Genomic DNA, 116409 nt, shown 5'->3' with positions numbered 1-116409 from the left:
GATTACCACAATTTGCAGATAGCCTGTTTGCGATCGTAAAGGTGTAAGAAATTATAGCTAGCTAAGTTACTTACTGCAGAGTAGGGCTAGCCATGATCTAACTAGTAACTTATGCTGGTAGCTGATTTTAAGGTACAGTTGTGATAATGGGGATTTATAATTAAGATTGAGATTGGACTAAAATGTGGATAATTGGATGCTTAGATGTAACCATAGTGTAACGGCGTTCGTCTGTAGAAAGAGAGTCGGACCAAAATGCGGCGCGGTGGTTACTCATGATCTTTAATGAAAATATGTACGATACATGAAATAACTTAAATAACAAAACAACAAACGAAACGCGAAAACCTATACAGCCTATCTTGTGACAACAAACACAGAGACAGGAACAATCACCCACGAAACACACAGTGAAACCTAGGCTACCTAAATATGGTTCCCAATCAGAGACAACGATAATCACCTGACTGATTGAGAACCGCCTCAGGCAGCCAAGCCTATGCTAGACACCCCTACTCAGCCGCAATCCCAATGCCTATTAAAACCCCAATACGAAACACAACAAAATAAACCCAAGTCACACCCTGGCCTGACCAAATAAATAAAGAAAACACAAACTACCAAGACCAAGGCGTGACAGAACCCCCCCCTAAGGTGCGGACTCCCGGACGCACCTCAAAACCATAGGGAGGGTCCGGGTGGGCGTCTGTCCATGGTGGCTCGGGACGTGGACCCCACTCCATAAATGTCTTAGTTCCTCCCCTTCGCGTCCTGGGATAGTCCACCCTCGCCGCCGACCATGGCCTAGTAGTCCTCACCCAGAACCCACTGGACTGAGGGGCAGCTCGTGACTGAGGGGCAGCTCGGGACTGAGGGGCAGCTTGGGACTGAGGGGCAGCTCGGGACTGAGGGGAAGCTCGGGACTGAGGGGAAGCTCGGGACTGAGGGGAAGCTCGGGACTGAGGGGCAGCTCAGCACTGAGGGGAAGCCCAGCACTGAGGGGAAGCAGCACTGAGGGAAAGCCCAGCACTGAGGGAAAGCCCAGCACTGAGGGAAAGCCCAGCACTGAGAGAAAGCTCAGCACTGAGAGGAAGCTCAGCACTGAGAGGAAGCTCAGGCAGGTAGTTGGCTCCGGCAGATCCTGGCTGGCTGGCGGATCTGGAAGAGTCTGATTGACTGGCAGATCTGGAAGAGTCTGGTTGACTGGCAGATCTGGAAGAGTCTGGTTGACTGGCAGATCTGGAAGAGTCTGGCTGACTGGCAGATCTGGAAGAGTCTGGCTGACTGGCAGATCTGGAAGAGTCTGGCTGACTGGCGGATCTAGCTGCTCTGGCTGCTCCATGCAGACTGATAGCTCTGGCTGCTCTGTGCAGACTGACAGCTCTGGCTGCTCTATGAAGACTGGCAGCTCCATGCAGACTGGCAGCTCTGGCTGCTCTATGCAGACTGGCAGCTCTGGCTGCTCTATGCAGACTGGCAGCTCAGGCTGCTCCATGCAACCTGGTAGCTCTGGCTGCTCCATGCAGACTGGCAGCTCTGGCTGCTCCATGCAGACTGGCAGCTCTGGCTGCTCCATGCAGTCTGGCAGCTCAGGCTGCGCTGAACAGGCAGGTGACTCCAGCAGCGCTGTAGAGGAGGAAGGCTCTGGAAGCGCTGAACAGGCGGGAGACTCCGGCAGCGCAGGAGAGGAGGAAAGCGCTGGCTGCGCTGAACAGACGGGAGGCTCCGACAGCGCTAGAGAGAAGGAAGGCTCTGGCTGCGCTAAACAGGCGGGAGACTCCGACAGCGCTAAACAGGTGGGATACTCCGACAGCACTGGAGAGGAGAAAGGCTCTGGCTGCTCTGAACAGGCAAGGCGCACTGAAGGCCTGGTGCGTGGTGCTGGAACTGGTGGTACTGGACCGAGGACACGCACAGGAAGCCTGGTGCGGAGAGCTGCCACCGGAGGACTGGTGTGTGAAGGTGGCACAGGATGGACCGGACCGTGAAGGTGTACTGGAGAGCCTGAGAGCAGGGCTGGCACAGGACGTGCGAGGCTAGGTAGGTACACAGGAGGCCTAGTGCGTGAGGCTGGCACAATTTTCACCAGCCGACTAACACACACCTCAGGACGAGTATGGAGCGCTGAACCAGGTGCCATCAAATCCCCGACACGCTCCGTCGGGCGACTATCTTGCATACTACGCCAAATTAACTGCTCTCTCTCTTCACTCTCCTCCAATTCCATTAACAACTCCTCGAGTGTCTCCTCATCTCCCATCTGTTCACTCTCCTCCATTCTGTCCAATAATTCCTCGACCCTCTCAGACTCAGCCCTCAGCTTCGCCGATAGCTCCGATAACATCCATGGCTCCTTACGGTAAACAGGGGGAGTTGGCTCAGGTCTGAACCCTGACCCTGCCACACTCTCCCTGAGCCCCCCCCCCCAATACATTTTTTGGGCTGACTCTTGGGCTTCCTTTTGCGCCGCCGTGCTTGTCTCTCCAACTCCATTCCCCCTCTTCACACTACTCCAGCGAATCCCAGGCGGGCTCCGGCACTCTCTCTGGGTCGACCGCCCACCTGTCTATTTCCTCCCAAGTAGTGTAGTCCCGATATTGTTGCTCCTGCTGCCGCTGTTGCTTCTCCTCATACCAGCGCCTCTCAGCTCTCGACGCCTCCAGTTCTTCTTTGGGGCGGAGATATTCTCCAGGCTGATCCCAGGGTCCTTCTCGGAACAATTCATCCTCCCATGTCCGTTCCTCTTTTCGCTGCTTCTGCAGTCGCTGCCTGTCACCACGCTGCTCGGTCCGGGTGTGGTGGGTGATTCTGTAACGGCGTTCGTCTGTAGAAAGAGAGTCGGACCAAAATGCGGCGTGGTGGTTACTCATGATCTTTAATGAAAATATGTACGATACATGAAATAACTTAAATAACAAAACAACAAACGAAACGCGAAAACCTATACAGCCTATCTTGTGACAACAAACACAGAGACAGGAACAATCACCCACGAAACACACAGTGAAACCTAGGCTACCTAAATATGGTTCCCAATCAGAGACAACGATAATCACCTGACTGATTGAGAACCGCCTCAGGCAGCCAAGCCTATGCTAGACACCCCTACTCAGCCGCAATCCCAATGCCTATTAAAACCCCAATACGAAACACAACAAAATAAACCCATGTCACACCCTGGCCTGACCAAATAAATAAAGAAAACACAAACTACTAAGACCAAGGCGTGACACATAGACTGTCTTACTTTTGCATAGGGTCAATTAAACATGAAAAGGAAGGGATATATATCAGACTTCTTTTTAAAGAAGCACAAACAGGCAGATCAGGTGCAAAAGGACCCCAGCCCTTGCATCACCACCGGACCCCAGAGCAGCTCTCTACCTGAGGCAAGTCAGAGTCAGTGTGGTCAGACTTCACAAGGACCCAGTCTACCACCACTAATGGTTGGATTCATGTGTGCTCTTGCTTTGATGGCTGTGGCATTTTTATTTTGATTATACACTAATGGTTCTTGTGTTATTTTAATGTAATAGACATATCAAGGGATGACACAGAGACCTCTGGCTCTGAGCAAGATAGTGAGCCATGTCATCAAGCCCTTCCCTCTAAATTACAAATGTTATTTAGCAGCTGTTAGTATCTAATCTTGTGGATCCCTTAATTGTACATTTCCATGGACATAAGACACATTATTTAACGTGTATTTCAGACATTTCAAGATCCAGAGAAGAGGGTCCTGTACAGCCGTGTTTGAAAACATTTCCCAGAACTCAGCATGGTACTAGGTAAAGGGCTTTCGACAGCTCCTGTTATAAGGACAATTCAGGGCTTGAATATTCTGTAAATCAAGATTCGACTTATTGTTTCGCCAGTAGGCATTTTTCTTTACACAACACACCTAAATCTGACTTCACATTACAGTCAGGTTTTTGTAACTGGAAAAAGGCTCTGTTTAACGATTCTGGGTTTAAGCTCCATTCATTTACATTACATTACATTTAAGTCATTTAGCAGACGCTCTTATCCAGAGCGACTTACAAATTGGTGCATTCACCTTATGACATCCAGTGGAACAGCCACTTTACAATAGTGCATCTAAATCTTTTAAGGGGGGGGGGGGGGGGGGTGAGAAGGATTACTTTATCCTATCCTAGGTATTCCTTAAAGAGGTGGGGTTTCAGGTGTCTCCGGAAGGTGGTGATTGACTCCGCTGTCCTGGCGTCGTGAGGGAGTGTGTTCCACCATTGGGGAGCCAGAGCAGCGAACAGTTTTGACTGGGCTGAGCGGGAACTGTACTTCCTCAGTGGTAGGGAGGCGACCATTCGAAGGCAGAGCATCATATCAATGCTATGTATGCTTGGAATCAGCATAAAAGGGCTATTGACAGCAACTCATCAATGTTAGATGTCATAAATGACGACCGGAAAAAGAAAGTGGAAGAAAACTCTACTTACATTAAAACAATGGCAGATGTGCTCCTATTAACTGCCACTCAAAATATAGCGCAGAGAGTTCATCGAGAGTCTGATGACTCTCACAACAAGGGTCATTTTTTGACAATATAGAAGAAATAGCAAAGCATGACCCCCTCATAGAGAAAAGGATGAATGCATGTGGCAATTCTAAGTACACAAGCCACCAAATCCAGAACGAAGTTCTTGAGGGCTTAGCTGAGGTAGTACAAAGTCAAAAGAAAGTGATGTTTTTAATGTAATTGCAGATGAAACCAAATATTTAAAGAAAAAATAACAAATGTCTTTAGTTGTGAGGTACTATTACAACAAGGGCCATCCACAAAAGATTTTTACACTTTCAGTCAGCTGAAAGCTTAGATGCAGCAGGTCTCACAAAAATTATAATTGATTGCCTTGAAAAACATGGACTGAACTACAGAAATAATCTTGTGAGGCTATGAGCGGAAAGCATTATGGTGTGTCTGCACAGATTAAAAACAGTGCAAGATTTACATTGGTGGGCATGCAGATACATGGCATGCCGTAATCTGAGGGACAGGCTTCCAGCAATTCTGAGAGTGCTACAGGATATTACACTTGAAAATAGTGGTGATAGATCAGTGGGGCCTTCTTTCTCATATAGATTTACATTTCATAGGGCTTTTGGTTACCTTTTGTAAAGTGCTTTGTGATGCCAAATGTCTTTCTGACATGATCCAATCAAGCTCTCTTGACCTAGCAAGGGCTGTGGATCTAGTAGGTGTCCTACAGACACATTACAGGACTACAGAAGTGAGGGTTACTTTGGAGAACTATGGAAAGAGATTGAAGAGATTGCAGAGCACTGTAAAATTTGTGTACAAACAGTGTGTAAAAGACAACCTAAAACAATGACAACTCATGGATGATGAGCACTGTAGGACAGAAAAATAGCGACCAAAGGGATGGTGAGGGCTTCCAAAAAGCTTTTTCTGCTTGACAGTCTCACAGCTGAGCTGCTGAGGCATTTTTCAAAGAAGAATTGCGAGATAATGCAAGGGGTCCAGTCTCTCAAACCAAAGAGTACAACATTCTTGAATGAGGAGCCTCTGTTTGCCTTTGCACAGACCTAAGAGCCAGATTTAGAGGACCTTAAACATGAGGTTCATCAAACCAAGGGGCTTTTTGATAGGAGCGAGAAAAGTGGAAGGGACAGACCGTCTACTCTCCTTAACTTTGTTGTGTTTCTAGAACCTTATAAAGATGTCTTCCATGAGCTATTTTAACTTTGTAAGATTTCTGTTGTTACACCAGTCAGCAGTGCTTCTTGCAAGAGAAGCTTCTCAGCTTTAAAACGGATTTAAACCCCGTTTTAGGACAACAATGGTTGATGACAGGTTAAGTCACCTCGGAATTCTCAGTGTGTTGAGTCAAGGAGGGCACTCAACATGGATGAGTTTGTGAAACATTTTGCCAGTTCTCACCAGAATCGCACAATTATGCTATTTTAAATCTACCTAGAATAATTGGGCACTTAGGCGGTCCCTCTGGTCATGATTAAAACCTGCACTGTGTACTAACTAGTACACTGACATTCTAAAATGATAAATCCAAAGGGTATCATGTCACACAGATTTAATTTGGTCTTGATTAGTCCAATTCCGAAATGTTTCTTTGCTATTAGTTAACACAATATATAGGAGCATAAATATGATACTGTAAATTTGAAAGTTTGATGGGAACCAAAATTATTTGTATTTTTCAGGTCTGTTTCTGCTTGATACCTGGTATGTCAAATTGCAGAGTGTTTTTTTGTAAATTTTTTGTTGTTGTAAATAACTATGCAATTTATGTAACACACAAATGCTATCGTGTCTCCTTGGTGCTAGAGCTTTATTTTGAGAATTAATTTTGGATGTTCAATACTTATAGACCCAGATTATATATTCATGAAAACAGAGGGACCCAAGTCTCTCGTGTGTGTGTGTGTGTGTGTGTGTGTGTGTGTGTGTGTGTGTGTGTGTGCGTGCGTGCGTGCGTGCGTGCGTGTGTGAGAGAGAGAGAGAGAGAAAGAAATTGAGCTGCAGTTCCGAGGTAGAGACGCTGACTATTTATAGTATGTTAAAAAATTATAGTGAAGTAACCGTTTTGGGCCACACTATCTGTCACATTGAAGAACTCCGGTTATGTGAATTATCACTTCTACCTCTAATCAGCAATCATAGGATTCATTCCTGCCAGGTTAGGGTTACACACACATTTTCTGTCATGGTCTATGGACCCCCTGAAGTAGCCTTGGCCACCCCCTGGACAACCCATGTATAAAACTCTAGTTCCGCCACTGTATAGGATATAGGCTACCTTTCAGGAGGACGATTTTCAGACAGAGACAAAGTAATAGGTAATAAATATTTATTGAAAATGAAAAGAAGCTCGCTCACTCTGTGCGCATTGCACCTTTTCCTTTTCAATGAGGATCAAATGTTTTGATTGCACCTAAACCGACGTATAGTTACCTAGACTATAGTCTAGGTAACTGCCATGTGTTTCTCCTCCCATGCATAGGCAGCCTGCTCTATTTCATTAAGACCACACATATACTAGGCGCACTTGATCTTGCAGGGCCCGACTAGGATAGAAGAGGTAAGCTTATGAGAAAAAAATATTTTAATACAATAGGTAGGATAAGGCATACAAAGCAGAAAGATATCTGTTTCCAAATACTCTGCGGGACAACAAGACTATTTTGATTTCTCAATTCTCTGTCTGACCGCCCACTCCCAACAGCAGCATGAAAAATGACGGCCGCGCCGCAATTACTTCTGTCGGGCCCTGAAGGTCCCAATGCAGCCCTCCAGCTCGAGCCATTGAAATATGCTATTTTGGGTGGGGAGAAGATTCCCAATGGGTGCAGTCACAATGACTGTTCATGGGTGATTCAATATATTCATTTAACATCACAAAAAGTAGACTCATAATATCAAAATGGGCAGAATCAACCCCTCATATCAGTCCTCTGATCTAGTTATTATTATTACAGGAGTGATGGATAATGAGCTCTGACCATCAAACAGTTGACAATTCTTACATTTACTACATTTCCCCCTATAGCCCACATTAGTCTAGTTCTAAAGAGAGCCGCTTACCATATGTTCCGATTGACCAGAATGTAGCTCTAATCCATGTCAATTGATGCGTTTTGTTCAAAGAATATTTCTCATTCATTAAACATATGTTTCAAAGGGCCTCTGTGTGTTGGGAGGAGGAATTTGTGTGGATTTTGGTGTGCAATGAAAGAAGTAGAAGCTTTATGCTGTGCGGGTGGGCCGGTGTTTTCTTATTTCTTATTTCTTCTTATTTCTTGTGTTTTTTTGTTTTGAGTTTGCAATAAAGGCATTTCCCTGTACTTGTGCATGTGACATAAAAAATGTAAGCTTGAAACTTGAAACTTGAAACTTGTAGGGTTATAAGTACCAGGATACACCTGCACTGTGTCTGTGGGGACCAGAGCTATCGCTCAATGCAAGCCATTTCGGTCCCCAGATCTAATTATAAGAAAAAATGTTGGTCTGAACCTGTACCGGTACCGGTTAAGGTTAAAGGTTAAAATGTTGATAGGTAAATGCAAGGTAGGCTTCTGCAAATGTATATTTCATGCCATTTAATATTTTGTTTTTAAGTCTACCTTGTTATTTTCTATTATTGCATTGTTATTGATTAATGCATTTTGGGGGAGCAAGAAAGGCATTTCACTGTACTTATGCATGTGACATTTAAACTTGAAACTTGTAGTGTCATAACTGCTCTGCTCACAAAAAAGTGGGTTCGTTTTCTGTATTGGAGGTTTTGTAACTTATAACTGCTGGATATTATGTGTAATTGTCTTTGGTCAACAATGTGGACACCTACAATCGCTTTGCTGTTCATGTGTTCTCATTCCTGTGTGCACAGCCTCGACTTGAATATAATCCTATCCTCTAAAGAAGAGATGGATATGTTGGAACAAGTGAGAGCACCTGCAGTGGAGTGACGAGTGATGACTACGCTACGTGTTACAGCTGTGTGGATTCAAGTGTTCAAGTGTCATTCAAGTTCATTTACAATTACATTGTTTACAAACAATTTAGTAAAACAAGCGTAGCCCCTACATGTTGGGTTCTGATGGGAATAACAGTTGCTCAGGAGGCATTTATTTTATATTTTCAAGAATAAATGGTTATATCACAAATTCAAAAGTCCAAAATGTACCAATCACAGATTGCCCTTTTAAACAGAACTGATAACATTACATAATTTCATTCTGCTGCTCTATCATGTGTAAGTGGTAATGTCGTTCCTATATCTACACAGAGAAATACCTGCAATGGATCTCAGAAAAAGAACCAGAATAAGGAAATACTTGCTCCTGTTCATGACAAAAACATAGAGAAAAGTAAGAAAGCTTGGAAAAGGATAGCCTGGTCCCAAACTGTGTGTGCTGCCTGCAACTCTTGCAGTTCTACATATCTGAGTGTGGTACTAACTGTCCTGGTCCCTCTTCAGTGGCAGAGATGGCCACATGGGTGCGCTCTGCAGACTGTGAGGCAAGGCTGTGCTACGTCCGCTATTTAACAGGGAAACGACGCATCCCAAAGGAGGGAGAGGCCTGCGTACTGCGAGGAGGACGCTCTAAACTGCGTAGAAATCTTGAGTACTGTGACTGTGCACACGGGCTAAGCTGTTGTGCCCAGGCTGAACACCCGAAGAACCAAGGAGTTTGAGGGGTATTCCCTTTTGAGGACACAAGCTCAAGTAAACAGTACAAATATGGTAAAGATGATATGACATATTTTCTATTCAACAAAAAGGCTGGAAAGGATTTATATGCTTTCTACATATAGTATAATCAAATTATAAAACCACAAACTATAAGATTTCACCTTCTTTATAACTGTAAATTACATATTTGTATGTTTAGTGTTAAAGAAAATGTGCATATTTTCCAAAGGTCTCGCTTGATCAAAATATCTTCCCCTACCACTTTAAACATCACAAAAAGCTGTGGCTTGGTTTCCTGAACTCGTTAGGAACTCACCTTTCATCTCATATTAATAATGAAGTTTTTTTTGTAAAATTCTGAAATCCACAGCACTCTCCCCTCTAAAAGTAACATGTGAATCTAAGAGAGATAATTCCTCTATTGCTTGAATTATTAGCTTTGCATAAATGATAGTCATGTACTGTTACTATATTTCTGTCAGCTTTAAATGTACCTACTACTAGTAGAATTAGTGTTGTGCAAGGTTTTTTAGTGGGGTATGGAGTACAGGCTTTTCCACTGTGTTTTGATAACTGAAATTCACCTGGAACTGAGCAGGTGCCATCGCCTACTAGCTCGAGGGTAGGTTTTTAAAAAGGCAGACCTGAATAAAACAGCCCTAGGTGAGCTGCCTGGACCAATGCATGTTCACTCTCCCTGTGTGCGCATATGTACACATCATATATGTGTTTATGAAAGAGAGAGAGAGAGAAACATTTGATCAAAATCCCATTTTATTTGTCAGATGCACCAAATACAGCGTGTGTAGACTTGACCATGAAATGCTTGCTTACGAGCCTTTCCCAATGATGCAGAGTTAAAAAGTGCAAGGCAACAGTAAACAACAACAATAAAAGCAGCACCGAATTTCATGACTTTACGTCAAACGGGGTGAGGGGCGTGACATTTTAAATGTAGCATTTTCCATCACTTGTCATAGCACCACTATCTGACCAACCAGTGTAATTTTGTAAATGCCAGATCCCTATGGCAAGACGCATCATTCACCCAAGTTTCGTCAAAATCTTGCCAGTGCTGTTTGAGATATCGCATGTGACGAATGTACGAACGTACTAACGGACGGAGACAGATCCACAGAAAATAAAATAAGAAAAATACAAATAGTAACTAACACAAGAGGAACAAGAATGAAGCTATATACATGGAGTACCAGTACCATATCAATGTGCAGAGTACTAGGTATTTGAGGTCGATATGTACATAAAGGCAGGTTAAAGTGACTAGGCATCAGGATAGATAATAATAAAACGTTATTTTAGGTAGATATGTACATGAAGGCAGGGTAAAATGACTAGGCATCAGGATAGATAATAATAAGGTATTTGAGGTGGATATGTACATGAAGACAAGGTAAAATAACTAGGCATCAAGATAGATAACAATAAGGGTAAAATAAAGAACAGACTAGCAGTAGCATATGATGATTGTGAAAGTATGTGTGTGTGTGTGTGTGTGTGTGTGTGTGTGTGTGTGTGTGTGTGTGTGTGTGTGTGTGTGTGTGTGTGTGTGTGTGTGTGTGTGTGTGTGTGTGTGTGTGTGTGTGTGTGAGAGTGTGTGTGGCATGTGTGTGTTATCTGCGTGTGCTTATGTAGTGTAGGTGAATGTGTGGGTTTGTGTGAGAGTGTCAGTGTAATGTTTAAGAGTGAGGGTATATATAGTGCATATATAGTCTTGTGAGTGTGCATAAAGCCAGTGCAAGATAGGGTCAATGCAGGTCATCCGGGAAACCATTTAATTAACTATTTAGCAGTCTTATGGCTATTTTCGCAGTCTCATGGCTTGCGGAAATAAACTGTCTCGGAGCCTATTAGTTAGAGAGAGTCGATGCTCCAGTACTGCTTGCCGGACAGTAGCAGATTGAACAGTCTATGTCTAGGGTGGCTAAAGTTTTTGGCAATTTTTCAGACATTCCTCCGACACCGCCTATTATAGAGGTCCTTGATGGCAGGGAGCTTGGACCCAGTGATGTACTCGGCTGTCCGCACCACCCTCTGTAGTGCTTTGAGGTTGAGGGCAGTGAATTTGCCATACCAAGCGGTGATGCAGCCAGTCAAGATGCTCTTGATGAAATGCAATTGAGATTGTGTCATCTGTGGATCTGTTGGTGCGGTATGCTAATTGGAGTGGGTCCAGGGTGTCTGGGATGACGGTGTTGATGTGTGTCATGGCAGGTTACCTTGGAGTTCTTGGGAACAGGGACAATGGTGGTCAGCATGAAACATGTTGGGATTACAGACTGGAAGAGATTGAAAATGTCAGTGAAATTGCTTGCCAGCTGGTCTGTGCATGGTCTGAGAACGAGCCCTGGTATTCCATCTGCAGCCTTGCGAGTGTTAACCTGTTTAAAAGTTTTGCTCACATTGGCCACAGAGAGTGAGATTACACAGTCATCCGGAACAACAGGGGCTTTCATGCAAGACTCAGTGTTGTTTTTCCTCAAAGCGAGAATTATAGGCATTTAGCTTGTTTGGTAGTTCTGCATAACTGGGCATCTCACAGCTGGGGAGCGCTTTGTAGTCTGTTATCGACTGCAAGCCCTGCCACATCCTACAAGCATCAAAGGCCTGTGTAATTGGATTCCACCTTCCTCCTATATTGAGAGAGAGCATGTTTGGAATGGTAGAATCAGGGTAATGGTAAGCATATAGTTGGGTAATCTCATATTTTCCATTGATGCACAACATATCTTAGGGTATGGAAAGCCAACCCTGTCATATAGAATGCAGGGGTTCTAGCTAGAGGTCTACGTGGGAACTGCAGCTTTTCATACCGCACCCGCCGACACCCTGGCTTTCTGTCCAACTACCACTAGCTCCCTGAAAAGCTGGATCCGAACCCAACCACAGTCCCACAATGTTATTTTAGGCATATGTGATGCAGCTCACTTGCGAGCCATCTTTGCAGCAATTTTGCTTCCTATAGGCAATATCAAAATGCCCAAAATAACCTAAGGAATCGGTTAAATTACCACAGATTCTCACGTGAAATGTTCCCTCTAAATTGCGCATGCACGGGTGCGCAGCTCTCCAGGGACTGCTGCACAAAAGAAAAATCTGCCCTTGCAGAGAATCATGAGAACTTGAACTTCCCACAACTTTCTAGTTTTCTCCATTAGTTAACACAATTAACGTTTCCCTTTACTGTGGGAAATGTGATCGAATGAACGTAATATTAGCCATAACCAATCAGAGCTGTAGTAAGCCTATATGCAAATAGACCATTGCCATATATGAAGTTGTGCCATTCATTTTGATCTGGGCTGTTTTACAACATGAGTGGTTGAGATTATTATGTGCTTGTTTTGAGATCAAAGTTAGAGCTGCATGTAGCCACGTGTGCACATTTGTTCATATTATTTTCTAGTTAGTGAGTTATTAGCTCAGTTATAGCTATTTTATAGTCAGCAATGGGAGTGGTTGCTTCCTACAAGAGCACAAAAGTATACATTTCTAGCCATCTTTGAAAAGCAGTCAGGTCTTAAAGGGGCAGTGCCGAATAATATTAGAGGGAACATTGCTCACGTGGCCCATTATTAGGCTATAACTATTACTGAGTTTTATCAGCCAATAGGCTAGAGGTATTTGTAGATACTTGCACTTTAGCTACTTTGTATACTTTTTAGGAATGGGGTGGTTTTAAGAAGGAAACACATATGGGTGATCAATATTTACTTCTAGGCAATGTAGTAAACTATAGCCTAATCATATTCACGAAGAAAATTTCATTGGAAGGATAACTGCCGTGGTTTTCGGCCCATGCATAAGCTATCGCCTACTCTATTCAGCTGAGACCACATGAGCACCTGATCTCTCGCTTGTGCTACTGAATATAAAGCAGCAAGAATGATGAGAGCGGACACTTGCACTTTCTCTATGTTATGTTTTGCATATAGAATAGAATATAGGCTACCTTGTAGGAGGACAATTTGCAGACAGAGACAAATTAATAGGTAATCAATATGTATTGAAAATGAAAAGGCGCTCACTCACTATGTGCGCATTGCGCCTTTTCCATTTCAATGATGATTGTAAAAAATAATTACAACTCGACTCAAGTTGGTTGGGCGCCCTCCACTTCTTTCCATTATCAATACTTATTTACAAACATTGTAGTAAACTATAGTCTAATCATATTTAATGTAATTTCCTAGGCAAGATAACTGCCAAGTGAATATCCGCCCATGCATGGGCAGCCTACTCTATTTCATTAGGACCAAACATACAAGGCGCGCTTGTTCTTGCAAGCCCATCTAGGACAGAAGAGGTTAGCTACTTCACTTGAAGCAGCGAATTCTGAGAGTTTGTGAATAATAATGTGTTTTGAATACAGTAAAAGGCTAACACATGCAAATGAGAAAGATGTCAGTTTCCAAATAACAAAAATATTCAAATTCCTAAATTCGATGTCTGACCACCCGCTCCCAAACGCACATTGATAAAATTACGACCGTGCCACAATGATCTCGGTCGGTACTTGCAGATCTCAATGCAGCTCCATGCAGCCTGAAATAAGCCAATTTGGGTGGGGAGAAGATTGCCAATGGGTGCACAGTGACTGTTCATATATGATTCAATATATCGCATGATGATATGGATGATTCAATATATTAATTTTACATCATAAAAAAGTAGACTCATAATATCATGTATTTACTGTAAGCATTTATAGACCAAATGGACAGAATCAACCCCTCATATCAGTCCTCTGATCTAGTTATTTTTATTACATAAGTGATATACAGTATAATGATTTCTCACCATCAAACAGTTGACAATTCTTACATTTACGACATTTCCCCCTATAGCCTACACTAGTCTAGTTCTAAGGAGAGACGCTTACCATATGTTCCGGTTGGCCAGAATGTAGCTCTAATCCATGTCAATTGATGCGTTTTGCTCAAAGAATATTTCTCATTCATTAAACATTTTTCAAAGGGCCTCTGTGTGTTGAGATAAGGAATTTGTGTGGATTTTGGTGTGCAATGAAAGAAGTAGAAGCTTTATGCTGTGCGGGTGGGCCGGTGTTTTCTTATTTCTTATTTCTTCTTATTTCTTTTGTGGCTTTGTTCTACCTTAAGTTATTTTCTAGTATTACATTTTGATTGATTATTGCATTGTAGGGTTTTGATTTGGCAAGAAAGGCATTTCACTGTACTTGTGCATGTGACATAAATAATGTACATGTGAAACTTGAAGGGTTATAAATACTAGGATACACCTGCTCTGCTCAAAGGAAAGCGGGTTCGTCTTCTGTATTAGAGATTTTGCTATTTACAACAGCTGGATATTATGTGTCATTTTGTTTGGTCAACAATGTGGACACCTACGATCGCTTTGCTTTTCATGTGTTCTCATTGTTTTGTGCGCAGCCTCGACTCCAATGTAATCGGATCCTCTAAAGAAGCGATGGATCCATTGGAACAGGTGAGAGCACCTGCAGTGGATTGACCAGTGATGCTTAGGCTACGTTTTGCAGCTGTGTGGATTCAAGTGCCATTCAAGTGTCTCTTTTTCAGATTGAATTAGGCCAATGCTTTTCTTCGTAATACAGTTGGACCCGCACAGTGGAACGGTGTATGTAAAGAATAATGTGAACACACGTCGCAGGGCAAATACATATTCTCCTCGCCATCACAGGCCAGCTTTTCCTGATCAAGAACGCAGTCTGTCAACGGTGAGTGTGTGAGAGAGAGATAAGAAAGAAGGGATCTGAGAATGTTATCACTGGGTAGTCAAATTAATTCTTAAATAATATATGTTTCTAAACACTTCTACATAAATGTGGATACTAACATGATTACGGGTAGTCCTGAATGAATCGTGAGTAATGATAAGTGAACAAGTTACAGAGGCATAAATATCACACCACCCCAAAAAAGGATAACTCAAAAGCTTGATGTAATAGTTGAAAGCTAGTAATATGCGACCAAATACTATCTTTTGAATACTGCAATACACAAAGGTGAATTTGTCCCTATACCTTTGGTACCCTAAAATGAATATGTACAAAAACAATTTGTAATTTCTAAATGGTTCACCCGATATGGATGAAAATACCCTCAAATGAAAGCTGACAGTTTGCACTTTAACATATTAACTATTGTATCATTTCAAAAGGGCTGGAGAACAGAGCCATAACAACAAAACATTTCATTAGCTAGTTTTCCTTCCAAGCTTTTTATGCGATTAAAGAACATGTCAGATATAACATGCTTGATGGAAAAATAACATTTACGTGTCCAATTTGTGTCAATGAAATAAATTATGCCAGAAATGTTTGTGGAAATGATTTTATGTGCAAATATTGCTATAATAACCATCATTCGTCGGGAAAGTGTGTAGTTTATTAGGCTACAGATGAAAAGTTATGATGAAATTCACAGGGTTGTGAAAGTGCAAGGTGATGAGCTTGATGCTATTCTAATAAATAACAAGGGTGTTATTCTGGTGACATTTTTTATTTTATATATTTTTTATATAAACTATATTTAATTTGGCAAGTCAGTTGAGAACAAATTCTTATTTACAATTACGGTCTAATAACAGTGGGTTAACAGATTTGACCTTGTCAGCTCAGGGATACAATCAGGTAACCTTTCGGTTACTGGCACAACGCTCTAACCACTAGGCTTCCTGCCGCCCCATGATCAAATCAAATCAAATTTTATTTGTCACATACACATGGTTAGCAGATTTTAATGCGAGTGTAGCGAAATGCTTGTGCTTCTAGTTCCGACAATGCAGTAATAACCAACAAGTAATCTAGCTAACAATTCCGAAAACTACTACCTTAGACACAAGTGTAAGGGGATAAGAATATGTACATAAAGATATACGAGTGAGTGATGGTACAGAGCGGCATAGGCAAGATACAGTAGATGATATTGAGTGCAGTATATACATATGAGATGAGTATGTAAACAAAGTGGCATAGTTAAAGTGGCTAATGATACATGTATTACATAAAGATGCAGTAGATGATATCGAGTACAGTATATACATATACATATGAGATGAATAATGTAGGGTATGTAAACATTATATTAGGTAGCATTTTTTAAAGTGGCTAGTGATATATTTTACATCATTTCCCATCAATTACCATTATTAAAGTGGCTGGAGTTGAGTCAGTGTGTTGGCAGCAGCCACTCAATGTTAGTGGTGGCTGTTTAACAGTATGATGGCCTTGAGATAGAAGCTGTTATTCAGTCTCTCGGTCCCAGCTTTGATGCACCTGTACTGACCTCGCCTTCTGAATGATAGTGGGGTGAACAGGCAGTGGCTCGGGTGGTTGTTGTCCTTGATGATCTTTATGGCCTTCCTGTGACATCGGGTGGTGTAGGTGTTCTGGAGGGCAGATAGTTTGCCCCCGGTGATGCGTTGTGCAGACCTCACTACCCTCTGGAGAACCTTACGGTTGTGGGCGGAGCAGTTGCCGTACCAGGCGGTGATACAGCCCGACAGGATGCTCTCGATTGTGCATCTGTAGAAGTTTGAGTGCTTTTGGTGACAAGCCAAATTTCTTCAGCCTCCTGAGGTTGAAGAGGCGCTGCTGCGCCTTCTTCACGATGATGTCTGTGTGGGTGGACCAATTCAGTTTGTCTGTGATGTGTATGCCGAGGAACTTAAAACTTACTACCCTCTCCACTACTGTCCCATCAATGTGGATAGCGGGTGTTCCCTCTGCTGTTTCCTGAAGTCCACAATCATCTCCTTAGTTTTGTTGACGTTGAGTGTGAGGTTATTTTCCTGACCACACTCCGAGGGCCCTCACCTCCTCCCTGTAGGCCGTCTCGTCGTTGTTGGTAATCAAGCCTACCACTGTTGTGTCGTCCGCAAACTTGATGATTGAGTTGGAGGCGTGCGTGGCCACGCAGTCGTGGGTGAACAGGGAGTACAGGAGAGGGCTCAGAACGCACCCTTGTGGGGCCCCAGTGTTGAGGATCAGCGGGGTGGAAATGTTGTTGCCTAACCTCACCACCTGGGGGCAGCTCGTCAGGAAGTCCAGTACCCAGTTGCACAGGGCGGGGTCGAGACCCAGGGTTTCGAGCTTGATGACGAGCTTGGTGGGCACTATGGTGTTAAATGCAGAGCTGTAGTCGATGAACAGCATTCTCACATAGGTATCCCTCTTGTCCAGATGGGTTAGGGCAGTGTGCAGTGTGGTTGAGATTGCATCGTCTGTGGACCTATTTGGGCGGTAAGCAAATTGGAGTGGGTCTAGGGTGTCAGGTAGGGTGGAGGTGATATGGTCCTTGACTAGTCTCTCAAAGCACTTCATGATGACGGAAGTGCTACGGGGCGGTAGTCGTTTAGCTCAGTTACCTTGATCATTGATGCTTGGCTGCCATTCGACAAATAAAAAGAATCAGCTCTTTTGTCCATAATAATCTCATCATGTAGTCTATACATGTATCTGCGCGCTGTTGGCTAGAGCGCACGTGCCAAATCCAGAGTTGGCACACTCGCTATATGACATCATTTATTTTGTGAGGAAACCATCAGCAGAGTTGAAGATGCAATGGAAACCCCTTTAACTTGTATTTTTAATTCGGTACATGGGAGGTATTTTTATGTGCACTATGTCACCACGCACAGCCTTTTAGCAGGAACACTTTTAGCAGGAACAAGTCAATTTGATGGGAAAACATCTCTGGAGGGAGAATTAGCATATTGTTTTTTTATGCAGATTTTAGAATATTCACATGAAAATCTGTCACCAATTGGATGGAAACCTAGCTACTGCCCCAATACTTGTGGAACTCACTGTTTATGGTGTGACCTTATGTGCCAAATTACCTCTTAATTAATAACATAAAGCGGCAATCTGCAGTTTAAGAGAAATGTAACTTCTCTCAAATTCATAGACAAAGCTATATGCAAGTACTGACATCCATGAGATGATCTCTCTCATTCATTCATATATAATGTGTGTATATTTATTTTTTTAACCTTTTTTGCTCCCAATTTCGTGGTATCCAATTGGTAATTACCGGTCTTGTCCCATCACTACAACTCCCGTACAGACTCGGAAGAGGCGAAAGTCAAGAGCCATGCGTCCTCCAAAACCCAACCCCGCAAAGCCGCAATGCTTCTTGACGCACTTAACACCGAAGCCAGCCCACCAATGTGTCAGAGGAAACACTGTACAGCTGGCAACCGAAGTCAGTGTATATGTGCCTAGCCACCACAAGGAGTCGTTAGAGCGCGGTGGGACAAGGACATCCCAGCAGGCCAAACCCTCCCCTATCTCGGACGATGCTGGGTCAATTGTGCGCCGCCTCATGGGTCTCCCGGTTGCGGCCGGTTGCAACACAGCCCGGGATTGAACCTGGATCTGTAGTGACGCCTCTAGCACTGCTATGCAGTGCCTTAGACCGCTGCGCCAAATGTATAGTTTTAACCATGTTGAGGCTTCACAGTGTTTGTTAACAATTACATTGTTTACAAACAACAGAGTAAATAAAACAAGCTTACGTTTTGGGTTCTGATGGGGTATGACAGTTGAACTAAATTCAGGATGCATTTATGTTATATTCTTCAAGCACAGGAGGTTGGTGGCACCTTAATTTGGGAAGACGGGTTTGTGGTAATGGCTGGAGGGGCATTAGTGGAATGGCATCAAACACATGGTTTCTATGTGTGTGATGCCATTCCATTAGCGCCGTTCCAGCTATTATTATGAGCCATCCTCCCCTCAGCAGCCTCCACTGTCTTCAAGAATAAATTACTATATCGTGATTTCAAAAGTCCAAAATGTACAAATCACAGATTGCCCTTTTAAACTGAAATGCTAACTTAACATACTTTAATTGTGCTGCTGACTGTCATGTGTAAGTGGTAATGTAGTTCCTATATCTACCACAGAGAAATACCTGCAATGGATCTCAGAAAAATAACCAGAGTAAAGAAATAGAGGCTCTTGATGATGACGACAACTCAAGGAAAGGTAAGAAAGCTTGGAAAAGGATAGCCTGGTCCCAAACTGTGTGTGCTGCCTCCAACTCTTGCAGCTCTGCATATCTGAGTGTGGTATTAACTGTCCTGTTCCCTCTCCAGTTGCAGAGAAGGCCACATGCATGCGCTCTGGAGACTGTGAGGCAGGACTGTGCTGCGTCCGCTATTTAAAAGGGAAAAGATGTCAACCCATCCCAAAGGAGGGAGATACCTGCCTCCTGCGAGGAGGACACTCTAAAAAGCGGAGGAATCTTATTCGCTGCAACTGTGCACCCGGGCTAATCTGTCGTGCCCATGCTGAAAGCCCCAAAAACCAAGGAGTTTGTCAACCTAAACTGAGAGAGAATGGGAGGAGTGCTAGAGACACTCAGGCAAGAGAGAAGATGTAGATGACTCAAGCCTTTCTTTCACTCAATAAACTACTTTTGTAACATTCTTTGTTTAAAATGTTAAAGGTTAAAAGCAATGTAGGCTTTTGTAAATGTATATTTCATTCCATACAAGCTCTGGTGGTCTACTCTTTGTTTTTATTTGAGCCCCTCACCTAATCTTATTAATCTTTAAGACAAATCTGCACATTTCATACCTTCCTTGAATTTAATGGCATCTGGTACCACCTCTCAAATGGTCCAGACCTCATCATCACAATGTCCACTAGTGCCATCTATTGGATGAAGATTATAAGCAACAAATTGACAATATCTGAAAAGGGCCCTAGGCTAGGGTTTTGTAGCCTGGAATCCACACTGACCATCACCGCTTCAATATTGTTTCATGTTATTGATTCAGTCTGGACCTGCACCAAGAGGGATACTCTGCCCTAAATATAAAATAGCCAGTCCAGTCAGTGACCGATCAGAATCTAAAAGTGGGTTTAACACAATACCCCATGTGGCAAAATGCTGCACTTTAAAGGCCAGTGTCGTGTCTTTGGCATCATTTAAAGTGAAGACTGTTATTTTATCAAATAAATTCTCTGTAATTATTATTACATGACTAAACTAATCACGTAAATGTAATAACTAGGAAGCAGGGACACCACATAAAATCTTCATATCACAAAATTATAATTTTCCAAATATAATTAAGATAAGATATATTAATATCTGAAAAATTAGTCTTCTATTAATAAATTAATCTTTACCTCACGTCAGTCTCATTCCAAACAGCGTAAATTGTTGGGTACCTGCACAAAGCCAGCCTTTACTATAAATCACCCATACACCAATTGGCTTAATCATTTATTTACTAACTCACTAATCACAGAAATGCACAAACAAACAGTAGATATGTTACTAACAAATGGTAGGGATGATTCCCTAGTGGGCTAAGCCGATATGACAGCTTGGTGGACAAAGGGAAGTGGGTGTGGCCTGAGAAAGAGCAGGAAAGACAAAAAGGATCACTGCACACAGTTGACAACTATATTAATTTAAATGCTAATCCTTTGCACACGAACGCTCACTCATTCGGGAATAATTGCAATCAATAACTGTTTACGCCCATGTGTCATGATCTTTTCGGTTGGAATCCGGTCCGTCTGCTGGAGAGTTCATCCAAGTCTCTCTCTCTTTCTGTTTCCCTGAATATCAGTATTTTGAAGTATTTTGTGGTTAGAATGGATACTTCAGAGTACCATTCAGAAATGTTCTCATAGAATCAATGTTTCGGCGGTAGTCGGTATTCGCATCCCAGGTTTACATAATTTCTAGCTGCAGACTAGTAATTAGTATCTAAGATATGCTCTTACTCTGTAGGGATCGATAGTCTCAGAGTTGAACCATTTCTAGCCGTGTAGCCAATGCTCCATGTGGTATGGTTAGGAATTCAATAACCATTCGCAATCACAGCTCACGCTGTGGGTTTGCTCAGTCTTGGTACTCAAACCTGTGCCACCTCAGCTTGCCCAAAGTATGCATGGTCTGAAGAGGATTTCCTCAGGGGGGGTTTTATTCATAACAATAGAAAAGGTGGTTCTATGACGCCTGATCATGTCTGTGCTGGCGGGGGCGGGCCAATGACTTAAACTTTAAACGGAATACAATTCTCTCACATTAAAGGTTTATCATCACATGATTTCACAAATAGTTTCATCTTTACTCATTAATTTTATACAATACTTAGATGCAAACCTCATAATGGAGGCACCTGTAGAAACAGAGTTATGTTAATGTGGCTGTATTGTCTTTCATGAGGTCCCAAACATGAAACAAAACAGACGTTGGCTTCTCCACCGACCGTTTACAGTCTCCAAAACATGGATATTGTTCAGTTCTCAAATTCTGTGATGTAGTAAAAGTTATTTTGTTCTACTGTGAAACTCTCTCGCTCGATACTGCATGGCCAGGGGGAGAGTCTCCGGGAGGAATTTATGACCTGAGATAACAGAACCTAGGTGTAGGAGAGAGCAAGAGAGAGGGAGAAGCCACGATCTATACCCAGAAAGGTCCACGTCATGACAGTCCCCCCCTGGGGGTTTGGATCTTGAGATTATCCTGCAAGTTACAAATCAACATAAAAATAATGACCATGTGATGTCTTGTTTGTAGATCGTTGCAGTCCCCCTCTGGTGGTTGAACTTGGTAGGCTCTCTGAAAGCAGAGCAGTCCACCACAAGGATGGTCAGTGGATGTCCGGTTTGGGATCGCCGTTCTAGACTCGTCGTCTGGTCGTCCAGACTGGAAGATCTGGGCAGTAACGTAGGCAGATGTTAACAACGCAAACACTCACGAAATATATAATTCCACGAATTCCCCAATGAGTGGCGGTGTGGCACGAAGTGATGGTTGTATGGGGACATTGTTTATGGCTCTATCACTTCCTAAGTGTCTCAGGAACTGAACTGAAAAGGAATGAAAGCATAAACAAACAAAATATATACAAAAGATAGTTCTCACACCAAAATTATCTAAATGGACTGAATTCTATCTACGTCCAATGTCCTGACAAAATGACCCTATCATGGCATTGTCTCTAATGTCATGTCTAGGGTTTTCCTGTGTGGTGTGTTGCTTAGGCATCATCCTAAGTTGATAACAGTTGAAATTGGAAGTTTACAAACACTTAGGTTGGAGTCATTAAAACTTGTTTTTCAACCACTCCACAAATGTCTTGTTAACCTCTTGCTCCTACCTGATACGCAGGCGTCCCATCTAGACATCTGGAAATGCAAATGAGCTACGCTAAATGCTAATAGTACTAGTTAAAACTCAAACGTTCATTAAAATACACATGCAGGGTATTGAATTAAAGCTACACTCGGACGTAAACAAAATAATTAGCATAGTCGGCGCTGCACAAACCGCACAAATAAAATATAAAACATTCATTACCTTTGACCATCTTCTTTGTTGGCACTCCTAGATGTCCCATAATCACTATTGGGTCTTTTTTTCGATTAAATCGGTCCATATATAGCCTAGATATCGATCTATGAAGACTGTGTGATAAACGAAAAAAAATTGCGTCTTATAACGTAACGTCATTTTTTTAAATTAAAAAAGTCTACGATAAACTTTCACAAAACACTTCGAAATACTTTTGTAATGCAACTTTAGGTATTAGTAAACGTTAATAAGCGATCAAATTGATCACGAGGCGATGTATATTCTATAGGGGTACGTCTGGAAATAATGTCCGGGTAAATCTCAACCAAAATATCCGGTCCGAGACCTGAAGAAATGGGCTGTCTCTTCTTCGTTTGACCAAGAAACAAAGCCTAGGCAAATGACAAGACTGTTGACATCGTGTGGAAGCTGTAGGAATTGCAATCTCGGCTCCAGGTAATTTGCTTTCCCATAGATAATACATGCAAGTGGCGCATTGATATATTTTCCAATTTTCAGTGATCAGATTTTCCTGCGCTTTTCGATGAAACGCACGTTCTGTTATAGTCACAGCCGTGATTTAACCAGTTTTATAAACGTCTGAGTGTTTTCTATCCACACATACTAATCATATGCATATACTATATTCCTGGCATGAGCAGCAGGGCGCTGAAATGTTGCGCGATTTTTAACAGAATGTTCGAAAAAGTAGGGGGTAGGAGTAACAGGTTAACAAACTATAGTTTTGGCAAGTTGGTTAGGACATCTACTTTGTGCATGACACAAGTCATTTTTCCAACAATTGTTAACAGACAGATTATTTCACTTATAATTCACTGTATCAAAGATCTAGTGGGTCAGAAGTTTACATACACCAAGTTGACTGTGCCTTTAAACAGCTTGGAAAATTGCAGAAAATTATGTCATTGTAGACCTCCACAGGTCTGGTTCATCCTTAGGAGCAATTTCCAAACGCCTGAAGGTACCACGTTCATCTGTACAAACAATAGCACGCAGGTATAAATACCATGGGACTACGCAGCCGTCATACTGCTCAGGAAGGAGACGCGTTCTGTCCCCTAGAGATGAACATACTTTAGTGCGAAAAGTGCAAATCAATCACAGAACGACAGCAAAGGACCTTGTGAAGATGCTTGAGGAAACAGGTACAGAAGTATATATATCCACAGTAAAATGAGTTTGATATCGACATAACCTGAAAGGCCGCTCAGCAAGGAAGAAGCCACTGCTCCAAAGCAGCCATAAAAAACCAGACTATGGTTCGCAACTGCACATGGGGACAAAGATCAAACTTTTTGGAGAAATGTCCTCTTGTCTGATGAAACAAAAATATAACTTTTTGGCCATAATGACCATTATGTTTGGAAGAAAAAGGGGAGGTTTGCAAACCAAAGAACACCATCAAGCACAGGGGTGGCAGCATCATGTTGTAGGGGTGCTTTGATGCAGGAGGGACTGGTGCACTTCACAAAATAGATGGCATCACGAGGAAAGAAAATTATGTGGATATACTGAAGCAACATCTCAAGACATCAGAAAGGAAGATAATGCTTGGTTGCAAATGGGTCTTCCAACTGAACAATGACCCGAAGCATACTTACAAAGTTGTGGCAAAATGGCTTAAGGACAACAAAGTCAAGGTACTGGAGTGGCCATCACAAAGCCCTGACCTCAATCCCATAGAAAATTTGTGGGCAGAACTGAACAAGCGTGTGCGAATAAGGAGGCCTACAAACCTGACTCAGTTACACCAGCTCTGTCAGGAGGAATGGGCCAAAATTCACCCAACTTATTGTGGGAAGCTTGTGGAAGGCTACCCAAAACGTTTGACCCAAGTTAAACAATTTAAAGGCAATGGTACCAAATTCTACTTGAGTGCATGTAAACTTCTGACCCACTGGGAATGTGATGAAAGAAATAAAAGCTAAAATATATAATTCTCTCTACTATTATTCTGATGTTTCACATTCTTAAAATAAAGTGGTGATCCTAACTGACCTAAGGCAGGGAATTTTTACTAGGATTACATATCAGGAATTGTGAAAATCTGAGTTTAAATGTATTTGGCTAAGGTGTATGTAAACTTCTGACTACAACTGCACATCCACATAACCTTCCATCTGTGGTGTGACTGTTAGCTAGCAAGCTACTTACCAGCATGCCAGCAAAAGCACACTGTGTTGTTACTGGATGCCATAGCGTAAACCCCCCCACATTCTGAAATTGCACATTTGTCTCCCCCAGTTTTATATCATTGCACTGTGATACAAAACGCGGTGCCGGTGTGCGTTAGGACCATGCGGATGTCTCAGAGCAGTTGGGTAGGCTGTTTTCCGGTTTCAGCTGGCTGGATTTAGGACTGCATGGACACCACAGAGCTTGCTGACAGGCTGTGTGAAGGCAAAGTTTCTGACAAGCTGGCATATAGGACCAGCATGGGAGAGATGGACAAAAGACAGCTGCTGTCTGTGTTGCGCTTTTTCTCCAAGTTGTAAAAGCAAGCATAGCAGAAACTGGCTACTCATTAGTTGACTGATCTAACTGGCAAGGTAACTGCTGTTTGACAGAAAAAATGGTGTATTCCCAGTGCTGAGCTAATAGTAACTGACATATTACGTGAGCCAATGTTTCATCACCTCTCGACTGAAGTGAATGAACTACTAGCAGATCGTTAGCTAGCTAGTAGCTACCACAGCCAGTTCAGCTCTAGCTAGCCTCTCACTATCTCAGGTAGCAGTATCTAACAGGTGTTGTGTGTATGGAAATGTTTTGTAGCCATTGTTTTTTCCCATTTCAACAGAAGTCATTTGATAATGTATCATTAGCTAGAGCTTGCCAAAAGTTGGCTAACATTAGCTAGCTAGCACAATAACTTTAGCTATTATTTTTGTTCAATCACACTATACCTGAATCAAAGGATGAAACCAGTTACCAAAAGATTGAAGACCAATCTTCTGTTTTTTCAGCGCAATGTTAGTTTTTATTAGTCAGTATAGCAATGTAATGTTATTGATCTGACAGTTACCATAGCCAATTTCCTACTTTTCACACTGACATGGTATAAACAGCTCCACAGGCTTCACTGTCATGATGCACATTCAGTATGCTATGCTCATTATGTTTTAGCAGGATAAGATGGTGACAGGTGTCCATGTAGGGTCAGAGAGCCAGGGAAGACCAGTCTGCGGATGTCAGGTGAAATTTGCAGAATATAATAAAAATGAGTGAATGGATACAAAGTTCCACCTTGAGTTGATGGGTAGGCTACAGTCTGGGATCTGGAAATAATGGTAATTTCAATTATTGAACCATTGATTCTATTCATGGATAATATCATGTATAAATGTACAGCAAAGGAAATTCTTTGCCATACCTCATCTGATCAGGATCAGATGGTGACAGGGGTCTCATCAGAGTCAGGCAACCAGGGATGGCCAGTCTGTAACAGCACAGAGGTGCACTTTTGCCGATACAACACTATTCTCCCTGTGCGTCAAACACTGGACAAGCAAGAAGCTTAAAAGATTGAAACTATTTTAGGGCAGTCGATTTCATTTCCAAACTGTATCAAGGGTTGATAGAGGCGAGTCCCGATGACATAAAACATGCAAAAGAAAAATGTGAGGAAGACCTGGGAGACGTTATTGATGATGATGAATGGATACAGATATGTTAGAATTCTCAGTTATGTTCATATACTCTGACATAAATTAATGCAGTTTAAAACTTGTTTGGGATAGGGGGCAGTATTTTGACATCCGGATGAAAGCGTTCCCAGAGTAAACTGCCTGTTACTCAGGCCCAGAAGCTAGCATATGCATATATTGGTAAATTTGCATAGAAAACTCTAAAGTTTCTAAAACTGTTCAAATTATGTCTGTGAGTATAACAGAGCTGATATGGCACGCTAAACCCCGAGGACAAACAACCCCCCCCCAAAAAAATAATTCAGCCTTCTACTATTTTCAATGGCTATCACTTTTTATAAGGCAAAGTCCTCCCAGATTGCAGTTCCTAGGGCTTCCACTAGATGTCAGTCTTTAGAGTTTCAGGCTGGCTTTTGGAAAAATGCGCCAGAAATTTACGTGTTTCTAGGTGGCTCCCATTCTGGCTGTAGTGTTTCCAAGCACGTGAATGAGAGCGCGCTCTTTGGTATTTTTCTCAGGTAAAGACAATAACCACTCTCAGTCTTAAATTTGATAGTTTATTTACGTATTAGGGTACCTAAGGTTTGATTATGAACGTTGTTTGACTTGTTTGGAAAAGTTTATTAGTAACGTTTGCGATTAATTTTGTATGTATTTTGATGGAGGGAAACTGGGTGGATTATTGACTGAAGCGCACCAGCTAAACTGAGTTATGGATATAAAGGACATTATCGTACATAAGGACCATTTGTGATGTTACTGTGACCTTTTGGAGTGCCAACAGAAGAAGGTCAAAATGTAAGGTATTTATTAAATCGCTATTTAATGACTTTCGTGTTGCACCTGCCTGGTTGAAATATGTTTTTCATGTGTTTGTATGCAGAGCGCTGTCCTCAGATAATCGCATGGTTTGCTTTCACCGTAAAGCCTTTTTGAAATCTGACACAGCAGCTGGATAAACAAGTTAAGCTTTATTTTGATGTATTACACTTGTGATTTTATGAAAGTTAAATATTTATAATACTGTAATTACGCTTTCTGCAATTTCACCGGATTTTGTCGAGGTGTCCCGCTAACGGCACACCTTTCTCAGAGGTAACTTCATACAATTCTACTCATTTTGCAATGGGGTGAAGATAAATGTTAGCAGTTTTTAAAACATTATCGGAGTGAGAGTGGCAAACAAAATTAATGGAGGCTCTCTGGTCTGTAATTGGACCATGATTACTACAAGTTCAGATATCTAAAACAATTTTAGCTGACATGGACTTATTGAGTGACTATCAGTGACTTACAAAACAAGAGAAAATCTGCTGATGCACAACCAAATGACGAAATTGCACCTAGTATATTCTACTATTCTAACTCTCAACGGTAATGGGAGCCCAAATTAGTTATTTAATAATAAATGATCCGGGGGCCTACGAAAGGGAAGCTAGTTGCCCATACCTGTGTATTTCATTTTTCTGTCATTCTGCAAAGAGCAGGCGTTACAAAGTGTTAGTGTAGGAAGAATATAATATCTGGATATATATCTGGATCAGTAAGAACCAGACATTTGCAAATGAATTCACGTAAAAAAAAAATTCAACAAATTGAACTACATCTGGTTGGTGTGGTCATCTTTGATTTAGATGGAGCCATATATTTACATGTAGCCAGCCATAAAGGTATGGCTTTGGCTCCATAGCTGCTCCAAAGAATTGAGTCTCACAAAGCCTTACAGATTGCCATTTATTCAATTTGCCTACAAGGTTGTTAACCATTGTAATGAATATAATGTCAAACATTTATGCATAAAAATCTGTTAATTTAGAATATAAAAAGACTGAGTAATTGTTTGTGTGCCGGGGTGCTAAATGATCATAGCTTGGAATGGTTATGTAAATGTGGAAATTACATTGCTTTTTTGTCACTGTTGTGCATTGATAAATCACAGTAAAAGGCAGTGAAAATACATATTTATCTTTGAAACACATAGGGCATCCCCTCAATGTATTCATCTTCCATTTATTATTGTAAATTTAAAAAAGTTATTTAATCATACTTTTATGGACATTTCAAACTCACCAAATTCAGTTGGACATAAACTTGCATCACAACTGCATTGAATAAGAAAATGTACATACATTGATAATCCCTTCTAAATGTGATTCTAGTAAGGAAGCATTTAAATACAATTGGATCCTTGGGCAAGAAAGGTAGTAACAAGGGAATAGATGCGGGAATAGTTTACAGATATAAAACAAAATATCACCATAGTTTATAGTCAGACAAGGGACATCAAAGATTTTCCTCATATTCAAGTGTCTCCTCGACACGCCTACTACCACCGACGGCCATTTTCGGCTCAAGGGGAGCTCTTATTACAGGAAGTATTTTTTATACCCACATTGTAGGTGGGATACTTCTTGAATGTAGTTTATGTGTCGCAGGGAACCATGGGAGACTGGAGAGGAGAACCGGGACTCAGTTGTTCTCAAAGAGGGAGAGTAGGTCATCATTGCTGTTGTTCGGTAAATCGGGGGGACCAAGGTAAGACAGTAGCTCATCTGGATTTGTCAATTCAGGAAGTAACTGTAGAGGAGAGAGAGATAATAGAATCCCTAAAGATGTACGTACAACAACAACAGGTACTGTGCTCATTAACACATTGTGCCTCGCTCATCAATCAATCAATCATTCACAGTTCAAAATAGTCATCAACATTAGCATATGAGCACTGTCTTGCACATTTCTTTTGTAGCTCAGATTTTTTTTCTTTGGCATAAATGTACATCTGTATATAAATGTATGCACTCACTACTGTACATCGCTCTGGATATTGTAAATGTAAAACGGTCCGAGACCACTTGTATGCAAATTTCCTTGCAGACAGGGCTCTAAATTAACGTTTTTCATTGGTAGCACATATATTTGTTTTAATTGATTGAGATATAGCATACTGGGCGAATATGAATTCTAGCTACTTTTGAAGCATGTTGTGCACAAAGAAACTAATATTTAACTCTGTAAAGACATGTTTTTTATGAAAATTGATACAAAAACCTGTCATTGAAATTACAAAGTAATTTGTGGAATATTAGGTTTCTACATTGTGTAAAAGCTCTACGTATTGAAATGCATTACATTGAAAGTATTTCAAGTTTGTGAGTGAGGACATGCAAGAGATCAGTCCTTCATTCATTGATTTTCTAAAGAAGCCATGTCTTTTCCTTTCTTTCTGTGCCCCCAGATGTTTAGAAGTACGGGTAAAGTTACCAGGTTGTTAACTAGCTGAGGTAACATGACTGATTGTTTGTCCTTTAAATAAATAAAAACCTACACCACTTAACAGCACACTCAACACTAGTGAGACTCATGTCGCCTACGGTTGGCCTACAGTATATCGAAAAATATGATATGACTCTCCACCAATAATTATATATATATATATAGAGGATTGGAGGATTCTAAATTAAAACCAAAAGCCCCCTCATGGGTCTCACGGTGGCAGGCGGTACGTGTATAGAACCTGCAACTGTTTGCACTGTGGGAGGCCCCATTCACAAAGATTCAAAATACAGAGAGGTGATGGTAAAGGTATATTGTCCTGCTAATATCCCATAATGGGCTATTATAATACTGTACATGATGTCCAGGTGAGGATAACCAAAACATTTCTTTATAAAATGCCGGCTATATGACTGTGCCATCAACTTGACAATACATAACGATATTTTGGAGGTTATTTAGTAAAAAAAAAAATTTAAAAAGTGAACAATTGTAACCTGAATAAAGGCCAAAATAATGTTTGTAAAGGCCAAAACATTTATTTCTGTTTTTAGAGGGAGAGAAACACTGGGCCAATTGTGTGATGCCCTATGGTACTCCCAATTCACGGTCAGATGTGATACATAATAATACTTTTTGTGGTATTAAAGTGGTATTTGCGCTTAAAGTGTTACTCTGTGCTACCCAGTGTGGTGGGGATCCACCTCCCTCCCCCACGCTTTCAATGATTTTACGGAGTGATTTGTTATTCGTCCTTATCTCTGGGACACTAAAAGCCATCCAGGCTGCTCATGTCTGTTGAGGCTCTAAAGATCTTATCACTCTCCTATCTTAGACACATAGGCTGTGAGAACTGGTTAGAACCTGCTTTTGTTTGTTTTAATGCTTTATGAAAGCCAAGTACCCCTTATCTCTCATGTAAGATTGCCTCCCCCTAGCATGGTTAAGCAGCTTTTTGTGTAGATTAAGTATTTAAAGACTGTAATTGTAAAATCTTTGAGATCCTTTCCGGTATATCCTGAGAATTCCTTTCCGGTATATCCTGGAGGTTACTTTCTGGGTTCATCCTGAGAGTGATCTTCCTTCCAATTGCTTGAATAAACCTCTTATTGCTGATAAATGAGTTCTGCCTGATTCCTCTGAGTTTTCCTCAACAACATAATACAATATAATGTGTATTACACATTACGCAGTGCAAAAGTATTATGAATAGTGCAAAAATTAACTTACTATGAAATTGTTGCCCTATTTATGAACAAGTTGATGAATGAGGGCCATTGTAGCAGCTTTGCATAAGTTGGAACCAAGACTGTTCTCAGAGCAGGACAAGTTGATATGTTGGAGTCGCTTCCCGAGTGGCGCAGCAGTCTAAAACAATGCATCGTAGTGCTAGAGGGGTCACTACAAACTTGGGTTCGATCCCAGGCTGTATCACAAATCGCCTGTGATCGGGAGTCCCATAGGGTGGCACACAATTTGTCCAGCATCGTCCGGGTTAGCTAGCAACTCCTTGTGGTAGGCCGGGTGCCTGCAGGCTGACCTCGGTCGTCAGTTGAACTGTGTTTCCTCCGACACATTGCTACGGTTAGCTTTCGGGTTTCTCCACCTTCGCCTCCCCAGCCCGTTGGAGAGTTGCAGCGATCAGACAAGATGGAAATTGGGGAGAAAGGGGGTAAAATACCCCTTTTTCTCCCCAATTTTGTGACATTTAATTGGTAGTTACAGTCTTGTTCCATCGCTGCAACTCCCTTACGGACTCGGGAGAGGCTAAGGTCGAGAGCCATGCATCCTGCCAAGACACACTGTTTCTTGACACACTGCTCGCTTAACCCCGGAAGCCAGCCACCAATGTGTCAGAGGAAACAATGTACAACTGGCGACCATGTCAGCATGCATGCGCCCGGCCTGCCATAGGAGTCGCTAGAGCGCATTGGGACAAGGACATCCTGGCCGGCCAAACCCTCCCCTAATCCAGATGACGCTGGGCCAATTGTGCGTCGCCTTATGGGTCTCCTGGTCTCGGCCAGCTGAGACACAGCCTGGCATCGAACCCGGATCTGTAGTGATGACTCAAGCACTGCAGTGCCTTAGACTGCTGCGCCACTCGGAAGGCTCCACGTCTGGAACTATATTTACATTTTACCTAGCCCGTTTCCTAACCTTAACCTAATACCGAAAAATCACTTCTGCTAGTGCAAACCGGCAGACCTGCCCTGAAAACAGTCTTGGTTTCCACTGATGCGATACACAAATTGTGTACAGTGTGAATGTAAATGTAGTGTAGCAATGCACTGCGTAGCTAGGTCATGAAGTCAGTGAATTAAAATGTTGCTACTCACATCCAAGGAAGGCTCTGGCACCTCTGAGCAAGCGGGGCCCCCTAACCCAAAGGAGCTTTCTGTGTGTAATCTGGTGTTTTGGGAGGGATTGCGAGGCTGCATCATGGGTGCCCCTGGTCCCCCGAGGTGTGAGATGCTATGGAGGCCTTGATGCTGCTGATGCTGGAGAGAACTGTGGGAGGAGTCCATGCGGCCAGAATGGGGAATCTGAGGTGAAAAGAATTATAAGTATTATAAGCTCCTGCATAACACGTCTGTGCCACATCAACGTATAATATGCTTTGGTGTGTTAGAAGTAAAATAAAGTTTTATAACAAGCCAATTCAACTCAAATCCAACTACCCTTCCAAAGTGTCATGCTCCTTTCAATTAGAACTCATCATCAATTCTTTACATACTTCACAACTTTGATGGCACCTTTGATTTGTAGAGGAGCCAAGACAACAAAGCAATATATGAAACCATCTTAACCCACACTTAACCTATTCTTTATAGTTGAACTTAATCAATTTATTATATGGTTAATTCTTTCAGATTAGAGGTCGACCGATTACGATTTCTCAACGCTGATACCGATTATTGGAGGATACCGATTAAATCTGATTAAATCTGCCCTTTTTTAAAAATATACAGTGCCTTGCGAAAGTATTCGGCCCCCTTGAACTTTGCGGCCTTTTGCCACATTTCAGGCTTCAAACAAAGATATAAAACTGTATTTGTTTGTGAAGAATCAACAACAAGTGGGACACAATCATGAAGTGGAACGACATTTATTGGATATTTCAAACTTTTTTAACAAATCAAAAACTGAAAAATTGGGAGTGCAAAATTATTCAGCCCCTTTACTTTCAGTGCAGCAAACTCTCTCCAGAAGTTCAGTGAGGATCTCTGAATGATCCAATGTTGACCTAAATGCCTAAAGATGATAAATACAATCCACCTGTGTGTAATCAAGTCTCCGTATACATGCACCTGCACTGTGATAGTCTCAGAGGTCCGTTAAAAGCGCAGAGAGCATCATGAAGAACAAGGAACACACCAGGCAGGTCCGAGATACTGTTGTGAAGAAGTTTAAAGCCGGATTGGGATACAAAAAGATTTCCAAAGCTTTAAACATCCCAAGGAGCACTGTGCAAGCGATAATATTGAAATGGAAGGAGTATCAGACCACTGCAAATCTACCAAGACCTGGCCGTCCCTCTAAACTTTCAGCTCATACAAGGAGAAGACTGATCAGAGATGCAGCCAAGAGGCCCATGATCACTCTGGATGAACTGCAGAGATCTACAGCTGAGGTGGGAGACTCTGTCCATAGGACAACAATCAGTCGTATATTGCACAAATCTGGCCTTTATGGAAGAGTGGCAAGAAGAAAGCCATTTCTTAAAGATATCCATAAAAAGTGTTGTTTAAAGTTTGCCACCTGGGAGACACAAACATGTGGAAGAAGGTGCTCTGGTCAGATGAAACCAAAATTGAACTTTTTGGCAACAATGCAAAACGTTATGTTTGGCGTAAAAGCATCACCCTGAACACACCATCCCCACTGTCAAACATGGTGGTGGCAGCATCATGGTTTGGGCCTGTTTTTCTTCAGCAGGGACAGGGAAGATGGTTAAAATTGATGGGAAGATGGATGGAGCCAAATACAGGACCATTCTGGAAGAAAACCTGATGGAGTCTGCAAAATACCTGAGACTGGGACGGAGATTTGTCTTCCAACAAGACAATGATCCAAAACATAAAGCAAAATCTACAATGGAATGGTTCAAAAATAAACATATCCAGGTGTTAGAATAGCCAAGTCAAAGTCCAGACCTGAATCCAATCGAGAATCTGTGGAAAGAACTGAAAACTGCTGTTCACAAATGCTCTCCATCCAACCTCACTGAGCTCGAGCTGTTTTGCAAGGAGGAATGGGAAAAAAATTCAGTCTCTCGATGTGCAAAACTGATAGAGCCATACCCCAAGCGACTTACAGCTGTAATCACAGCAAAAAGTGGTGCTACAAAGTATTAACTTAAGGGGGCTGAATAATTTTGCACGCCCAATTTTTCAGTTTTTGATTTGTTAAAAAAGTTTGAAATATCCAATAAATGTCGATCCACTTCATGATTGTGTCCCACTTGTTGTTGATTCTTCACAAAAAAATACAGTTTAATATCTTTATGTTTGAAGCCTGAAATGTGGCAAAAGGTCGCAAAGTTCAAGGGGGCCGAATACTTTCGCAAGGCACTGTATATATATGTGTGTGTGTCTATATATATATATATATATATATATATATAATGACAATTACAACAATACTGAATGAACACTTATTTTAACTTAATATAATACAGAAATAAAATCAATTTAGTCTCAAACAAATAATGAAACATGTTAAATTTGGTTTTAATAATGCAAAAACAGTGTTGGAGAAGTAAAATTGCAATATGTGCCATGTAAAAAAAGCTAACGTTTAAGTTCCTTGCTCAGAACATGAGAACATATGAAAGCTGGTGGTTCCTTTTAACACGAGCCTTGAATATTCCCAGTTAAGAAGTTTTAGGTTGTAGTTATTATAGGACTATTTCTCTCTATACCATTTCTATTTCACATACCTTTGACTATTGGATGTTCTTATAGGCACTATAGTATTGCCAGCCTAATCTTGGGAGTTGATAGGCTTGAAGTCATAAACAGCGCTGCGCTTCAAGCATTGCGAAGAGCTGCTGGCAAATGCAGGAAAGTACTATTTGAATGAATACTTACGAGCCTGCTGCTGTCTGCCATCGCTCAGTCAGACTGCTCTATATAAAATCATAGACTTAATTATAATATAATAACACACAGAAATACGCGGCTTTGGTCATAAAGATGTTCAAATCCGGAAACTATCATTTCGAAAACAAAACGTCTATTCTTTCAGTGAAATATGGAACCGTTCCATATTTTATCGAATGGGTGGCAACCCTAAGTCTAAATATTGCTGTTACATTGCACAACCTTCAATGTTATGTCATAATTATGTACAATTTGGGCTAATCAATTACGGTCTTTGTTAGGAAGAAATGGTCAATACACAGTTCGCAACGAGCCAGGCGGCCCAAACTGTTGCACATACCCTGACTCTGCTTGCACTGAACGCAAGACAAGTCACACAATTTCCCTGGTTAAAATTGCCTGCTAAGATGAAATTATTTTAATTAAATATGCAGGTTTAAAAAAAGATACTTGTGTATTGATTTTAAGAAAGGCATTGATGTTTATGGTTAGGTACATTGGTGCAACGATGGTGCTTTTTTCACAAATGCGCTTTTGTTAAATCATCACCCGTTTGGCGAAGTAGGCTGTGATTCGATGATAAATTAACAGGCACCACATTGATTATATGCAATACAGGACAAGCTAGTTAAACTAGTGATTATGTTAAGATGTATTGTTCTTTATAAAGATAAGTTTAATGCTAGCTAGCAAATTACCATGGCTCCTTGCTGCACTCGCGTAACCGGTGGTCAAGCCTGCCACGCAGTCTCCTCATGGATTGCAATGTAATCGGCCATAATCGGCGTCCAAAAATGCTGATTATCGACTGTTACGAAAACTTGAAATCGGCCCTGCCGATTAATCAGTCAACCTCTAATTCAGATTACATTATGAATTTTATGGATAACTTATCATAATGACATGCACCATCAACACTGATTAGTAAACCAGGACCCACATACAAAAGAAAGACCAGGTCTACAACACTACCCCACAGTTTAGACTCTAAACGAACAAGGGAACTTCAACTTTGTCACCTAGCTGGTTGGATGAAAAGTGAATGATAATACGTAAAAGCACAAACATGATTATTTTGGGGGTGGGGTGGATTTGTTTGTCAAGACTCCAGACCATTGAGAACAGGAAGAACAAAGCACTCAGCAGCGTTGAGGTTAGTACCTGGGATGACATGGGATGTCCCATGGGTTTGTCTGAAGTGAGGAGTCCACTTGGCAGGTCAGCCTGGTAGGAGAGGGGGGGGGGTCCCGAGGAGAACTCCCCAACATTAGGGGTGCCAGGGGCATTTGGGAAGTCTGAGAACCCAGGCTGGTTAGGGTATCCCAATCCTGGGCAGAAACAGACATACACTCGTTACTTAGACATTCTCCATCCTTTTAACCATACATTTACATGAGAAGAACGTTTGTTATTTTTTTCACAGAGAGCATTTGCTAATTAATCCATTTCAAAATGTATTTCGGCAAATACTTTTGTAAAAAATAAGAGTAATATTTTAGCAGGGAATGGCTATGAGAGGTGATTTTGAAAATTTGGCTAAAACAGTCCAAAACCTTTGTATTTGTACACTAAAGGAAAAACGTCAGAACCATTCTTTACTGAATGAACTATTGGTTGTGTTCATTGGGGTACTCCATAGGAAACTGTGCAAATATTTTGATACAGAAAAGAAAACAATAATAAGTACAGACAATATCCTATCGTATCTCAGTCCCTCCGGGATTTCCAGTTTTTTTTTGATGGTGATAGATTCAGAGGGGTTGGGTTAAATGCGGAAGACACATTTTGGTTGAATGCATTCAGTTGTGCAACTGACTAGGTATCCCCTTTCCCTAACCAATTTGCAATGATTTTGTACACTTTGTCACGAAAATGCACAAACGGGGAAAAGTTTGTTGACGTGTTTTTTTACATTTTTTTATTTCACCTTTATTTAACCAGGTAGGCTAGTTGAGAACAAGTTCTCATTTGCAACTGCGACCTGGCCAAGATAAAGCATAGCAGTGTGAACAGAGAACACAGAGTTACACATGGAGTAAACAATTAGCAAGTCAATAACACAGTAGAAAAAATGGGCAGTCTATATACAATGTGTGCAAAAGGCATGGCTTGATTGAATGATTTTATGCTTTAAAAAAGTGCTGCAATTGGTTAAAATTGTTAGCACTCGTTTTGTATTGTGGTAATATTGCAGTGATTTGACTGTTTTATGAGGTAATAGTGCGGAGATGGGTAAAATTTGAAACCATAATAACCGCAGAATCAAAGGGACTGGTATATATATGTATTAGTGTTTTCTTTTCTTCCATTACTTGCCCCCTGGACACGACCGTAGTTTGTTATCCACTAGGAAAGTCATGTCTACTTCCAGCTCCACTTCCGTATAAAGTCCCATACTGTTTTTGACTGTACTTCAAGAATACATAATGGAATTAATGAAAATGCAGTCATTTAAGATACCGTAATTGCTGGACTATTAAGCACACCTGAATATAAACCGCACCCACTGAATTATTTTTTAATATGTATTTTGTACATAAATAAGCCACACATTTCTATAAGCCGCAGGTGCCTACCGGTACATTGAAACAAATGAACTTTATACAGCCTTTAAACGAAACACTGCTTGTAACAAAAATTAAAACAGTTGCCTATCAAGGAAGTCATTGGTCACTATCTTCCTCCTCCTGTGCACTGAAACCACTGAAGTCATCTCCTTCAGTGTCGGAGTTGAATAGCCTCAGAATTGCTTCATCCGATGTTGGATCGTTTTCATTGTCGCTCTCGTCACTTTCATCCAGGGGCAAATACCCCGCTGAGCTCATGCTGCCCCTTCAACACGCAGCAGTCCAGCCTTTCGAAACCCATTGATGATAGTGGATTTTTTGACAATGCTCCACGCTGTCAGGACCCACTGGCAGACTTGACCAAAAGTTGCTCTTCACATGCGGCCCGTTTTAGTGAATGATTTCTCCCCACTTTTCATCCAAGCCTCCCACTGAACACCTTAAATGCATGATTTACACTGATGTCGAGTGGCTGCAAATACTTTGGGCCATCTGCTCTTCTTGCCTCTGAAAGGTTTGTTGTCTTTTTGCACTGAGTCAGTTCCTCACGCTGCTGTTTACAAAGTCTTATAATCGACTCATTAAGGCCAAGCTCCCATGCAGCAGCTCTATTTCCTTTTCCAACAGCCAGATCGATCGCCTTCAACTTGAAAGCTGCATCATATGCATTTCTCCGTGTCTTTGCCATGATGAGGGTGACAAAATTACTACCGTAATCAGAATGATGGGAAGTTTGAGCGCGCTCTATTTACATCACATTATGTGACGGTGCTCAGTTTTTTGGCGGCATGAATCTTGTGAAAGCGGGAAAAATCCATAAATTAGCCAGGTCATTGTATAAACCGCAATGTTCAAAGTGTGGGAATAAAGTAGCGGCTTATAGGCCGGAAATTACGGTACAGTGCATTTGTAAAGTATTCAGACCCCTTGACGTTTTCCACATTTTGTTACATTAAAGCCTTTTTCTAAAATGGATTAAATAGTTTTTCCCCTTTTAGCAATCTACACACAATACCCCATAATGACAAAGTAAAAACTAGTTTGATATTTTTGCAAATGTACTAAAAGTAAACTGAAACATCATATTTATATTAGTATTCAGGCCCTTTTTTACTAAGTACTTTATTGAAGCACCTTTGGCAGCGAATACATCCGAGTCTTCTGTAGCAGATTATCATCAAGGATCTCTGTACTTTGCTCCGTTCACCTTTGCCTTGATCCTCACTAGTCTCCCAGTCCCTGCCACTGAAAAACATCCCCACAGCATGATGCTGCCACCTCCATGCTTCTGTAGGGATGATACCAGGGGGCCTCGCGAGTGGAGCAGTGGTCTAAGGTACTGCATCGCTCTGTCGCAGCCGGCTGTGACCGGGAGCCCCATGTGGCGGTGAACAATTGGACCAGTGCTGTCTGGTTTATGGGAGGGTTTGGCCGACAGTTATGTCCTTGTCCCATCGCACACTAGCGACTCCCATGGCGGGACGAGTGCAGTGCGCGCTAACACGGTCGCCAGGTGCTTCCTCCGACACATTGGTGCGGCTGGCAGCCGGGTTAAGTGGGCATTGTGTCAAGATGCCAGGCTCTACACTTTCTCCTCCCCCGAGTCCGTACGGGAGTTGCAGAGGTGAGACAACATTAACTCCAATTAGACACCATGAAATTGGGGAGAAAAAGGGGTAAACTGTTGTTTTTTTAAGGGATAATGCCAGGTTTCCTCGCTTGGCATTCAGGCCAAAGAGTTCAATCTTGGTTTCATCAGACGAGAGAATCTTGTTTCTCATTGTCTGGGAGTCTTTAGGTGCCTATTGGCAAACTCCTAGTGGGCTGCCATGTGCATTTTACTGAGGAGTGGCTTCTGACTGGCCACTCTACCATAAAGGCCTGATTGGTGCTGCAGAGATGATTGTGAATTTCTCGCCTTCATTTCTCAGTACAAGAATAGACTAATGAGTTTCATAAGAACGTTCTTTGTTTCTAGCCTGTAATCGAAAGTAACAAATGCTGATGCTCCAGATTCTCAACTAGTCTAAAGAAGGACAGTTTTATTGCTTCTTTAAAATCAGCACAACAGTTTTCAAAATTATTATTATAGAATTATATAAAAGCCCATTGTATATGCTGACAGATATATTATTAACCCTGTTATTATTTGGAAGTTTACATACACTTAGGTTGGAGTCATTAAAACTCATTTTTCAACCAATCCACAAAATTCTTGTTAACAAACTATGATTTTGGCAAGTCGGTAAAGGACATCTACTTTGTGCATGATACAGGTCATTTTACCAACAGTTGTTTACAGACAGATTATTTCACTTATAATTCACTGTACATACACTAAGTTGACTGTGCATTTAAACAGATTGGAAAATTACAGAAAATTATGTCATGGCTTTAGAAGCTTCTCATAGGTTAATTGACATCATTTGGAGGTGTACCTGTGGATGTATTTTAAGGCCTACCTTCAAACTCAGTGAATCTTTGCGTGACATCATGGGAAAAATCAAAAGAAATCAGCCGAGACCTCAGAAAAAAACATTGTAGACCTCCACAAGTCTGGTTCATCCTTGGGAGCAATTTCCAAAGGCCTGAAGGTACCACGTTCATCTGTACAAACAATAGTACGCAAGTATACACACACCATAGGACCACGCAGCAGTCATACCGCTCAGGAAGGAGACGCGTTCTGTCCCCTAGAGATGAACGCACTTTGGTGCGAAAAATGCAAATCAATCCCAGAACAACAGCAAAGGACCTTGTGAAGATGCTGGAGGAAACCGGTACAAAAGTATCTATATCCACAGTAAAACCAGTCCTATATCGACATAACCTGAAAGGCCGCTCATCAAGGATGAAGCCACTGCTCCAAAATCGCCATAAATTAAGCCAGACTACATGTTGCAACTGCACATGGGGACAACGATCGTACTTCAAATGTCCTCTGGTCTGATGAAACAAAAATAGAACTGTTTGGCCATAATGACCATCGTTATGTTTGGGGGAAAGGGGGGGATGCTCGCAAGCGGAAGAACACCATCCCAACCGTGAAGCATGGGGGCGGCAGCATCATGTTGTGGGGGTGCTTTGCTGCAGGAGGGACTGGTGCACTTCACAAAATAGATGGCATCATGAGAAAGGAAAATTATGTGGATATATTGAAGCAACATCTCAAGACATCAGTCAGGAAAGCTTGGTTGCAAATGAGTCTTCCAAATGGACAATGACCCCAAGCTTCCAAAGTTGTGGCAAAATGGCTTAAGGACAACAAAGTCAAGGTATTGGAGTGGCCATCACAAAGCCGTGACCTCAATCCCATAGAATATTTGTGGGCAGAACTGAAACAGCATGTGCGAGCAAGGAGGCCTACAAACCTGACTCAGTTACACCAGCTCTGTCAGGAGGAATGGGCCAGAATTCACTCAACTTATTGCAGGAAGCTTGTGGAAGGCTACCCAAAATGTTTGACCCAAGTTATACACTTTAAAGGCAATGCTACCAAATACTAATTGAGTGTATGTATGTAAACTTCTGACCCACTGGGAATGTGATGAAATAAATAAAAGCTTAAATAAATCATTCTCTCTACTATTATTCTGACATTTCACATTCTTAAAATAAAGTGGTGATATTAACTGTCCTAAAACAGGCAATTTTTACTTTGATTCAATGTCAGGAATTGTGAAAACGGAGTTTAAATCTATTTTGCTACGGTGTAACTTCCGACTTCAACTATATATATTGGACATATTGTTCATGGCTCCCGAGTGGCGCACAATGGGATTGTCTTGCAGTTTTCCAGCTGTTTCCAATGAAAGAGCATGAGGTTCAATACACGAGGGCAGGGGGCACGGGATGGACCGCAGAGCCGCGCACAGGAGACCAACCTAGCCCATGTTGGCGGAGAGTCACAGCATATTTTTCAATATACTGTAGGCCTACCATATGTGACATGAGTCTCACTAGTATTGAGTAACGTGCTGTTAAAAAGTGGTGTAGGTCTTATTTATTTAAAGAGCGTATTGAAGTTACAAGCAATAGCCTACAACTATTTTAGCACTCTTTGCTCTGGAACAAGCATAGGGACTGGTCTCGATAAATCAATGAGATTTTTATTTTCACTGAATCTCCATGTGTGTATTGGTTAGACTAGATTTAGAAAAGCAGGGTGTAAAAATTAGGGAGACAGCTGATGCATTGGTCCAGAGCCAGACGCCATTGGCGGAGAGTCAGGGGGGAATGACACGTTGAAGTGGGCGAGGAACGTGATGGAGTCACAATCCATGCCAGGCACACGTGAGCTCTGGAACTCCACCTCCGACAGGCAGAGTCAACAAACCTGGCGGGTTCGTCGGGTCGTCAGTTCCATTCCTCTTCTGACAACAGAACTTGACCAACTGTTAACCAGCCATAGCAAGGGCCGTCCAGACCATTGCGCTGTTCTGCTATTCCAAGGAAGTGTAACCGAAGAGAGAGATATCACGAGTGGGTACAGAATACCAACTGGGATAGATCCAGAGGCAAATGTGGCTTACCAGTGAACCTCTGTGTGTTCATCATTAATACTGTGTCTCAGAAGTTTCTGTCCACGACTGATGCAACCAGAAAAGGCATTAAAGACCGGGTTAACGAGTACTTGAGGTAAAAGAAAAGGTCTGTACATGGCCTGCTCTCACTTATGTAAGGAATTAGGCACTTTCCTATTTTATTACAGTATGTACTGTAGGCAATTTTTACTTGTCAGACTGCACAGTAGCCTAATAAACAAATGCAGGTGGCTTATATCTTCAACATGCTTTAAATGCTTTACCATCTTTAATGTAAAAGCATATACTGTACAGTAGTTTATTTCTTCATCTCCATCGTTATGCTTTCGTTAATAAAATAATGATGAAAATACTCTCAAAAACAAACACGGTCACATTGTACAGCTCCATTATATGGCTATTAAGCAGGGCTATATTTTGACCTTTATGGGCGGCGCACAATTGGCCAAGCGTTTCCCTCCCTCTAAAAACAGAAATAAATGTTTTGGCCTTTACAAATATTATTTTGGCCTTTTTCAGATTACAATAGCTCACTATCGTTTTTTTGAAAACGAAATAACCTCAAATGTCGTTATATATTATCATCAAGTTGATGGCAGTCATATAGCAGCACCTACAAAAAGCTGAGTGACTCACTCATTCATGACTTTGGATCAAAAAATTAAAATAATTTCTTATAGTCTTTAACTTCTTGGTGACAGGGGGCAGTTTTTTCACGTCCAGATGAAATGCATGCCCAAATTCAACAGCCTGCTACTCATCCCCAGAAGATAAGATATGCATAGTATTAGTAGATTTGGATAGAAAACACTCTGAAGTTTCAAAAACTGTTTGAATCATGCCTGCGAGTATAACAGAACTTATTTAGCAGGCGAAACCCCGAGGGCAAACCATTCAGATTTTTGTTTTGTTTTGAGGTCACTCTTTTCAATAGGCTTTCATTGGGAATCCAGATTTCTAAGGGACCTTCTTGCAGTTCCTACCGCTTCCACTGGATGTCACCAGTCTTTAGAAATTGGTTGAGGTTTTTCCTTTGTGTATTGAAGAAGTACGGCCATCTTGAACGAGGGTCACTTGTAGTGTACTGTTAGATAGAGGCGCGTGACCAGAAAGCTAGCTCCAGTTGATTTTCCTCCTGTATTGAACACAGATCATCCCGTCTTCAATTTTATCGATTTATCGACTTAAAAAAATACAGAAAGTTGTATTACAAAAGTAGTTTGAAATGTTTTGGTAAAGTTTACAGGTAACTTGAGATATTTTGTAGTCACTTTTTGAAATCTGACATGTTGGCTGGATTCACAACAAGTGTAGCTTTAATTTGGTATCTTACATGTGTGATTTCATGAACGTTTGATTTTTATAGTAATTTATTTAAATTTGGAGTCAGGCAACATGAGTCTCACTAGTGTTGAGTAATGTGATGTTATTTATTTAAAAAGCATATTGAAGTTAGAAGCAATAGCCTACAACTATGTAAGCACCGTTTCGCACTGCTCTGAGACAAGCATGGGGCCTGGTCTTGATGAATCAATGAGATCTTTTATTTTTCACTGAATCTCCGTTTGGGTATTGGTTCGATTAGAATATTAGGGTGTAGAAATGTTATGCTCTTAGTGTAACCTTTATTTAACTAGGCAAGTCAGTTAAGAAAAAAAATCTTATTTACAAGGACAGCCTACTCCTTCCTCCCCGACGGGGAATTTAACCCCGGTCTCCCGCGTGCCTGCACGACACAGGTAATCTTTAGCTCAATAGCCCAGTACTGTAATCCTGACCATCACAGCGCCATATTTTCTGTTCCATCCTAACGGAAACCCAGAGAGTTTTTCGTTTTTTTCTTGGAATAGAACCACCATAATATTAATCAAATTAATTAAGCAAGTACCAGTGAAAAGTATGGTTACACCTACTCATTCCAGGGTTGTTCTTTATTTTTACTATGTTCTACATTGTAAAATAATAGTGAAGACATCACAACTATGAAATAACACATATGGAATCAGTTAAGAACAAATTCTTATTTACAAGGACAGCCTACTCCTTCCTCCCCATCAGGGAAGTGAACCCCGGTCTCCCGCTTGCCCGCATTCTCTCGTATAGCCATTATTGAAGGCTATCAAATGCTTCTCAAAGATGCGCTCTGGTGGTCAAACTAGCACTAACAATGGTACCAGTGGTTCACACTTAAATGTGCCATAGAATTCTGCAATTTATGCATATAGATTATAGAATTTATGCAAGCAGTGCTGCAATACGCTGCTACTTTTAAAGGAGGAACCACTGTACAAGGATGCACTTTCTAGATAGGTTTAGGATCTCATACCGAAGCTTATAGAGACCCCCAACTGGTGTTAAATAAAACAATATAGATGCAAGCATCATGAAACCGACCAGTTTTTTGGACCTAACTTGCTTACCACGTTTTCCATGCGATTTCTTTCTTCACAGATTCCACGAAATTATCACTTTTAGTCTTACCTACACGCACATATTGCCTCAATTACATCATACCCCTGCACAATGACTTGGTACAGAGTCAACTCCTTGTATATAGCCTCGCTATTGTTATTTTATTGTGTTACCATTTCTATTATTTAGCAAACTTGTATTACTTTTAATTCTGCATCAGTGGGAAAGGACTAACTTCTTAGAGCTGCGATCCCGTTAACGGGGATAAACATCCAGGGAAATTTCAGAGCGACAAACTAAAAATACAACATTGTAACATTAAACATTTTTGACAATTCAAGTGTCTTTCATCCTTCAAAAGATTAGAATCTTGGTAATCAAACTGCGTTTTCCAATTTAAAATAGCAATTACAGAGAACAAATGCCATGATTTTGTTTGAGAAGCGCAATCAATAACAAACTTTTCCCGCCATGACAGGTTTGACATATTCACATCTGAAGGTAACATGACTTACATTCTGATATCTTGCTCTTATTTCTCCTCCTGAGGGCCCAATGATCAAAGGAAGTGCAGTTTATTTTGATAAAATCCATTTTTATAGCCTAACACGAAACATTTTGTAAACCGCTTGTGTCGTGAATTCCATCTCTATCAACTTTTGACGAAGCATTCAACGTAATTACACACACTAAACAATCATTTATCTAGTCATGGTTGGTTTCATTGCAATCCTCTGGATGTTTGTAACACAGCCATACTTGATTGTTCTTTTTGTTATTGTTATTATTTTTGGTATTGACCGAAATGAACTGATTTGAAGACAACGAGCCATGACCTCATTGCGCACCAATAATATTAGCAAAGTTTTGTTGATTGACTGTATTTCTGCCCAATGACCACTGATCTTCTTGAAATCTAGCTTGGTAGATAGCCAATGAGCTGAGGTAAACGCCAGTATGTTATGGTTATGGGTTGGACTCACTTGTTCGTAAAACTTCATTCGACATTGACCATCAGACTTGTTGCAGTCACGCGCAGTATTTTGGAAAGTGTTTTTTCAACGATTTCATAAAACATATCATGACACATAAATCAGGAAAAGCGAAGTCCAAATCTAAGTATACAGATTTGCACCAGATTATAAAAGATATTAATCAAGAAAGTGAGACAGATTTGTTGTTTGAAGAATCTTTGAGTGAGCATAGTTATGACTCAAACACTGAAGATATGTTTCTGCAAGGAGAGGATATAATCCTGAACTGGTAAATGCTAATGCCGTTGTTTGAAATATGATTTGATATATTTTTGTTGTTGTTGCAATTTATAGAAATATAATCAGTAATGAAATGTGTGATGAAATGTGTAAAGTACACATTGGCTATACATAGTGTGTGTATATATATATATATATATATATATATATATATATATATATATATATATATATATATATATATATATATTCCATGTCAGACATATTTATTTTCTATTAAAATGGAATGGAGTAGAACAGCAAACACACACATGGCCACTGCGCCTGCTGCTCCACTCCACTCCCATATGAAATAGCCATTGGGTGCTGTTGAGGGGAGGGCAGGCCCACAACAATGGCAGGAGTTGAATGGAACAGCACTTCACCTTAGTGACTGTTCCCTCTGCTCTATACAATACATATGTTTATTTTATGTGATGATAAAAGGCTCATACATAAATATTTCTTTAAATGTTTTCTTTCACAGTGATAGCGACTTCGACTGGGAGCCCCCGGTGCCAAGGTGCCCATCCCCCACTGAAGCGGGTTCATCAAGCCGGACCCCTGCTGTCTCCGGCTCCACACCTACCCCCGCCCGGCCATCTAGAGGTGTGAAGACACAACCAAAGAAGCAGAGGAAGGGAAGTGTGGAACCTGTTGGCAGACAGGAAGAGGGGCAATGGCACTCTCTGCTGGAGGAGGATGTGGAGCCACGTCCTCCAATATTCAGACCAAAAAGGCCACCAGGACCTCAGCTGGACATGATCTTGAAATACAGAAATACAGATCCATGCAACTTTTTCAACTGTTTTTCACCCCGTCAGTTGTTGATTCCCTGGTGTGTAAATACAAACAAATATGGGGCTAAGAAGCAAGCAGGAAAGAAAGAGGCATGGAAGCCCATTTCCATGTCAGACCTTTTCTGCTACCTTTCACTGGTAATTTACATGGGGATGGTGAAGTTAAAAACCCTAAAGGATTACTGGAAAACATCCCCACTCTATCAACTGCCTTTCCCCCCCACTGTCATGTCCTCTACAAGGTTTCTAAATATCTCACAGGTGCTTCACATCAGTGACCCAGAAGTTGATGAGGAGAATGACAGGAGGAGAGGCATCGCAAGGTTTGACAGGCTCTGCAAAGTCAAACCTCTCTACCCCAGCATGGTTGAGGCCTGCAAGACCCATTTTCAGCCCACCCAGAACTTGTCCATAGATGAGAAGATGGTAGCCTCAAAGGCCAGAATTGGCCTAAAACAATACATGCGTAACAAACCAACAAAATGGGGTTACAAGCTGTTTGTTTTTGCTGATTGTGTGTGTGCATACACATGCAACTTTTTGGTTTATGAGGGGAAAAGCAGTTTTGCGACTGGTAAGGGACTCAGTTACGATTCCGTCATGGAGTTATTGGATTTTCAACTGATGGGGAAGGGCTACAAACTTTGTGGACAACTTTTACACAAGCCCTACCCTGTTTGCAGACCTGAGGAAGCTGGAGGTGTGGGCTTGTGGCACCATTCGGACCAACAGAGTGGGCTTTCCGAAGACAAAGGTGAACGACATGCCTAAGCGGGGTACCATGCGATGGATCCGTGAAGATGGCCTGCTGTTTGTGAAGTGGATGGATACCAGAGAGGTGGTGATGTACTCCACTATCCACAAGTCCTTCAGTGGCGATCACGTCGTCAAGCATGTGAAGGACACTACTGGGGCATGGACCACCAAAAATGTCCCCATTCCTGCAGCTATCAAGGATTACAACAAGGGTATGGGAGGTGTAGACCTATCACACTGATAGGGTACTACAATGTTCTCCACAGGACAAAGAAATGGTAAAATAGATAGTTTTACCATTTCATTGACATTGCTGTGGTGAATTCCTTCATCCTGCAGAAGGAAATGGCAAAGAGCTGTGCACAGCCCCCCATCTCACAGCTTGCCTTCAGGGAGCTGCTCATCCAGGAGCTTGCTGGCTATAGCACGAAGTCCACTGCATCACATTCTGCCCCCTCTACTCCTGCCACCAGTGGTGTTCATATGCCAAAGTTCATAACTGCAGGCATGAATGTGCCTCAGGGCCAAAAGGGCACAGCATGGAGGCGTCGTTGTGTTCTTTGTCACATGAAGTCCCCCATCACCTGCACCACTTGTTTGGTTTGCCTCTGCTTTACAGCAGAAAGAGACTGCTATGGGACATGGCACCAGCACCAAAATATTGTGTAGAGGACTGAGGGTCTTCCAAAGGGTCTACCCCTGTTTTTAAAAATTAAAAAAATTAAAATGTATATATTTTAAACATTTTTATATATATTTTTTTGTGTGTTAGAATTGCTTTTTGATATGTTGTATATAGTTATTTGCACTGTTGTATATAGTTATATATAATTTCACCAATTTGGCCACTTGGGTACATTTGGGCAACTTGTGTGGGACACCTGGGTGACTTCATGCAAAATGTCATGTAGCTCACCCATTCCTGATGTTATCAGTCACTTTGACAACTACAGTTGCCCTCTTGTGTTATCCATCAAAATTATCCCCAGCATCCTATTCTAGTACATATGAAAGATGATGCTACAAAAAAAAAAAAACATATGCTCTTTCTTTCTCTTTTCTTCTACCAGATCTATTGTGTTATATTCACTTACATTCAATTAACATTTCCACAAACTTCTGAATGTTTCCATTCAAATGATACCAAGAATATGCATATCCTTGCCTCTGGGCCAGAGCTACAGACAGTTAGATTAGGGTATGTCTTCAGGTGGAAATTGAGAAGAAGGGATGCAGCCATAAGAAGCTAAGTAAGAATTTGACAGTAAAGTCTACACACCTGTTGTATTCGGCGCATGTGACAAATACATTTTGATTTGATGCATTGATGATATTTGGTCACAGAATATATTTATGTATAGTTTCATAGAAACAACAGGTGGCTCAACTAACACTTTGGCTCGACATAGCCAACTCTCCCCTATACCATTCTGTTTGTGCTGACTTTCCACTCTTTTCCAGTCCTTTTAATGCCATACACGTTTGGCAGTGACAGATTCCAGGGAGTGGAATGCTAGCAGAAATCAGGTTCTGGATTTCAGGCTACTCTGGAAGCCCATAAAAAAAATACTTTAAAAAAGTGGATATGGAAGTGAAAATGGCACCACACTTCCCTACCACATGAGAGGAGTTAGGTCAGTCTACCTTGGCTGGGGTAGTCCGGAGTACTGCCGTTTCCCCCTGCTGGCATGGAGGGGTAGGGCGATGAGGCTGGGCCCAGGGAGGCGATCATCTCCATGACACTGGGCAGGATCATGTGACTGGGGCTCAGGGTGCGGCAGCGCTTCAGTGCCGGACCATCCGGCTCTTCTTTGATGTGAAGGTCGGGTTTGATGGGAACGGGCTTCCAGCTGCACACCGGGTCAATGGTAATCTCCTCATACTCCGAGCTGCGTGCGTGTAAAAATCAGAGATGAATGTTTTAGATACGTGGCTGCAGATGAAATAGCACCGTATTCTTTATATGGTGCACCACTTTTGACCAGATAGGGCTCTGGTCAGAAGTAGTGCACCAAATAGGGAATAATAGGCTGCCTTTCAGGACGCAACTGTGTTTTGGGTTTTGTGAGAGACATATTGTTGAGGGGATTGGGGGGAATAATAGAGAATGGGAGAGGAATATGGGGGAAAGAATATAAATCACAATCAGGGAAGAAGTCAGAATGACATTGGGGAGTTGGTTCTTACTTCTGAATGTAGATGAGGATCCCCAGCATGTACTGGTCCACCTCTAGACCCTCCAGTAAAGCAGTCTTACTGCAAGGGGGAAAGGACGTAGTAGTGAGCTACAATCTATTTAGGACATAGTAGTGAGCTTCAATCGATTTGAATCCTGCAAGGGAGTTATGTAGTAGTCTACTATTCTAACGTACTTGCACACAGGACAGCGCCAGGTCCCCCTCTCACAGTTCAGCTGCAGGTAGGACTCTAGGTCGAAACACTGAAACCAGGTTGAGAGAGAGAGTAGGATTAGCCAAAAATTCATCCAGAAACAGAAACATAATATTGATCAGTCAATCACAAACCCTCACATGTGACTTCCTTGGCAATCAAGAGTTGTGTAGCCTATCTCTAGGGAACAGGTGAAGGATCAGCACTGGTTGCGTCTGAAGTGACACCCTATTCCCTATATAGTACCGTACAAGTAGAGCACTATTTAGGGAATAGGGAGCCATTTCAGATGCAGCACTGTTTTTTTCCACTCTGAGGGAGCAGTGTTAGTGGAGCCGATCGGTGTGGTACTGGCAAGGAGTACTGACCTGTATGTGTCTGCAGTCATGGCCTCGCGCTGGCAGCTGGATGCGGCGGAAGGTGATGGGGCACTTGAGGGACACCCTGATAGCAGTCTGCTCCACCCCGTCCTCCCCATTCAGCCCCGGTGTCCCTGGGATGGTGCCGCTGCTGAAGTTCCTCTTGACTGCAGTGGGGAACGGTGGAGACAGTGAATTTAAGGCCTTTTCACACTGCATTTGTCTTAGCCTTGGGCTATCCTTAGCCCCATGCCAAGACTGTCCCTGTGTTAACTTAGCCTGTGTTCACTGAAACCAACTGTCACTTTTCTGGAGTAGAATATTGAAATGAGGTAACAATGGAACTCTGCTAGGCTAGCCCCAAAAAGTTGGCGCCAACCCTGCTCCAGAGCAGAGACAGCTAGCCCTGGGCTAAGGCTGGTGCTAACTCACTTGAGAATATGCAAGAGTGAACACTATATTTGCCCCAGGCTAAAAGCTCCCATAGCTAAGTGCAGTGTGAACAGGGCTTTAGAGACCCATAGGCCATGCGGCGAGTGAAGTCCCCATTGTAGAGATACAGGATGTATTGCTATACTATGATGCCGTAGTGGTCAGTGCCTTATCGTGGGACAGTAGCGTAAAAGGGATGGAGAAATGAATGCACAGGTTTCAAAGGCTGTGTCGCTCATTTGGTAAAACATGGCGATGTCAGGATTACGGGTTTGATTCCCGCTGGGGCCCCCAATATGAATAGTTATGCATGTGCTACAGTTAGTAGCTTTTGATAAAATCATCTGCTAAATTGCAGAGTATTTAATATTTTCTAAAATTGATAAAATACATGTTTTCCTCATTAAATCGACACACAATACTCCAAAATGACAAAGTGAAAAAAGATTTTTTTTAAATTATTTCTAAATTTATTACAAATAAATAATTATTTACATAGGTATTCAGAACCTTTGCTATGCGACTCAATTGAGCTCAGGTGCATCCTGTTTCCATTGATCATCCTTGAGATTTTGCTACAAATTGATTGGAGTCCAACTGTGGTAAATTGATTGGACATGATTCAGAAAGGCACACACTTGTCTATATAAGGTCCCACAGTTGACAGTGCATGTCAGAGCAAAAACCAAGCCATGAGGTTGACGGAATTGTCCATAGAGCTCCAACACAGCATTGTGTTGAGGCATAGATCTGGGGAAGGGTACCAAAAGACGCAGCATTTAAGGTCCCCAAGAACACAGGTGGACTCCAATCTTAAATGAAAGAAATTTGGAACCACTAAAACCCTTCCTAGAGCTGGCCGCCCGGCCAAACTGAACAATCGGGGGAGAAGGGCCTTGGTCAGGGAGGTGACCAAGAAGCCGATGGTCACTCTGACAGAGCTCTAGGGTTCTTCTGTGGAGATGGGAGAACCTTCCAGAAGGACAAACATCTCTGCAGCACCACTAAATCAGGCCTATATGATAGTGGCCAGACAGAAGCCACTCCTTAGTAAATAGCACATAAGTGTCTCATTGGAGTTTGCCAAAAGGCACCTAAAGGAATCTCAAACCATGAGAAACAAGATTATCTGGTCTGATGAAACCAAGATTGAACTCTTTGGCCTGAATGCCAAGAGTCACGTCTGAAGGAAACCTGGCATAATTCCTACGGTGAAGCATGGTGGTGGCAGCATCATGCTGTAGGGGTGTTTTCAGCAGCAGGTCTGGGAGAGTCAGGATTGTGGGAAAGTGCAGAGATCCTTGATGAAAATGCTCCAGAGCGCTCAGGACCTCAGACTGGGGCAAAGGTTCACCTTCCAACAGGAAAACTACCCTAAGTACACAACTAAGACAGCACAGATCTTCTGTTGAATCTGAGAATTAATCTTAATGGTTGTACAGTCGTCTCAAATAAACCTGTGAAGGACCTCGGTTTTACTCTGGACCCTGATCTCTCTTTTGACGAACATATCAAGACTGAGCGGCCCAGAACACGATCGAACATAGAGAGCGATGCTCCCCATCTAACCTGACAGAGCTAGAGAGGATTTGCAGAGAAGAATGGAAGAAACCCCCCAAATACAGGTTTGCCAAGCTTCTAGCGTCATACCAAAGAATACCTTTTTTATACCATTTTCTAAACACATGCTTTTGCTTTGTCATTATTGGGTAGTGTGTGTAGATTGAGGAAAAATATAATTTAATCCATTTTAGATTAAGGCTGTAACGGAACAAACTATGGAAAAAGTCAAGGGGTCTGAATACTTCTAAAAGCTTATTCAGACTTTGCAATAGTTTTGAGAAAACTGAGAATGGCAAATGGTGGTACCAGAGGTAGTCCTAGTTCAAATGCAAGGTTTCCCTTGTAAAATAGATTTTATATCTCAATGGGAGTTTCCTGATAAATTAAAGGTTCAATAAATAAAATGCCCCACTCACTCTTAGTGACACAGTGCTCTGCTGGCAAAAGCCGTTTCTTCATCAAGCCCTGCAGCACCGATCGTACTGACGGCCTGTGGACCAGCTGGAGCACAAACAGGTGAGACTGCAGGTAGCAAGAGCGAGGGGTAGAGAGGAGAGAGACAGCAAAATAGATGTTTGGGATTAGAGATTATCAGTGCAATAGTGAACACTCTACATAGAGGGAAACAGGTTTGACTGTGCCTCAATTTGAACTGTGACGTGAAACTTGCAGAAGAGTTGATTACAATGGTGAAACTCCATTCAACAGAGTGTAGGTGTGTGCTGCAGGACACTTACACAACAGCAGGCTGTGACCGTGATCTGGATGGTGTTCCTCCCGGGCTGACACACTTGCTTCAGGTACAGGGGCTTGTGGGAAGTCTTGTTGTCGCCACGCTGGATGGTGAGGGGCGTGGCGTTAACGCTCACCTGCACCGACGCCGGCCAGTTAGTGTTCATCTGACGGTCCTCGTGGTGGTAACACTTAAACTGGAGCTCCAAGTCCGGCCTGCGTACGGTACACACACGCACCCACACACGCCAAATCATCTACAACAGCAATATAGTAGTATAGCATAGCATGGTTTAGTTAAGCAATAAGACCCGAGGAGGTGTGGTACTGCATATGGCCAATATACTACGGCTAAGGGCTGTTCTTGCACGACACAAAGCGGAGTGCTAGGACACAGCCCGTAGCTGTGGTATATTGGCCATATATCCCAAAACCCTGAGGTCCTTATTGTTATTATAAACTGGTTACCAATATAATTAGAGCAGTAAAAATAAATGTTCTGTCATACCCGTGGTATATTTCAGTCAATCAGCATTCAGGGCTCGAACCACCCAGTTTATAATATAGCACAGTACATTGCAGAATAGCAGGGTATAGTATAGCACAGTACAATCCAATATATAAAATGAAGAGCAGCCGAGCTCGGACCTCATCATGAGGGTCTTGTAGACGGAGTCGCGCAGCTGGAAGACGTGGTTGCTGACGGCCAGGTTGTGCTCCAGGCGGAAGGGTTCCAGCACCACGCCATCTCGTACGGGGAAGGTCAACCGCAGGTCATCGCTGGGGTTACCTGTTGAGCAAAGCCAGGCGCAATCAATCAGCCACCATGTCTCGTTGTTAGACCGTCTAAACACACACAACACTAGTTTCTCTGTTTTCTGGAGGCACCGAGCCTTACTTGCGTAAATGCAGAGAAATTATGAAAACAAAGACTTCATTAACCACGTTTCCATCCACAGTTTTTATGCGAGTAATGTCATACCATATAAAAATGAATCACGACAATTGTGATGGAAACAGGAATTTTCGGTACAAATGTATAAATCCCGATAGATCATTTGTTCATTCGACATGGTGGGATCTTTTTGTGTCAGTAAAATGGCGGTGGAAACGCATCGATGCGCAAATAACAAATATTGATATAATAACCATGATATTGAAGTAAACTTGAAATCACACGTTGACATGGTGTGTGGTCCTCCCACTACGACTCCGGAAAACATGCAGTTTAAATTAGGCTCCAGATGAAAAATTATGATGAACTTCCCAGGGTGCTGAAAGTGCATGGTATGAGCGTGATGCTCCTTTCCAATAAATGCTGAGGGTCTTATTCTGGTGACATGATGATCAATGCCTGACTGCCGTTTAAAAAAATATCCATAATCTTATCCATAATCTCATAATGTAGACTAGCCTACCCGCACTGTATCCGAGTCATGGCTAGATGGGATCCTGTTTTTTTGCCAAATTAACGTCAAAAGTAGATTTTTTAAAACATTTTAACTTGACGTTAATTAGTCAAAAGCTAGATAACTTCTAGCCATTACCCTGTATCTGCGAGCTGCTGGCTAAAGCACACGTGCCAAGACCAGAGTAGGCACTTTTTCTATTTAACGCAACAGTTTTTGTGACAACACATAGAACATTAGGGGGAAAAAAACATAAGCCAAAAATGCACATTGTGTGCACTAAGTCAGCACGCAGAGTCAGTTTGGTGGAAACACACCACTGGTGGGGAAAATTTACTTATTTTCTTTATGTAGATTTTTGAATATTTGCATGAAAATCTGTCGCCAATTGGATGGAAGCCTAGCTGATCGTGGACTTCAGGAAACAACAGAGGGAGCACCCCCCATCCACATCAACGGGACCTCAGTGGAGAAGGTTGAACGCTTCAAGTTCCTCGGCGTACACATCACTGACAAACTGGAATGGTCAACCCGCAGACAGTGTGGTGAAGAAGGTGCAACAGCACCTCTTCAACCTCAGGAGGCTGAAGAAATTTGGCTTGTCACCTAAAACCCTCAAACTTTTACAGATGCACAATCGAGAGCATCTTGTCAGGCTGTATCACCGCCTGGTACGGCAACTGCACCACCGCGACCGCAGGGCGGTGCAGTATGCCCAACATCACCGGGGGCAAACTACCTACCCTCAAGGACACCAACAGCACCCGATGTCACAGGAAGGCCAAAAAGCTCAATGACAACAACCACAAGAGCCACTGCCTGTTCATCCTGTAATCATCCAGAAGGCGAGCTCAGTACAGGTACGTCAATGCTGGGACCGAGAGACTGAAAAACAGCGTCTATCTCAAGGCCATCAGACTGGCCACTTTAATAAATGGAACTCTAGTCACTTTAATAATGTTAACATATTTTGCATTTACCCATCTCATTTGTATATACTGTATCCGATACTATTCTACTGTATCTTATTCTATGCCGCTCTGACATTGCTCGTCCATACATTTTTAAATTCTTAATTCCATTCCTTTACTAGATTTGTGCATATTGGGTATATATTATGTATATAGTGTAATTGTTTTGAAATTACTGCACTGTCGGAGCTAGAAGCCCAAGCATTTTGCTACACCCACAATAACATCTGCTAAACACGTGTATGTGACCAATAAATTATAATTTGGCTACTGAGAGACGAGGGATTTCCAAAGCAAATTCTGTGTACGAGTGTGTCATGTTTGAGGGTTACCTGTGGGGAGTGGTGGGGGTAGGGAGTTTGTGTTTGGCTTGATGTCAGGCAGGAAAGAGGGCTTGACATCATGGCCAGGAGACATGTAGGGGGGCACCGCACTGCCTGGGGTTATGGGAGGGGTGGGGTTTCCAAGAAGGGGAGAGCTTGGATAACCAGGCATCACCCTGCCCGGCTAGGACACAAAGAGAATGAGAGTAGGGTTAAGTTGCTGTACTTGGAGGACTAAAAATAGCAGTAATGTGTTTTGCTTTGAGATTTTGGCATTCAGAGGCAACATAGGTCTACATCTCTACACACAAAGACATTCCTGGTCCCAAATCGGTTTGTGCCGTCTTTCCAACTCTTACGGCCATTGGCAAGACAGCACAAACAGATCTAAGGACCATGTTACACAAAAACATAATGAAGGTGGAATGAGTTCTCACCCCATTGACTACAGTCTGGTTGAAGGTGTTGTAAACTCCACCGACTCCCCCGGCCGCTAGTGCATTTAGTGTGTTGCCCTGTCCATTGAACTGCTCCGACTGAAAGGCAAATCGCACAGCACTGGTTTGTACTCTGGACTCTAGTTTGGTATTATTACAGTAGCCAGCCAGGGCATACACACACATAGGAGGAGGGGTGTGAAAACAGTATAGCCCAGCAGGCTGTGTAACAGACAGACAGGAATAGGGGTTCGACAGATCCTGACACTGGATAGTGTTACCTTGTAGTACTGTCCTGGGTGGGCTGGTCCCGAGGGGTACTGGCCCATGTTGCCCTGCTGCATGGGCATCTTGTGGCCTTGGTAGGAGGGGGAGGTGGCTGAGCGCTGGGGTCCCAGGCCCCCATGGTACTGCATGGGCTGCCCAGGGTAGGGCCCCTGACCAGGAGCAGGGCCAGCCATGCCTGGACCATACTGCTGCCCAGTAAAGCCCTGAGGGAGACACAGAGGGGGAAAAATGGAAACGAGATATGTGTTGACCTCAAAACAAAACTGGGCACACAATCATATTTCTGGTATGATGAGGATACAAACAAATGAAAGCTATAATGTTACTGAGATAAACCTTACCAAATAAGGAAGTTGAGTTTACTTGAATTTTAAGCTTGTGAAATTACACTTTGATACCCAGCATTAATTGGAGGCTTTTACTTGCTAAAATGTGAAGTGACACCTGGCTATTATAAGAGAATGGCCCATTTTGGTGAATTTGGACAGTGTAACCAAAAACAACTACATTAACGGCAAACTATCAAGCTTAATAAAATGGATGGACATAGGTGTTAATATAGTATTATAATTCACACAGTATATTTTTTACTTATGGCTGTCAGTCTACAAATGGTTTGCATTAGAAAGTATGTGAAGTCATTCGCCGGGAGAGACTCACCTCAGAATTGTATGGGCGTTTGAGTCCCTGCTGTGGCCTGGGTGGTCCATGCTGAGCCCCGGGGTAGCCTGGGTGTTGGGGCATCCTCTGACCTTGAGGGGCACCGTACATGGGCCCCATGGACGGGGGACGAGCGGGACCCATCCCTGCCGGGGACATGCCAGGGGGACCTCGGGGGCCCGGGTGTTGCATGAACTGTGTGTTGTAGCCCGCACCGCCACCCATCTGAAAAGTCCTCTAGGTTAGTGTGGGCATGTTATGGCGGGTGAGATAAAGGAAACAGAAGTCACTTTGATGTGATGTTTTCACTGGGTTACATGGTTATAATAACGTATAAATAAGGTCCATATTGAGCAGTGTTGCAAAGTCAAAGAACTTCCCTCTGTTAATTAAACATAAGCCACACACTCCTATAGCCAGCAGGGGGTGCAGTATCCACTCAGACCAACAGAGGCCACCATTTTGGTTGGATGTTTCTGCACAATACAGTCTGACAGGCAACTCCCATAAGGTGTTTGTGTCGCAACCCCTGGCTTGTGGTCATCCGAGACAATAGTAATACTATAGCAGACAGTATGCACTACAGAGTAGGATTAAGTTGTCCCTAGACTCTGATCTTGGGTCAGTTTAGCATTTTCCCCTGTAATGGTTACGGTTAGGATTTGGGGGAAGGCAAGCTGATCCTAGATCTGTACCCATGGAAAAATTCACTCTAGAGCATGTACTACATTGCCCTCCCTACCTCCTTCCTTACCTGGCCGTAGTTCATCTCCTGGTTCTGTTTCTCCTGGATAGCAGCAACCGTTGCCGTGGCTGTGGCTGTTGCTGTGGCAGCCGCTGCAGCCACCGCCGCCGCCGCCGCCTGGGTGAAGTCGGTTTGAGGGCGGATGCCATGAGGGGGCATGCCCATAGACCCCCCTCCGTTATTGGGGTAACTGAGGGGACAGAGAAATGGATGTTTCAAAATAAACCAACCTGGAAATAGTGTGACTCCAGTATTTCACACACAGGTACATGTTCCCCCAGTAAAACAGTAACTGTTCCATATTACCAGAAACCATCATACTCTTGGCTACTATGCAAAGACTACAGGAGGATTACTATACAACATGTATGTCTAGCAGCTAATTCATTCTGTTTTGGTTTGGACACTTGTCCCTTGTGCTCGGAAGGAACAGTTCCAGCTATTCAAAAATGAATGGTGTATTGAGAATAGTGTCACCCTGAATATAAATCGATTTAGTTTTGCAGTGCACCACTCAGGATTAAATAGCCTACTAGTCGACTGAATCCACAATGGTATGAGAGGGGATGGCAAAAGGAAACTGCTGTTAATGGGTGAGTCAGAGACAGGTCTCACTAAAAGGAAACGGTTGCAGCCAAGAAGATGGACGAGGAGCTCTGACACTATCCAGCCTTCACATACTGGAGTGGGCAGAGGCATATTGCCAACACGGGTATGTGTGTGGGAGATGTTGACTCCCTTAATCTTTGCCTCCAAATCTCTCCTCTCCTTCTCCTCGAGGTAATTCCACATGAATGAGCGGAGATAAAAACACGTGGCCTGGGCTATATCGGTCGGTCGGTCTGTCTGTCGCTTACCTGCCCACATACCCAGGCCCGGCGGGGTATCCCCCATTGCCCCTGCCGTACATGCCCTGCTGCATGTAGCCTTTGTTGGGCTCCGGGTAGCCCTGTTGACCCATAAACTGCTGTCCCATCCCAGGGCTATGGCCGGGCATCATGTTGCCCCCGCCAGAGTTCCCACCTGGACCCATCGGGTTCCCACCCAGGACCTGAGAGGGGGAGGAGAAACAAACAGGAGTGTTTACGTGGTGAATCACTATCAACCTAGTTCTAATATGATTCAGCCCAATGATTCTTATACTTTGGAATGTTGGTATATCGCCTGTGGAGGAAGGGAAGGGAGGGTGACATTATATTGCAGCTGTATGTAGCGTCCCAAATGGGTCCTGGTCAAAAGTAGTGCACTACATAGGGAATGGGGTGCCATTTGGGACACAACCTTAATGTTTGCTTTCGTGAGGTCACGGGTCTATCCATACCTGGCTGGGTGAAGGATTGGTTACCCCCCACACTGTGGTTACCACAGACAGGGAGCCTGCCGGCTGATTGCTGCCTTGCTGCCAGGACACAGGGTCATAAGGGTAGGAGCCGTCACTGAGGAGGAGGAGAGACAGAGAGATTACTGACTGGAGAATTGGGTCGTGGCCAACACTTCCTCTGTGGCCCTTCGGGGACCTCAACTATGGGTTAAGGCGGATAAGTCCGTGGAGCTTTGAGCGGATGTTGCCGCTTTGCTGAGTCAGGAGAAAAATATGGACATGCATTTATACATGTAAGCAACATGCATGCCTGAAGATTCTGGCTTTGCTATAGCCTGTGCATATTTAAAAATCTGTGCTGGGCATGTGTGCCGCCTGTGCTTTACTCAGTGGATTTGCCTGTGCATGTCAATCACATTATCACACGACACTGCACCATGTCTCCATGGAGACAAAGCCGTCACCTAGATACGGGTAAAAGTAGCAGTGCCAAGAGAGAAGTTACGTGTGTGACTCATACTGGATAAAACAGGACTGCTCTAGTTATTCTTGTTTGCTTTCCATAATCAGCCTTGCAGCGTACATCTTGTTGAGTCTGCCAAAGTGGCCACACATGCAGAGCATGGTTTCTGTTATTTTGGCCTATAAAAAAAATGAAAATTCCATAAATAAAACTGTTGTTGGCCAAAATGACTAGGAGATTAAAAAAAAAAAAAAATTTTTTTTTTTTTAAATAAAAATGTCAATCTCATTGCAAAATAATGCTTATATTCATTGATGGAAATACCAGTCGGTGGAAATACATTTGACCATCATGCTCATCAGTCTATAGGTTAATTTGCATAATTTAGTGGAATTAAATTGTCCTGTGTGTATTTTCATTAGTCATCATGCATCTTATTTATCCAACACAACTGTCACACACGCACAGCATGCAGAGCTCATCAGCTGGTTGCTGCTGGAGTAAACATGCTTTTATAAGCCCATTCATTGTGCAACAATTCTAAATGTATGTGTTATACACAGTTTTGGTGATCAGTTAACCTCTTGGAACACTAGAGGCAGTATTTCGTTTTTGGATGAAAAAACGTTCCCGTTTTAAACAAGATATTTTGTCACGAAAAGATGCTCGACTATGCATATAATTGACAGCTTTGGAAAGAAAACACTGACATTTCCAAAACTGCAAAGATATTATCTGTGAGTGCCACAGAACTGATGCTACAGGCGAAACCAAGATGGAACTTCAAACAGGAAATGAGCAAAATTTGAGCCGCTGTTTTCCATTGTCTCCTTATATGGCTGTGAATGCGTTCTGAACGAGCCTACACGTTCTGCCGTTTCCCCAAGGTGTCTGCAGCATTGTGACGTGTTTGTAGGCATATCATTGGAAGATTGGCCATAAGAGACTACATTTACCAGGTGTCCGCCCGGTGTCCTTTGTCGAAAGTGGTGCGTAATCTCCAGCTGCAAGCATTCTTCCATGTGATTCAGAGGAGAGAGGAGACTTCCACGAACGATATATCATCAAAGAGATATGTGAAAAACACCTTGAGGATTGATTCTAAACAACGTTTACCATGTTTCAGTCGATATTATGGAGTTAATTTGGAAAAAAGTTTGGCGTTTTGATGACTGAATTTTCGTTTTTCTTTGGTAGCCAAACGTGACGAACAAAACGGAGCGATTTCTCCTACACAAAGAATCTTTCAGGAAAAACTGAACATTTGCTATCTAACTGAGTCTCCTCATTGAAGTTCTTCAAAGGTAAATGATTTTATTTGAATGCTTTTCTTGTTTTTGTGAAAATGTTGCATGCTGAATGCTACACTAAATGCTACGCTAGCTATCAATAATCGTACACACATGCTTGTTTTGCTATGGTTGAAAAGCATATTTTGAAATTCTGAGATGACAGTGTTGTTAACAAAAGGCTAAGCTTGAGAGCTAGCATATTTATTTCATTTCATTTGCGATTTTCATGAATAGTTAACGTTGCGTTATGGTAATGAGCTTGAGGCTGTATTCACGATCCCGGATCGGGTTGGCTAGAATCAAGAGGTAAAAAAAAGCTACCTTTTTAAATGTATTTATTTCTCGAACAGGCTATTGAAGCGCCCCCCATTCACAATTCAAGTGCAGGCAACAGGCTATCATCGCGTCATCCACCACTTTACAATGTGAGCTGGAGGCAGTATGCATTTTAAAAACGTTAAATGAGGCATGTCTTACCTTCATTCAAAGTAGCCTATAGGCAAACCCCGACCATTAAAACATGGAGGCAATTATTTTATAAAGACTTTATAGGCGGCCCGTGAGTTTCAAGTTTGGAGGAGCTTACAATTTATCCTGCCATTTCTTCCGTTTTCCGTGCCAGTTATGATTTTCATATGCGCGTTTTAATGGAACAATTTAATTGCAATAATAACGTTGTCGTTTCTCAAAATCATTGTCACATGGTTAATAATAAAAATCTGAATTAAAATTATAAAGATCTAAAAAGTCAACTAATGCGAAGTCACCAACATATTGATGATACACCTTGATCCATTGGCGCATAAAGAAATGAGTGCATGGAACTAGGCCAATAAGTTCCATTGCTCTTTCACACACCGCACCATCGCTCTTGCTCTTTTGGTTTTCATATCAACTTTCATTTTTTCCCAGAAGCCAAAAGGTACGTCTTGTTTTGCACGCTTTGTACAAAATTAAATGCAGTACGACAGGATATTTCTAAACATAGCTCTTAATTAGCAAGCTATACCTGGCATGTTCGCGTGTCTCATACCATGATCAACCGAATATTACCTCACCACCTGGGTGGTCTTAACCAATCATAGGGCAGTATGATACGGCGGTAAAATGCATCCAATTACAATTCAGTATGTTTACACATATGAATATATGAATTTCTTTTAAAAGACAGTGGCAGTGGTCTCGCTGACCTGTCGTAGTTGTCTCTGTGCACGTTTTTCATGTATTTCTTTGTAGCGGACGACCTCAGGTTGCAGCTGCTGGTTAGTGCTGGGAATGTTTGGGCTGGGCTGGTGATTTGAAGTTGTCAACTGGAGTGTTGAGGTATTCAAGGAGACTGAGGTAGGGGTCTATCATCTGCTTTAGCTTTGTCCATGAATGATTTAGCAATCTGCACAGATTTAGCAATCTGCACAGATTTAGCAATCTGCACAGATTTAGCAATCTGCACAGATTTTTCAGCAAGGCCATTCATTTGAGGGTAATGTGGGCTTGTGGTGACATGTGTGAACTCCCATGCTTTTGTGAAGGATTCAAACTCATTTTATTTGTAATAGGGGCCATTGTCAGATATTAAAGTCTCTACAATGCCATGCCTGGCAAGGATTGCTTTCAGCTTGTGTATCACAGCTGCAGATGTGGTGCTGTGAAGCTTGTCGAGTTTGAAGTATCTGCTGTAGTAGTCCACTGTGAAGATGTAGACCTCGTTGTTCCAGGTGATTGGATGCCACGACCTGCCAGGGTTGATCTGGGATACAGCGAGGTAACATTGGCTCTGGTGTTTAAGGGGCATCGTTCAAGACATGTGGGGCATTTACTAACAATGTCCTCTGTTCGCACATTCCGTGCCAAAACAAAATGTTCCGTGCTCTCGGTTTGCACTTTTCCATGCCCATGTGTCCAGCATGGATCTTTGTCAAAATCTCTTCTGACAATGGTAGGAATGATGATTTTCTCTCCTTTGAAGATGATTCCGTTCATCTGTGATAGTTCATCACGATGGTTCCAGAACTCAGAGGGGATTTTCTCCTCTCCTCAGGCCATCCATCCTGCAGGACTCTCCTCAGCTGTACGAGTTGTCCTTTTCTGTTTCTGCTCAGCTCTCCTCCAGTTTTGTGTCACTAACTGGTAAGTTGCTGTACACAGTGTGCACTTGCATGTCCATGCCTTCACTGAGGCTGCTGTCCTTGAAGGTAAGAAACATGGGAATGTGTGTCTGTGACAGGGATGTCTTTGCCTGGACGGTGAGTGATTGTGAATGCGTATTTTTGTAGTTGAAGGATCATTCTCTGTAGCCTTGGCGGGGCTGCAGCAAGCGGTTTCCTCATGATTGACTCGAGGGGCTTGTGGTCAGATTTCAATGACTTGGCATCCATATACGTACTGATGGAAACGCTTACACCCGAACAGAATGGCGTACAGCCCTTTTTCGATTTGAGCGTAGTTCATTTCACAGTCAGAAGTAAAGTAGCACTGCACCTAGTCCATACTTCGACACGTCCACTTGGAGTCTGAGCTCTTTTTTGAGGTCGTAGTAGGTGATGTTGGTAGGCTAGACCCTGGCCTCTATCCAAGCAAACCAGACTGAAGTGAGAGTTATATCAGCACAAAACTGCGTTGAGTAAGGTACGTTGGAGTGAGAGGTGGTGACATTTTTGCCTTGTGTGGGTGTACTTTCTCATTAAAATAAAAACTTTACTGTCACACTCTTTTCTGAACTCCCACGTTTAACCAGCCATCCTCAAAAGAAGCTCACTTTATCTGTCAGTTAATCTCGACTCTCCCTTGCCGCCTCGACAGATATTCACAGAAAGGATGCATTTCGGGGCCCATATTCACAAAGCATATCGGAGTATGACCAAGGATCAGTTTTGTGTTTTAAATCATAATGAATAAGAGGGGGGGACCTGATCCTAGATCAGCACTCCTACTCTGAGACATGTGAATACAGACCCTGAAAGTAACAGCCATTCTTCTCATCTACAAAACCACAAAGCTTAGAATCATCCTTATCGAATGGAGAGGGAGGAGAGATGGGGGCTGGCTGTCTGGCTGGGTGGGTAGTTGGTACACACCTGTGTGGATTAGGAGGCAGGCCAGGTTTCATGGAGTTCATGGGGTTCATCGGAAGGACGTTGGCAACTCCTCAACCAGCAGACTGCCTGAAAACAAAAGAACACGTGTTTAGACATGAGGCCAACTATTGGAGAATAGACATGACAAATGTTCCTGCAATGTTCCTGTCATTTGCATATTCAGAAAGTCTATAATTATAAGAGGAGAAACTACCGAAACAATGATTGGCAGTGCATGGAGTCACTCTGTGTGCAATAACATTGTTTAACATGATTTTTGAAAGAGTTCCTCATCTCTGTACCCCACACACACACAACTATCTGTAAGATCACTCAGTAGAGCAGTGGCTGTCAAACACAGATTTAACCACAAAGACCAGGGATGTTTTAGAATGCCTTGCAAAAAGGGCAACCTACAGTGGCAAGAAAAAGTATGTGAACCCTTTGGAATTACCTGGATTTCTGCATAAATTAGTCATACATTTATCTGATCTTCATCTTAGTCACAACAATAGACAAACAGCTTAAACTAATAATACACCAAGTATTGTATTTTTTTTGTCTGTATTGAATATATCATTTACATTTTCACAGTGTAAGTTGGAAAAAGTATGTGAACCCCTAAACTAATGAGTTTTCCAAAAGCTAAATTGGAGTCAGCTAACTTGGAGTCCAATCAATGAAACAACATTTGCGATTTTTTCATTAGATTTGCCCTGCCCTATAAAAAAACTCAACATTTAGAGATTGCTATTCACATGAAGCATTGCCAGATATGAACCATGCCTCTAACAAAAGAGATCTCAGAAGACCTAAGATTATGGGCATGGGTCCTCAGATGCTCAAAAGGTTCTACAGCTGAACCAGAGAGCACTGGTTGCATCACTGACTGGCCTCCGACCGCAAGGCACCACAAAGGGTAGCACGAACGGCCCAGTACATCACTGGGGCCAAGCTTCCTGCCATCTAGGACCTCTATACCAGGCGGCATCTCTTATTCTTATCCATATTTCTTTGAAAGTGCATTGTTGGTTAAGGGCTCGTAAGTAAGCATTTCACTGCAAGGTCTATCTATACCTGTTGTATTCGATTAAGAATTGTTGACTTGCATAAACCTAGAAAGGGTTACAAAAGTATATCTAAAAGCCTTGATGTTCATCAGTCTATGGTAAGACAAATTGTCTTTAAATGGAGAAAGTTCAGCCCTGTTGCTACTCTCCCTAGGAGTGGCCATCCTGCAAAGATGACTGCAAGAGCACAGTACAGAATGCTCATTGAGGTTAAGAAGAATCCTAGAGTCCATTGAGAATCCATTGAGGTTAAGAAGAATCCTAAAGACTTACAGAACTCTGGAACATGTTAACATTTGTTGACGGGTCTACGATACGTAAAACACTAAACAAGAATGGTGTGCATGGGAGGACACCACAGAAGAAGCCACTGCTGTCCAAAAAAAAAAAAAAACATTGCTGCACGTCTGAAATTCGCAAAAGAGCACCTGGATGTTCCACAGCGCTTCTGGCAAAATATTCTGTGGACAGATTAAATAGTTGAGTTGTTTGGAAGGAACACACAACACTATGTGGGCTATGCCGTGGGGGAGATCTTTGTTTGCTATACTCGGCCTTGTCTCAGGATGGTAAGTTGGTGGTTGAAGTTATCCCTCTAGTGGTGTGGGGGCTGTGCTTTGGCAAAGTGGGTGGGGTTATATCCTGTCTGTTTGGCCCTGTCCGGGGGTATCATCGGATGGGGCCACAGTGTCTCCTGACCCCTCGTCTCAGCCTCCAGTATTTATGCTGCAGTAGTTTGTGTGTCGGGGGCTAGGGTCAGTCTGTTATATCTGGAGTACTTGTCCTGTCATATCTGGTGTCTTGTGTGAATTTAAGTATGCTCCCTCTTTCTTTCTTTCTTTCTCTGAGGACCTGAGCCCTAGGACCATGGCTCAGGACTACCTGGCATGATGACTCCTGGCTGTCCCCAGTCCACCTGGCCGTGCTGCTGCTCCAGTTTCAACTGTTCTGCCTGCGGTTATGGATCCCTGACCTGTTCACCGGGCGTGCTACCTGTCCCAGACCTGTGGTTTTAAACTCTATCTCTACCGCTCCTGCTGTCTCTAGACTCTCAATGATCGGCTATGAAAAGCCAACTGACATTTACTCCTGAGGTGCTGACTTGCTACACCCTTGACAACTACTGTGATTATTATTATTTGACCATTTATAAACATTTGAACATCTAGGCCATGTTCTGTTATAATCTCCACCTGGCACAGCCAGAAGAGGACTGGCCACCCCTCATAGCCTGGTTCAGCTCTAGGTTTCTTTCTAAATTTTGGCCTTTCTGGGGAGTTTTTCCTAGCCACCAAGTTTTTCCTCTACACCTGCATTGCTTGCTGTTTGGGGTTTTAGGCTGGGTTTCTGTACAGCACTTTGAGATATCAGCTGATGTAAGAATTTATAAATACATTTGATTTGACTATGTGTGGAGGGAAAAAAGGCACACAGCATACCAACATCAAAACCTCATCCAAACTGTAAAGTATGGTGGATGGAACATCATGGTTTGGGGCTGCTTTGCTGTTTCAGGGCCTGGACAGCTTGCTATCATTGACGGCAGGGTAGCCTAGAGGTTAGAGTGTTGGACTTGACGTGCCTAGTTAAAGATAGGGCTGACTACTGCCCCCTTTGGAGGAATTGCGTGCCCATAGTAAACAGAAAAAAAAATCTGTCCAAAATTTCTAATATATGCATATAATAATTATAATTGAATAGAAAACACTCTAAAGCTTCTAAAACCATTCAAATTATGTCTGTATGTAAAGCAGAACTCTCAGGGCAGCCATTCTCCCAAACTCTCTCGTCATCATGAAAGTTGGGCCAACTTTGACGTCATCGCCACCGCCCTTCCCAACCAGCTACAGATCTGGGAACAGTTTCTATGTCTTCAGCGCGATGTCTGCTTTCAATGGGGCTTGTCATTGTGAGAATCGCTCGCCCCCTCCACTTTTGGCGGGCTGAAACCTTCAGGGTCACACGAAAATACATGCACTTTCATGCGCGCGTCGGGCCCAGAGCTCTCTTTCTTCCAGGATTGACCAAACGATGTCAGTTTGTCTGTTCGAGCTAAGGATTGGTTTGCACGTTCAGAACATGCTAAAGCTTGATTCTGCACTTAGTTTGACCAGTTTCGTCGACATATAATATGTAATTTTGAAGTTTTGATGCGCATCCACTAGAATTTTGGCTGCATTTCAGACGGAATTTGTCGTGTTTGATAGCCCAAAGACACAGACTTGAAAACCAAAACGCAGTTTTTGGTAAGTATGACTACTTCCACGGCTTATGATCGAAGAACATCAAAGGTAAGGGAATATTTACGTGGTTATTTTTGTGTTTCTGTGGAGTCCAACATAGAGACATAATGAAGTGAATGAATTCTGTAACGTTAAAAATAAATGTAACACAGCGGTTGCATTAAGAAGAAGTATATCTTTCTATCTATATGTAGAACATGTATATTTAGTCAAAGTTTATGATGTGTATTGCTTGTTATCTGACGTTATCTGGTGGAGCTATCATCATTTCTCCGGACATTTGAGTAGCATTTTTTCAACATGGCCGTCATTGTAAACAGAGATTTATGGATATAAATTGCATATTATTGAAAAAAACATAAATGTACTGTGTAACATGTCCTATTACCGTCATCTGATGAAGATTTTCAAAAGGTTAGTGAATTATTTTTCTTTTAATCCTGCGTTTGTTGATTTCATTTTTTGGCTATTCAAATGAGCTGTGTCTTTGGTGGTGGTTTGACATAAATATGTGCTATGTTTTCGCCATAAAACATTTTATAAATCTGACTTGCTGGCTGGATGAAAAAGGTGTTTATCTTTCATTTGAGCTATTGGACTTGTTAATGTGTGGAGGTTAAATATTTCTAAGAATATTTTTTGCATTCCATGCGCCACCGTTCCAGCTGAACGTGGGAGGGGTCGTTCCCAAAAGGAAACCCAACCCCGTCAACAGGTTAAATAAAGATGTATTTTTTTTTGCAGGAGAATGTAACGCTATCTGTCCGCCAATTGAAGCTCAACAGAAGAAGTTGGGTGATGCAACATGACAACGACCCAAAACACAGAAGTAAAATCAACAATAGAATAGCTTCAACAGACAAAAATACGCCTTCTGGAGTGGCCCAGTCAAAGTCCTGACCTCAACCTGATTTAAAATTCTGTGGCATGACCTCAAGCGCTGTTCACACCAGACATCCTAAGAATATTGCTGAACTGAAACAGTTTTGTAAAGATGAATGGTCCAAAATTCCTCCTGACCATTGTGCAGGTCTGATCCGCAACTACAGAAAACGTTGAGTTTATCGCTGCCAAGTGTTCACATACTTTTCCACCCTACACTGTGAATTGTTACAGTGTGTTCAATAAAGACATGAAAACGTATAATTGCTTGTGTTATTAGTTTAAGCAGACTGTGTTTGTTTGTCCATTGTTGTGACTTCGATGAAGATCAGATCAAATTTTATGATCATACTTTTTCTTGCCACTGTATTTGTGGATAAAAAAATTGTAAAAAGCAGACATTGAATATCCTTTTGAGCATGGCGAAGTTATTAATTACACTTTGGATGGTGTATCAACACATCCAGTCACCACAAAGATACAGGAGTCCTTCCTAACTCAGCTGCCGGAGAGGAAGGAAACTGCTCAGGGATTTCACCATTAGGCCAATGGTGACTTAAAAACAGTTACAATTTAATGATAGGAGAAAACTGAGGATGGATCAACAACATTGTAGTTACTCCACAATACTAACCTAATTGACAGAGTGAAAAGAAGGAAGCCTCTACAGAATACAAATATTCCAAAACATGCATCCTGTTTGCAACAAAGCACAAAAGTAATACTGCAAAAATTGTGGCAAAGCAATACTTTTTTTGTCCTGAATACAAAAGTGTTATGTTTGGGGCTAATCCAATACAACATTAGTGGTCAACCAGCTTGAATCTCTTTCATACTGGAAAAACTCCCCAGTCCATAACGATTACAAGCATACCTATAACATGATGCAGCCATCCCTATGCTTGAAATATGGCAAGTGGTACTCAGTAATATTATTAGGCAAAATCATAGAAGAAAACCTAGCTCAGTCCACCAGAAACAATAACCATAAAATAACCATAAAACACATGGCTAAATCTACACTGGAGTTGCTTACCAAGACGACAGTGAATGCTCCTGAGTAGCCTAGTTACATTTCTGATTTAAATCTGCTTGAAAATCTATTGCAAAACCTGAAAATGGTTGTTTAGCAATGATCAACAACCAATTTGACAGAGCTTGAATATTTTTTTTAAAGAATAATGGGAAAATGTTGCACAATCCAGGTGAGGAAAGCACTTGGAGACTTACCCAGAAAGACTCACAGCTGTAATCGCTGCCAACGGTGCTTCTGCAGATGTAGAATACTTATGTACATTTCTAATACATTTGCAAACATTTGTAAAAACATGATTTCACATTATAATTATGGGGTATTGTGTGTAGATGGGTGAAAAAAATATATATATTTGACCCATTTTGAATTCAGGCTGTAACAAAATGTGTCATAAATGAAAGGGTATGAATACTTTCTGAAGGCACTGTAGCAGGACAGATGGTCACTAGTTCAGCCTCGGGTAGGTCAGATGGAGAGAAAACGTGGTACATGATCAATGTCGTGATGTCCATTGTCATGATGTACATCATAATAACATCAGGCCAAACCAAAACATCCTTAGGGAAACGGGAGAGGTTTGGGATGGTCCTAGATGTTGAAGAACCGGTTCTCCACTGAATTTATGATCAGCCAGGAAGTGACACTGCGTGGTACTGAATTTAATGTTGTTGTTGTTAAGTATACCGTGCCTATGTAGCTGAATCTGTGTTTGAAATTCACTGCTCGACTGAGGGACCTTACAGACAATGTGCGGGGTACAAAGATGAGGTAGTGTTATGACCGGCCTTCTCAGGTCAGGTTACCGGGGACCACAATCCAACAGAGAGATCTTTCACACCCACCAGAGGAGAAGAGATCAAGTGGTATGAAGATGGGGGGGGGGTTGTGTCACCTCCCACCCATTGTAAGGGGGGGGTTGTGTCACCTCCCACCCATTGTAAATCTAAGGCAGCAGACAAAATTCCTATTCCCCCTCATTATGGAGGACCGGCCTCAGAACATTTAACATGCGATAAATGGACTGTGACAATGGGTGACGATAGATGGAATATGAAAATGAATGTCATTTTTGTTATGTTATTAAAAGTTAAAGGACAACGTTATAACAAAAACATTGTAACTTTAAGAGTTTTCCTAGTATATGCTTGATGTTTATACATTGTACGTTGGGTGGAAAATGTCCAAATCAAAGAGAATGTTTTGGTAAAGATGAAATGTGAAGTTAGTTGTCTAAATTGGATCTGAGTAAAATCCAGACCTTGCCTCGTAACTTGGTACGCCCAGAGAATTGCGCCAAAGGCGGAAACACCCACTTCCAAGCCGAGGGTATGCCATGTGAGTTAAGAATTAACATATCAGACTAAGTGACCCGAGCTGCAGGCAAGGTCTGAGTAGTCAACAAACCCAAAACGCAACACGAGGTTGAAGATAAAGGAACCTTCTTCTATCCATGCTACGGATGAGTACTTGCGTCTAAGAGGGTGAATTCAAGCAGGACCACCCGGTCACCACTCTCCATCGAATCGTGTATCTACACTGCTTTCGTTCCTACGCTGTGAGCCCTGGGCTACAGGGCTGGCTGTCCTCAGAAGACCCCTTTCAGAGCAAGGGAGAGGAAATGGACCACTAAGACAAAGGACACTGACATGGTGAGGACAACCAGAGTTACACCAGAGAAGTGCGTCATCCGAGATGCCGAAACGGTTCACGCAGAGACCCCCATCGTAGACCTTCAACACGAAATTACATCATTATATTCTGACCCATAAGAGCGGCGGTTCAGGCTAGGTTAGGGTTAAAATAAGCATAGCTTACAAATGACCCCAAATGTATATTTCTCTCGTGTACCTTCTCTCTCTTGAATCCCCATTTTGGGTAAAACGTGTCATAGTGTGTTGGCCCGTTGTACTAATCAATAGCCTAGACTGTGTTTTTGTGTATGAGTATCTATTATCATTTTAACTTGCTAGTAAATAAATAATCAACTAAATTGGTATGGTACGGACTCATTGGTGGGACTCAGGTTTGTGCAGATTCACAGATTATGCAACGTTCAGAATGAGACTGCAGAGGAAATTCATTAATTAGTGACGGTTGTAAAATCAATATTCTGATATTCTTTGAATTTGGGAAATAGAAACTCAATAAAAAGCAAACTTTCCCATTGTACCCCAGGTTAATGTCTTAATAATTGCCTGATTCATTTTATCACGTAATTATAAACCATTACTCAATTCAATGAGCAGCAGTCGCTACCAATACAACGTCACGATAGTAGTCATTCAAAAATCATGTTAAACCCTATTATTGCACACAGAGTGAGTCCATGCAGCTTATTATGTGACTTGTTAACCACATTTTTACTCCTTAACTTATTTAGGTTGGCCATAACAAAGGGGTTGAATACTTGACATTTCAGCTTTTCATGTGTAAATCATTTGAAAACATTTAAATAACATAATTCCACTGACATTGAGGCATTGTGTGTAGGCCAGTGACACAAAATCTCAATTTAATCCATTTTAAAATTCATGCTGTAACACAACAAAATATGGAAAAAGTCAAGGTGTGTAAATACTTTCTGAACACACAAAACATTTATCTTTCCATGACAGACTGACCAGGTGAACACTATGATCCCTTATTGATGTCACTTGTTAAATTCACTTTTTAAAAAAATCAGTGTCGATGAAGGGGAGGAGACCGGTTAAAGGATTTTTAAGCCTTGAGACATGGATTGTGTATGTGTGCCATTCAGAGGGTGAATGGGCAAGACAAAATATTTAAGTGCTTTTCCCGGGGTATGGTAGTAGGTGCCCGACGCACCGGTTTGAGTGTGTCAACAATGCAACGCTACTGGGCTTTTCACACTCCATTCTTGTGTGGATCAAGAATGGTCAACCACCCAAAGGACCTCCAGCCTACTTGACACAACTGTGGCAACTTTGGAGTCAACATGGGCCAGCATCCCTGTGGAACACTTGACACCTTGTAGTCCATGCCCCGACAAATTGGAAGGTGTTCCTAATGTTTTGTACACTCAGTGTTTACATTTAGTCGGGGGATAGGTGAATTAATTATTCAATATATCAAACTTGGTAGACTAAGACTAGATTCCGTGAAGAACATTGTTAAGTGGTCCTTCTGTAGCTCAGTTGGTAGAGCATGGCGCTTGTAACGCCAGGGTAGTGGGTTCGATTCCCGGGACACCCATACGTAGAATGTATGCACACATGACTGTAAGTCGCTTTGGATAAAAGCGTCTGCCAAATGGCATATTTTTTTTTTTTTTTTAAGATTGGGGGCATTCTGGGAAGCCTGTCAGTCAACCCAGATTTCCTGTTAGAAAATAGGGTCAAATCATTCCAAACAATATAAAAAATGACATCTACCCACCAAATAAGGGCATGTCTAAATACATATTTCTGGCTATAGTGCAATTGCAGATTTGGTCCATTACCCCCCCCCAGGCAGTAATTACCAATATTGCCGCTGAAAAATAGGTTAAGAAACCCAAGATAGGTAAATGGTTGGATAGATTTCACCAGGGGTACTCTGCTCCTTCAGAGCAAGCAGATGACAAAGTTCACATATTTATTCAGGACTTGTGGTTGGACATGGTAAAGTTGAATTTGTGTGTGGTTAGGCAACAAAGGAGACATAAGCAGGTGATAAGTATGAATCTATTCAAGAAATATATTTCAAATAAGGAAATTAGAAGACATATTAATGAAAATAGGAAACAAACTTACTCTTAACACAACTGGAAAGAAACTGAGGAATGGCTTGACAGAATTTAAATACAAACTAAAAAAGGTGTGAATAAGCCAGGGAAGTCCTGATAATTAGTGGCAAGAGTGTGGCATTGAGAGGAGACTCAACAGGTGAAATCAACTTGGTTAATCAAGTTCATCTCAGTAGTATGATGCTCCACTCTGAGGTCTTTTGTACAGCCACCAACCAGCTGCATGGGGCCGTACAGAGTACCACAATGGAGGTGAATATACTTTATTATTACCTTACTGTGAAATGCTTACTTACAAGTCCTTAAACCAACAATGCAGTTCAAGAACTAGAGTTAATAAAAATATTTACAAAATAAACTAAAGTTTATAATTATTATTTAAACTAACAGCCAGTCAGGAAGTTCAGGATCCAGTTGTAGAGGGAGGTGTTTAGTCCCAGGGTCCTTAGCTTAGTGATGAGCTGTGTGTGCACTACGGTGTTGATCGCCGAGCTGTAGTCAATGAACAGCATTCTCACATAGGTGATCCTTTTGTCCAGGTGGGAAAGGGTGGAGTGCAATTAAGATCTTTGGATCAGTTGGAGCGGTATGTGAATTGGAGTGGGTCTAGGGTTTCTGGCATGATTGTGTTGATGTGAGTCATGATCAGCCTTTCAAAGCACTCCATGGCTACCGATGTGAGTGCTCGGGGCAGTGATCATTTAGGCAGGTTACCTTCGCTATCTTGGGCACAGGGACTATGGTGGTCTATTTGAAACGTAAGTATTATAGACTCGGCCAGAGAGAGGTTGAAAATGTCTGTGAAGACACTTGCCAGTTGGTCCGTGCATGCTTTGAGTACACGTCCTGGTAATCCATCTGGCCCCGCAGCTTTTTTAAAGGTCTTTCTCACATCAGCTACGGAGAGCATGATCACACAATTGTCCACAGGTCTGGGGAAGGGTACCAAAACATTTTTGCAGTATTGAAGTTCCAAGAACATAGTGGCCTCCATCATTCTAAAATGGAAGAAGTTAGGAACCAACTAGACTCTTCCTAGAGATGGCCGCCTGGCCAAACTAAGCAATAGGGGGAGAAGCCCTTGGTCAGGGAGATGACCAAGAACCCGATTGTCGCTGACAGAGCTCCAGAGTTTCTCTGTGGAGATGGGAGAACCTTCCAGAAGGACAACCATCTCTGCAGCACTCCACCAATCAGGCCTTTTATGGTAGAGTAGGCAGACGGAAGCCTCAGTAAAATGCACATGACAGCCCCCTTGGAGTTTGCCAAAAAGCACCTGAAAGGACTCTGACCAGATGAAACCACAAATGAACCTGAATGCCAAGCGTCATGTCTGAAGGAAACCTGGCACCATCTCTACGGTGAAGCATGGTGGTGGCAGCATCATGCTGTGGGGATGTTTTTCAGCGGCAGGGACTGGGAGACTAGCAGGATCGAGACAAAGATGAGCGGAGCGAAGTATAGAGAGATCCTTGATGGAAACCTGCTCCAGAGCGCTCAGGACCTCCATCTGTGGTCGAAGGTTCACCTTCCAACAGGACAACAACACTAAAACACACAGCCAAGACTACGCAGGAGTGGCTTCTGAACAAGTCTCGTAATGTCCTTGCGTGGCCCAGCCAGAACCCGGACTTGAACCTGATAGAACATCTGTGGAGAGACCTGAAAAAAGCTGTGCAGTGATGCTCCCCATCCAACCTGACAGAGCTTTAGAAGATTTGCCGAGAAGAATTGGACATTAGAGCAGTGGAAATCTGTCCTTTGGTCTGATGGTCAGTCCAAATTTGAGATTTTTGGTTCCAACAGTCACGTCTTTGTGAGATGCAGAGTAGGTGAACTGATGATCTCCACGTGTGTGGTCCCCACCATGAAGCATGGATGAGGTGGTGTGATGATGCTTTGCTGTTGACACGGTCAGTGATTTATTTTGATTTCAAGGCACACTTAACCAGCATGGCTACCACAGCATTCTGCAGCGATACGCCATTCCATCTGGTTTACGCTTAGTGAGATATAATTTGTTTTTCAACAGGACAATGACCCAACACACCTCCAGGCTGTATAAATGCTATTTAACCAAGAAGGAGAGTGATGGAGTGCTGCGTCAGATGACCTGGCCTCCACAATCACCCGACCTCAAACCAACTGAGATGGTTTGGGATGAGTTGGACCGCAGAGTGAAGGAAAAGCAGCCAACAAGTGCTCAGCATATGTGAGAACTCCAAGTATGTTGGAAAAGCATTCCCCATGAAGTTGGTTGAGAGAATGCCAAGAGTGTGCAAAGCTGTCATCAAGGCAAAGAGTGGCTACTATGAAGAAACTAGAACATATTATGATTTGTTTAACACTTTTTTGGTTCCGACATGATTCCATGTGTTTTTTCATCATTTTGATGTCTTCACAATTATTCTACACTGAAGAAAATAGTTGTAAAAAATATTTAAAAATTGAATGAGTAGATGTCCAAACATTTGACTGGTACTGATACATATACACTCAGTGGACAGTTTATTAGGTTCACGAAAATGGTTTGTTCCTACAGAGTGAGTCATGTGGCCGTAGCTTGCTATATAAAGCAGGCAGACAGGCATCGAGGCAGTCAGTTACTGTTCGATTGGACAAAAAGTGTGACCTAAGCGACTGAGCGTGGTATGATCGTCGGTGCCAGGTAAGCCGGTTGCAGTATCTCAGAAATGGCTTCCTGGGCTTTTAATGCACGACAGTGTCTAGGGTTTACAGAGAATTGTCAAACAAACAAAAATATCCAGTCGAAAGAGAATGGCAAAAATCATACAAGCTAACAGGCGGGCCACAAACAGGTAAATAACGGAGCAGTACAACAGTGGTGTGCAGAATGGCATCTCGAAACACACAACTCGTCGGTCCTTGTCATGGATGGGCTATTGCAGCAGACGACCAAACCTGGTTCCACTCCTATCAGCTGAAAACAAGAAGCAGCAGCTCCAGTGGGCACGCAATCACCAACACTGGACAATTGAGTGGTTCCTGTTGCATCATGCTGATGGCTGACTCAGGATTTGGCGTAAGCAGCATGAGTCCATGGCCCCATCCTGCCTGGTGTCAACTGTACAGGCGGCACTGTGTGTGTAGCCTGACACAAAAGGATTTAAAAATCTTACCCAAATCCCAATTCAATCAAATGTAATTTTCCCCATGCAGGCTAAACGTAAGTATCAAAGAAGTATGGTCTAAAGGCCTCGGCATGGTTCCCAACTGAAACCGTTTGTACATATATTATGACTACATTTCGTGACAGTTTTGTCTTTTGGCAGGAGTTTTCGGCTGTTCGTGTGCACTTTTGGTAGGAAAACCTAAGTTCGGGAGCCAAAGTCTACGCCCCTTCATCGGTGACTGGTCAACTGTAGGGGTGACGCAAATGTATTCTTCTTCTCGATTCCGCCCCGTAACTCAGTGTGGATTCAACATGGCAAATTACAACTTCGAGCATTGCTTGGCCGGAGGTACAGAAGTAAATAAGACAGAAAGCAACATAACGTCTTCAGAGGATGAGCTATGTTCTTCTATTTTCTATTTTAGTCAAGGAAAAGAGCCATGTTTGCTAACAACAGCTAGCGCTAGCTGACATAAAATCAAAGGAGGAGGGAAGAGGAGGCAGCAGAGTATGAGAGAGTTAAGGACACCAACAAGGATAATAAGGGAGAGTGGGCTGGCAAAAGTAGAGATGTATGGGAGGAGAGAGCAATAACTGGAGAGCGGGGAGGGGGAGAGAGAGTTGGAGCATTAATTAGATATAAAAATCACCCAGTCGAGGGTCTCCTACTGCAGTTTCACCCAAAATAACTCTTGAAACCCTCCACCATCGCTCTCTGGGCCGTATGCCCATATATCAGTCTCTCCCATATTATATGTCTTGCAAATCTAGTAGGTTCCAGGCAATTCCCGAGTCTCTCTGTGTATGCAATTTTATCAGTCCTTGATTTTATAGGGGCAGCAGGGTAGCCTAGTGGTTAGAGTGATGGACTAGTAACCGAAAGGTAGCAAGTTCGAATCCCAGAGCTGACAAGGTACAAATCTGTCGTTCTGCCCCTGAACAGGCAGTTAACCCACTGTTCCTAGGCAGTCATTGAAAATAAGAATTTGTTCTTGACTGACTTGCTTGGTAAAATAAAAGGTAAAAAAAAAAAAACGTTTTAAACAATTTTATCTCTTCCTTGTTTGGCCGTAGATGGCTTATTACCAGTTTATCGCCCTCTACTGTCCTGGGGTAATATTGCCACTTTCCCCATTTTTAAGCAAACATCTTGTTTTTTATTTTATATAACTAGGCAAGTCAGTTAAGGGAGTATGCGAGCGCACTCGTTCGCTTTGCCCAGCCGAGTTCAAACCAAAGCATGCTGACGCCTTAATCCTACTTCAGAGCGCAGTGAAGTGGTATGCTCAGGCATCAGACATCAGAACTAATAGTTAGGCTGAGGCAACACGTGAGGAGGTTGTGCACCTGTGTCCTGTGCAACAGCATGATGCCATGCAGTGCTTGTGTTGTTGCTTTTGGACAATATCACAGCCTCTGTGGCTACTGCTGCACGCCACAGATTCCTCACAGTTGAGAAGAGTTTAGGACTAAAAATAGCAGCAGGATTTGAAAAAGGTGGAAAATGTGATATTGAGAGTGGAAACAGTGTGAATGTCTCTCGCTCTCCGTGGACAAATGGCACACATGCAGCAGCGTACAAGAGCCGAGCAGTAGCACAGGTGAAGATGTTTCAGAATGAGGAGTTTAATTTCCCTTGAGGGGCCTTTGTACAAAGGGTTGTCATCCCCCATCCCCTCACTCTGGGCCATACCACATAGCCAGGATGAGCACCATTAACTGGCATGCTAATTTGTTGGAATCATTGCCTTTTGTCCCTCCACCCCTTTGTGTCCCTCCCTCCCCACCGCACCACCCTTAATTCCTGTCACTGCCTGCTTGCTAGATTTAGGTCAGACAGCCTCCAGCTTGCAAAATACATGTGGAAAGAGGGTGGTGGGGGGAGGGGGGGCAGCGGAGTATGAGAGAAAAGGACGCCTACCAGGATAATAAGGGAAAATTGCAGGGAGAGTGGGCCGGGAAAGGTAGAGAGGGAGGGGAGAGCAATAACTGGAGAGCGGAAGAGGGAAAGAGATTGTTGGAGCATTCATTTGATATCACCCAGTCAGATATTTCGCTTTAAAATTTATACCAAACAAAAACCATTGATTTCTAAGTTTAATAAACCATATAACTCTATGCACAAGGACTACTTTTAACAATTTCCCCAGGAAACTTTACAAAAACACATTTACAGGAAGAACTGTGTAGAAACAAAGTTAGGTAACAGAATAAAACGGAAGGACATTTTACTGAAATTCTGTTACCAAATTTTTAATCTGCAGTTTTGTTCCAGTAAATGTTTTACATTTTATGTGTACATTTTTCCAGTGGTCATTGTGCATAGAGTTGTATGGTTTGTTAAACTTAGAAATCAATGTTTTTTGTTTTGCATACATTCTCAAGTGAAAAAAATGAGTCTCGGTGTCATTCCGTTTCCATGGAAATGCCCTTAACAAATATACTGTGCCGAAGTTTACGCATACCTTTTCAGATGCAAGACAAAGCGGAGGTTAGATCTAAATGAGAAGAACTGTATGGGAGCATTGCTGCTAAGATGAGAACTGTTATTGTGTAGCGCGGCAGACAGAGAGCGGTGGGTCGTTGCGCACACAGCATTAACACATGGTCCTTTAATCCTCTCAGAGTTTGGCTGAGGACCGACAGCAAGTTAATGTAGACGCCAATCAAGACAAATTACATTCTCCTCAACTGATCGTCATGGCGTCTGGTCTGATGGAGCGAGGTACTGGTTGTATGACTAGGAGGATTTGGCTGCATTACACACACATACACACGTAGCTGAGTGAACGGTGGAGGATTCCACGTGGGAAAATGTGTCAGATAGACTAACCGTGTGATCTGTCTCAGATCAATATTCCTGACACGCACACTGTGAATGACTGACTACCCCCCCCCCCCACACACACACACACACACACACTCCACTTAGCTGCCCTAAAACACACTCAGACGCTCTACACCACACAGATCCAGGTCACACAGAGCCCTGCTCCAACCCCCCCCAGTATTAGGGACCGGCACAGAACTGTAAACACACGCACTCATATAAACCTTTGGGCCCACTTCTTATTCCAACACCCTGGGATTCACAGGATTATCAGCAAAGCATTCCCTAGATCAGCACTTGTACTTAGATGCTTTATGACCATGGGCCCTGCCACTGAAGACCTATATATATAAACCCCACCTCTTTAAGGAATACCTAGGATAGGATAAAGTAATCCTTCTCACCCCCCCCCCCCCTTAAAAGATTTAGATGCACTATTGTAAAGTGGCTGTTCCACTGGATGTCATAAGGTGAATGCACCAATTTGTAAGTCGCTCTGGATAAGAGCATCTGCTAAATGACTTAAATGTAAATGTAAATGTATTGGTTCCCAAATAAACATTCTTGGGATGGGGGGTGAGGACAAGACAGAGCTTTATTCTGGTGGTTGCACCTCCAAAACAAACTCAATCACTTCCTCCTGCATTCATTCCATTGTAAAAGGTGCCCTCCCTGCGGTGTCATCCTCTCTACAGCACCACTTCAATGGCCAGTTCACCTGAACCTCCAGCTCCAGTCAAAGGCACAACTGTTGAAAAGCTCGGAATAGCTTTGAGCACATATGTACCAAGCGTCTCATAGTTGGAATGCTGATCTATGATCAGGTCCCCTATCCATTCATTATAATAATAATAATAATCTTTAAAAAACTGACCCTAAATCAGCACTTCATGAATACAGGCCTGGTGTCCAATGTCTTCTGGTTAGCTAGATGACATCTGTCAATTCAACCCACAATCTCAAGTCAAGGCAACATATTCAACAACATCCTTATTATCCAGCCAACCTCAGACAGTCCATCCTGTGTGGCTGTCTCCTGAAACACAAAGACATGGGTGGAACAGCCAGCAGCAGCCCCATTAATTTAGCCTTGCGCCGACGTGATGTGCTCTACAGTGAAAGGAATCAGAAGACCCATTCCAGTATGAGTAGCTAGGACAACAGCACAGAGAGCAAGGCTTACCTCTTCACACAAGCTTGAGAGGCGGTTACTACCTTTCCAAAAGCACCTAGTTGCAACACTTGCCCATCAATGGGTGCCTATCAAGCGGTGTCCACTGTCCAGCACAAGAGCTCCAGCAAACAGGACATTAAGTGCTTATCCCCACCACTGCTCAAGCCATTCACCAACACCAAATGGACAGAGGCTGAAGTCAACGAACTGGTCGGTGTGGGGCCCCTCCCCCAACACGGGCCCTTTGAGGAATGGTTTGCGAAGAGTGCTGGGAAGGAGGGAGCTGAGTGAACAGAGGGGGCCGGCCCAAGATTAGACATTCCTTAACATCACTACAGTGTCAGAAAACACACTTTACACTCCCCAAAATCCAACGCAAAATGTGCTCACTCATTCGTGGAGACCCGGTTGCGCACACAGACATACTTGCTTGGCATCCCTGATGACTAATCTGGGAAACTCAGAGTGCAGCTAGAGAAAAAAAAAATCCCAGAAATATCAGACACGGTGATGACAGTTAGGAGGCAACACAGAATGCAGTCTCAGAACCACCTGGGTTTCCAAAATGCACCACCTCTAGCTGCCTCTACTGGAACAAGCTAGAGAAGGGACTGAAACCAAAACTGTTTCAGCCTCTTTGAATAGCAGGGGTGAAAGGTCCCCAAAGGGACAATCGCAATGGATCCCTCACAGAAACAGGATTTTGAGATCCCCTCCCCCGATACCCTTACTGCAGACAGTATTCCATCTCCTGAAGAACAGGTAAGGTCAAGTCAATTATTTGGAACCACAGACAGAAGCAAATGGGACGAAACCCAAACTTGTCCAATAAGAAGGCTCATTTCAGCTGCAAAACAGTTTCCATTCATCCATCTTGTCTTGGTGTTCTCTGAAGGGTTGCCAACTGTCTCAGACTTTGAAAATTAATTCACTTGAGGTGAACTTAGCAGCAGCATTAAAATAACCCTGAAAGAATCTCTTGATGTGATAAGCCTAACCGCCCTTTTCCCTCTACAATTGCTCAAACTGTTTGTCACTGAACCAAATCAAGGCAACAAGACGCAACAGTCAAAATAACTGCATTTAAGTTAACCTCAATGCCACCCTTATTTGTTTAGAGACATAGGTGACACGGATACTGCTTAGAATCCTATTCCCACGACAAGAGATGAAGGGGATTCTGAGGAGCGGAGTGGCGAAAGAGATTTCAATTCACATTACATCCTTCCTTACCTTTCATTTCATTGTGACTGGCAACGTGACATTCTTGGTCCAAAGCTCAAATTGACCAAATTTCACAGTAGCCACTAAGAACCAACTATTTAACAATCCGAGAAACTTTTCATCTAAAAAAATATTACTGTATAGATTAATGCAACCAAACCATATTACACTCCTGAGTAATGCAACAATTCACAAGTATGCGAATACGATTAAATGGTTTCATTTTCTTGTCCGTACACATTAAATTAGCTGACAATACACACGCTAACTCCTGCTAGCTAACAACATCCTTTAGATCAGTGATTCACAAACCTTTTATAGCCCCGTACCCCTTCAAACATTCTACCTCCAGCTACGTACCCCCTCTAGCACCAGGGTCAGCGCGCTCTCAAATGTTGTTTTTTTGCCATCATTGTAAACCTGCCACACACAATCTATACAATACATTTATTAAACATAAGAATGAGTGGGAGTTGTCACAACCCAGCTCGTGGAAAGTGACAAAGAACACTTATAAGACCAGGACGCAAATAATAATAATCAATAATTTCGCTCTTTATTTAACCATCTTACATATAAAGCCTTATTTGTTCATCGAAAAAGGTGAACTCACCACAGGTTAATGAGAAGGGTGTGCTTGAAAGGATGCACATAACTCTGAAATGTTGGGTTGTATTGGAGAGATAAGGGGCAGCATTTTCACTTTTGGATGAATAGCGTGCCCAGAGTGAACTGCCTCCTACTCTGTCCCAGATGCTAATATATGCGTATTATTATTAGTATTGGATAGAAAACACTCTGAAGTTTCTAAAACGGTTTGAATTATGTCTGTGAGTATAACAGAACTCATATGGCACGCAAAAACCTAAGAAATCTAACCAGGAAGTGTGACTTCTGAGGTTTGTAGTTTTTCAAAGCTTGGCCTACCGAATACACATTGAGATATGGATTAGGTTGCACATCCTAGGGCTTCCACTTGATGTCAACTATCTTTAAAAACTGGTTTGAGGATTCTACTATAAAGGAGGGGCTCATGAGACCGAGTCAGTGAGAGAGCCGCAGTTTTGTGACTTGCGCCCCCGACAGAGTTACCTCTAGTTCCAATGCTTTTCTGAAGATAAGGTAATTCTCCGTTTGGAACATTGATGTTTTATGTTAAAAACATCCTAACGATTGATTCCATACATCATTTGACATGTTTCTAAAGGACTGTAGCGGAATTTTGAGTTTGTCTGGACGAAATGCTCGCGCCTCATGAAGATGGATTACTGGGTTGAACACGCTAACAACAACTGGCTATTTGGACATAAATGATGGACTTTATGGAACAAATCAGTAATTTATTGTGGAACTGGGATTACTGGGAGTGACTTCTGATGAAGATCAAAGGTAAGTGAATATTTATGGTGTTGTTTCTAACTTTGTTGATTCCAAAATGGCAGATATTCCTCTGGCTGTTTTGGGCTCTGAGCGCCGTTCTCAGATTATGCTTTTTCCGTAAAGTTTTTTTGAAATCTGACACAGCGGTTGCATTAAGGAGAAGTCTCTTTCATTATGTGAATAACACTTGTATCAATGTTTATTATGAGTATTTCTGCAAAATCACAGGATGTTTTGGAATCAAAACATTACTGCACGTAAGGCTCCAATGTAAACAGATTTTTGGATGAAATATGCACATTATCGGGCAAAACATACATGTATTGTGTCACATGATGTCCTATGAGTGTCATCTGATGAAGATCAAAGGATAGTGATTCATTTTATCTATATTTCTGCTTTTTGTGACTCCTATCTTTGGCTGGGAAAATGGCTGTTTTTGGCTATGACCTAACATCATCATATGTTGTGCTTTAGCTGTAAAGCATTTAAAAAAAAAAAAAATTATCGGACACGATGGGTAGATTAACAAGATGTTTATCTTTCATTTGCTGTATTGGACAATGTGTGAAAGCTACATATTTCTAAAAAATATTTTTGAATTTCGCTCGCTGCCTTTTCAGCGGAATGTTGTCGAGGGTTGCTAGAAAGGTTAAGACATTAACAGCTTACAGACGGTAGGCAATTCCCTCTCTGCAGAGGACTTCGTCAACCATTTTGAAAAGAAGGTCGACGACATCCGATCCTCGTTTGCTAAGTCAAACGACACCGATGGTTCTGCTCACACTGCCCTACCCTGTGCTCTGACCTCTTTCTCCCCTCTCTCTCCAGATGAAATCTCGCGTCTTGTGACGGCCGGCCGCCCAACAACCTGCCCGCTCGACCCTATCCCCTCCTCTCTTCTCCAGACCATTTCCGGAGACCTTCTCCCTTACCTCACCTCGCTCATCAACTCATCCTGACCGCTGGCTACGTCCCTTCCGTCTTCAAGAGAGCGAGAGTTGCACCCCTTCTGAAAAAATCTACACTCGATCCCTCCGATGTCAACAACTACAGACCAGTATCCCTTCTTTCTTTTCTCTCCAAAACTCTTGAACGTGCCGTCCTTGGCCAGCTCTCCCGCTATTTCTCTCAGAATGACCTTCTTGATCCAAATCAGTCAGGTTTCAAGACTAGTCATTCAACTGAGACTGCTCTTCTCTGTATCACGGAGGCGCTCCGCACTGCTAAAGCTAACCCTCTCTCCTCTGCTCTCATCCTTCTAGACCTATCGGCTGGCTTCGATACTGTGAACCATCAGATCCTCCTCTCCACCCTCTCCGAGTTGGGCATCTCCGGCGCGGCCCACGCTTGGATTGCGTCCTACCTGACAGGTCGCTCCTACCAGGTGGCGTGGCGAGAATCTGTCTCCTCACCACGCGCTCTCACCACTGGTGTCCCCCAGGGCTCTGTTCTAGGCCCTCTCCTATTCTCGCTATACACCAAGTCACTTGGCTCTGTCATAACCTCACATGGTCTCTCCTATCATTGCTATGCAGACGACACACAATTAATCTTCTCCTTTCCCCCTTCTGATGACCAGGTGGCGAATCGCATCTCTGCATGTCTGGCAGACATATCAGTGTGGATGACGGATCACCACCTCAAGCTGAACCTCGGCAAGACGGAGCTGCTCTTCCTCCCGGGAAGGACTGCCCGTTCCATGATCTCGCCATCACGGTTGACAACTCCATTGTGTCCTCCTCCCAGAGCGCTAAGAACCTTGGCGTGATCCTGGACAACACCCTGTCGTTCTCAACTAACATCAAGGCGGTGGCCCGTTCCTGTAGGTTCATGCTCTACAACATCCGCAGAGTACGACCCTGCCTCACACAGGAAGCGGCGCAGGTCCTAATCCAGGCACTTGTCATCTCCCGTCTGGATTACTGCAACTCGCTGTTGGCTGGGCTCCCTGCCTGTGCCATTAAACCCCTACAACTCATCCAGAACGCCGCAGCCCGTCTGGTGTTCAACCTTCCCAAGTTCTCTCACGTCACCCCGCTCCTCCGCTCTCTCCACTGGCTTCCAGTTGAAGCTCGCATCCGCTACAAGACCATGGTGCTTGCCTACGGAGCTGTGAGGGGAACGGCACCTCAGTACCTCCAGGCTCTGATCAGGCCCTACACCCAAACAAGGGCACTGCGTTCATCCACCTCTGGCCTGCTCGCCTCCCTACCACTGAGGAAGTACAGTTCCCGCTCAGCCCAGTCAAAACTGTTCGCTGCTCTGGCTCCCCAATGGTGGAACACACCCCTCACGACGCCAGGACAGCGGAGTCAATCACCACCTTCCGGAGACACCTGAAACCCCACCTCTTTAAGGAATACCTAGGATAGGATAAAGTAATCCTTCTCACCCCCTCCCCTTAAAAGATTTAGATGCACTATTGTAAAGTGGCTGTTCCACTGGATGTCATAAGGTGAATGCACCAATTTGTAAGTCGCTCTGGATAAGAGCGTCTGCTAAATGACTTAAATGTAATGTAAATGTAAATTAAAGTCACAGTTATGAAAACTTAGGACACTAAAGAGGCATCCATCAGTGCTCAGACTGTCCACAATAGGCTGAGAGAGGCTGGACTGAGGGCTTGTAGGCCTGTTGTAAGGCAGGTCCTCACCAGACATCACCGGCAACAACGTCACCTATGGGCACAAACCTCCCGTCGCTTGACCAGACAGAACTGGCAAAAAGTGCTCTTCACTGACAAGTCACAGGTTTGGTCTCACCAGGGGTGATGGTCAGATTCGCGATTATTGTCAAAGGAATGAGCTTTACACCGAGGCCTGTACTCTGGAGTGAAATCAATTTGGAGTTGGAGGGTCCGTCATGATCTGGGGCGATGTGTCACAGCATCATCGAACTGAGCTTGTTGTCATTGCAGGCAATCTCAACTCTGTGCGTTACAGGGAAGACATCCTCCTCCCTCGTGTGGGATCCTTCCTGCAGGCTCATCCTGACATTACCCTCCAGCATGACAATGCCACCAGCCATACTGCTTGTTCTGTGCGAGATTTCCTGCAAGACACGAATGTATGTGTTCTGCCATGGCCAGCAAAGAGCCCGGATCTCAATCCCATTGAGCACGTCTGGGACCTGTTGGATCGAGGGTGAGGGCTTGTGCCATTCCCCCCATAAATGTCTGGGAACATGTAGGTGCCTTGGTGGAAGAGTGGGGTAACATCTCACAGCAAGAACTGGCAAATCTGGTGCAGTCCACGAGGAGGAGATGCACTGCAGTACTTAATGCAGCTGGTGGCCACACCAGATACTGACGGTTACTGTTACTTTTGATTTTGACCCCCCCTTTGTTCAGGGACACATTATTCCATTTCTGTTAGTTACATGTCTGTGGAACTTGTTCAGTTTATGTCTCAGTTGTTGAATCTGGTCATGTTCATACAATTATTTACACGTTAAGTTTGCTGAAAATAAACGCAGTAGACAGTGAGAGGACGTTTCTTTTTTTGCTGAGTTTAGTTGCGGAGAGTCCCTGTAATCCTAGATTCAGATCATTCAGGCAAGAAAAAACATCATCCAGATAGGCCAGTCGTGTGAGAAACTCGTCATCATGCAGGTGGTCAGACAAGTGAAAATGGTCAGTAAAGAAAACTTTAAGACAGTCTCTCAATTTTTAAAAAACGTGTCAATACTTTGCCCCTGATAACCAGGGCACTTCTGCATGTTGTAAAAGCGTTGCATGGTCGCTGCCCACATCATTGTATAGTGCAGAAAATACACGAGCGTTCAGGAACCTTGCTTTAACAAAGTTAGCCATTTTCCGAAATGTATTTCAAGCTGTCAGGCATTCCCTTGGCAGCAACAGCTTCTCGGCGAATGCTGCAGTGTGCCCAAGTGGCGTTGGGAGCAACTTCTTGCACACGGGTTACCACTCCACTATGTTTCCCTGTCATGGCTTTTGCACCATCAATACAGATACCAACATGAGCTGCAGCTACATATGGACCATTAGTGGAATTCCTGCGAGAGAGTAACTGTTAATGTGATTGGATGCTAATTATTTGACTAGGCTACCGGTATTTGACGTTGTATTTTTACTTCGCTGAACACTAGAAGGTTTAATTTTATTTTTGGCAGTGAAATGAGGCTACTCAGATGAGAAAAAACCCTCACCCAAATGTATAGCCTGTTTGAAAATGTGAATCACATTTTTTTATTGCCGCACCCCCGACGGCATTGCGCGTACCCCAGTTTGGGAATACCTGCTTTAGATCAAGTAACAATCGCATATCAATAATGAACATTTACCCCTCCCATACGAAAATAAAAAGTTACAATAATGTTATCATACAGTGTCATTCATATAATATAGGCTACACAGCTAGGTAACATTAGCGAGCTAAACAAAATCATTTCTGCATCCTCCTCACAACAACATGTTGGCTGTTAGCTGCATGTTGATGTTTAGCTAACCCATAGCTAGATAGTAGCTCTTAGGCTTACACTAGCGTATTAAAAGTATCTTTAGTGATGGGGGGGGGGGGAAATCAAAGTTGTCTCAATATTATTTTGCGCCGATATTATATTGACATTTGACTCCTAGCTAGTGCTAGTTGGCTGTACCTGCGCCAACACTCATCCTATAGCTTGTTTTCCCATCACCTTTTTAAATAGTGAGCCTACATCTTTTCAGCACTTTTATTTTCCTGACTGATCAAAACTTGTTTCACCTGGATTCACTTTGTCAGTCTGTCATGCAAAGAGCAGGTGTACATAATGTTTGTAAACTCGTGTATTATGATAATAATAATAGTAAGCCGTATGGCAGCAGCATACGGGGTGGGTGGGTGTATGCATGGTGATGAGTGTCTGTATTAGAGGTCGACCGATTAATCGGAATGGCCGATTAATTAGGGACGAGTTTTCATAACAATCGGAAATCGGTATTTGGCCAATTTTTTTACACCTTTATTTAACTAGGCAAGTCAGTTAAGAACACATTCTTACGTTCAATGATGGCCTAGGAACGGTGGGTTAACTGCCTTGTTCAGGGGCAGAACGACAGATTTTTACCTTGTCAGCTCGGGGAATCAATCTTGCAACCTTACAGTTAACTAACCCATTGCTCTAACCACCTGCCTCTCTTTGCACTCCACGAGAAGCCCGCCTGTCACGCGAATGCATTAAACCAAGGTAAGTTGCTAGCTAGCATTAAACTTATCTTATAAAAAAACAATGAATCAATCATAATCACTAGTTAACTACACATGGTTGATGATATTACTAGTTTATCTAGCGTGTCCTGCGTTGCATATAATCGATGCAGTTCGCGAAAAAGGACTGTCCTTGCTCCAATGTGTACCTAACCATAAACAATGCCTTTCTTAAAATCAATACCTAGAGTGAAAGCACCGTCAGCATTCAAAAGTGACCAAAACATCAGCCAGGAAGCATAGGACCTGAGAAGTGGTCTGTGGTCCCCACCTGCAGAACCACTCCTTTTTGGGGGTGTCTTGCTAAATGCCTAAATTTCCACCTGTTGTCTATTCCATTTACACAACAGCATGTGAAATGTATTGTCAATCAGTGTTGCTTCCTAAGTGGACAGTTTCATTTCACAGAAGTGTGATTGACTTGGAGTTACATTGTGTTCCCTTAATTTTTTTGAGCAGTGTATATTTACTTCTGTGTATTGATTTTAAGAAAGGCATTGTGGTGGCAGCATCATGCTGTGGGGATATTTTTCAGCGGCAGGGACTGGGAGACTAGTCAAGATCGAGGGTAAGATGAACAGAGCCAAGTACAGAGAGATCCTTGATGAAAACCTACTCTAGAGTGCTCAGGACCTCAGACCCCAGACTGGGGCAAAGGTTCACCTTCCAACAGGACAACGACCCTAAGCACACAGCCAAGACAACCCAGGAGTCTCTGAATGTACTTGAGTGGCCCAGCCAGAGCCCGGACTTGAACCCGATCTAAAATCTCTGGAGACCTGAAAATAGCTGTGCACTTATCCAACCTGACAGAGCTTGAGAGGATCTGCAGAGAATGGGAGAAACTCCCCAATTTGGGTGTGCCAAGCATGTAGTGTCATACCCAAGAAGACTCAATGCTGTAAATCGCTGCAAAAATGTCTTAAAACCTGTTTTTGCTTCGTCATTATGGGGTATTGTGTGTAGATTGGTTTTTTTAAAATCCTCATCAATTTTAGAATAAGGCAGTAACGTAACAAAATTTGGTAAAATTCAAGGGTTCTGAATACTTTCCGAATGCACTGTATATTCTTTAAGAATCAATGGATACATTTAATTAATTTATAAGTCCAAAAATGGATGTAGCAACTGCTGATTGCCCATTTAAGATTTGAATGTCTATTTCAGACTCGGGCTCTCGAGTGGCGCAGTGGTCTAAGGCACTGCATCTCAGTGCAAGAGAAGTCACTAGTCGCTGTTTATTTTATTTCTTAACTGACTTGCCTATTTTTAAAAAAAATGTATAAACATCCATAACTGTAGTTTTTTTCCCTCTCTAAAGTAATAATAATTCAAAATTATTGTTTTTGTATTCAGCAAAGACTTTCCTTTGAAATGGCTAACAATGTTTTGACCTAAGACTTACAAACTGAGACTTTTAATAATATGTTGTCTCTCAAAAATCCAATTTCATGTAGCATCCATAACACGTCTTGCATGCTTTATTTCTCCAACATGCCAATATTTTAAAAGGTCTGCTTTTTGGGGTAAACACTACTATAGACACACGCATCAAAAGTAGTATTTATATTTTGTTTGTCCATTCTGTGAGACATGAAAGTTGTGATTTTGTGTGCAAATATAATGTCCATAACACTGGAATCTCCCATAATCAACAGGGGCAATTGGTTTTCGCCGCCGGCCTACCCCCCTCTCTCCAAATGAGTGCGAGTGAATGTGAAAATGTTGGCTCTGGCTCCGACTGTGGGTCAAACCCAAATGGCACTCTAGTGGGCTCTGGTCAAAAGGAGTGTATTATTTAGGGTATAGGGTTCCATTTGGGGCGCATCCACTATGCTGAGCACATCTGCAAGGCTGACTGACTCACTCTACCCAGCTAAGGGACCAGGGGAGTGCAGATGCTTTTACACAAACTACAGAATCAACTAAATTACTGGCGCAGCATACATAAAAAGACCCCCCTCCTCTCGTTCTCACTAACTAGTACTGTATCTGGCTGGCTGCCTGGTAGTGAGCTCTTGAAGACACTGTCATTACAGGCCACCTTCACAGGTAGAGAAGAGGTAGAGAGGATGGCATCTAGCAAACAACCAGCGCACTACTTTGACAACAAAACTAAAAATGTACATACCGATAAACCAAACTCACATGCATAAAGCTTAGGCTAAAAGATGATTTTTAAACAAATTAAATGTTTGAGGTAAAAATATAGGTGTATGGCATAATGTCACAATGATAAGCATGCAATTCTCTCTACATCACATGAGATGTTTAACAAGGAAATTAGTTAGCTGGAGAGACAAAATGTCCCCCAGCACCCCCAAATACCAGGTCAAAGGTTGAGTGATGTGAGCAGAACATGCAGTACTTATGGGAATTTATTTAGAGACGGGCAAGTTAACAACAACAACCACCTTCACCCCAGAAGCATTAGTTACAACTCATTACTCGAGGAAGTCATCAGAATCATAAAGCCATATGGGAATGCCAACAACACGTAATTGGATGACAAGGCAGCAAGACTTTGCCATTGCCTGCCCCCAAAGAAAATATTATACCTTCATATAAATGAAAAAAAAAAAAAACTCTGGTCATTAGTTTACAGTTGGGTGTATTTGAACTGGTATGCCCAGTCATCACAGGTGTGTTCACTTTTAATCCATTCCAAAGTGCACATATTCCTCTCTGTATAAACTTGGGCAGAGAGCGGTTGTGCTGTGCCGGCCCTGCTCTCTTTCTCTTCCCTGCTGCACCGTGACTACCCTTGCACACAGTCACTGGACCCTTCCTACTTCAAAGTTTTTAAAAAACAGCTTGACTGCTGACTGATCGGCCGGCTGATCGGCACCGACAGGAGCAACTCATTGGGAGTCGGCTGCACACACAGACACTGGCTGCCTGCTGCACGGGACCCTGTCAAAGTGTGTGTGTGTGTGTGGGGGGGGGGGGTGCTCGGCAACAAAGCGAGCGGACCCTCATTCAGAATACATACAAAGACACTTCTCTAGTGAGACATGGGAACATGCATCACTTCAGAGTTAATACTGTTAACAGCCTTTGTGTGTTATGACTTGGGAGGTACGGACCCATCAATAGAGGTGGCTCTCTTCAGTGTCTGTTAATCAATCTTGATGGACCATCCACTCCATTGCAGGCCAACTGGAATTTATGTCATCCAACCTGTAGCTGCACACATGCTCTGAGGGAGGGAGGTATTTGCAGACGCCTTTAAGTGCAAATGTTTCCCACCCACAGGAAGGTCCATCAATGATGTTGCTCTTGCTGCGGGCGATTCCCTGATCCACCTCTACGCAGACGACACCATTCTATATACTTCCGGCCCGTCCTTGGACACTGTGCTATCTAACCTCCAAACGAGCTTCAATGCCATACAACACTCCTTCCGTGGCCTCCAACTGCTCTTAAACGCTAGTAAAACCAAATGCATGCTTTTCAACCGTTCGCTGCCTGCACCCGCACGCCTGACCAGCATCACCACCCTGGATGGTTCCAACCTTGAATATGTGGACATCTATAAGTACCTAGGTGTCTGGCTAGACTAAACTCTCCTTCCAGACTCATATCAAACATCTCCAATCGAAAATCAAATCAAGAGTCTGCTTTCTATTCCGCAACAAAGCCTCCTTCACTCACGCCACCAAACTTACCCTAGTAGAACTGACTATCCTACCCATCCTCGACTTCGGCGATGTCATCTACAAAACTGCTTCCAAAACTCTACTCAGCAAACTGGATGCAGTTTATCACTGTGCCATCCGTTTTGTCACTAAAGCACCTTATACCACCCACCACTGCGACTTGTACGCTCTAGTCGGCTGGCCCTCGCTACATATTCGTCGCCAGACCCACTGGCTCCAGATCATCTATAAGTCCATGCTAGGTAAAGCTCCGCCTTATCTCAGTTCACGATGGCAACACCCATCCATAGCACGCGCTCCAGCAGGTGTATCTCACTGATCATCCCTAAAGCCAACACCCCATTTGGCCACCTTTCGTTCCAGTTCTCTGCTACCTGTGACTGAACGAATTGCAAAAAAAATATATATATATATATAATAATAATTCGCTGAATTTGGAGACTTAACTCCCTCACCAACTTAAAACATCTGCTATCTGAGCAGCAAACCGATCGCTGCAGCTGTACATAGTCTATCAGCAAATAGCCCACCCATTTTTACCTACCTAATCCCCATACTGTTTTTATTTATTTTATTTTCTGCTCTCTTGCACACCAATATCTCTACCTGTACATGACCATCTGATCATTTATCACTCCAGTGTTAATCTGCAAAATTGTAATTATTCGCCTACCTCATGCCTTTTGCATACAATGTATATAGACTCCACTTTTTTTTTCTTCCTATTGTGTTATTGACTTGTTAATTGTTTACTCCATGTGTAACTCTGTGTTGTCTGCTCACACTGCTATGCTTTATCTTGGCCAGGTCGCAGTTGCAAATGAGAACTTGTTCTCAACTAGCCTACCTGGTCAAATAAAAGGTGAAATAAAAAAATAAAAAATTGGACTGGGACTTGATACAAAGTTCAAATAACAACATTGGTGTATCAGACATCTACGTGAGCGAGTGTGTCCATAGTAATAGTATAAAATGTAGCTACTCCTTGGCTTGGTCATGATTCTTGGTCAACAAGGCATCAGCTGGAAAACACTTGTAGTTCCTAGGGAAACCTCAAACCCCCTACCCATTTTAATACACACACTGCACACACAGGCACACAGCAGAGAACCCTCCCGATTCCCAACCAATCAGTCATATCAACTGCTGCTTACAAGCTTTATTTTTAGTTAAGCCCTCAGTCACTCACCACCGCCAATGTTTCTGAACATAGAGGATGTACAGTCGTGGCCAAAAGTTGAGAATGACACAAATATAAAATTTCACCAAGTCTGCTGCTCAGTTTGTATGATGGCAATTTGCATATATACTCCAGAATGTTAAGAGTGATCAAGTGAATTGCAAAGTCCCTCTTTACCATGCAAATGAACTGAATCCCCAAAAAACATTTCCACTGCATTTCAGCCCTGTCCCAAAAGGACCAGGTGACATTTCAGTGATTCTCTCATTAACACAGGTGTGAGTGTTGACGAGGACAAGGCTGGAGATCACTCTGTCATGATGATTGAGTTTGAATAACAGACTGAAAGCTTCAAAAGGAGGGTGGTGCTTGGAATCATTATTCTTCCCCTGTCAACTATGGTTACCTGCAAGGAAACACGTGCCGTCATCATTGTTTTTCACAAAAAGGGCTTCACAGGCAAGGATACTAATGCTAGTGAGATTGCACCTAAAATCAACCAATTATCAGATCATCAAGAACTTCAAGGAGAGCGGTTGAATTGTTGTGAAGAAGGCTTTAGAGCACCCAAGAAAGTTCAGCAACCGCCAGGATCATCTCCTAAAGTTGATTTAGCTGCGGGATCGGGGCACCACCAGTACAGAGCTTGGTTAGGAATGGCAGCAGGCAGGTGTGAGTGCATCTGCACGCACAGTGAGGCGAAGACTTTGAGGGTGGCCTGGTGTCAAGAAGAGCAGCAAAGAAGACATTTCTCTCCTGGAAAAACCCCATGGACAGACTGATATTCTGCAAAAGGTACAGAGATTGGACTGCTGAGGATGGGGGTTAAGTCATTTTCTCTGATGAATCCCCTTTCCGATTGTTTGGGGCATCCGGAAAAAAGCTTGTCCGTAGAAGACAAGGTGAGCGCTACCATCAGTCCTGTGTCATGCTAACAGTAAATCATCCTGAGACCATTCATCTGTGGGGTTGCTTCTTAGCCAAGGGAGTGGGCTCACTCACAATTTTGCCTAAGAACACAGTCATGAATAAAGAATGGTACCAACACATGCTCCGAGAGCAACTCTTCCCAACCATCCAAGAACAGTTTGGTGACGAACAATGGCTTTTCCAGCACGATGGAGCACCTTGCCATACGGCAAAAGTGATAACTAAGTGGCTCGGGGAACACAACATTGATATTTTGGGTCCATGGCCAAGAAACTCCCCAGACCTTAATCCCATTGAGAACTTGTGGTCAATCGTCAAGAGGCGGGTGGACAAACAAAAACCCACAAATTCTGACAAACTCCAAGCATTGATTATGCAAGAATGGGCTGCCATCAGTCAGGATGTGGCCCAGAAGTTAATTGACAGCCTGCCAGGGCAGATTGCAGAGGTCTTGAAAAAGAAGGGTCAACACTGCGAATATTGACTCTTTGCATCAACTTCATGTAATTGTAAATAAAAGCCTTTGACACTTATGAAATGCTTGTAATTATACTTCAGTATTCCATAGTAACATTGACAAATATATCTAAAGACACTGAAGCAAAAAACTTTGTGGAGGCCTGCTCGCCTCCCTACCACTGAGGAAGTACAGTTCCCGCTCAGCCCAGTCAAAACTGTTCGCTGCTCTGGCTCCCCAATGGTGGAACACACTCCCTCACGACACCAGGACAGCGGAGTCAATCACCACCTTCCGGAGACACCTGAAACCCCACCTCTTTAAGGAATACCTAGGATAGGATAAAGTAATCCTTCTCACCCCCCCCCTTAAAAGATTTAGATGCACTATTGTAAAGTGGCTGTTCCACTGGATGTCATAAGGTGAATGCACCAATTTGTAAGTCGCTCTGGATAAGAGCGTCTGCTAAATGACTTAAATGTAAATTAATATTTGTGTCATTCTCAAAACTTTTGGCCATGACTGTACACAAACAAAAGTGATTCAAAATACCTTGGAAAGCTGTGCAAAACTGATTCATCTTATTGAATTATATGATAGAGATGAAGGGGGACGTCGACGGAGAGTGAAGAACAAAGGACAAAAAGTGTCTCGATCTGGGGGCTGCAATTCCCACAGGTCCCGACAGATAATTGCGGCACGGTCTACATTTTTCATTTTGCGGGAGGGAGCAGGCGGTCAGACTGGGATGAAAATATTTTTGTAGTCCTGCAGATTATTTGGAAACATTTTCTTTCTAATTTGGAGAACTTTAATGACCTAGGGTGTCAGTAGACTATTGACATTACAATGACTTTCAAATGTGATGAATCATTTGCTTATGAAACTGCTTTTGTGACTGCCTTATGAAACTGCCTACCTATTGTATTAAAAACACATCTCGGTCTACCCATGTGAGAGACGCAGACTCGGCCTAGGCTAGGCCCCTTAGTTCTAGTGAGGGAAATCTTAACGCTACAATATACAATGACATTCTCGACAATTCTGTGCTTCCAACATTGTGGCAACAGTTTGGGGAAGGCCCTTTCCTGTTTCATCATGACAATGCCCCCTGTGCACAAATTGAGGTCTGTACAGAAATGGTTTATCGAGATCGGTGTGGAAGAACTTGACTGGCCTGCACAGAGCCCTGACCTCAACCCCATTGAACACCTTTGGGATGAATTGGGACGCCGACTATAATCCAGGCCCAATTGTCCAACATCGGAGCCCAACCCCACTAATGCTTGTGGCTGAATGGAAGCAAGTCCACGCAGCAATGTTCCAACATCTAGTGGAAAGCCTTACCAGAAGAGTGGAGGCTGTTAGAGCTGCAAAGGGGGGGGGGTGTATATATTTTCCTGAAGGGGCCCCATCAATTTTCATTTCAGAGAGGTCAGATTTTCTCCATGTAACCCTTATTATGAATAAAGTGCACTCCCTTACAAGCAAAAACTCAAACAGGCAGTACCAGTGACCCGCTCAATACGGAAGTGGTCTGATGATGATGCTAAGCTAAAGGACTGTTTTGCTAGAACAGACTGGAATATGTTCTGGGATTCATCCGACAATATTGACAAGTTCACCACATCAGTCACCGGCTTCATTAATAAGTGCATCGAGAACAATCCCAACCAGAAGCCATAAATTACAGGCACCATCCACACTGAGCTAAAGGCTAGAGCGACAGCTTTCAAGGTAGCGGGAGCCACGCTCATTGAAATCAGCTACGACATCTGACGAGCCATCAAACAGTCAAAAGTCAATACAGGATTAAGATTGAATCTTACTACGCTGGCTCTGACGCTCGTCAGATGTGTCAGGGCTTGAGAGCAACAGCTGTTCCGGGTGACTGTGTGAACTTGCATTCTGTAGCTGATGTGAGTATGACCATCAAACAGGTTAACATTCACAAGGCCGTGGGGCCAGACGGATTAACCAGATGCGGATTGCCAGCAGCTGTTTATGACTTCAAGCCTATCAACTCCTGAGATTAGGCTCGTGTAACCGATGTGAAATGGCTAGCTAGTTAGCGGGGTGCGCACTAATAGCATTTCTAACGTCACTCGCTCTGAGACTTGGAGTGGTTGTTCCCCTTGCTCAGCAAGGGCCGCGGCTTTTGTAGAGCGATGGGTAACGCTGCTTCGAGGGTGGCTGTTGTCATTGTGTTCCTGGTTTGAGCCCAGGGAGGAGCGAGGAGAGGGACGGAAGCAATACTGTTACACTGGCATAAGTGCCTATAAGAACTTCCAATAGTCAAAGGTTAATGAAATACAAATGGTATAGAGAGAAATAGTCCTATAATTCCTATAATAACTACAACCTTACACTTCTTCCCTGGGAATATTGAAGACTCGTGTTAAAAGGAGCCACCAGCTTCCATATGTTCTCATGTTCAGAGCAAGGAACATAAATGTTAGCTTTTTTAAATGGCACATATTGCACTTTTACTTTCTTCTCCAACACTTTGTTTTTGCATTATTTAAACCAAATTGAACAGGTTTCATTATTTATTTGAGGCTAAATTGATTTTATTGATGTATTATATTAAAATAATTGTTCATTCGGTATTGTTGTAATTGTCATTATTACAAATAAAACTTTTTTTTTCAGCCAATTCATCGGTATTGGCTTTTTTTGGTCCTCCAATAAATCGGTATCGGTGTTGAAAAATCATAATCGGTCAACCTCTATTGTGCACCAATGAAATTGGGTATCGGACTGCTCAGTGACATCCATAGAACACAGCCATGTAGTTTTCACAAATATTAGCGTATCTGCTCTTACTGCAGGACTCTGAAACCACTGAAATTAGCCACACTAGCTCGCAATGTTCAATACACATAGTAGTTTAGTTTATTAATTGGACCATTTTAAAAACAAGCACACATAAAATTTGAAAGACACATGTACTTGAGTAAAACCATTGAGGATAGTGGATAATCATTATTGTGGCTAGATTCACATAGGTAGGAACAAGCGATTACCAGGGCCTAGTCCAGCAGGAGGAGAGACAACGTTTGCCAACGTTCAGACAGAAATGTATTATGTATAATAAACATGCCCCTGATTCTAAGGAATCGTGTCAGTTATATTCCTGGCATTTCTATCTGCAACATGCCAAAGCGTTTTTGTACTGAACACAGCAGTGGTACATGGATAAAATCACCGGGGAAGCCAATCCAGAATGATTTGCCATATTACAGCTAGAGGTCGACTGATTAATATTTGGTTCGATTTCAAGTTTTCATAATAGGTAATCGGCCGTTTTGGACACCAATTACATTGCAATCCATGAGGAAACTGTGTGGCAGGCTGACCACCTGTTACGCGAGTGCAGTGTCAAAAGGACCTTGTGGCTGCAATGAGCCACGGTAAGTTGCTAGCTAGAATTAAACTTATCTTATAAAAAACAAAACAATCAATCTTCACATAATCACTAGTTAACTACACATGGCTGATGATATTGCTACGTTAACTAGCTTGTCCTGCGTTGCATATAATCAATGCGGTGCCTGTCCTAAAATTAGTCACCATCACTAGCCGGATACCACCCGGTTACTCAACCCTGCACCTTAGAGGCTGCAGCCCTATGTACATAGACATGGAATCACTGGTCACTTTAATAATGTTAACATACTGCATACATATGAAATTAGTAAAATACTGTATTCCAGTCAATGCCACTCCGACATTGATCATCCTAATAATGATATATTTCTTAAATTATTTTACTTTGAGATGCGTGTATTGTTAGATACTATTTCACTTTTAGAGCTAGGAACACAATCAATTCGCTACATCCGCTAAATATGGTGTAGGTGACCAATAAAATTGTATTTAATTAAATATATAGCCTATAGCAGGAAGTCTGCAACCTTTGTCATACGAGTGACAATTTACAATTTTAAAAAATCTGAGTGCCAGTTATGATGTTCAAATAAGCATTGTGGGCTATTCAACTGTGCCCAGAAAATGTCTAACTGCCCACAAACTGCATAACCTAATTCTAGCTGGCTACTAGACAGAGACGCTGTCTATTCAGCCACACCCCACAGTGCTCCACTATGCCTACCTGTATCAAGGCACTTTCCATTTAGTGGTGCTGAATCACAGGTGCGGCCTTAATGTGTAGATTTTTCTTAATTCCTTGGTCGAGTTTGTTTGTCTTTATGCGTCCTTGGTCGATTGTAGGCCTAAGTAATTCCTTTGACGTATGCCTTTTATTTCAATGCATGTGTAGGGTTTATCTGGCATAGTTTGAATTCGCAGTCAGCTGTTTTATGCTCCGGTTACTTTCATATTGATGTCGGTATTTGATAGTGTGTAATATACATCTATTTCATGTTGCGCTGTTCCACAAGTAGGCTAAATTAGTCAATGTAGCCTATGTATGATGAGGTTGAGTAGTACATTGTACACACCATTCCAAAAACCTAATATAGTGGTGATAATGTATTGGGAGGAACATTTTATTTTTTTGCAGTTCTCCAAATAGCATTTTAGAGTTAAAAATGTGTGTGGAAGTACAGTAAATGAGCTTCAATTGGTGGGTGTATTTCTACACCCTAGGTTTAGATGAACTGATGCCACTGAACTCAAGAGTCATAATTCTACAAGCCTCTCGTTCACATGTCCTTCACCATAAGGGGCTTATTGGAGCTGTCATCTGTGACAGACTTGTAAGTGTGCTTTAAGTTTAAACAATCTACATTTGTTGTTTGCTAGGCAAACAAATTAGATATTTTTTTGATACAGTTGAAACGAGGTGCATTTGTGGTGGCCGCAACCGGACTAGATTGTGAACGACACTTGGCGGAATGCATCGCTTGACTGCCGTGAGTGATTCGCACAATAGCCTATCGTCCGCGAACTGCAGCACCCAAACGATTCGTTCTCGAGTTCGTTGACCAGAGGCTGTGTGTATGTTATGGTTCTACAAAGCGGTGTCCATCATACCATTCAATAAATTAATTGCATTCAATGTTGCACCATGCGATCACTGATCCGTTCTAAACATGCAAATAGACAGTTGATGTTCGGGAATACGTCTCCAGCAGGTCAAACGAACGACAAAAATTAACCGAGTCACTCGGAATCATGACAACAAAAAACGAATCGTGCGCGAACTGCACATCACTAGCTACTTCTCATTTGAACGTACGATGAAGACAACACAAATTCGCTAACGTTAGCAAAGCTGACCAATGTCGCCCCCCGTTCGTAAACAAACACTACTGTCGTTATCGTATTCATATTGTAGTGGTACAGTTACGTTATATTTAAACCACAATGATTGGAAAAAATATCAATTGAAGACATTTTGAATGCGGTATAAATAAAGGCAACTGTCAGTGTGACTGTTTAAGAAATGGTTGCTAGCCAGCAAACGTTAGCCAACACTTGAGACGAATTTGGATATTTTACGAGACAGTAGTTCAATTCCAAGAAAAAAAATCGTAACTACGTAGCCTACTTACGTTAACGTTACTTTCCTAAATCTATGACGAGACGATTGACTAACATGCGAATAATGGCTTGGGCCATTTGTGGCTAACAAGCTAACTAGCTAGCTCTGTGCCCTGCTAGTTAGTAAACAACTCTGATGTAACAAATATCCTGTACCAAAATGTAGCTCGTTAGTTGGCAAAAGTCAATGATGTGGTAGTACAGTGCTACCACTAGCTATAGCGAACTAGTTAGATGATGGTTTAGCCTGCTCGCTGTTTAGCTACATGCTAGCTAACGTTAGCTTTACGTGACAATGGAGTGAAGTGGCTGCTGGTGCTGACTTACCTTGCAACTTCAACTGGCCGGGGTTGGTCTGCGTGGCTGCAGTCTGAGCTCCGCGGCAGTAATGCGCAAACCCGTTTTCTGGATGATTGGGACTCGGTTTCATTAAGATAAATTGTACTGACAAAATAACGTAGCCAGCTATCTAACGTTAGCTTTTAGGACAAGTTGCTACTGTAGCTAACTAACGTTAAATGTCGAAAGGTTGTCCATGCTCGTCTACCTAGGAAACTTGTTTAGGCTAACGTTACTTAACCAGCTAACGTTAACTTAGCTACCTTTCGCAGCGCTCGGCACCATCAGTGCTATTTCAATAAAGTACAGCTTTAATTCAATTAATTGCAAAACAGTGTAGCGTTGTCCGTCACCCAAGCGTTCTGCTTTGATTGATAACCCTGCCCTACCCTCTCAATAATGTCGCTAACTGGCCTGATAACTGAGGGCAGCCTGGTCTGCGTGCCTGCTGTATTGAAGGGCTGCACTTTCCTTGGCTCTGTTCTCCACTAACGTTACAGTGCGAATTCTAGCCACCACAGTTCAGCCAGCTAGCTAGCTAACAAGCTGCTTCCTTCTGTTGCACAATGGGCTGGTGGTGTAATTTATGCATGAGATCAAGGACTTCTATGACCACACTGTAATATAGTCTGATTAATCAGGCTGTAGTACACAGGTCATTCATTTGTATATAAAGCCTGAAACGAATGCTTCCAAAATCGTGTAAATGTAAACAATGTACTTTTACAAGCCAGAATGTATAATGAAATTACATTTAAACTCTGTTGCTTCAACTGCTCGATTTTTTTGGGACAAAATATCCATAGGAAAGTAATTGTTTTTTCTGATTTTTAAAACATATTTTAGTCTAATGTTGGATATTCAGTTCTCTCATCAATAGCTATTGAACCAAGCATGCCATGACAAGGAAAATTGTATATTCTGAATGAAGAACAATCAACACTGTTTTTGTGGGAATTTTAGATTTTTCTGAAAATTGAAATCCGAATAAAACATTTTAGATAATTAAAAATTCACCAAAGAAAACGTGTTGATTGTTCACCATCCTCCCCTGATTCAGAATATACAATTATCATGGCATCCTTGGTTCAATAGCTATTCATGAGACAAAACTGGATATCCAATATAAAAATAAATTTAAGTAGGTGCAGAACTGACTCTGAGAAGTCAGGTAAACAATACTTTCCTCAACATACTTTGTCTTAAATTTCGAGCAGATGAAGGACAAACCGGTATAGTAAGTTTAAATGTAATTGTATTCAATATTCTTGCTTGTAAGGAACATTTACAAGATTTTGCAGGCATTCGTTTCAGGCTGTGTGTATTAGTATGTATAACAATATTAATAACAATAATACATGATCTAATTAATTAATAATAATTCACAAAATAATAGTTGTCTACCTGAATTGTAATTTTACAGATTGAAATGGAGAACAGTCAATTAATTATTTTAGAACTGTAAAAAAAAGGTATTTAGTCAGCCACCAATTGTGCAAGTTCTCCCACTTAAAAAGATGAGAGAGGCCTGTAATTTTCATCATAGGTACACTTCAACTATGACAGACAAAATGAGAAAAGAAAATCACATTGTAGGATTTTTAATGAATTTATTTGCAAATTATGGTGGAAAATATGTATTTGGTCAATAACAAAAGTTTATCTCAGTACTTTGTTTTTTACCCTTTGGCAATGACAGAGGTCAAACGTTTTCTGTAAGTCTTCACAAGGTTTTCACACACTGTTGCTGGTATTTTGGCCCATTCCTCCATACAGATCTCCTCTAGAGCAGTGATGTTTTGGGGCTGTTGCTGGGCAACACAGACTTTCAACTCCCTCCAAAGATTTTCTATGGGGTTGAGATCTGAAGACTGGCTAGGCCACTCCAGGACCTTGAAATGCTTCTTACGAAGCCACTCCTTCGTTGCCCGGGCGGTGTGTTTGGGATCATTGCCATGCTGAAAGACCCAGCCACGTTTAATCTTTAATGCCCTTGCTGATGGAAGGAGGTTTTCACTCAAAATGTCACGATACATGGCCCCATTCATTCTTTCCTTTACACGGATCAGTCGTCCTGGTGCCTTTGCAGAAAAACAGCCCCAAAGCATGATGTTTCCACCCCCATGCTTCACAGTAGGTATGGTGTTCTTTGGATGCAACTCAGCATTCTTTGTCCTCCAAACACGACGAGTTGAGTTTTTACCAAAAAGTTATATTTTGGTTTCATCTGACCATATGACATTCTCCCAATCTTCTTCTGGATCATCCAAATGCTCTCTAGCAAACTTCAGACGGGTCTGGACATGTACTGGATTAAGCAGGGTGACACGTCTGGCACTGCAGGATTTGAGTCCCTGGCAGTGTAGTGTGTTACTGATTGTAGGCTTTGTTACTTTGGTCTCAGCTCTCTGCAGGTCATTCACTAGGTCCCCCCATGTGGTTCTGGGATTTTTGCTCACCGTTCTTGTGATCATTTTGACCCCACGGGGTGAGATCTTGCGTGGAGCCCCAGATCGAGGGAGATTATCAGTGGTCTTGTGTGTCTTCCATTTCCTAATAATTGCTCCCACAGTTGATTTCTTCAAACCAAGCTGCTTACCTATTGCAGATTCATTCTTCCCAGCCTGGTGCAGGTCTACAATTTTGTTTCTGGTGTCCTTTGACAGCTCTTTGGTCTTGGCCATAGTGGAGTTTGGAGTGTGACTGTTTGAGGTTGTGAACAGGTGTCTTTTATACTGATAACAAGTGGGAGAACCTGCACAATTGGTGGCTGACTAAATACTTTTTTGCCCCACTGTATTTGCCATATGGGCTGAAATATAAGTGGTAGTCGGTCAAAGAGAATCAACTTCTTCCAACTTTAGATTATAGTGTCATACCCTGTTTTTGTACTGTAGTATAAATGTGATGTACCCAGAACACATGTTGCAATGACTCCTGTTGACATGAGCTGACAGCAAGTTGTCTGCTTATCAGTCTATTTACAAAACAGGATCTAAAGCAGACTTCAGGTGTCCCTCTGCATAGAGATATTTTGCACATGATTAGTCATAGTATAGGATTTGTTTTGTCATAGCTGCTATCCCCATACGTTCATTCAAGGTCTATATGACTGAGAAATATGTGTTGTCCTGCTCTGTAAATCCCTATCTTTACAGTAGTCCCTCTTGAGATTTGGAGGACTCATTATTTCAGCAAAGTCTGGAGCAACACTAGGTGTAATTACTGTATGATTCACTGCTACCACTGTAAACAATGTAAGCCCGTGAGGTAATAATGTGGTGCTCTTCTCATCATGAATCAGCATGCAAGTGAGCTTATGGAAATAGTTTTTTCTGTTTTTAGAGGAACATACCGGCACATGGAGATAAATTCATAATAATATGCTGCCAAACAATAGTTTTCTTGAAAGGGAGTATTAAAGAAACAATACATAATAAGGTCCTTATCAATTGTTTATGACTATGAAAATGTTAATTACATTATAATGGATCTGTTTGTAGCTAATTCTAACACTGTTAAAAGATTAAAGAAACTAAATGTGGGAAGTCATGCAAACATTTTTGGGACAACTTATAGTCTTTTACAATTGATAACAACAAGTAGACCCATATTCCAGTCTGTGGAATGTAACCTTTTTGTAGTTCTCCCCTCGAGGGCTTCTAGGTCTCCTCGCCTGTGACTGTCACAGCATACCATGAGAATTAACCCGTAGCTGTGCTGAGCCTTGGGGATAGGCTGAAGAGAGATGAACAATTGATCTGGCCTTGATGAGCCCTCACGGTTTAGTGCCAAGTGTAGCATTCTTTAGCCAAAGTGCATGAGGGCATCTATTCAGCATGTTCCCTCTCTCTCACACCGGGAAAACCGGTCAGCTGATCACACTGGATACAAGAAGCTCAAGAGGATGGCTTATAGATGATCACCCAGAGTACGAAAAATACATGTTTAGGAAAACATCATTATTTCAAAATAAATAAACCTAAATGGACACCTTGCTCCAATAGACCACATATGTCTCTAGGAAACTAATCTGTCCACATTATGTTTTTCCGAGTTAAATGCTTACCTAATTGAAGGTCCAGCCTTTACATTCCTGATATTTTTTGTGGCATCATTCAGTACATGCAGTCTATTTTCCACAGATGAAGGCCATCTTAGTTCAAATGGAGTCTACTGATAAAATATGACTTGTACATAATGATAATGAAAGGAATACCGTGTATAAAGGACCAAAGCTCCAAAACGGAGTGATCCTGTCGTAATTGTTCCTAGAGCGGAGTGAAACCTGAATGCCGTTTCATGTTAGTGGTGCACTACTAGACATATTTCTGGGTTCTGTCTGCCCAAGTGACGAGCCTACAGAACTGTGATCTGCAGATCCTTGTTGCCCTGGAAACAGAAGCTTACATTTTTTTGGCATATTCTCCCTGTTCCTTACAAGTGCCCCCCTCCCTCCCACCTAATTCATCCTGCCGCACAGCCTCCACCCCAACCTGCTGCAGTCATTTACCACTGTCAGAACAACAGGCACACACACTCACAGAGTGTGTTTGGTATCCTATTAAATGGTCAGAGATACACTGCTATTGAATGTATGCTGTGTGACTAAGATATGGGCCATGCTGTGCTATGGTGCAACAATTTCACCCATTGCTGCAGAGGGTAACAAAGAAGCCAATCCAGTAATCCCAAAGGATGTTCTCACGAAAGATGCACCAAGCCTGCAATGAAAATGGGATCTTATTGAATATTATGATATCAATGTGTGTATATTAGTCAGATAATACTTGCAAGCTATTATAATTTGATCATGCATGCCCAGATTAAGTACTGTATGTCCCATGGTAGCTAACAATAAGATCCCACAGAAATGCCAAGAATGCACTGTATTCTTCCACCTAATAGAGATATGACAAAACACGACATGCCCCTTAGGAGGACTTGAAAACCAAATCCAATTACCACACACTACTGTACTGTGAAATGTCATTACTTTACGTGGGTGAGTGTGCATGGGATTCTTTTTAACCTCTTGGATTCACTCTGCATTCCATCGAGTGACTTTGCTTTTCTGTCCAGAACAGGAACATTTCTTTAAAGTTGCTGACTGTCAATAACAGTTGGGCTACGTCCCTAATGGCACCCGATAGCCTACATAGCGCACTACTTTTGGCTAGAGCCCTATAGAACCTAGTCAAAAGTAGTGCGCTATGTGGGGAATAGGGTGTCATTTTGAATGCACACTTTGTCCCAGGATAGTGGAGGGTGGAGGAGGGCGGGGGAAAGTCCACAGAGAGGGCTGCATCCTGCTGTGAGTCCCCTCCAGGAGTATGTTAGTGTAAATATGATTATAATGACACACATAGCTATGGGATTAAAACACTACAAGACCTCAGTTATAGTCATATAGTGATGTGAGGTATGTTAATGTTATTCTAAGTACATTGTTATGATTTATAATAATATGTATCTCAAAGGTAATACTTAAATATATACCTAAATATAATCAATCCCACAATGAGTCAACTACATTATAGGCATGGCTGTCGGTTTCTATTATTATGGGTGGTACGATATTGTTGGAGCTGGGTCAAGGTTGGAGCAACGGGTTTTATTATATGGCATTGGTATGGCAATGAGTTTTTTGAGCCAATGGAGGTGAGATGTGGCATACAAGATAATATAGATTGAGCACCTGGCTTCAGCCAATGATGATCGTGTGCGGGGACAGGCTTAAACCATGTGACGTGCCAAAGAGCAGAGAACTTTGCCCTGGGGGGAAGAGCCATCTGACACAATGAGGGAGCCTTTCTCATTTAAAACAAGCTGTTGTTCCTCTCACCAGAGGTGATGACCGCCCGTTGTGGAGGGGCAAAGACAGGCACCACGCTGGGGTCTCAGGAGACATAGCGGGGTTGTCATAAATGAAATCTGGGGTTGAAAAACCTGCTCACTAGCAAGCAATAAGGAGCTGTATGTATGGCCAACACCTATCCTGAACATATGTGCCAGTCAACACATAACAGTTAGGTTTTCTCTGTAGAACATATTGGTAACCTCACCAGAAGCTGAATCTGACCAACTGACCAGTACATGTTCTGAATCGCTATTATCTTACACTGGAGACTGATAGCATCCCTGGTCTTATCTTACAATAAGGGAAAATATCCTCTCTGCTAAATCTTAAGGCTCAGACACACCCGGTTTGATTGTCAAAACGTTTGCCTGCCAGAGTGTCGGCTATTGGATCAATATCATGCAAAATGTATTCACAAATGTAAATCACCAACCCACAAACGTAAATCATTTTCCACAAATGTAAATCGCTATCCACAATTGCAATTCACTATCCACAAACAAACACCTTATGATTTGTATTTGTAAATCAATATATTGCATTAGAATTGTTTTATAACTGCAGATATGCAGGTCATTTCCAAGGGCCTTAAGTAAAATGACTGCCATAAAGGTTTGCACATAGGAGAGATATGGCAAACCTGCTACTCCATATTTGGAAGCGCTTAGATCACCTGACTTTTGGCAGGGATTTGACTACAAGAAAAATACAAAAAAATTCTCAAGCTTAGAAAAAAATTCTCACTGTATAAAAAACGTTATCACGCATAGAAAGCGATTTGTAGTAATACAAAAAGTTCTCAAGCATAGAAAAATTGTTCTCACGCGATTTGGATTCATAGAAAAAAGGTTTGTACCCATATCAAGCAAATCACTGGCAGCCTCTCGTTCGGCCATGTTGATGCCTGCCTTTCAAGGCTGTAGAAATTATAGTATGGTAACCATAATATGATAATGTAAATAATCGAAACCATTACACTAGATTACTCTATATTTGCAATACTATTGCAGTGTACACCGTTCATCACCCAAATAGTTGAATTAGCTGGCCAGTGTGATAGCACCACTAAATGTGAAGGATATGTCAAAGTGATTATAATCCATCCGCTGTCTCATGTTGCACAGACAATGAGCAGTAAGGAGACAAGTATTCCAGAGGCCTCTAACCATTTCCCCAGGATAGGCATGCAAAAGGTAGCGTGGAGGTTTAGGATATGGGATCAGACTTTGTCACAGTATTACTTCCGTCCCTCTCCTCGCCCCAACCTGGGTTTAGAACCAGGGACCCTCTGCACACATCGACGACAGTCACCCTCGAAGCATTGTTACCCATCGCTCCGCAAAAGCCACAGCCATTGCAGAGCCAGGGAAACTACTTTAAGGTCTCAGAGTGAGTGAAATCACGATTGAAGCGCTACTAGCACGCACTGCTTACTAGCTAGCATTTCACACCGGTTACACTCACCACCTTTGATCTCTTTTTCCAGCAGCAACCAGTGATCAGGTGTTGTGCCGAACCCCCCTCCCCCTATTTGTTTCAAGTGTATTAGTCTATAAATACATCTCTTTACCAAAATTCGTCATCTCTCCCATGTCTTATTCGACTAGTAGTTGTTCTGAAATGTTTATTGCTTGCCTACATTTTACTCCCTTTTTTTTAACATAACACACATGAATTATTCATTTCGGTTGCCTATCCTGACGTGAAGTTTGCTATATAGAAGGTATTTGACTCTGATGTGTGCCACAGAAAGTATTTGACTCTGGCCACGAAATTAAGGAAATTAGAGGGCGGGGGTTGGCAAGGCCATCTTCTTGCCTGCCGAGATCCTCCCCCCACCTTCTATCTTGAGACTGCAAGTGTAATGAATTGTCACGTTCTGACCTTAGTTCCTTTGTTTTTTCTTTTGTTTTAGTATGGTCAGGGTGTGAGTTGGGTGGGTTGTCTATGTTAGTTTGTCTATGATTTTCTACTTCTGTGTTTGGCCTGGTATGGTTCTCAATCAGAGGCAGCTGTCAATCGTTGTCCCTGATCGAGAACCATATTTAGGTAGCCTGTTTCCATTGTGTTTTGTGGGTGGTTGTTTCCTGTTTAGTGTTTTTATTTCACCTTTCAGGACTGTTTGTTTGTCGTGTTTGTTGTTTTGTCTAGTGTTGCATATTTAATTAAATAATATGAACACTTACCACGCTGCACCTTGGTCCTCCTCTCCTTCCCCAGACGACAACCGTTACAGAACCACCCACCAAAAAAGGACCTAGCAGCGTGGTATCGGACAGCAGCGATCTCAGGACTCCTGGACATGGGAGGACGTTTTGGACGGCAAGGGTTGCTACACATGGGAGGAGATCCTGGCTGGAAGGGATCGCCTCCCATGGGAACAGGTGGAGGCAGCCAGGAGAGCGGAGGTAACAGGTAATGGGAGCCAGCGCTTCAAGGGAACACGGCTGGCAAGGAAGCCTGAGAGGCAGCCCCAAAAATGTATTGGGGTGGGAGGCACACGGGGTGTGTGGCTAAGTCAGGTAGGAGACCTGAGCCAACTCCCCATGCTTACCGGAGAGTGAGAGGGATCGAGCAGGCACCGTGTTATGCCGTGAGGCACACGTGTCCCCGGTGCGTGCGCATAGCCCGGTGCGGTACATTGCAGCGCCTCGTATCGGCTGGGCTAGAGTGGGCATTGAGCCAGGTGCCATGAAGCCGGCTCAGCGCATCTGGTCACCAGTGCGTCTCCTCGGGCCGGTGTACATGGCACCAGCCTTACGCATGGTGTCCCCGGTTCGCCAGCACAGCCCAGTGCGGGCTATTCCACCTCGCCGCACTGGCCTGGCTACGGGGAGCATTCAACCAGGTACGGTTGGGCAGGCTTGGTGCTCGAGAGCTCCAGTGCGCCTTCACGGTCCAGTCTATCCGGTGCCACCTCCACGCACCAGCCCTCCGGTGGCAGCCCCCCGCACCAGGCTGTCTCTCCATCTTCTCTCTACAGGTTCTCCCGCCTGTCCAGCGCTGCCAGAGCCTTCCTCCTGCCCAGCGCTGCCAGAGTCTCCCGTCTGTCCTGAGCCGCCAGAGTCTCCCGTCTGTCCTGAGCCGCCAGAGTCTCCCGTCTGTCCTGGGCCGCCAGAGTCTCCCGTCTGTCCTGGGCCGCCAGAGTCTCCCGTCTGTCCTGGGCCGCCAGAGTCTCCCGTCTGTCCTGGGCCGCCAGAGTCTCCCGTCTGTCCTGGACCGCCAGAGTCTCCCGTCTGTCCTGGGCCGCCAGAGTCTCCCGTCTGTCCTGGGCCGCCAGAGTCTCCCGTCTGTCCTGGGCCGCCAGAGTCTCCCGTCTGTCCTGGGCCGCCAGAGTCTCCCGTCTGTCCTGGGCCGCCAGAGTCTCCCGTCTGTCCTGGGCCGCCAGAGACTCCCGTCTGTCCTGGGCCGCCAGAGTCTCCCGTCTGTCCTGGGCCGCCAGAGTCTCCCGTCTGTCCTGGGCCGCCAGAGTCTCCCGTCTGTCCTGGGCCGCCAGAGTCTCCCGTCTGTCCTGGGCCGCCAGAGTCTCCCGTCTGTCCTGGGCCGCCAGAGTCTCCCGTCTGTCCTGGGCCGCCAGAGTCTCCCGTCTGTCCTGGGCCGCCAGAGTCTCCCGTCTGTCCTGGGCCGCCAGAGTCTCCCGTCTGTCCTGGGCCGCCAGAGTCTCCCGTCTGTCCTGGGCCGCCAGAGTCTCCCGTCTGTCCTGGGCCGCCAGAGTCTCCCGTCTGTCCTGGGCCGCCAGAGTCTCCCGTCTGTCCTGGGCCGCCAGAGTCTCCCGTCTGTCCTGGGCCGCCAGAGTCTCCCGTCTGTCCTGGGCCGCCAGAGTCTCCCGTCTGTCCTGGGCCGCCAGAGTCTCCCGTCTGTCCTGGGCCGCCAGAGTCTCCCGTCTATCCTGGGCCGCCAGAGTCTCCCGTCTGTCCTGGGCCGCCAGAGTCTCCCGTCTGTCCTGAGCCGCCAGGAGCTGCCAGAGCCGTCAGTCAGCCAGGAGCTGCCAGAGCCGTCAGTCAGCCAAGAGCTGCCAGAGCCGCCTGTCACGTCGGCGATGCCGGAATCGCCCTTCACTCCCGCCTGTCAGGCGCTGCCGGAGTCGTCCTTCACTCCGGCACTGCCGGAATCTCCCGTCCATTCGGGACCCGTGGCTAGGGTCCCCAGTCCGAGGTCGGCGGCGAGGGTCGCCTCTCTTAAGAGGCCACGGAGGCGGTTAAGTAGGCGGAGAAAGACTATGGTGGAGTGGGGTCCACGTCCCGCGCCAGAGCCGCCACCGCGGACAGACACCCACCAAGACCCTCCCCTATAGGTTCAGGTTTTGCGGCCGGAGTCCGCACCTTTGGAGGGGGGGTACTGTCAAGTTCTGACCTTAGTTCCTTTGTTTTGTCTTTTGTTTTAGTATGGTCAGGGCGTGAGTTGGGTGGGTTGTCTATGTTAGTTTGTCTATGATTTTCTATTTCTGTGTTTGGCCTGGTATGGTTCTCAATCAGAGGCAGCTGTCAATCGTTGTCCCTGATTGAGAACCATATTTAGGTAGCCTGTTTCCATTGTGTTTTGTGGGTGGTTGTTTCCTGTTTAGTGTTTTTGTTTCACCTTTCAGGACTGTTTGTTTGTCGTGTTTGTTGTTTTGTCTAGTGTTGCATATTTAATTAAATAATATGAACACTTACCACGCTGCACCTTGGTCCTCCTCTCCTTCCCCAGACGACAACCGCCACATGAATACTCAGGGAGAAAAAGGTGTAGATTCACGCTCCGTTTGGGTCTTAAAGCACGTCTTCTCCCTACAGGTTCTCCCGCCTGTCCAGCGCTGCCAGAGCCTTCCCCCTGCCCAGTGCTGCCACAGTCTCCCGTCTGTCCTGAGCCGCCAGAGTCTCCCGTCTGTCCTGGGCTGCCATAGTCTCCCGTCTGTCCTGGGCCGCTACGTGTGAAAGTAAACAAGTGCAGGCATCAAATAAGCCATGCAAATGTGCTTGCAAGCAGTCCTGCACACATCAAATTAATGCCTACAGCTGCTAAATATACACCTACAGAAACAAATTTAATTAATTATTTCATATGCTAATTTGTCTAGCCAATTTCCCTAGCTCCTCCTTTCAACCAGATTTCACAGTTGAAGGAACTTCCTTTTCCACTGCATTGCAAGCAGAGTTAGAACCTTTGCCAGGTAACAGTTTTGTCTTTTAAAATTGTTGTTACTGAATCATAAAGTTTATCTGCTAGTTTACAGTGGAAGGATCTGTTTCTCATCACTAGCTATAAAATTCAGCAAACATTAATCCAGCACCAGGATCAGCAGTGCTTGGCATAAACTAAATCAGATATTTGCTAGCTAATTTAGCTAATGTCTGTAGTCTCGAACCCCGGCCATATTATATCATATAGTTAGCCTCAAACTGCCCGGTCATACTGCAGCCGCAGTGAACGGTGCCATTGTGTGTTTTATTAAAAGCCCTGCTGAAAAAAAACATGTAAACTATAACAGCCACGGAAACACATTGAACTATGTTAATACGACCAAGGCAAATTACATACTAGCAAGATTGTTGCTTGAATGCAGGGCCAGGCATACATAGATTAGAAAACGGAGATGCTCAACATCCTGGTAGTTCTCGATTTTTGGAGTATTGTCTTTATTTTGCTTTATCGTTGACTAAAGGAAGACAAGCTACCTAAATGTGACTTATTGGCTAGTACTGAAGCAGGACATGTTTTTGAGTTACGTTTTTAGCCCAAAACCTTGCATTTAAGCAAAACAACAGCTAAAGGTAGGCAACTTCTTCAGCCTGACTGGCTGTCATTTCTGGCTGTCATTTCAATGCTAGTGCTAGCTCACGATTAGCATGAAGACACTGTAAAGCTCACATACAGCAAATTTGGCTAGTGACAACCTTGTAAAACCCTTGCTAAGATCTACATGTCAGCTTTCGAACAGGGTAGACTTTCATGTGCACGTTCACTTGATTATTTATATTCCATAGAAGCTTATTAGGGTAAAATAACTTCAGGCATATACCCAGTACTGCTTCAAAGAATTAGGGTTCCTATTCCTTCTGCTTTATTTCCACACACTGTCTTGCAGAAGGGAACCATGAAGAGGAGCTTGGAGTGGGCAAGGCTGCTTTATCAGCCTTGAAGACCTGATTCTTCAAGTATCAATTCATTCTGGTTATTCTCACCTGGTTGGCATGCACAAAACAAGGTATGCAACATTAAGCCCAATCAAATATCCAATGTTATTAAAACATGTATCCCAATTTACAGTCAATCAACATTTGTCAGTTGTGCTAATGTTATGAACTACAAACAATCTATGGTTCTTGAAGTCAATTCATCAATTGAAAGTGACTACAATTAGACATTTTAAAACTGCCAGTAAAGATGACAATAAAAAGTAATCTGCTCTTATGGTTCTGTTTAAATTTTTTCAGACACTTCAATCCGACACTCTTGTTGTCAGAGTCGTGTGTATCGGTGGCAGGGGAGTCAGGTGCAGGAGAGTCAAACGGAGTCTTTTAATGAATGTCCACATAACATGCTCCATAACACTAATAAGACATTAATATAAACAAACATGGGTTATGAGGACCCGTCGCGCACCTATACAATAAACACAACACTGACAATAAACAATCTCTGACAAAGACATGAGGGGAAACAGAGGGTTAAATACACAACAGGTAATGGGATTGAAAACAGGTGTGTGGGAAGACAAGACAAAACCAATGGAAAATTAAAAATGGATCAATGATGGCTAGAAGACCGGTGACGTCGACCGCCGAGCACCGCCCGAACAAGGAGAGGCAACGACTTCGGTAGAAGTCGTGACACTTGTTAATGTTTAACGTCAGGCAAAACGTCTTCAGCCTCCGTAGGACTGAGAGCCGCTGGTTGGCATTTTTGACTGCAGTGTCTGTGTGGGTGTACCAGGAAAGGACATTAGAAGTTAGGTCCCAATGATATCGAAGCTTCTTACCATCTCCACTGCAGCCCAGTCAGTATCAAAAACTGTAACAATAGATATCGTGTAGCACATAGTAGCAAAAATGTAACTGGAACAACTCCAGTTTGCCTATTGTTCCAACAAATGTAAATTAAAAATGTTACATATGTCAGAGTGCATTTTCTTTTATAGCTCTGCTTTCAGCGCCATCCTGACCCACAAACTGGTTAGCAGACTCAGGGCTCTGGGTATAAATCCTGTAGTAACAAATTAGATTTTTTACATTATCACAAGAATGTGTATCTCCAGAATGGACCCGACACTACCATGGTACACATGAGTAAATGAAGGAGCTGTGGGACCTGACATAATGGTGATAGGACAACAGTCTTAGCGTAAGCAAAACAAAGTAGATGGTGATACTTGACCATTCTCCCATCTACTGTACATTGACATGGAGATGATCAGCAGCTTCAAGTTCCTGGGCACCCTGATATCCTTTTCTGCCCTCAGTTACTTCACTTAAAGTCCCACTTGTGCTTCTCCACTACCCTCAAACTTGCTGCACCACATCCTATGTACCAACTACAGTGTCTGTTTTTATTTCCATAACACATGTAAATGAAATGTCCATATTTACTGTAAGATTTATTTATGGTAACATTGCACATATTGTAACATAGTCATTACTTTGCATAATGCTCAGTTTACCTACTCTAAGAAATCATAAATGTTTTAAAATATTAAAGCTACATTATGTATTACTGTGTCCAATTGATTCTGGAAGGTTGTAATGTTTTTTAAAACTTTCACTACACAACTTTTTTTTGCTGATGGACAATCCTGTCTGAAACTTTCATAATATCAATTATTTTGGGACACATCAATTAACATTTGCTGCAGTATTCCTGACTTACTAGGTAGTCATGCAATAAACATTTTGGATTATTCCCCTTAAATTAATGATCTTTAAATCAAATCGTATTTATCACATGTGCCGAACACAACAGGTGTTACAGTGAAATGCTTACTTACACGCCCTTCACCAACAATGTAGTTTTAAAAAACTACAGAAAAGAAAAGTACATAATTAAAGAGCATCTGTAAAATAACAATAGCGAGGCTATATACAGGGGATACCGGTACAGAGAATGTGCAGGGGCACCAGTTAGTCGAGTTAATATATACATGTAGGTAGAGATATTAAAGTGACTATGCATAGATAGAGTAGCAGCAAATAGTCTGGGTAACCATTTGATTAGATGTTCAGTAGTCTTGTGGCTTGGGGATAGAATCTGTTTAGAAGCCTCTTGGACCTAGACTTGGCGCTACGGTAACACTTGCCGTGCGGTAGCAGAGAGAACTGTAGCTGTGGCTCCACTGGCAATACCAGCCTAGGAATGCTGAAGCCCCCAAAGTGAAAATGAAAACCTTCCCCATGGTTAAAGGGTATGTGTTCCCCCCTGAAAAACGGAAGGGGGGGACATTAAAGTCCATAAGTAACACTTATTGGAGAACACAATACTCTAAGTGAAAGTAGTTTGGGATTTAATTGATCTATTAAATTCTTAGGGGGCCCATGGAAGAATAAGGCTATAAAATGCGTGATGAGGTGATATTTTATTGATGTGGGCCGTGTTACTTCAGTGATCATGGTTTTGCATCTAACCTTCCACCTCCAGAAGCCAGTCCCTCCAGAAACATATGACTCGTTTCTCTATTGCTCTTTGATTGGTGCCAGGTGGGAAGCGCTCTGCTTTGAAGAGAGAAGCTATGTCTTTGGCCAAAAGAGGTTTCTCAGCGTAGATGAAGAGGCTTGAGTGTCTATTCATATAAGGCAGGAGTCCTGGACACTTCAGACCCTCTTTGAATCTATAAAGTAAAAAAAAGTAAATGAATTTGCCCTGAAGAATTTAACTAAACTTGAGATTAATTAGACATATGGAAACTCACTGCTCAAGAGCATCCCGTATCCTGCTTTCTAAGTAAAACTTTGTGGTTGACTCCACCAGGGCATCCCTCTCTAATGTACGAATGTATTGCACTGGACCCAACATGACCGCTTCCAGTGACAGTTTATGCTAACTGGATTTTAGATTGTTTATTGAACTGTGTTTTAGGACAAATTAGCAAAACAATAAACTGATTATCACTACCCTTAAAAAAGATTGACTGCCAACAAAAGGAAACCAAATCCATGTGGAAAAGTATTCATGAACCAATACCATTTTTTTTTCAAACTTAGTGCAAATTAACAGTATCATAACATTCATCACAGTATAAAGTACTTACCTTCTCCAACTTCTCTCTGAAGTCATATTCCGCAATTTCTTTCAGTTCTGGCACAGGAGGTTGTTGGCCACACACTTGCCTGTATAGCCTCTGAAAAAATGTAGCTCTACACCCCCATGTACCAGACAGACAGCAATCAAGCGGCCCACCTGCTTGTATACACCATCATAGAGTGCTATCACACAGAAGACAAACAGTAAATAAAGGACACATTACATACAAAAATCTAATGTCTTACTCAAGTCATATTTATTGCCATAAACAAATGTGTCTTTGTTGGTGTTAAAGTGTAACTCACCTTGAGAGTTGCAAGAAAGGCATTTTTGCCAATCAGGTCCCTCAAATATTGCAGAGGAATGGATAGCACTCATTAGCAGCAGGAGAGGACCACCCTCTCTTCAGGGACCACCCTCAGCTGCCCCTTTTCTGTCAGCATCCCAAAAAAACATGTCTATTTTTGCCTCTGGACTAAAGCGGGCTCTCTTAAAGCCTCTCATTGCAAAATCATAAATGTTGTCAATCATCACGTTAACTTGGTTGGCATCTCATTAACTTCAGCAGTGTTTGGAGGTCAACACAACAAAAAAAGACATTCAGAATAGCAAAGCTCAGATACTTCCCACATTTCATCTGTAATAACAAGACATTGAATTATTTACAGGGAGGACTTACTCATTGTCCTCAACATCAACAGAAGAGTGTGGTGAAGGTGGACAATAAGCCTCAGGGAATGGTGGAGGGGAGGCCACAGGAAATGGTATAGTTGGAGGGGGCCACAAGAAGTGGTGCAGAAGATGGGGGGCACAGGAATTGGTGCTGCCACAAGTGTAGCCTTGTTTGTAGAAGTCATCTGTTAAATGTCATTTAAACATTTCACAAACATTTCAAGAACATGGAGAAAGCAATAAAGCTGTCAAACATAATGTGATTTACAGAAAATGTAGCCGCATATATCCCTCACTATAGAATGTAATCAATGTGTAGGTCAAGAAGACATTTTAAGGATGCATGTAGCTCTATTTTAGATATATAATATTTTCACTATGTATACATTCAACAAGCAGACAGTGTTGTTTTCTCCTCCATGGTCCATCCTAACTCTGGAGGGAACGCCATATCTGGAAACAGCATTCACGAAGCAATCCATTACTGTACTGCTGCAATTGTTGCTGGAAGCAACGAGACACATCAATTTTTTATTTTACCTTTATTTAACTAGGCAAGTCAGTTAAGAACAAATTCTTATTTTCAATGACGGCCTAGGAACAGTGGGTTTAACTGCCTGTTCAGGGGCAGAACGACAGATTTGTACCTTGTCAGCTCGGGGATATGAACTTGCAACCTTTCGGTTACTAGTCCAATGCTCTAACCACTAGGCTGTCACCCCCCAATGCCACCATGTATGACTATCCTCCACCTAAATCAGAAAATACAGCACTGGTTGATAGAAAAGCTGAAGACACATTAAATATACAAACATCACCATCCTCCTGTACCGCTTAAATGCTGCATCAGGTTCCTCCAGTATATAACAAAGCAGCAGACCAAATATTACATTCACATCCAAAATGTGGAACAATGTTAATGAACAGTTAACAGTGTTGGCCCGTTCCTGTAGGTTCATGCTCTACAACATCCGCAGAGTACGACCCTGCCTCACACAGGAAGCGGCGCAGGTCCTAATCCAGGCACTTGTCATCTCCCGTCTGGATTACTGCAACTCGCTGTTGGCTGGGCTCCCTGCCTGTGCCATTAAACCCCTACAACTCATCCAGAACGCCGCAGCCCGTCTGGTGTTCAACCTTCCCAAGTTCTCTCACGTCACCCCGCTCCTCCGCTCTCTCCACTGGCTTCCAGTTGAAGCTCGCATCCGCTACAAGACCATGGTGCTTGCCTACGGAGCTGTGAGGGGAACGGCACCTCAGTACCTCCAGGCTCTGATCAGGCCCTACAC

The 116409-nt window shown here is 42.8% G+C and overlaps 2 protein-coding genes across 4 annotated transcripts; one reads left to right on the top strand and one right to left on the bottom strand.

Moving 5' to 3' along the window:
• Window positions 1–14283: 14283 nt before the first annotated feature.
• On the top strand, window positions 14284–19728 carry LOC118393601 (dickkopf-related protein 4-like). 2 transcript variants are annotated; one of them, XM_035786425.2, is made up of 4 exons: window positions 14284–14678; window positions 14806–14928; window positions 19122–19203; window positions 19314–19728. In XM_035786425.2, exons 1-4 carry the CDS (start codon window positions 14544–14546, stop codon window positions 19598–19600), a joined length of 627 nt encoding a protein of 208 aa, XP_035642318.1. In that variant the 5' UTR covers window positions 14284–14543; the 3' UTR covers window positions 19601–19728. The 2 variants fall into 2 exon arrangements, with proteins under 2 accessions (XP_035642318.1, XP_035642319.1); XM_035786426.2 differs by having other exon boundaries at window positions 14285–14678; window positions 14771–14928.
• Window positions 19729–27925: 8197 nt separating this feature from the next.
• LOC118393600 (zinc finger MIZ domain-containing protein 2-like) lies at window positions 27926–99952 on the bottom strand. Of its 2 annotated transcripts, none has more exons than XM_035786423.2 (19): window positions 99364–99952; window positions 63376–63462; window positions 58547–58661; window positions 58083–58276; window positions 57235–57415; window positions 56481–56705; window positions 55814–56023; window positions 55533–55631; window positions 55105–55279; window positions 53041–53182; window positions 52398–52608; window positions 52077–52182; window positions 49675–49832; window positions 49288–49355; window positions 49103–49171; window positions 48560–48804; window positions 35745–35911; window positions 31818–32024; window positions 27926–28782 (listed from the first exon to the last, which is right to left on the bottom strand). In XM_035786423.2, exons 2-19 carry the CDS (start codon window positions 63423–63425, stop codon window positions 28675–28677), a joined length of 2730 nt encoding a protein of 909 aa, XP_035642316.1. In that variant the 5' UTR covers window positions 63426–63462; window positions 99364–99952; the 3' UTR covers window positions 27926–28674. The 2 variants fall into 2 exon arrangements, with proteins under 2 accessions (XP_035642316.1, XP_052318598.1); XM_052462638.1 differs by lacking the exon at window positions 99364–99952 and adding an exon at window positions 97643–97664.
• Between the last annotated feature and the right edge of the window lie 16457 nt (window positions 99953–116409).

Source organism: Oncorhynchus keta, chromosome 14 (assembly GCF_023373465.1).
Source record: "Oncorhynchus keta strain PuntledgeMale-10-30-2019 chromosome 14, Oket_V2, whole genome shotgun sequence".
NCBI classification, from domain to species: Eukaryota; Metazoa; Chordata; class Actinopteri; order Salmoniformes; family Salmonidae; genus Oncorhynchus; species Oncorhynchus keta.
The sequence above is the reverse complement of the archived record's forward strand: the minus strand, read 5'-3'. Positions and strand labels throughout refer to the sequence as shown.

Bases quoted from the DNA above. Each gene is read 5' to 3' on its own strand.
- LOC118393601 (XM_035786425.2), top strand. From the start codon at position 14,544: ATGTGTCATTTTGTTTGGTCAACAATGTGGACACCTACGATCGCTTTG. The intron at 14,679-14,805 runs GTGAGAGCACCT...TTCGTAATACAG, and splicing joins CGATGGATCCATTGGAACAG to TTGGACCCGCACAGTGGAAC. The intron at 14,929-19,121 runs GTGAGTGTGTGA...TATCTACCACAG, and splicing joins AAGAACGCAGTCTGTCAACG to AGAAATACCTGCAATGGATC.
- LOC118393600 (XM_035786423.2), bottom strand. From the start codon at position 63,425: ATGAACCCCATGAACTCCATGAAACCTGGCCTGCCTCCTAATCCACAC. The intron at 55,280-55,532 runs GTGAGAACTCAT...TTTGTGTCCTAG, and splicing joins ACCAGACTGTAGTCAATGGG to CCGGGCAGGGTGATGCCTGG. The intron at 52,183-52,397 runs GTAAGTGTCCTG...TGCTACCTGCAG, and splicing joins CGGTCACAGCCTGCTGTTGT to TCTCACCTGTTTGTGCTCCA.